The sequence below is a fragment of the Salminus brasiliensis genome, chromosome 1, assembly GCF_030463535.1.
Source record: "Salminus brasiliensis chromosome 1, fSalBra1.hap2, whole genome shotgun sequence".
Taxonomy (NCBI): domain Eukaryota; kingdom Metazoa; phylum Chordata; class Actinopteri; order Characiformes; family Bryconidae; genus Salminus; species Salminus brasiliensis.
In genome coordinates, this window is record NC_132878.1 from 79719132 (window position 1) to 79845119 (window position 125988).

The window sequence follows — 125988 nt, forward strand, 5'->3', positions numbered from 1 at the left end:
AGTATAACAGCAAAACATTATTTGGAGTGACACTCACATCTCTGTTAGAAAAAGTGGCACCACTTAAAGAATCGGTTGAAGCACCTTTTTTTTTTAGAGTGTAATACCTTTGGGACCAACTAGAGAGGTACATCAGTACCTGATCTTATTAATGTTCTTGGTGTGGAATGGAATCACAGCGTCTATGTTTGGACACGTAGTGTACACGAAACACCTGACTTGTTTTTCCACTGACTTGCCACTTTATGAGATCCACCTGCACCGTAGTCCATCTGTTTTCTACACAATTTACCTGCTCAGCAATGCAGAACAACACCCATAGCAGTGGCACTCACGCTACACGGTATATTTTTTGTATGGTTGAATGTTCTCAACACCGCGGTGACACTCGCATGGTAGTGTGCGTGGAGCTGCTATGCATGTATGAGAGACAGGGGTGTTCTGCTATGTTGAGCAGGTTAGGGTTAGGGTTCCTCAGCAAAACATCAGCAGGACAATAACTTGACAATAACTGTGACTTTACACTAGCAAAGTTCATGTACATGGTAGGGGGTTCTGATAAGGTGGCCAGTAAAGTTTAAGTTCACTTAAGGCATACACATCTCAAGTCTTTTAACACCCAAATGTCTAAAACACAAAAAGCAAATAAGAAAACTACGGTAATGTATTTTAGGCCAATACCATGACTTATAAATACATTTCATGAAACTCCACCATTGAAAAGTTAAAATGTTAACTTTAAAAAAAAAAACAACAACAACTGTGTTTGTCCAGACAGATGTCTGCTCGAACCACTGTATGACAGCACAGAGCTGCTCAGGTAGGGTTTCAGGTCTTTGAAACTTTAGACCCATCATATAGCTCAAAACTCACAGATGAAATTACAGCCACTTGGGCAAGTATTGTGTGCAAGTGCAAATTTACTGTATTGTTGTTGTTTTGTTTTGTTCACTCACTGTTTCTAGATTATTTGATGAAGAAGAAGACAAAGATAAAGGTGATTTAGTTATTTTCTAAATGGGGCAGCACAAATACATTTTTGTGAAGAATCTTTATGACTTTCATAATATGTTTCTTCTGGTTTCAGAAAGTGGGTTTTTAGATGGGTATGATGCTGTGTACATTTCAGAGGAAGAGGAAATCCTGAATTCTTCAGACAAGTGAGAAATATTGCTGTAGCAACCAGAGGGGATTTATTCTGTCATGTAACATATAACTATTGAATTGTGGAAACTTGAATTGAATTGTGGAAACTGATCCAACACTCTCCCTGTATGTTACATAGGGACCCAGAAGAGAAGGATGCCATTGCAGAGTGTGTGCACTCCATGAAACGCCTAAAGAAGTTGAACACAGATTTGCAGAAGTCTCTGGATGTCTCGGAGGACTGCATTTCAGTCTTCAGAGCTGAAAACACTGCTCTAAAGAAAAAGATGAATATGTAACTACTATCAGTATAAATAAGTGGTCTGCAGAATCCTTATGCACAGTATCTTCAGTCAAAGTAGTGACAAATGCTTGTAATGTGTTCCTATAGTCTGAGGCAGCTTACTCAAGATGATAGGAATCTTAAGGATGAATTGGACAACGTTCGTGCTGCAAAACTTGAGCAAGAACAGATCTGTAGTGCACTTGAGGCCAGCAAAAAACAACTTGTGCGTAACATAGAAATAAATAATATTTGATTTATATTGACTACACAGTATCTCACTGAACGTGAAATTCACAATCATTTTTATTGTTGTAAATTTGTGACAGGAGAAGACAAATGAAACACTTAAAGATCAGAAAGAGGTTATTGCTAGTGAGGTATGTGAGAATAGCAGCTATTATTAATTAGTAGATTAGGCTGGTGTACAGTTAGTGAAGTTAGTGAATTCGTTGAAATTACCTGGAGTTTTGATTATTAATAAAATGTTTGCTTGTTATCTAAGCCACAATTATAGACCAGCATAATGTAACTAAAGTAATAACACACATCATGTTCCTTTCGAATGCTGTTTTCTCTGCAGATGTCCAGTATTCTGGCTGAGAAAGAAGTGTACAAAAAAAAGAGTGAGGAACTCAGTCAACTCTTAACTGCATTTCAGGTATAGACTATCTGATCAGGGGCTGAATTCACAAAAGGGTCCTGAGAAATAAATCATTTTGCTTTTGTCATTAGTAAACATTAAGATAAATTGATATTTTTAAGATCTTTTTTAAGGTCTTCAGAGTGAGTTTTCATTTTTTTCTTCTTTTTACTCAAGAAAGATTCTAAGAACAATTGATATTATTTAACTTACAAAGGCCCCAAAGGCCACAAACACAAAACTGAGAAAAGCTGTTGTGCGACTGACTGTACACAGACTCAGATTCAGCAAGAATTCAGAGTTATTATTTTACAAATTTTACATTTTGCTTCAATTCAGAGAAATAACTGGAAGCCAAGCACCAAAATGTGTCTGAGCTCACTGGTGGTGAAGTCACACTCTGAAAACAGGTGGAGAAAAACAAGCCCACTATAGTTTAATGACATGCTTAGTTCAAGTAAAAGGGAAAGAATGTTGAAAAAGGGATGAACCAGTCTACCAAGTGTGCCTGAATACAGTCAAAAGCACTCCTAAGTCTGTGCAAGTAATTGCATACACTCTATAGGTAAGCCTTTACAAATGACCCGTTTAAATTTTAACGGATATAAAATTAACATGGATATAACTGAATATTGGATCATTAAAATTATATTTGGCATTGTTTATGATAAGCTGTAATATGTTGTTACTGTTGAGGTTATCACACTTCAGCTGCTTGGTTGTTCTGCTACTGCACAACATTTCTAATTTGTGTTTTGTTGAACGTAGCAAGAAATGGAGGAAAGTAGGCTTCATCATTCCCAAGCAAATGAACTCATTCAAGAGGTAACTTGTTTTGTGATTTACAAATCTGACCATATTGCGGGCTTTTAGTCTTGATGTTGCACTACAAACAACGTAACATCACAAGTGTGATAAAAGCACTGTATACAACCACTTGGTAAAACATTCTTGTGGATTTTTGATGCAATATTTTTTGTTTTTCTCGTAGAAAGATGTGTTGATTAAACATCTGGAAGACACAATTTTAGAGTACAGGACCATTAAGCAGGTAAATTTTTTGTCATTATGATAATGACAAGAAATTGCTCATTCATTGTTTCTTCGAAAATCAAAGGTATTAAAAAAATTATCTTGCTTTTGTTGGAGCGACTGTCTCTATTTTACAGGGAAGATTTTGGGAATTTAATTCAGCGACAAGAGTGTTAGTAAAGTCAGGATGTTAGATGATCAGATGATAAGTGTAGTTCTGTGTGAAACTGTAAAACTTGTATTGTGTGATCTAGGACATGAAAGAGAAGATACAGGACTTGGAAGACCAGTTGGCTTTGGCTTTAGTGTAGGTATATTCTCTATACTTGATTTACTCATTATTACTCTTGCTACCACAGAGTGAATCAATTCATGACATTCTCTTATTTGACAGTAACGGAAGTGGATGTAACTTCATGAACGTTGATAATACACTGTCAGCTGATGTTCAGCACTCTGTCTCTCTTGGAGAAGAGCTAGGCCTTCTGCCAGTCAGCAAGGTAGGCCTGTGTTGTGTTGAGCCTGTCAGAAAGATGAATATATTGTGCACATCATGAAAAAACATTCTTCTTTAATGTCTTCTGTGACAGTGGCTGTTTTGTCTTTAAAGAGAGTCTGCATTGTCTGTCAGACCACTGTCATTTGTATAAGGTTTCATTACTTTTACTGTAAATACATCTGTTATATGTTATTCAAATCCTGGTAGCAACTGGGAATACCCATTTTTTTTAAAGGAAACTTGGAAAGACTACCCCAGATGTCTGATCGATAGTATTGCTACTAAAGATGATACACATAATTAAGCTGTGCAGTACTGTTAAATTCTTAATTTCTTAGGATTTCCTGCTACCAATGCATTATGGTGATTTCAGTAACAGTGGATTACTAATCTGATGTGCTAGATGAATTGCCCCAGTCAGGATGAAGACACAGAACATGAACTTGAGTTGAAGATAGAAAAAGTACAGCGCGTTGACGAAGCCAATACATCGCAGGAGAACGTCAGTCAACCACATCATCAAATAAGGTGTTTTGCAGTTCATTAAGAGACATCACACATAGGGTGACCATATTTTGGTTTTAAAAAGAGGACATACAGGCATCTGCTGTGGTTGGGATGTTGTGACATAGTTTTAATACAGTTACAGGCTATAACTGTGTGCGACATTGATTTGATTATTGATTTGAAATTCAGTGTTCAGAGCTTATTCTTTCAGAATATTTGATGATCTGATTTATGTTATACATTTTGTATTTGGGCTTTTTAGGCTGCCATCTATTGCCATGTGCTGCTCTTGTTAAACATTCCTGCTATTTCACTAGAAAGCAGTTTCTAGTCAATGGTTTTATGTAGATGGTGGCAAGAAGGTGGGAATTGTATCCATATACAGAATGAAGAAGCAAACATCAATGTGAACGCTGACGTCCCCACTGGACACATTTTTGTTATTTAAAAATATCATGGAAAGAAATTGACTTATTGTCATCTTAATAAAAGAGATATGTTATTGTATTTACACTACATGTCAAAATGGACACCCTTTTTAATAAATGCTTTCTAGTCTGTGTAGAGAAGTACTGACAATAGAGTAGGACTCTAAACATGAACCTATTGGAACCTTTTGGCTCCAAAATCCTTGTCCTAGAAAACCTACCTGGACATTAGAGACAGTTGCTCCAACAAAAGCAACATAAGCTCTTTTTAATACCCTTCAGGAGAAACAGTAAATAAGCAGGTGTCCCAATACTTTTATCCTTGTAGTGTAGCAGTAATTAGCTAATCTTGTTTTGTTTACTTGAGTTTGATTCTGTGCCCACCAACACCTTCTTCTCTTTTTTAGATGGCAGATGGAGAGAATTGAAAATCTAAAGAAAATGGCCCGTGCTGCTCGAGTGTTGGGCATTGGCTTCCTGGTTCCTCTGGGTTTGCTCAAAGTACTGTTGCCTGTCCTCTGTAGCCGAGCAGGCCTGAGTTGTGCAGATTTCATTTGTCTCACAGCCTGTCGCCTGATTGAACCATACTTCACTGTTTATCATATAGGCCTGCCGCCTGTGTAGTCTAATGCAATGAAATCCAAAACCCACAACATTTTGTTTTGTTCCTTTACAAACTTTTTAAATGTTAAAAAAAAATCACATTTAAAAGTCAGTTCTTTTTCGATACGTTTTTGATCTATCTGCTTAGTTGTGTTGATTTTTTATTTGTCTGCCTAAATGTATACCTGTTGTTCTTTAGACTTTATTATCCAACTGCTGTTGCTGAAAGACGTAATAGCATTGAATCTGTTGTTGTACAACAAATGCTAAATGGGCTGTGCAGAAAGAGAGAAATGGAGTAAAAATGGTTTCAAAATTATTGAGAAAGCTAGCAATATGTAGAGTTAACTTATTGAAAGTTATTGTCTCGAGTTTGTCATTTAAATCTGTACTGTACCAGTTATAATTCAACAAAATAACTTGCATAAATGATTAGTGATTCACACTCCAAGTTTGTATTACACTCACTGGCAGATTTATTAGAAACCTTCAGCTTTGAGATCCTCCTTACTGGTGCACAGAGCACAAGGGTGGAGGATGACATGTGCATGGCAACAAATGGGCTATAATCTACAACTGCACTCTTGAATGACGGGGTGTATATAAGCCCAGGCCTGTATGCAAATAATACTATTGTTACTGCTATGAAATGATGAGTAGAAGCAGAAAAAACAATAACAACTTGAGTACAAAAAAACTGCGCTGGAACTACTTACTACTAATCCAGCATCTATTAGAACAGACCTTTGGTGTAAAATAAAATGATGGCACAGATGTTATTGCCAGTGTAACTTCATGATATGGAAAGCAAAATAATTAACATGTTAATGACTACAATGTACATGAGTAAAAATTAGATTTCCACTTAGCAGTAGAAGTATTATCATTTGAAAGTACTCAGGCGTACAAATGCATACATTGTTTCATAAGAACGTACATGAAAGAGTACATGAGTTACTACTAGGGCTGGGTGATAGAACAAAAATAATTTTTTACGATACACAACATTTATCAATGTATTTAATCACAGACTAAATACATCAGATTCTTAAAAAATACTATTCAGATACTCTCCTGAACTGAGTAGAGTGATTTTTTTTATTAAGATCTAATGCTCTTAATCTTATTTAACCAATCTAATTACACACTTAAAGATTTAAATGAAGGCAGCAGTTGATTAGTGTTTAATAAGCAGTATCCTTAATATAATTAAAAAAGCATGTTGTTTATCTCAATAACAAAATGTATCACAATATGATAAAATATCGTCATATTGCCCAGCTCTACTTACAACCCCTATTTGTATACAATGTGGACCTCATGACGTGGCTACTAAAGGTGAGTATTTTTTTTTCTTTATTATAATTAATATTTTTAATGATATATTGTTCAGAACATAAACAACACTACAAAGCTTCAGATATAAATTTAATGCTTCCACGTTAAAACTTTATTTATTTATTTTTGTTTGGTTTTCTTCTTGTGATTTATTAAATGTACTGCAGACGAAATCAAACGGGACTGTCTAGTGGACTGTGTGTGTGTGTGTGTGTAGCGCCACCTATAGGACCACAGGATAATCCTCCAAAATAATATAGCTAGCAAAAATCAAGCCGGATGTGTCGTCAACTGCCAAGTCCTCTAGAAGAGTCTGAAAATGGCCGACTACAGCGAAGGACTTTAATCTACTGTTGCATTATTGTGAGATATTATAATTCAAAAATAATAATCGTCTTATTTTAGACATTATTGATCACATCCCGACTGTGTGTTTTTATAACAGCCGTTGTTTGCTTCGTCCTGCGTAGCGGCGGTTATCGGATATTCGAATCGCGACTCGCGTCGTAACCGGATTGAGCCTTTTTCTAAATAAGAGCCCTTTGTTTTGAATGTCAAAAAACTTGCAAACTTCCCGACTGGGAGAGCACAAGAACGACGGATCTGTGATATCCCGAGCGTTTTTTAAAAAATAGAAATATTACGAATATTTATATTTACCACGAATCTCCGTCGTCGTTCGTCGGCCCGCGCGTTAGCATTGCATTTTCGTTAGCTAGCCAACTTTTTACAGGCGGGAACTTTTATTTTTAATCAGCGCTGCTCATAGTCAAGACTGAGGATCAGAAATATACATTTCAAAGTTATTAGTGTAATATTGATATTTAACTTGGTGTCGAAGGCGCCGAAATGTACATTTATTTCGAAGTGTTTTGAGCGTTAATCCTGTTGAAACTGTGCAGATATGTACTCGTGTAGGACCGCGTTTATTTGAGGAAGTTGACCCAATGAATGAACTGTGATGTTTCTGCAGATCGGTTGGGTCCCACACGATGAGCCATATTCCTCACAGTGAGTTCCTCCTGGAGCAGCTGAGAAGGCAGCGGGAGCGAGGCTTCCTCTGTGACTGCACCGTGGCAATAGGACAAGCTCGGTATGAAGCTCACCATAATGTATTGGCTGCTTTCAGCGAGTATTTCTCCACTCAGTGTATTGATGCTGGAAGAGAAGACGCCACCATAACACTGGACCCAGAATGGGTGACCGGCGCTGTGTTTGAGAAGCTGCTGGACTATATGTATACAGGGAACTTGACCATGACTGGGTGAGTAATAACTAAGATGTTCTTGGGACCATGTTTTGTGTCTGCTTATATTTTGTGATCTAAGAGTTTTTGAAAAATGAGTTATTGAGTCAAGTCAGGCATGATCTGAGGAAAAGATGAAAAAATGACAGTGTCAGAATTATTGTGCTAAATAGCAAGCTTTCAGTTTCTTACGTGAGAACGACCTTTCTCTGTTCCTGTGTTGTCCATAGGGATGAGCTTCCAAGTGTTCAAAAAGCAGCGTCTTTCCTCGGGATTCAAGAGGTGGTGGTTCTGTGCACTCAGCCTCCGAGCGATGTCCAAGGCAGCCCTGCTGCCATGAGGGGTGTGGGCGACATGGATCCACGTTCTCCACTGAGCCCTGATGACTACGAGCCACTGGAACCAATTGAGGAGGTGGAAAAGAGAGAGCAGTTAAGAGACCAGGGAGGAAAGAAAAACAGGGTGCAAGAGGCGGCTGATTCAGCTGACGAGTCGCAGTCGTCCAGTGAACAAACAAGACAGGGCGCAGAGAAGAGGAATCGGAAGCCCAAGACTCGTCTTTATGAGGAGGATGCACAAAGAGAGAGCCTTGTTTCACCAAGAGGAAGAGGGCGAGGAAGAGGCAGACCAAGAGGTCGCCCTCGGATGAGGCCGCTGTCTTGTGACCGAGCTGATTTTGCAGCAGCAGGGAAAAGTTCAGCCACACAGAAGGATCCAGTAAGAAGAGGAACGGGAAGGCCCAGAGGACGGCCACGGGTAAGGCCGTTGCCATCGGAAATGGCGGACTCCACTAGCACTGAAGAAAGCACTACAGTAGCAAATGATAACCTTGCGGAAAGCACTGGAGGTGAACCCCAAACCACATCTGAACCACTAGTTTCTGCCAATCCAGAGGGCGAGACAGAAGAGGTAAAAGCAAACGAAGAGGAGGCTGTTGAGAAAGATGCAGAAAAGACGACGTTAGAGGCAGATAGCGCTGAAGAAGTTGTGGTCTTGAAACGAGGAAGGGGTCGACCCCGAACCAGGCCACTGCCTCCAGTGACAGTGGACACAGTCAAAACGGAGGAGGCTTTTACGTTTACGCCGAACACGGAAAAGGAAGGAGTTGTGCGTAAGAGAGGAAGGCCACGGATCAGGCCTTTACCAACAGAAACATCTGTGAACCCTGAAGGAGGTGCAGAGGAGGAAAATTCCAAAGAGGAAGATGGAGATGAAGAAGGAGGCCTGGCAAAGACCTCCTCCTCCGAAGCCCCTGATAATGAAAATACAAAAGACGATGAAGGCCCTAGCGAGACTTCTTCTGATGTCAGTCCGAGCAAGAAGGTACGGACAAGCAATAGGAAGAGGAGCCTGAGCAGAAAGCTGAGGGAGAGCCAAGCCAGCAATGAAGAAAACGATGAGGAAGGTGAGGATCTGGGTAGTGACGAATGGGCTGAGGAAGAGGAAGACAAGACTGGGCAAAATAAGCTTCGGCCCATTTGTAACATCTGTGGGAACCTGTTCTCAGAGATGAGCAGCCTGCGCAGACATATGCGCATACACAAGGGTATCAAGCCATATCAGTGCCAGCTCTGTGGACGCTGCTTCAGGCAGGGAAACCAACTCAAGACACACATGCGTATTCACACAGGTATGTCCGTTAAGTAGGAGGGGGGGGGGGACGCATTGATTTGTTTTTTTTTGTTTGTTTTTTTTATTGAGTATACTTTTATTTAAAGACAATAGAAATATGCATTGCAGTGATGATAAACAGACTTTTCTGCCATGAGATTAACCAAAAAACATGTTAACAAGGAATGGAAGCAGATTAATCACTGTTTAATCACTTAATTTAATCTTTAGTTGTTGAACTGTTTTAATGTTTCATTTCATTATGCATACAGGAGAGAAGCCATTCAACTGCACCAATTGTCTTGCACGCTTTGCCCAGAAATGCCAGTTAGTCTATCACTGTCGAATGCATCACGGAGAAGAGAAGCCGCACAAGTGTGACGTCTGTCCTGCAGCTTTTGCAACATCCAGTAATCTTAAAATCCATATGAGGTGTGTTTGTGTTACTCGTCAGTTAGACAGTATACGTTAAGTCTAAGACTCTTTGCTTACTTACATAATTTTTAAATGTTGAATCCCACCAACAGGACGCACAGTGGGGAAAAGCCATATGAATGCAATGAATGTGGCAAGCGTTTCACCCAGGCCAGCACTTTGATGTACCACAAACGACGACACACAGGGGAGAAGCCATACATCTGTGACACATGTGGCATGTCCTTTGCTGTTTCCAGCTCCCTGATCTCACACTCCAGGAAGCACACAGGTGTGGAGAGTAGCAAAGGTTTGAAACCGAGACGTTGTTGGGTGTTAAACGTATTGGCATTTTTACATAAACACTATTTGATAGCAGATTTGTAAGAATCGTCTTTTTCTTAATGTTTAGGAGTGACTCCTTATATATGTTTGGATTGTGGGAAACCCTGCTTGACATCTGGGGAACTTAGAAAGCATATGGACATCCATAATGGTGAGTCATTGGAATTGTCTATTAATGTGAGAATTGTTTTTTCCCAATTATTGAACAATAGTATTTTAATATTTATTTGTATATTATTTATTATAAATATTTATTTTATATTTATGTATTTCTTGATTTAGGCTCCAGGAGAGTGACCTGCGATATATGTGGAAATTCTCTCTCGGACATTTATAGCCTGAAGAAGCACAGAGCTTTAAAACACAATGGTATGTATGGATTGTGTCAAATCCATGTTGTTGTATTTAGTAGAAGTGGCATGATAACACATTTGCTTTTCTAAAATTATAAGTATTGTCTGATATCCATAGTGACACCCCCCCATATCAATCAATGCTAATATAGCTCTGTAGTATTTAGTTTATTATTGTTGTTATTATTATTATTATTGCTATTATTATTATTATTATTATTTGTAACATTTTCTTTTTAACATTCCAGCTCCTCCAGAGCAAGACATTGAGCCATCGAAAAACGAATCGATACAGTGTCCAATCAACATCCCAATCGACCACCAAGGCCTCATAGCTCGAGTGCGCTCAGTTTTAGCTGAATCCCCAGAACCAAGTTTTCCAGCGGATTCGGCTCTGGCCACAATGCCTGCAGAGACTTCGATGATCATCCATCAGCCAGAGGCACCAATGATCATCCAGCATGCAGATGCTACAGGATCACCAATGATCTTCCAACATTCAGATGGTTCGGAGACACCAGTGATCATCCAACACGCAGATGGTTCAGAAGCACAAATGATCTCAGGATCACCAATGATCATTCAACATGGAGAATCTTCAGAGGCCTCAGTGATCATTCAGCATGCAGAATCTGCAGAGACACCAATGATCATTCAACACGCGGAATCATCTGAAAACCCAATGATCATCCAGCATTCGGAGGCCACAGGACAACCGATGATCATCCAGCATTCGGAGGCCACAGGACAACCGATGATCATCCAGCATTCGGAGGCCACAGGACAACCGATGATCATCCAGCATTCGGAGGCCACAGGACAACCGATGATCATCCAGCATTCGGAGGCCTCAGGACAACCAATGATCATCCAGCATTCGGAGGCCTCAGGACAACCAATGTTCATCCAACATGACGAATCTTCAGAAACCCCAATGCTAATCCAGCATGGAACAGGCTCAGAGCAAGTAAGCTATGTTGTAGAGCAGTATGAAATTCCTGGATCCTCAGAGATGGAGCATGCCCAGATTGTCATTGTTCAGACTATTGATTAAAACAGCACGCAGTCACTGTAAATCAGCTCTCTCCTCTGGAAATAACATGGATTTTTTTTATTGCACATATTCCCTGTTGTTATGTACAGTAGTTTTAGGGCCATTCTGTCTCCTCCAGCCATCAATGTATTTCACAGATTGCAGTGTGAAGATCTTTTTTTTTTTTTTTTTTTTTTTTTTTTAGTTTGTTTTGTTTTTTGTTTTTTAAGCTTTATAATACTGAACAAAAAGATACTAGATATTCTAGTATATTCTAAATATTCCCCATCATGTGAACAATGCTGTCATACCCAGTGTGGTTTTATATTTGTATGATTTAAACAGTTGCTTGATAAATGTAAAGGCTATCTATTTACTGCCAAAAGGAAAGGATGTTTTGTTGTTTAATAATGTCCTGCAGCTTGTTGTTGACACATTACTACTTAATAGAGTTAGAGTTAATTCATTTGAGATGGGAAAAGTGACTAATTCAGTCGGTGTGGTTGTGCTTTTTTTTTTTTTTTTTTTTTTTCCTTTTCTTTTTTTTATTATCTTTTTTTTTTTTTTTTTTTTCTCCCCTCCCCAGTCAAATCTTCGGGAAATATTGTGCTGTTGTTTTTAGGGCTCTGAAATGTAAAATCTAGACATCTATAGCCTGTTCCGTGTGAAACGTGGAAAAAAGTAAACATTTCATACATATTAAATTTAATTTGATATTCAAATTGGAGACCATCTAACGTTTATTTATTTAATTCTTGGATTTTATTGAAAAGTGGTTGGATTTCCCTCTGTTGTTTACATTGAAAGGTTGACAATAAATCGGAGGTCATACACATTGCACATTACAATATAACGTGCCTTGCCATCCCTATATTCTGTTATACCGGACGCTGTGTCAATGTTTCATATGATTAGTGGACAGTAAATGATATACGAGAGTGTTTTCCCAAACAGACTACACTGTCTGTCGCGCTGATGACGTTCTGTAACACTTTCAGCTAAGCGGCGCCCGCACGGAACCATGGGGTTTGAAGTTCAAAGGGAATGCACTAATAATAATGCCCCGCTATATAATATTATGTTGTATTGAAATCCTAAATGCAGTCTGTGTATTCGCCAAATACGTGTTTCACACAATTTTTTGTGAAAATTAAACGCAACCCGCACATTAGGCTGGTCTGCACATTCCCCTCCCGTTACCAGAAGATGTCGCTGTGGGGCTGTTGCTATAGCAACACGAAAATAAAACTCTCTGCTTCTGTGCCAGGTAAAACCATCAGCATGGGAAGTCTGAAGGCGTTTTATATGTCTGTCTGCACTGATCTTCATCTGTCTCCAAATGCCTACGTTTCACAAGTGCTGAAAGAGACGCACAGCTGCAGCAGGTGGGTCAGCTAGCGAGCTAACGGTGTTGTTTCCGTTAGAGGATAATGAATATGAGCAGAGCAAAGTCAGCGCTAAGCGTTTCTTCATGATTTCCAGCGATATTTCACTCAAACTGACGGGCAACCAGCGACTGAAAGAAGTGACCAGACTGTGTGATAATGATCTTCTTGCGTTATCGAAAACGCTTCGTAATGATCTGACTGTGAAAGGTAAGCAGCACTAGCTATATGTTGACCCTAGAGCACCGGCGATGCTCACTTTCACCCCTCGAACCGTGCAGCAGGGGCAGCGTGTTCAGCTGCAGGCGCACCTTTAAGGTGGATCGGATCTTATTAGCTGACCCAAATGCATGGATTGATAATAAAACCAGAAAGAAAGTCTGCTGTCATTTGGATAAGTATTTTTCTTTTGCCCAGTAATCATGTTTTAGTGCCAGGATGTGAAGCAAAAGTACAAACTGCAGTCAAGTTACTTACAGAAATCAGTACAGTTGGCTTTCATCTCTCAGACACATCATCTAAAGTTTAGACTCGATTGATTGATTGATTGATTGATTGATGCACTTTTTTTTCTAAATTTCCAAAGAAAGAGATGTGCCAGTGAGATAATACCACATAACCCTAATCATAAAAAATTAATCAGATCAAATTGACAAATAAATCAATCAATAAATAAATTGTACACATATTGGAGGACATGTAACTGAGTAATTCAGAAATACTGCCTAATACAACAAAACTACATAAAGAACTGTCAGCTACACTCCCTTCATTTGAACTATTTATCAACAGTATATTAGCTGTTTTACATTATAATACAATTACATTAAGATTCTTTGGATCTGGAAAATAGTACGTTATATGTGACGAGGTGGACATTTGGTGTATGCCAGTCATCATTATTGAACAAGATCAGACTCTTAACAGCTTCTGCTTTTTAACAAAAATCATTTCAGTCACTCCTCATTGTGTTTAATATGACAGCATATCACTTTCATGGCTAAATAAGTCAGATTGGATTTTAAGCAATATGATAACGACTAACTAATATATTTAACCTTGAAAAGCTTCTCAGAAATGAAGTCTCTTTACAAAGCATTGACTGCCATTTACTCAAACGCCCACAGCCACCAGAAAATGACTGACAGTCTGTTTAATATTTCTCAGATCAATGTTTCACTGCACATAATGTCATTGGCAATGTCTCTGTTCAGCTTTAGACCTGAGGTACAACAGGATCTCAGATGAAGGAGCTGTGCATCTGGCAGATCTCCTTCAGGTATTTCAGATAACTAGGTTTATATAATGACTTTTGTTCAGCTGGGCTGAGTTTCTGCCCGAGCCCTGAGCAAACACTCACACCTGTACGAATTCCTGCAGGAGAACGTGGCTCTGCAGTCGCTTGATCTTATGTGCAACGATATTGAAGTCCTGGGTGCAGAGCGAATTGCCAAGAGTTTGCATGTAAGTGGGAAACCCTCTTCACCGTCATTATTACTACAGAGTGGCCAATTTCATGGAACTGTCCTGTGTATAATAATATCATTACTGTTATATTATTAAAGTGTTTCACTGAGGTCTAAACCAAGTTTGGTAGAACACCAAAGTTGGGAGGAGAGGGGGGTTATTGGAACGTATGGATATCCAAACTCATCTTGCCATTTTGTTTACCTGACTGTCTATTTAATTTGAATTTTGAGGACGAACCTCATTTTGCTCTCAAAACAGCTTCAATTCTTTGTTGCACGGATTCCACAAGATGATGGAAACTCCTTTGAGATTCCTTTGAGATTTTACTCCAAGATTTTACTTACTCAAGAAGTTACTCCAATTATTATGACACAAATTTTCCTGGAGATCTCTAAGTCTCTGATCTCCTGTTTTACCACATCCCAAATGCGAATGCTGAAGAACACAGAACCTATTGTTATGAAGCCAGTTCGAGACACCATTTGCTCTGTGACTGTGAGGGAATTACCATCCTGGAAGCAGTCATTAGAAGATGGGTAAGCTGTGGCTATGAAGGGATACGCGCTGTCAGCAATACTCAAACAGGCCATGGCACTCAGGCCAAACCACAACTGATTGGTATTAACAGGCCCAAAGTGTGCCAAGAAAACATTCCCACACCATTACACCTCTTTCACCAGCCTGGACTGCTGACACAGTGAGTCAGGTTGGGTCCGTGGATGGTCCCGAACAACCATCTGTGTACAGCAATTCCAGAATCATCAGACCAGGTTACGTTTTTCCGAGTCTTCAACCGTGCAGTTTTGGTAAGCCTAATCGTCCCTGTCATGAGTCACAATGTCAATGAGGCATTTCTGGCTTCTACAGTTGTCCTTCCCAGATCTACACTGAGCACCTGAACCTTCTCACTGTCAGTCATTCTTATGAGTGCTGTCGTATTTACCCTTGTTGTGTGAGAACAGAAAAGCTGCTAGCTGTAGTCGATCATGATCACTAACAGGAATTCAATAGGCCTTGCCTAGTTAGAAGACATTTTAGCACCACTGAATTGATTTAACTGAATGTACATTTTCTAGCTGTATGAATCATTTTTGATTATTAAGAATTTTTTTTTATCTAACAAATCTATGTTGAGCAGTAATTCTGTCCCCAGAAAAACAACGTTGAATAAAACATCTAAAAAGCCCCAAATGACCTTCATGTCCTTGATTGTGCAAAGACATTCATCCAGCAATGGTAATAATGCCGATAATGTCATCTTCCAACAGAGAAATGTAACCTTGAAGAGATTGAGAATGACCGGCAATAAGATTGGAAACAAAGGTGCGATGCACTTAGCGAGCATGATGCAAATCAACACCTCGTTAGAAGAATTGGACATGTCCGACTGTGATCTGGTAATTCATCACTGTAGAAAACACTACAGAAAAAGCACTGCTTTGTCAGAAGAAGTTGAGGCATCTTCTGTAACCTTGCCAGCTCTAATAGAGCTGTAAGCATGAACGTCCTCATCAGCTGAATGTCTTTGTAATGATTCGTTTCGATTCTGCAGGGCACACAGAGTTTGATCGCATTTGCCATTGTCCTTAGCAACAACAGGACCGTTCTTTCAATCAACGTCAGCCGCCCCCTTCTCTTCAGTCTACAGGTATGAATATCAGTGGTCCTCTGACACACTCGGGAGTGTGTGTTTGTGTGAGGTGGCTAAATGCAGATTTGTTGGATCTGACAGGAGGAGACTACAGTCCATATGGCTCGGATGTTGGCAGTTAATCAGACTTTGAGGGAGCTTCACATGGGGAAGCATGGCATGACAGATTCTGGTGTTGAGAGACTGTGTGAAGCACTGATGTTAAACCGCACCCTGCGGTACCTGGATCTCTGCTGGTAATTGCAAACATACACACTACCATCAGTATCCTGTAACATGTCAGTGTGCTGTGTTCTTATCACAAGTCCTTAAAATGAAGCTGCCATAATAGGGCTCTTTAGTGCGTTAACGAAGAAGAGTCACTTTCCGCACCCAACAAAACCCTTCAATTGACTTTTCCAAAAGAAACATCCAAATGAAAAGTTCTTTAGGGACCCAAAATCAGATTTGACATTTGACATTGTTCCAAAAATGCATTTTGGCACCTACATTTTTAAAGCTGTAGGGCTGTCAGTTATTATCACGTATATATATATATATATATATATATATATATATATATATATATATATATATATATATACATATATATATATATATATATATATATATATATATATATATATATATATATATATGTACATATATATATATATATATATATGTATATATATTAGGGTTAATTTATATAGTATTTACATTTAATGTTTATATTATTAAAGCCATTTTTAAGGACTGTTTTCTTTACGTTTATATTTCTAATCTTTGTTTAAAACCAATTATACATATTATACAGTGGGGGAAAAAAAGTATTGTTATTTTGTTATTGTGCTTTTGTTATTGACCAAATACTTATTTTCCACCATTATTTGCAAATAAATTCTTTAAAAATCAGACAATGTGATTTTCTGATATTTTTTTTCTCATTTTGTCTCTCATAGTTGAGGTCTACCTATAATGTCAATTAAAGGCCTCTCTCATTTTTTTAAGTGGGAGAACTTGCACAATTGGTGACTGACTAAATACTTTTTTTCCCCACTGTATTATGAAAACTCAATGTTATTATTCATATATTTTTGCCATATTGTTCACATATCTGCATGTAATTGAAGCATGTGCTCAACTGTCAACTGTCACAGCTCTTGATAGTCCCCATTCTGCAAAAGACCATAGAAGCTCAAGAAATGGAAGTACTCTAGTAAAGTCAGCGATACTTTATAGAGTCATGGCTACTCAAAGAACCATCTAAATGGGGCAAAGGCCTCAGACGCTGCTGTATGTTCCTAAAAGGATGTACTTTAGAGAAGTCAGCTGTTCTGTATTGAATCATGACTATTTAAAGACTCATCTGAATGCATCGCTATTCTTTTCCTGGATAAATTGTTCTTCATATACAAGGAAATAAATTGTGTACATACACTATATGTCCATATGTTTGTGGACACAACTTTTAGCTACTTTAAGTGGCACCCAAGCTGATGCATATCTGCTTGCCTAGACTGTGTAGAGAATGATTGCCATTCAAATAGGACTCTCTGGATAAACTTGAGCCTATTGGCACCAATCCAAATGCCAGGTGTGGGCTAGAGGGATATAAACCCCTTCAGCATTGAGCTGTGGAACAGTGGAACAACAATGATGGATGGTGCTCCATCCAGTACTTTAAAGAAGAGTTGGGGAGTTGAGGATAAGGTGAGGTGGTGATCATCAAACATGGTGACCTCACTCACACTACTGTCACTGAATGCAATCAAATCCTCATAACAATGCTCCAAAATCTAGTAGAAAGCATTCCCTGGACAGTAGAGACAGACTCCAACAAAAGCAGGACAACCTCTTGTTTAATACTATTACGAAGAAACAATGAACAAGCAGGTGTCCCAATACTTTTGTCTATATATTGTATTTAAAAATGGATTAAAAATTAGTTCTGCTATTGTTAAGAGTGTACTTTTGAGAATGTTCCTGTGTTCTTATTTTTCCAGAATACACTCTTAAATAATAATGTTTAATAAAACGTTTTTATTAAGTTTTGATAAGCCTTACATCAAGTGAAGGTTCTTTAAACCTCTAAAATGTTTTTCACATTCACACATCTCTATTAGAAACATGGTTCTTTATGGACCCAGAAGTGGTACTTCATGACATAACAAAAAGGTTAAAAAAAAAGGTTTTTGTTGTTTTTTTCCTGTAGTAACAGAATTTCCAGGGATGGAGTGAAGTGTTTGGCAGGAGTCCTGAAAGAAAACAACACCTTGGAAATTCTAGATCTGTCCTCTAATCGAATTGAAGACGATGGTGCGGTGTATCTGAGTGAAGCCATAAAGCAGCCACACTGCAAACTGAGAGCGTAGGGGTCTCCTTTTTCAGTCTGAACATGGAGTTTAACATGGAATTGCCGTACAGCGTAACTACTACCCACACCTTATTTACTCTGCCCTCTTCATCCATTTCTGACAGGCTGTCCATTCCAAGTAACAACATTGCCACCACTGGGCTGTTGTCCCTCACCAAAGCTATGGATACAAATCCACATCTCACACACATTTACATTTGGGGTAATAGACTTGAGGAGCCAGTGTGTGTGGTAAGACAACACTACATCTACAATTCACAAAATGTTCCATCAAATGCTTATGTAATGTAAGAAAAAAAATGTGCCTTTTGCCCATGTCCAATCAGGCGTTCTCCCAGCTTATTGCCAAGGGGCGTTTGTTAAAGGAGCACACTGATGTGTTTCCGTATGAAGTGGACGGACATTTTTACTTGGCTGAAGTGTTCCATGGTCTACGGAGGCATTACTACTGGACGCCAAGCTTCGGCCAGGATGGTGACCCTGCCAGCAATGCAGCACTGGCCCTGGACACATCACACTGCCTGGATCTGCAGCCTTGTTGAAATGAGCAGTCTGGCACTGGTATCATCAGATATCATCCCAAGTCTTTTGCAGGGCCAACAGCCAAATTTTGTAATATGGTGATTATTTTAAATGATTTAGAGTAAATTTTGTATCATCTGAGATCCATCATTTATTATACTGATGAGTAAAACAAAATAAACATATGCCATATCTATCTTCATGTAACAGCATCTCAAAAATTGTACGGTTGGACTTTAAACTTCAGATTAACTGTTTATTTACAAGACACAGTTTAACAGGGCTTGGCCATTTGCAGTAACAAAAAATGCTAAAAAGTGCTATTATCATGAAAAGGTGCACACATGCCCAAATGGAGAAGTATAATAATATAATTGTAATAATTGTTTTCATTAAGATACATAAGATCACATGTAAGCTTTGTTGATAAGTAAGCTGAGAGTGAGCGTTTATGATGACACAGAAGATTTAGGTCATTTTGGCTGGATGGAGTCAGGACTGCCAGACCTGAATACCTGAATCAGCACATTTTAATTCAAAAAGTAAGCCCTTCTTCAGTAGGGATGCACAATATGGGAACATTGGGTGGAGGGGGTACGAGTTGGGACCCTTTAAAAAAAAAACAAACAAACAAACAAACAAAACAGGGACTCTCCAGGGAAGGATTAGATGTCATGCTAAAAAGATATGAATAATCATTGAAAAGCAAATTATGCATTTGGGTGGTAAAGAAAGCCTCAGGCTGTGTGTATTATTATAGACAAATATTCTGCATGTCTACAGATTGCTTATATGAGAAGTGCTTTTGTCTCTCTTCCTGGCAATTTTTTAATGTTTTTTTAAACCTGTGTACTATCGCCTTAAATGTGCTTAATAGTACTTCCACTGACTACTAATTCTAGAAAAAACATTTCCTAATCTGTGCAGGCCCACAACCCTTCAGCCTCGTTTGACCTGCCAGCTTTTTGGTTTTACATGTTGATGGATACAAAGGGCTTTTAGGTGTGTATATCCTTAGTTTATACCCCAACATAGAAATTTTTCACAAATCTCAAAGCCCAAGTCAGAGAGAGAACTCTCCGGGTGAGTACATGACGCTCTCTCCTCTCATCACTCTTAAAGCGATGCCGCATTGATGGTTACTCCACATGTATCAGAGAAGACGTGTTAAGCCCTTACCCCCCTAGTGTCTGAGCATAGTGCTAGAGGGAGGTACGGACGGGTGGATTAATTGGCACTAATAAATACCAAAATTCAACAAACTAAATTTATTTGAAAAAATATTTCTTTCTTAATTTACACTGTTACATAGAATCAACACGGCTGTAAGAATGACTTCTATTAAAATACTAATTTTACAGTAAATCACTAAAGCTATACGGTCGAGCACAAGAGCAAATGAACCAAACAGCAAATTATAGGAGAATAGTGTGACAAGTTTATAAAATCGAATTATATAAAATTGAGGAAAACTGATCTACTTACATGGTGTAAACAATGTGAAAACAGTGGACATAAAAGTGTTAAAATCACCCAAATCTTCATCATACATAGATTTGTAAAATGACCACGTCCAGTGAAGTGGAGCTTACTGTCTTTTTAACCTGCTACCTTTGCCACAGATACAGATACTTGATCACACTCCAAGGCTATGGTTCTTTTGCTCAGGGCTTTCTCCAGCTTCTCTCTGTCCCCAGGGCCGAGGGCCCAGCGCTGCAGGGCCAGACGGTGAACGGAGGGCAGCTGGGGCAGAGCGTCCAGTAAGGCAGGTAGCCAGGGGGACGCAGAGAGGGAGGCGGAGGGCCGTAGGCTAATGTCCAACTCCTGCAGCTCCTTTAGACCAGCAGCTCCTCCAAAGAACGAAACCCAGCCGCCATCACCCACACTGCCATTGTAAGAGAGGTCCAAAAGCTTCAGCTGAGACAAAGCTCCTCGCTTGCAAGCAGATTCTGTGAGAACACAAACGAAACTGAAAACTATCTCTAGGCAAAACAAAACAAACTCTAAAATCACATGAAAGTAACAGGTGAGGGGAATATAACAGCACCTAGTGATAAATTACACAACAGGACGCTTTTCTGAGTGTATCATGGGTACTGCCCGTACTTTTAGAACACTGAACAAATGTATATTTGTATAATGAGTCAAAACAACAACCACCAGAAAAATAAATAAATAAATATATTTTTAAAAATTATATATATATATATATATATATATATGTCTTTTATATTTTTTTTGTATATTTCTTTAAGTTACACAATATATTTTTTACCAATTTTACAAAATGAATATAATATAAATAAATGAATATAAGTATTAATAACCATTTTTCAGAGCCATCTTTAAAAGTGTTTTGCTAGTGAATTTGATCCATTCCAACAAAAATGGAACTCTGGAAATATTTATTAACATCACTTTTCTTTACCATATAGACCACCCTCACAACCACACAAACCTAAATAAAGCATGTCCTCGGTAGTTAAGTCACAGCTACTCAGTCTCAGTTCCTGCAGTTTACAGCCAGCCTGCAAAGGCTCCAGAAGCTGCTGTAGAGTTTCCCCGACACGTTTGTTCCATGACAGGTTTAGACTCTCCAGCTGCGCAAGTGACTGCATGGTGGTGGCTGTAATGCAAGTAAATCCATTTACACGCACATATCCAGCCAAAATAAGCAATATTTCATTTAGTCCTATATCTATTTCCACTCTCGAGCGCAACTGTATACAATGTCACTCTTCAGCTTCTATTAATTTCATACCTAAAACCTGGCATGTCTCAGGACTCAGCCCACAGTTATTCAGATGGAGCTTCTTTATCTTTGAGAGAGGTAGGACAGGCAGAAGAAACTGCATCATGCTTCCAATGCTTTTGTTGGAAGACAAATCCAGCTCTGCAAGCTCACTCAGAGAGGGAACGGCTTGGACTAAAAAAAAACAAAACCAAAAATACAGCTACAGTTATATAATTTACCATAATAAATTCACCATTGTCGAACAGCAGTTCTTCACTCTTACAACTAGCTTAAATTAAGTTTAGGCTTAAAGCAGCATTATGCGAGAATTGGCATTTCTTGCTCCTGGGCTCCCCCCTACAGCCCCCGGAAACAGAAAACAGTGGACACCGGATAGAGATGATGATATGTAAACAAAACAAAAAAAGAAAAATAAAACTGCCTGGGTTTGGCCTTTAAGTACACAACCAATGTTCTAATTTTAAGAACAGATTAATAAACCTAGAGTTTAAGGGATTAAGAATAACAAATTACAATAAAAACACTTATTGTCTCACCCAGTGCCAGTGTGTCTTCCTCTGTTAAACAACATAAATGCATGTCTAAGCATTTCAGGTGTGTCAAAAGAGACAGGCTTGTGGTCACTGTGCTGAAACCACCACCGGATTCCTTATTACAGGAGAGGTCTAGGTGCTCCAAGCCTGGGAGGAACTTCAGCTTCTCTCCTACTGGTGAAGAACAAGCCCACATCATTTGCAACAACATTTAGTCCATTTTCCCACCACTAAAGGGTTACGACACTAGCATTCTGTCCATAAAGTCACCAGAATGTGAAGAGGACATTCTCATGCAATTTATAAACTAGGGGTGTACCAGTACATGTATTCATACCAAACCAGCACAGTACGGGAGTTACGGATCATTGCATCAAAATCGTTGAGAAAATATGAAGCATGCTATTATGGTAAATACGATAATTTTACATGCGGGAACTTTGTGGGAACTGTAGTAGATTAGAAGTATTGCTTATGAAATTTTAGTGGACTAGACAAGGATGTTGTGTCGATGTGGATGTGTTTTTGTTGGAAACACATCCAGCATGTCAATGTTCACATTTTACTGTATTCAAAAAAGTAAATTAACAGTTCAGATAACCTTAAGCAATGCTTTTCTTCAGTTCAAACTTCACAGACATTCCAAAACAGTCACTTTTTTACATTTTTCATATTGTAACATTTTGTTTTTGGTGCAATGCATTGTTCCTCGACTGTTTGGATTTGACTCATGTTCATACTTAAAATGACTAATGGACATAACATAGCTCTGAATACTTTCAGATTAATTAATAATTTCTCACATTTTCAGTCATATTTTGACCCTTTCATACAAAACACCATCATACCTAGCATTGCAAGGCTCTCCTGATTCAGTGCACACATGCTCAATTTCAAGGTCTTCAGCTGTGGAGTGGAGCTCAGAGAGGAGGCAACGGTCTCTATTCCTTTCTTCATCAGCTTGTTGCTGGACAGGTCCAAGACCTCCAAACAAGGCAACAGTGGCAGCACTTCACCTGACAATCAATAGGTTCACATAAAATGCATATAAATTAATTAATTATATTAATCAGAACTTTGCTGCTTTTAATGATCTAACTACATTTGCCACCTTAAAAAAGTATAATAATATACTATATCGTTATAACACAAAAATCATATGTTTTGTTTAAATTTAGCTAAAGTTGTCCACAAGATCAAATCTACTGTATACTACCAAATAATACCTTACTTATTTCTATAGTGTGTTCTGTACAGTGTCAATTCAGGGTTTGTGTATATTAGATAGGTTGTCTGTACTGTATAATATAGTGTGCGCTGTACAGTGTGCGCTGTGTATGATAATATGTGTATCTTTATATATTTTATATTATATTCTTCCAGCAGTATGTTGATATTCTGTGTACTAGCAAGCTAAAAAGAACTTCAGCTTTGTTTGAATGTTTCATTTGTAAATTCATTCACTATTTACTACACAATGTTTACTACATAGCGAACTGTAAAATGATGATGGGAGTCTAAAATATTTATTGTTGACAATGTAAACAACATGTCTGACACTTTGAAATGCATTGTTTCTGTATCAGGTTTAGTACACAGTGTATTCATTTTATCATTAAAGTTTAATGTAGAACATGGGCAGAGTATAGGCTTGTGCTCACCAAGTGTCACAGCATCTGCCTCCGAGAGCTGACAGTCGACCAGGTGGAGCTCCCTCAGAGAGCTGGCAGAGCAGAGATGCTTGGCTAGGCAGTGGAGATTCCCTCCCCCTACTCCTGCGTTCCAGGACAGATCCAGCATTTCCAGTAAAGGAATACAGTCCAGACCTTCCCCTGTTGCATACCGACATACATATAAGACTTTACACTGTCATTTTTATTAAATATGACTTTACATCTGTCATTTATAATTTTTATGCAAAACAAAAATGTTTAAAATCACATTTCATTCATTTTCGATTCAGCAGAATTTAACAGCAGATTTAAGCAGAACAATGTTTAAGAATATTTAAAATTCTGTGGTCCTGACTTGGCTACATCATGATGGTTTTATATATATAAAAAAAAGCTTCTGTCAATATAAACAAAAATGGAGAATAATATATTTTCTGTGGCTGCTATATTTAATGTGGCTGCTTATATTGCTTCTACCACAAATATCCCTGCTGTTTATAAATAATAAATAGCAGTTACACAGTAATGTTAATAAATAGTAAAACAAAATAAATAAATACATAAATTATAATAATAGATCATTATATTTATATTAGATGCTTACATACATGAAATTTAGCTCTACATACTTCCAAGAAAACACAGTAGAAATTGTTTACATACGATAAATATAAATATAAAAAAGAAAAGATAACATACATTTAATTACTAAACTAACTAAATAATTTAACAAACTGTATTAAGAAAATACATTAAATAACAAGAGGCCTGTCTAAAAATATTAATATAAGGTTATAAGAGGCCTGGGTTAAAAATATCTATATTATGGGATTTTTATCTGTATTTTCTGCAGAAATGCCATTTTCAAACATATGCTGTTTATGGATTTAATATTAGTACTGTTTGTAAAATGTTTTTATTTATTAAAGGCAGGTGACTGAGAACAGGGTTGGATTATTTCTCTTACCCAGTGCGGTAAGGTCTGGAGCTGTGAGCCTGCAGCTGCTCACTTTCAGCACCTTCAGTTTGCTTACGTGCTGCAGGTGAACTGTCAGAGCCTTCAGAGAGCCTCCCAGCAGGTCATTCCAGGAGAGATCCATCACCTCCAGCTGAGCAAGGAATGGCAGCAAGGTTCCTAGGGGAGGGACGAACCATCAAGTAAGGACAGGGAGAAAGACATACATCTGTTCATTGTGCCATGAAATGAAAGTGTGTGAACTCAAAGGAGGGCCTTAGATCTTACCAAGCTCCACCACATCAGTGGCTGTCAGGTCACAGTGAGCAAGGCTCAAGCTCTGGGTGTCTGGCGTCTTGCCAAGCTTCTGGACAAACTGCTTCACTCGCCCCCATCCCACCACAGAGCTAATCTCAGAGTCAGTATCGCTGCTCTCTAAGAAACAGTGTGGATTAGTTCAGCACAGCCATTTAAAATCTATTACTTGATCAAAACAATAATGAATTTAAACATTCACCTTCTTGGTTAATTAGCAATAACTGATTTGCAGTTTGCATTATCATAATGCATCTACAGGCCTCTCTTATAGTATGACACAGCCTGATAAATACACTCATTACATGCAAATCTGAACCCAGATTGTTTCTTATATCACATTTGGTGGGAAAAACTAATTTGTATGGCCATATTTGCTGGTATATCCATACTTGCCACAGTAACGATGATACACTTAAAAAAATCACATTTAAGAAACCAATCTCATGTGTCTTGCAGTGTTGACAAATTGTGGGGTCATTGAAAAAATGTCATTGCTAAGTAAATTCTGTGTTGTACATTTATGTGGCCATATGCACCAATCCAACCAAGACAAAGTCTGTATAAATGTACATCTACTAACAACCTGATTTTGATTCTGAAAAATGCAGTAAACTGAATGGATTATTGGCTTGGATTAAAAGAACAATGAGAGTGTACCTGTTCCAGGTCCTGTGCTGTCTTTCCCCTCACTGCTCTCTGTTTCTTTGGTCTCTGGGATGTCTACATTCTTGTCGCTGCTCACAGAAGGACGGAAGAGGCGACCCACGGACGGCTTCTTCCGTTCTGAGAAGGAGGTTTTCCTTCGGATCTGGTTCATGATCAGATCCAAAGGTGACCTCTTCTGAGGGCCCTCTCGCCCTTTCTGCTGGTCTGGGTTAAAGAATATCCAAGAAACATGGCATTTGACAAACTGTACTTTTTTTTAATTGCACTATATGTTCAAAAGTATCCAGACACCTCTTCTAATAAGTGAATTCAGGTGTTGAAGTGTGCACATGGAGCTTGTATAATCAATTTTCAAAAGCTTTTACAATAAAACGGGATGTGCCGAGGTTAATTTTTCCAGGAAGCCAAGAGTTGTTTATACCATAGTGTGGTCTCCAAAAAAGTCTCCACACTGGTCATACTTTGGAGCAGTAGAACATTTCTTTCTGGATTGAGGGAGACTCATCCAGTACCTTAGGCATGACCTAAAGTGGTGATCTAGAACAAATCATCCAACATCAGCACCTGACCAATGATGAATGTAATCAAATACCACTGCAATGCTGTAACCTTGAAAACCTTCACAGAAGAGTAGGGGCTGCTGCTGCAGCAAAAAGGGGACAAACCTCCTATTAAGATTAATGAAGTTGGACGACATGATGAAAGAACGTTTGAGCCATTCTGTGCATACCAAAAGTAGCTGGTTATGGATGAGGTTTTATCTATCTCTACATCTATTAAAACTTCATTAAAAATGAAGGCCTACCTGATTCCATTGTGGGACTTCTGCAACAGCACCTCTCTCAGCAAAGAACCTGCAGGACAAACATGCAGTTAGCTGCTCTGACTGCTAACTGTTATATATGTCAACAGTTTTAACTTAACTGTGAACAAAAACAGACATTTTGTGTTCAGAAAGTCTAACGAATGTCCTGTTTAACTCTCTGAAAACGGACATATCCTGCTCAACACTGTGAACAGGATCTCCCATTCCCACCCGTATTCTCCCCTGGATCCACCCCCTTCGCGAGTGTTGCCGAGTAGTCCAGCGTCTACCACGCTGGGATTGGCTCGTATAAACATGAGTGTTGAATACTAACCAATCCCTGCGTAGGATACGAAGCGCTTTGCGCGAACTACTAACCAATCCCAGCGCAGGAGGCGGGGCTTGCGCGGATTCGGGTGGTAAAATAAAAACAGACTACATGTCGGTTCCCAATCTTCGGCTAATATCCATGGTAACCGCCGCTCGCGCTTGAATTTGGACCGTTTGGTTCTGAGTTTTGGGCCGTTTTCGTTGTTTTTTGCGACGATAAATCGTTTAAAAACGTACCTAAACCCGAACTATTGTCTTAAAAAGTCAAACTCGGTTTTCAATCTGCGTCCTCTGAACAGGTGAGGCTTCAGTGAGGCCGGAAGCACCGAGTGAACTTTGTTTTTTTTCCTTCAGTCATGTGAATCACTCAGGACTTCACCTCAGAAACCATCCTGGCTTTACTGCCTGAGGTAAACGGCCTAAAATCACTGTATCACTGAGTCTGCACTACAGTGGTATAACAGTGGACTTCTGTGGCTGTGTAAAATAATAAATGAGTGACATATAGGAATAGGTTTTATTGTTAACCCCAACAATAAATGCAAATGAACTGACATACATAAAGTTGAGGGTGATACAATGTGGCTTAATCACAGGTGGAGGTAGGACAAAAAAGTGGCATCTCGTACCATACAGACAAAAGCAATGGCTTCAGGCTTCAGGAAGGAACCTAATAAAACATCAGCACACATGACCGTGAAAGGTGGGTGCATATTTATGAAGGACAAGATTTTGTGTGTGTGTGTGTGTGTGTGTTTAATATTATACATGCACCTCTCGTTCAGCTCACATGAAAAAGCCAGTAACACTTAGCCCATAAAGCAGCATAGAAACAGCACAGAGGTAATTAGAGCTCAGACTGCCAAAATACTCCCATCTTCTTCTCTTTCAGTCTATACTGTACAAGATACAGATACACAGCTTATATATATATATATATATATATATATATATATATATATATATTCACCTGAGGTAGCAACGATATCATAAGCTCATTCTTAAGTGTTTATGTCCAAGGAATTAAAGATATTCCCTCTGATTGTCAAGAAGAGAGCCTACAATCTCAGAAAATCAGTTCTCTCATCATGTCGCTCTCATGGCATATGTTAAGTAAACCCTGTTTATCTGTACTTATGACACAAGGTGATATACAGTGGTCGATATAATTCCTGTGATTATTAGCAAATTGAGAATATAAAGAGCATTTTATATCTTTTCTGTCTTTACTAACATAAACTAACATGTTAATTTTTAAAAGCTCAAAAAAGAAATGGAGCAATATGAACAGAAAGTATCAGAAAATCTGAGAGGATGTACAACATTCATAAGAAATGGTTTACAAAACATTTATATACATAATTTCTTTTTTTTTTAATCCATACCATGGTGTAAACTCAGTTAACTATTATACTTTAGCATACATACATGCATACATATTGTACATTCAAACTGTGCATACATACGTAAAATATAAATGCATCTTGCAAAGAAAAAAAACACCTTAAAGGTACACCAAATAAAATCTTCCATTAAAACTTGACAAATGGATGTGCCTTTAACGGTTAGGGGTATGGAATGTTACATGGCAACAAGCTGCGGAGCTTCCCAGTTAATCTTGACCTGGTCAGGGCAATTGTGTTTTATTGTCATTCCTATGTCACGACATGTCATGTGGCAAGTGGCAATACTAGCAGCTTGTCATTACGAGGCATATGTGGTTTGCGAGTGAAACAGCGGGGGGAAAACATATTACTTAGCGTACCTTTAAGTATGTATAGATTTACAAAGATTTTGCTCACATAACATTTGTCAATAAAACAATAAATACTTTTATAAACAATATATCACATTATATTTTTTAAAACAATTATAATTCAGAATTTTATCTTTTTTTTCTCTACCAGTAGTCATTGCACTGACTAATAAATGGTGCTGAATACACACGTGCAGGTTAAAAAACTCTGATGTTCTCGCACACTACGGTTTTCTATTCATGTCTGAGAACCTACATACAAAAAGAAATTGCCATAAAAAGCATTTAATGCTCTGTAAATTTACATTGAGGACGGACTAGTAACCTAATAAACTGTCGTTATGTTTGTGTGCACGTAATGCGTTGCGTGAAACAGTAACGTTTTCTTTATAAAGGCCTTAGACAAATCAGTGAGATTTGAGGCTTTGGCTATGTCTTCAACTACGATAAAAAGCTCATTTGGCTCTGAAATTACAGGGCCTATAGAATGTCCCAAAACAAAACTTGGTCAGAGTTATTAAGATGTTATGCTGTAAAGTAATCCGGAGGGCGAACTATGGAGCCGGAGACATCAGTGCATCAGACGAGCTTGACAGGGGGCTATCCAGTGCAGACGCTGGTACAGACTCCTTCATCTGCTGTTTGAGCTCAGCGATGGTGCGCTCCAGCTTCTCTCTGGCCTCCCTCTCCCTGCGGAGCTCCTCCTGCAACTCCTCTCGGTCCTCCTCAGCACGGTCCAACCGCTTACGCAGCTCAGATAACTATATAAAAGCAAAAATATGGTGAGTCATGGATCAGTTAGGGTGAGAATTCCTTGAGGCCTTTAGTGACTTCAGTAGTTATTAAAAAAATATGTAATTTCTTTTACTGCTTTTTTATAGTTCTGTAATTACATAGTGACTTATATGACAGCGAATTATACTTATATACAATTGCTCTGTACCTACAGATTTGAGGTTTTCACAAAACTATCCATCAGCAACTTTCCAATAAATTAAAAAATTAAACTAGTCACCTTCCATTAATGAAAACAAATGTGCTGTTGTAGATTTTTACAACGTTTTGTGAGAAATAGTTAATATAAACTTACAGCTTACAGTTTTCTTTATCACCTTGACACCTAAGGATTCTTCTATGGGTTAATTATCGGGTTTAGTTAGCATGTGAGAGATAGGAAAACGCCAAACTGTGCTGGGCTAAGGTCCTTCAGGACCAAGGTAGGAAACCCCTGCATTAAACAACATTTCTTTTTCCAGCAGGGGGCAGACGTTTCCACACAACGTTATAGTCTTCCAAATTCATGTTTAGCTATGACACATGCATGCACATGTGTCAAAAAACCCAATATTGTCATTCCTTTACATATGAATATGCAACTGCATTACGCACAATATTTTTGGAAGTGCTGCTCTCCACCTAACCCTGACAGACGGCAGGTGTCTGTAGTAATCCGTAGGGGGTATGAGGTGTGAACATGTCCTACCTGTGTGGCGTAATGGCTCTCCTGCTGTCGCTCAGCCCCCTGCTGCTCTCTGCATCTGCAGCCCTGCTGCCTCAGCTGCTCCAGCCTGCATTTGAGCCTCCTCTGCTCCTCTTGCACCTCCCCCAGCTTTTGGGCATGCTCCGTCTGCACCACCTCCAGTTCGCCATGCAGGTGGCGCTGTTCTGCCACCTCGTCCCTGCGCAAAGCTTGCAGCTCCTGCTTCCCAAGGGCAAAAAGGAGGTTAGGGCAAACTCAGGTGCATAATACTCAGTAAAAGACATGGAATGAAGCCCAGCGCACACTGACCCAGCAAACATTCTACCGCTTGACAGTCTGCCTTTTGCTTTTTCCTGAATAAGAGCATGACAAGCTAAACAAACCAGAGGGAATGGGGGTGAATGGAGGGCGAATTTTAGAACACTGCAAATGGGGGGCATTCTGGTAATCACTACAAACAATCCAAAACAGGAATGGCACACAAACCAATTTTTGGGTGTGGCGAAATTTGTTGGAGGACATTGGGTCAGTGTACTCTGAGCGTCTGTGTTTGTGAGGCTATAATCATACACACACACATGGTGTAGTGTAAATGCAATATAGTGCAAACCTTTTCCAGCTGTTGCTGTCTGTGGAGGGTTGACTGAAGCTTCTCATGCTGAGCGTTGTACATCTGAAGCACCTCCACCACCATGCTGTCCTTGTTCTCCTCAAGATTGCCACTGAAAGACTTCTCACACGCGGGCGTTTCTATGGAAACTCGCGGCCACTCGTCTGGACTGTTGCTCTGCGTTTGACCAGAAAAGCAACTTGTTTTTTTTCGCCCTGGAGAAACCAAGAAAAGGAAGAAAGAAATGGTTTAAGGAAAAAGTCAGAAGCCAGGCATCCATACAGCTACCTGACATACACTTCTGCATTCACACAGCTGCCTGATAACAGACCTGAGGCGGCAGATGCCTTGGGGTCAGTCTCCTCCCCATTGTGAACCAGTGTCTTGTTATCCTGGCTGCTTCCATGTTTGAGCAGGCTTCCCAGCATCTCCACTCTCAATGCCTCCACATCTTTCCCAGCAGCGCAGCCAGAACTTGGAGCCACGTTGTAATTAGCCAGCTTATCATGCATGTAAAGATACCAGCTGGAAAGAAACAGAAGAAAAAACATTACCACTAGGTTATACTACTAAGTACCACTGGTACTTGCATCAAATATTAAGAGTATATTTAAAAACCTCTTTAATGAGTATGGATTTCACTCTTTTACTACACTCAAATAACTGTACAGTAGTATCACAGTCTTCAAGGTTCTACAACTGTTTAGCCACCCTGTATTATTAGCAGTTAAATGAATGAAAATACACATTTCCATGTGAATGCCTATGAATAAGCTTCTTGTACCGTTGCCACATGAGCTCATGGTGCCTAGGGTCCTCCTTCAAACTGGCAAGCAGACACGGGTCAAACACATGGGCGGGCAAAGGCACTGCCTGCATAGGAGAGACAAAAAAAGAACCCGTTGGTCTGGTTTCGTGTCTATGAGGAAATGTAGTGAAGGACACAGACAGAGTTTATTGCAGGTGAATGCATTACCTTTCCCTCCAAGCCACTCTCACACTGTTTCTCTTTCCCAGAACAGAGATTTAATCCCTCCTGTACTTGGGCAGTCTCCTGCAGGACACAAACAGGGATAGTATGTCAGTACTGCGTGGCACAGCATGGAGGCAGGATTAGCTCTGGTGGTTCTGAATGTTTCCTTAAGGCTCACTGAGCTCCCGGTGGCACTGCCATGTTCTCTTTCTGTCTACAGCCAGGATGGCATGCATTATGGGAGCGGAATGAAGAAAAATGGAAGTATATTACATAAACAGCCAGAAATATGGTGCGATTAAATTAACTCTACCAGGCACAGCACCTTGCAGACACTTCAGAAGCCCCAAGCAAAGTCTAGAGCGAAAGCTACACACTTGAAGACAAAAACAATGTTTTTCTGGATGTGGCGTATCAATTCCCGCTGATCGCCTCTATAAGCATAAACGCTGCAGTTCATTAAAAAAACAATGTTGTGCCCTTAGGACAGTTATATCTGGAATCACAATCTTGCAGATACCCAGATTGTTATCATGCGCTGACAACCGGAATTATTTAGTTTATGTCTCCTGGAAACTTAACAGGCATTGCAGGTTTGAACATTTTTTGGCTGCAAAGCATTTACGCGTGAAGTCATGTGTAAGGACTCCAGACGACTCTTGAGCGAGCCAGGGTGTGTGTGTGTGTGTGTGTCTGTGAGTCTGGGACGGGTCACGTGGCCTTCTCGGCATGAGGGCTCCACACAGTTATTTACAACATGTGACGCAAGCAGTCCAGTCATTCTCCCAGCAGTAGAGCACTCTTATCAGCGACCTCGCTGAAATAGTTCAGTCGCGCCAGACCTGCCCACGGGTCTGATCAATTAGCCTTTCCTACCATGGCCTCAACTCAACTTTATGAGACACGTCTCCATTCCCATTAACTATTTTTCTCATTTGACACAGTCTGAAACACTCGTCTGAGTGTCTGTCAGTAAGTAGGTTAAGTAGGTTAGCAAATTTACCCACATCAGTGCTAGGGGACTTAAAAACCTTGAACCCAAGTTATTCAGGTATTCCTCTTAAATATATGCCCAATTTACCCTAATATGTTGTTATTAGAGTAAGTAGTTAAAGGCTGGGTTCACATAAATGGTTCAAATAAAACATTCATTGTCGCATTGTGAATAAGACCACTGCAGGAGCATAATTAGAGTTTCTAAAAATCCCTGTATCTGGCATCCGACAGTATATAACCCACACTGTCGCGACACTTTTATCACAGGGTGTTGCTATTTGTGTCAGAAAACCCAGACGATTCCGTCTCTTATCTGGCTGGGACAAAAATAAGCACATTCAATCACTCCTTCCTATACTGTGGCAGAAAGCCAAGTCCAAAGGTCACCTGTCTGCTCTTGTTATATTTCATGATAAGTATTTGACCCTGAGGTTATAGCATATATCTTCAGTAAGAAAAACCTGAACCTCCTGTTTCTGTCATACACTTGTTGTGTCTTCTGACTGTACTGATTACTCTGTCACAGACTCTGACCACATTCAGTATTTCATTCAAAGTAGGAGTGGAGTCTGTGACGAGAGAACCAGGTCTGTGTTCCCAGAAGTACAGTCGCCAGCCGCTGTTGTTTAGTCTCTGGCTTACCATTATATAATGAGATGGTAATCGACAGAGAGTTTTGAACGCTCATTGGTTGCAAGGGAGGCCGGGGCTGAGGGTCTGCGTTTTCATTGGTTGGGAGGCAGGTCCTGCGAGGTGAATGCTGGGCCCCCAAAGGGGGAGTTGCAGGCTTCAGACACATGTGATGGACTGTCCTGGCCTCTATTGCTCTCTCTCTCTCTCTCTCTCTCTTTCCCTGTCTCCCACTCTTTCCTCATCTCTGTCTTTTTTCCTCTCTCTCTTTCCCGCCCACTCCCCTCCCACTCATTCTCTCCTCTGTTTCTCTGCCCTGTTGCCGTGGTTCCTGCTGTTTGTGCAGACTCTGTCAGTCAGAGCTTGAGAGCCAGGCGACCCTGCCTGAACTGTGTCCAGCAGCTTCCTCTGGGGGAAAAGCCTGCTCTTAGCACACACACGGTCTGGCTCCAGCTCACCTCGCACAAGGCAGAGTTTGCTGTTTAACTTACAGTCGGCTATGGAGACAAAAGCCACCCCTTGCACATGTCCCAGTTCTCTGCTACAGACTGTTTTGTTGTTGCAGTATGTTTCTATAGAAAAAACCCAAGTAAATATTTTTCCCCCTAACATCTCTGTAATTGCATACCGTATTCTTTGGTGTTAAACTAAGGCAGGTCATTTATACCACATTATAATATTACAAACCTGAACATGATCAAAAGAACTGCCCTTATTTAACGCCCTAATTAATTACATTTTTCATCTTAATGTTTATTATGCAGTAACTACTATACATTTTATAGAAAACAACTATGTAAGGTAAGTAGCAGTGCCATAGAAGAACCATATTTTATTCTCTAAATAATCTTTAAATGGTATTGTAAGAGTGTTCATTACAAGAACCTTCAGAAACCTTCATTTTTAAGTGTATATGAGAATACGTAGTGGTTGCCTTAAGAGATTTGAAAAATGTTGTCCTAATAAGCACTTTATTCCCTAAACAAACTGAGTAAACATATAGACACTTACCAGATGTGGCTGCTTGGTCTCTAGCTGGATGCTTCGGAACTTCAGCTTCATCGCCTCCAGCAGCTGCTTCAGCCTGGCCTCCTCTGCTGCCCCCTGGTACCTGCGCCCGAGCTGAAGGTAGCAGGCCCACTTAGCTGAGTCAAAACCCCAGTGGCACGTGCGCTTGTCAGGTTGCCAGTGCGAGTGCATGACAAAGCGCTCAGGGCAGAAGAGCCGGCGGCATTGCGAGCAGCGGATGCACGGGGAGCCAGGACTTGCATAGAGACGAGGCACAAACAGGCCTTGGCACTTCCCCAGACACTGGTGCTCCACCCAAAATGCTCCACCCTCCTCTGCCTCTCTCTCTTCGTCTTCCCCAACTGAGTGGCCCTTGAGCACTCCAACTGGTGCGTTGCTTTCGCCTGGATGGAGTAGGGTGTTACAGAGGCGCTGGGCGTCGGTAAGTGTGATGAGGCCACAAGAGGGCGCCCCAGGTGGTAAGACTCCCAGCACTTTGAGGACATGCAATTGGGAGGCATCACAGCGAGAGCAGTACAAGTAGAGCTGATCGCACACTGAGTTGATCTGCTGGAGAGAAAAGTCTCGCAGGACCGTGTTCAGCACCTGAGGCAAGCAAAGACGCAGTTCTCCGCCCACAGAGAAGCAAGAGATGGTTTCGCCCTCCAGATTGCACACCACAAGGTCTGTGGAGCTGTCTGGAGGCACCAGCAGGGGGCCCCCACTCACGTTGGCCTGGGTGAGCAAAGGAGCAAGCTTATCCTGGCTGTGCTGGCCAGAGAACGCAGCAGGGCCACCTAGAGAGCACTGGCTGCTCAAAGTGAACTGGGCCAAGGTGTGCCTCAAGGCCGGGCTTAGGTCTAAAGCACTCTCCTGTCCATCCTTCGTCTTGGAGTCTTGCTGATAGCCGAAGTCACGGCCGCAGCCCAGAAATGAGGAGTTCTTTTCCACATGCTCAGTCTTTATGATGGGCTTTGATGATGGTAAAAATGATACCGGCTCTTTTTTGCATGACAGGTTAAGGGCAGCCATTACCCGTTTCTTTATTGGGGCTACTTCCATTGGTTTCTCTCGCATCAGCCTTTTCAATGGCACTCTATGGAGAGCCTGGTCCTTGTCAGGATGAGGTCGGTTGTTCTGGACCATAGCCATATTGCTTGTCTGAGATATCAATAACTGACTCTTCAATAACACGGAGTGGGCTGACTGTCACTCAGGAACAGAGGACTTTCAAAGGCTGTGAATCATGGTATTGGTCTGAACTTCAAGCCTTTAGGAAATTTCTGGAAAAAAAAATCATATTTAAAGATCATATTAGCTTCATAAGTTTTATCAACCACTGTGGGTTTGTATTAATGTATAGGAAATACTGTGATTGTGGATTTGTAAGAGGTTTAGATTTAGGCATTCAGCATGAAGGAGATTCCTGATACTGCTCTCACTACCCTTAAAGCCAAGGAGGACTAATAGTGTTAGCTGCAGTACAACACACAGTCATTACCACAAAAACGAAAACACTGCACCACATCCATGAATGACGTTAGCTGTATTTCTAGCCCAATTTTCCAGATGACAGCTGGAGCCACTGCACTCTGACCTGCCATTGTTTTCAAGAGGGGGCAAAAAGTGAAATATCTGGAGCACATATTCTCCCAGCAGTTTCCTAAGAAAAGCCAACTTTGACTATCTGCATATGGTAGAAAGTTCTAGGGAAATCCTCAGGCGGGATTTAAGAGCTGTCAGCCAAATATTTTTGGCTATTATTGCACAACCGTTCTGGTCATCCTCTGCACAACCAACCCTACAGGGAAGCTGCACTAGATACGGGTGAACTCAAAACAGTGTTTGCATGTTTCTCCAGTGCTGGGCGCTCCTTTTACAATCCTTCAGTCCTTTAAACCAAAGAACATCAGCTGTTCCACCTAAATTCAGCTGAAACAAGCAACCCAGGAGTTAACAGTTGGACTAAATACTAAAACCCTGTAAAAGGTCTAACAATTCACAGACAGTGAAAAAACCATCCCATTTGCATTAGAGCTTGAACACAGCTCCACATAAATGTCAGCAACATAAATGTCAAAAAGCAATCTTCAGTAGAAAGCCTTCGTGATTTAGTTGTCGTCACCACATCTTTCAGAGCTTCAAAAATGACTCACACACAAATGTAGCTGCAAGTGACAGTCATTCCACCCCCCTCCTACAACTGGAGCTTACTCACAGCCAGAGCTCCCCCTCCCCCCCTTTGCTGTGGTAATGACATTCACCAGCCCTCCATAGCCCTTTACGGGACTACCCCCATCCAGCCTTCCCGAGACAAGCTCTGCATTTCACAACATATCGAGGGGGGGGGGGGCAAGCATACGGCCATTTGTGAGAAGTTCCTTAACCTACATTCAAAACACACAGTCTTGCAATCGCTGTGTCAGGCAAAAGCATTCATTTTTTTTCGCCTTAGCCAGTCACTGCAACGATCAACCGTGATTTGCTCAGCCTGCTGTAGAGGCTGGAGACCACAGTCACACACAGCCCACCAGCCAAATGGCTCCACTATCGAGTAAATTCTACAACAGACACCTTCTAGGTTGCGTTAAACTAACCTTTAAACTTGACTCAAATAAAACAAGCCCACTGTGTATCGTAAGAACAGCCCAAGATAAGGCTATTCTGGACCTCTCTCGGTTAGCCTGCGTTTTTTTAACGGGTTGAAACCAACGTAAATGCTTCCTAAACGCACAATACAGCCGAATTAAAAGCTAGCACCAATGCATGCAGTTGTTGATATTAAAATTATGACTCGCAGATGCATTCAATGGAGAAAAAAACTACGCAAAGACAATTTAATCGTACCTTACCTTTTTACCCGAGGCGCGTAAAGAACGATCCTCTCTTCATTTAAGACGATTTTCTTCATCAAGGCGAGAAAATCAACAGCACGAACGATTCTAGCCCGTTTTAAGCTGCCAGTAAGGGGGTTTACCCTCCGATGCAGCCCGCATTCGAGTCTCGGTCGCTCTCTACTAAATCACCGAGGCGAACACTTCATGGTGATAGACAGTGGTGTTATTTTCTGCCCACCCGCATTCAGGCGAGTCCCGCCGACCCTCGCTGCGATTGGCTAATGGGATCTCACGTTCCGCGCCGGGGTTGGCCAGTAGTTCACTCATTCATACACATAAGCCTATGGCCGCACTGCTTGGCAGTACAAACTGGCTAGCCAATCGGGGCGCAGTAGGGGCGGGACGTTCCCGAATGCAGGTGGGAAACAAATTACGCCCACAACCCGACAACCTACGTCATTCGCCCATCGCCCACTCAGCGACCGAGACTGCCGCGGCTAGACAGCAGGACTTAGCAGAGAGGAAGTCTGGCTCGCAGTCTGTGGTTTTTCACATTCTGGCAGACGGAGTATTAATGAGGGTTTTTTAACTTTTTAGTGACAGTTGGTTGCTCGTGTTATTATATTGCTTGGCTTTTAAGACAAACAAATGAACAAACGAGTTCAGGATTGACCTATAAAACACAGTCCTGTACTTTAAATAGGTTACTGAAGAAGGTACTGTTAGCAGGAGCACTGCAATACACTGACTGGATACGTTTACTTGATGTAAAATCACAAGTTTTTATGCAAATTTAATGCATTAAGAGATGGACAGCTTTGTTTATGGAGTGTGTAATAATGTAAGACTATGATAGTGTAAGTTCTCTTTAACTGCTAACACACAGACATTAGCTGTATCAAATGGTTGACATTATCATTTGGACAGGCTAAGCAAGTCATTCACTATAATAAGATTGACATTAATAATCTTCTGGAAGGCTAGACAGAGGATTAACATTGCTGAGCTTTCCAAATGTGCTTCAACATCCTAACTTATTTCAGCGGCTGAACTGGTTCAGACAGATGTGAGGTTTTCTATGGTGTTTCCCAATTACAAAAAAAAGAAAAAAAGTAATCTCCTGTGTTAAACTGCGTAAACTAATCTGTCACGTGCCCTGCTCTCTCATTAAAGGCCAAGAGTGCTCGTCGGATCTCCACTCATGCTCATGACAGGGTTCTCAGCATTTCCAGACTCAAACACATTCCCTGCGTCAATTAACAGTGTAAGACAGATGATGTTATGCGGCATGACGGAATCAGACTGAAAGACAAATTGTAAACAGTCTGTTAGAAACTCTGGAGGTCTGTTACTGACACCCCAACTGCTGCTCCCACACGAATACGCAAGTCAATTGTGTAACTGGGTGCTCTTTTGTCTGTCCTTCTCTTTTTTTCTGTCTATTCTGTCTACTGGAGTGTCTGTATTTGTCTTGTGAAATGGCTAACTCAGACCAGGGGAGCATTTGCATTCCCTTTTGTCTGATTCCCCTGTCCTATCTGCCTGTTAGCATAATGCAAATAGGGCCGATTTGCATCAGACTTTGCATTTCTATGCCGCACATCTAATATAGGCTTCCGCCCTGACCCGTCTAGGGCAAAGTGACTCAAAAGCTCCAAGAGGAAACACCTGTGCACTGGCCGATCGAGATTATGCAGACTTCATTATGACTTGGCAAGGTCATGCTAGAAGAAATGCGTACACTGGTCTGCATCTAGGCTTCTACTGTTTTTTTGTCCTTAATTTCAAAGGGAGCTGCCCCCACTATTAGCTCTCACAAGATCATTTGCATTTGTACATTTATGTGGCATGTAATAATGTTAGTTTATGTGTAAATACACGTTTCTATATTCCTCTGTGATGTAAACAACTTAGATTAGGCCTTTATCTAGTATTCTGTCATATATTCACAGCTATACCTTTTTCTTAATGCATGATCAAACGTGTCCATAAGTATTGATAATTTAATCATTTAATTTCGTTTTTAGAAATGGAGTTTAATACGTTTTCAACCTGGTTTCATAACAACACAGTTTTTTTTAATTAGAAGAAATCATTCAGCATGGTGTCACCCCTTGAGAAAGCTGGGTTGAGAGACTCTGGGTTGACCCGGATGTTTAAGAACTTTGATGTTTAAGCCCCACAATGATTTTATTGATTTTATTATAAAAAGAACATCTTAATTCATATTATCATGCAGTTCATCCTTTTACATTTCAAGTCAAGTAAATAAATAATCCCTCAGTTTTATCTCAGTATTATTGACAATGCTCTACTTTTAACACCTATCTGATGTCTCTTAATGTGGTATATAATTATCTAGATTTGTTTTAAGGTGTCCATATAGAATCTAGTACATATGACCCTATTATTTGTAATGAAGAAGAACATAGATCGTTCCAATATAAAGCTCTTTCTGCTTGAAAAAATGTTCTTTTACTTCAATTTGCTGTTTCAAGACATCCCAAAGAGCAATCCTTTAAAACATAGAGGCACAGGATATCACCCTAAACATGTCTGTGGCATACACCCTGTGTGGAATCACTCCAAATGCAGTACAGACCCACAGTTGAGCAAAGATTCAGATATGGGTTTGAGGGCAGGTTTAAGTTATTTAAGGTTTGAGTTGATTTCATTTGTTCTCCATGCCTGGATCCCTGGGAAAACTACTGAACATACTGGTATCATCCAAAGAGAACACTCCAATATCTTGGAATGATGGTATTGGAAGCATACCTAATCTTAATAATGAAAATGACTGTACAGGTGCCGGACTCCCTTCAGATTACACATTTTGTTGATTTTCTAAGTAAAAATACGTTCTTAGGTCCTTGGTTTTCTGAAATTTGTAGTGGGCAGTTTCTGTGTTAAATTAAACAAATAAACAGTAAACATTCATTCATGAAACACATTTGCAGTTATTTCCACTTCTTAAAAGTGAAAATAAATCACTAAACAAAAGGTGTTGTTTGACGTTGTTCGAGGTGCCAAAAACTGAGGAAAGTTGTTATTTTGACTCCTGAATGACTGTTTGTCCTTTCATGAACCAAAGACACTGCCAAGTGACACTAGGCCTAATTCTTCGCACTTCTTTTAAAGACAGACAACTTTGGCTGTTGACATGTTATTGAGTAAATTCACCCCCCCCCCTTTAGCCTCCAACCCCCACCCCACCCCCACAGAAAATCCCATGAAAGTTAACCAAATCAATACCATGCTAGGTTGTTATTGTTGTGCTGCAAGCTATGATGAAAATGTGTGAAATTAAATCAAATGTAAGCCAGCTAGACATCAGAGGATAGCAAGCAACATAGTCTAACAGACATAAGGGGAAAAAAAACATAAGCTTATTTATTACATGATAGTATCATAGACATAAAGCAGCTGCATGCATTTATCCTTTGTGTGTTTCTCCTCTCCTTCTTTCTTCTTTTTCCTACACTGGACACCTGATGGTTTCGACCTTTTCTCATCCATTTGTGTTGTTGATTTGCCACTGGAGCCTCAATACATTACCCATCCCCCAACAGGGTCAACCAAGAGTCAAAACTAAGCCAATTCACCTTGGCGATGTAGCCTACCGTGAGACTGGTTTTACATCCCTCAGGGCAACAAATACAACATGTCTGCATTCTGAATGAACTGTGGTTTATTTGGTAGAAATTTGCAGTGTGACTAATTTTACTGGTTGCATTTGTACTGAATAAAGTTCGAGCTGTGCTATTTGATAGATTCCCCCGCTCCTCCCTGCCCCGGCTTCCAGTGGAGAGACCTGAGGTCAACCTACCCCCGCCCCCCTCCCCATGTCACACTTCTCAGTGGGAGACCTTCCCAGGCAGGAGCTTGCCTAGCTGACACACTAGAATTGTGGCACTCACTCCAACAAGGTTAATTGACCCAGACGGTGACATGATATCATTGACATGACGTGCAAATATCACCATTCAAAATTACTTTTTTTGTGGGCGCCCAGCTGCATATGTTGCTCATACCTAGATCTGCTACTGAGTACGTCTGTATGTCACTGACTAATGCACAGTAAAAGACAACAGACATTAAAGAGGATGTGTCCTCTGGGCTCCTTACAGATTCTTACAGAATGATAGAAATGCTAATATTTTTTGTAATTCTGCATTTATATTGAGTTGGTATGAATTAACGAATCACGTTACTGGCCTTATAAACCTATTCAGATTTTTTTTCTCAGATCGGACAGTTCACATTCTTGATGGGTCACATTCATAAAAGTAAGTGACCTGTATCTGTCTGTAATGTGAACTAATCTATTCCTGAAACAGCATGCATTTGCACGTTGATACATTGTTGTATAATGCCTCCGTCACCAACAGCATTAAAAGACACATGAAATTCGTTCGGACCGTTCACGTTCATGCTGCATGCCCACAAATCAGATATATATCCAATCTGTGACCATATATGAAAGTGACCCAATTCTGATTTAAAGTGATTGGATTGGATTTTCAGGACAGTTCTGAAAAAAAATCAATCTGTGTCACATTATGGCAATAAATGTATTCATTATTTATTAATTTATTAAGAGTCACTTTTTATCTGGTAATGTGAATGCAATGTCTTTTTCTAAATCTCTAAATGGCATATAGCTCTGGTTTAACATACAGTATTCCATGTTTGTGTTTCACTCTAAGTTTTACAATTGCAAAGGCACTTTTTACAAAAGCAGCAAATGAAGTTTAAAAAATGTTGGCTTTTTACTATTAAATGCAAATGATTTCATGGACCTGTCTTCAAACTTACTCAGTTACTCTCTCAAGATTCTCCATAAAAGGTGCACTAATAGTACTTAAATAGCTTTTGGTGCGTGCCCTTGTTAATGAGCTGAGAAACCTCTACTTGTATTTCATTATGTCTCTACTCCATTAGAAAACAGGATGTCCTTTTGGATTGGGTGTCAGATAAATGTAAAACAAACTGGTAATAGAAGAGCAATGTTCAAAACGGGCCTTATTTAAAAGCATCGCTTTCAGTTCTATTCGTCAGTCCTATGCAGTAGGGATGGTTGTAGTCCAGCCTCTTGCACAAACAAGCGATATTTTAACATTATTTTATTTAGCATAAATCACTCCACTTCAGCTAAACTGTCTTTATGGTGCAGCACTGTCCAAACATTTCTGTAATTTGTAACCCAGAATTGTAGCCCAGCACTTTGCGGTACATGGTACAGGGAGTGATGGTGTTGTAAAAGAGCGTAAGACTAAACCACACTGAGGAAAAACACAGCTGGCCTTCACTGCCTGTTCCCCGTGTTTTCCATGCTCATCTTGTAACATACACAACTCTCTCTCTCTCTCTCTCTCTCTCTCTCTCTCCCTCTCTCTCTCTCTCTCTCTCTCTCTCTCTCTCTCTCTCTCTCTCCCTCCCTCTCCCTCTCCCTCCCTGTCTCTCTCTCTTTCTCTTTTTACCTCTCTCTGCTAGCCAGCAGGAGACTACTCTGTATTTTTGGAAATTTCAAACTAGGTGGTTCTCAGAATATGCATGGAGGACAAAACAAAAACGGAGATGGAGAGAGAGAGAGAGAGAGAGAGAGAGAGACATTGTTGCTAGGGAACAGATGAAAAACACAACACTGCGAGGACCGCAATGAACAGCATGACATAACGGAATGAATGAAACTCAATTACATATTGCGCATTTGAAATAACACTGTAATAGTATGCCTTTGTCAGTACTCTTTTTCTTACTAACTATGGGACAAGTATGAGAACCGTAAAAGGGAATTTATTATTCATCACTTTCCAAAGAGAAACTGGAATGTTTTTCTACTGGGTGTAAACAAAGTGCTGGAACAACATACAGCAGATATTTGTTATCGTTACAGAAGCAGACAGGATAATAAGTAACAGCACGCATCTTGCCTCGTACATTCTCAAAAATAAGCCTTTTACAGTTGCAGACACTGGGAAATGTATGATTACAGGACAAATCCACTCACATTTCATCTCATGTAAAATCACACTGCTGAAACGTAATGCAGTGAAAAGAAGAGTAAAGTACAATAAATCATATACTGCATGGTAGTCAACCTAGCCCCAACCCTCTCCCCATGTCACACTTCTCAGTTGGAAACCCTCCCAGGCAGGAGCCTGCCTAGTTCAGCCTAGAATAATGGCGCTCACGCCGACAAAGTTAATTGGCCCAGACAGTGACGTGAGTTCATTGACATGACGTGCAAATATCACAGTATCCACACACCCTTACCTTGGCAAGATGCTGCACTAGGCGGTTGCCCATGTCGCCCATACCTAGATCCGCTGAGTACATTGTAACAATGCGTAACAGGAAGTAACTATATTTGTAACAATAAGTAACAACACATATCACGCCTTGTACATTCGTTAAAAATGAGCTTCTTACAGTTGTAGACAGTGGGAAAATGTATTTTATTACGGCACAAATCCACTCACATTTCATCTCATGTACAATCACACTGCTGAAATGCAATACAGTGACAAATACAGTAAAAGTATAATTAATCATATATTTTGCAGTGTTAGTAAGGACACATGATCTGAAGACATGAGCTGCAAAGAAGTTGTGTTCTAATATTTAGACCATTATCCAAACACCATAGACGATGTTCCCAAAGCAGATTTTTTCATCTGAAAAAAAGAAAGAAAGACCATGATGAGATCTGATCAGATGAAGCGGGAGTGACAGCAGTAATTCCCCAAATGTCCATCTAATCTTACCTGTTTTTGCCGTCTTTTAATTTGCATCTCTTGTTGCTGTTTTATTCGGACTTCCTCCAACGTTAAACACCCACCTGTGAATTAGAAATACATTATTTCCCATAGAGTAATGTTATACAGCCCTTGGCATGTATTTTCTTTCGAGACCAGTCAAACGGCATTGAATGTAACATGACAATCAATCACAAGCACAGTATCGCCACCAAGTGGACATCATAGAAGTCATCTGCATTCTTGTGTGTGTGTGTGTGTGTGTGTGTGTGTGTGTGTGTGTGTTTGTGTAAAGAATCATCATATAAAAGCAATAATTCTGAACAAGAAAATCTAAAATATGCACACAATGTTCCCTTACCCCAAATGTACAAAAGACATGTTTGATGTCTGATATCTGATGTATGCTTTTTAAAATGTTCACAATGAAAACCTTCTACAGCTAACAAGAAAAGGGTTCACAAATCACATTCATTAGCCACTGAGGACACTACAGTGGGGTTAGCCAAGCTGTTGCTTTACACATCAGTGACCTACCCACAGCACTAGGCGAGATGGACACATAACCCATGGCCTGACTCAAACGTAGATCCTCCAGAGCTGCAAGTTCTGCCTCAGCTTCTGCAACACAGCTTAATTCAGTTGGGAGGCTCAAGTGGTTACACCAGGAATTAAACTTTACATTAGGGTTTAACATTTTAAAGAAATGTTGCTCCGTAGAGAATTGTAGTTAGACTCACTTTTCTGAATGTCTTGCCTTTTCTTGGGGTTTGGAGCAAAAACAGTAAAGGCTTTATGGCTGTTAAGGAGAACAGACAAACACATCATGGCAGGCCTTACCCACTTACTGAAGATCAGAGTAATTTAAACGTTCTTTAAACAGATGTTCAACCACCCAGGCCACGCTAGACATGGATTAGGACAACCACCATATGCTTAGCAGCTTTGTGGCAACCTTTATTCTGGACCAACAATACCAGACTAGGCCATGGCGATACTGATAGAACTCTATGACATGTTCCTCAAAGTAATCATAGTATCACAGTATGAGATATGATGACGTTTAGAATAATAAAGTTAATTATGACTGTTTCCTGAGTAAGGATGTCTTGACATGGCTTGTTTTGATTGGACAATTTTGTTCTATTTTCTTTTAATTACATTACACACAAAAGGAAACCTTACAAAGTATTATAAACACTTATCAAACAGAACCCACAATTTATTTTGTTAGATAAATGTGACGTTTGTTGTTTTAAAGCACCCAGTAGACTGTAGAATATACAGCGCAGTAAAGTAGGGATTCCCTTTTATTATTAAATAAGTATGAAGTAATCAAAGGCATTCCGAGTGGTTTGCCGTGAAATGTTTCATTGTAAGCAAAGACTTGGAAATACACATCTAAATAGTTCAATGCCTAAAAAGCAAGATCACAGAAATGTAAATTACATGGATATGGTTATGCTGTTCGATGCCTAAGACACTGTTTTATGATAGACTTTAAAAATAGAGGTGCTTCAAATTGTTCTTTAAGACATGAGAAAGGAACTTACTTGGTTCCTAAAGAATCAAGTCTGTAAAAGAGATATGTGAGTGTGAAGGCCCATTTAAAGGACCAAACCCCTTTACTTCATCAAAGTAATGGTTCTTTACACTCACACATCTCTTTCATAGACATAGGTTTTTTCAATGGAACCAAAACGGATCTTCTACGGTATCTCACAAAGATTTTGAAGCACCTTAAAGAGCTGGCACCTTCTCCAGGCGGTATTACTACCTTGTTCCCAATTATTCCAGACCCAACATGACCCTGACCAAGGTAGAAGCAGGCAAGAAGATGGATTGATCAATTGCTTTAACAAAAATGCCTACATTCACAGTGTGCTTCATGATCACTAGTTCTTATCACCTCAGCTGAAATCACAGTTGGCAGGCTGAAGGTTTTTATTTTTACAATAAACACCATATTTGTTTACATCCCAAGTATTGTGGAGAAAATCGTGGAACCCCCCTTGAAATGGAGATCGTAGGTTTCTGTGTGACAGCTAAGATATAAAAAATAATGCATTGGCAAAAGGAAACAGACATTATATTATGGACTTTATGCCATTATGTATTAAATATATTGCTAAAAAATATCGTAAAAAACTGAAAAACATCACATTTGGTTTGTGACTATCGCGGGTTACAGCTACAGGCGATTTATCGTCCAGCCCTGACCACACTTGCTCCTTCCTTACCTATGTGTTTCATAGTGTGTCTTGGAGTGTGTGCTTGGTGCTTGAAGTTGCGAGGCTGCACATGCTGCAGTTCGGCTGTTGGCGGTCGTCTTCAGCTCGCATGCTGCCGCTGCTGCTCGCGTTTTCTCTGTCGCCTTTAACTCGCCAGTTGCAGCGGCTCGTGCTTTTGTTGTCTCCTTTGGTGCGCGCCCTCTGGTCTCCACGGCAACAGGGTCGCGCACATTGCCATGGTAACAGCGTGGGCAGCTCGACGCCCTTTTGCTTCGATGGTAACTTACTTCGCCTGTTCTCGCTTTGGTCTTCAGCGTCGTGGGCTTCGTTTCGACGGGCTTGGTCTTAATGACCCGCGTATTGGGCATTTTCCCCAGAACTGGTCACTGTTCAAATCCCGAAACACTCTCCTAAACGACAGCCCCCCCCCCTTACCTCTGACCCACCATGTTTCGTAAGTAACGGTTAGCGTTAGCTACCTAGAACCAGTCAAAACAACCTCCTCAGGATGTGCAGACTTGGTGAACAGTTTCTTAGGGTGGAAAAAGTGCGGATTCACTCGTGAAGCGTGGCAGACTTCGGCTGTACTGAGCACCTGATCCGCTTACAGCCGCTAAAGCTGCGGGTTACGCAGAGCCACGTAGAAGCGCAGCGTGACGAGGAGTCTGCCGGTCGAGCCCTGCACGTAGTGGTGGGCGATATGGTACAAATATCGATTCACGATAAGTCATTTTCACGATATTTAGCGCGATATGTGGGCACACAAACCAAATTGTGTGAAAACCAAGTGCTATCCAAAAATATATCCCATAATTGGTATATGTTTTTAGTTTGCTGACCTACATTCAGGAAAACTGGACTAATTACACTCTTTGTAATGAAATGATCGATAAGTAAACTTTAATTTTAATTAATAAATGAAATAATCTAGCTATGTTTTAATACTACTTTACATACATGGTTCTTGACGCATTTGGACAAAACATGTGATCAGTTTGATCAACTGTTGCCATTTTATGCTGATAAATTCAACTTTTGCTATTTTAAACCTGGATGGTGCAAAACCAAGTGATGTCTGTAATTCAGTTTATGATGAAAAAAGAGAGCAGATTTCCCTCTATGGACCACAAAAAAAAAAAAAATAATAAAAAAAAAAAAGTGGGGGCAGTGGTGGCTCAGCGGTTAGAGCGCCGGGATTTTGATAACAGGGTTGTGGGTTTGATTCCTGGGCTCGGCAAGCTGCCACTGTTGGGCCCTTGAGCAAGGCCCTTTACCCTCTCTGCTCCCCGGGCGCTGGAGTTGGCTGCCCACCGCTCTGGGTGTGTGTCTGTACTCACTGCCCCTAACACATGTGTGTGTGTGAGTGTGTTCACTACCAGATGGGTTAAATGCGGAGGACACATTTCACTGTACAGTGCACACTGTACAGTGACAAATACGTGCACCTTTATCTTTACCTTTACCTTTAAAGTCCAGTGTAAAGTCCAGTCTGTAATTGGAGCCGTTGTTCTGCTGTTATGCACATATTTGCTTCAGCTCTGAGGAAAAATTAATAGAAACATTCAGAAAATTCCAGTGGTTATAAAACATGTTCCAAAGCTGATACATTTTGTCCTATGTAAATGTTTCTGTTGATTATCACCGGATCTTCTTAATGACAAGGTCATTAAAGAGTCAAAAAATGAATATTGCTACATGTAAGCTAATGCTGCTGATAATGCACGCAGACTGTACTGCTCAACATGACCAGACTGAAAGGTTAAAGAGGCTGTCACCTATTATAATACTTTTGTGGTCATCCTTGAGGAAGGCAAAGCAGTACGACTGTCATAGCCTGTCTTGCGTTGGTGAAGCTCACTTACGTCTAGCTGATGTGCAGCAGCATTAGCTTGCATGTTGCAATATTAGAATTACTTAGTAACCTAGTAATTCAGAGGCTCCAGTCATGTACAGGACAAAAATGCCATGATATATTTATTTACCACAAGACATGATGGAGGAAATGTTTTTATTCTTTTTGAAAACCCATTTATTTTTGCCATTGAAATTCGAGACCCAGGGTGCCTAATACTGGCCTAGAAGACTACAGAATAACACACGACTTAAGTGGCCGGTACCCTTTTAAATATTAATGGGCCCACTGGTTGCCGTGGCGACATCTGAAACAAGAAAGACTCTGATTGGCCGTTTCTACTCTGCCCCTGTCTCTCTGAGCCTTAATAATGTTTTTTTTTTTCACTCACTGTACAGATAAACAGGTTTACTCTCAAGACTTCTGCATAGTACTGTATGCCCACCCATTCAGTCCACACTTTATTTAAGTTCAGGGTTATCAGTAGTGTTTTAGCCCAGCCTACTTTTGAAATATAGCAGCCAGTCAGAACAGACATTATTTACATATATCATCTTATCAAGAAACAAAAACCAGAACAATAAATATTTAATTGCAATTAACCAGGGCATCTGTGAAACATGTCAGTTAAATGACCGTAGTGTTCATATTATCATATTATTAGTATCTTTTTAATACATTTCATTATAATGTAGGATAACTCTACCCAAACTCTACTCAGTGTATTATTTAGGTTACTTTGAAACTTTTCAAACTGTCTGATTTGACAGCTCCATTTATTCAGAAATATGAGCAGTTCAAATGACTGTAAAGTTTGTTCACAATAATGTTGTAGTGCATGTCTAAACAGAGTACAAAATTATATTCACAAGACACTGACACCAGTATATTACTCTGTGTATTTATCCCATTTTCTAAACATTTCACAGAAATATATAAAAGAACTGGTACATCATAAGTTATCATTTGGGAAGTGAACTGGTAGTTAGATTGCGTTAAATTGCATTCACCTAAAACACAAAGATTAACCACTAAATCAAACAAACTGTAAAGTAGTTCATCATTTATGGTAACGTCATTCATTAATCTTTAAACTTTTTAGGGCCAAGCACCTTATTACTACCTCTGTTTATTGTTTAGTGTACTTTTCTCTCTTAGTGTAATACGTGTTAACAGTATATGTGTGCTTGTTACATGTCATACTTGTGTTGCTCTCACTGAAGTAAAATTCCTTGTATGTGTAACATACAAAAAAAATTCAGATGCATTTAAAGATTTGACTTTTCTCCACAAGGGGGTGCAATTAGCTATTTGCTTTTTGTTTAAAACTTATGAATGGTAGTGCTAGAATAGTCCAGGACTGTGACTGAAATGGATCCCTGCTCCCTCATTACTGTTGCACTCTATAGGGAGGGACTATTTAGTAGTTCACTACGTGGCACTAAAAAGACGAATGAATCTATGAATGCTATCAACGTGGGTCAGCACTGGTCGCATTAACAAACATGTGAGCGGCTGAGGCGTGTTTAAAGCTCTGTAAACACACAAACTGGATTCTGAATCAAAGTTAGTAAAGGCAGTGCGCTGTTCATGGAATAATCTTTGGCCGTTATGTTGCTTAGAAACATCAGACTCCAACATATATTAAGTTCAGTGTTCAGAGGCTCCTAACTTTCACTTGCTTATACAAGCAAATGTTTTCGGCTTCATTTCGCTCCACTCTCTGTTGCTTAGTAACAAGACTCACAATGTGTTTTGGCCCACATTCAGCTCATGTAGTGAGATACGCTGTTTACTATAAATTACGAGTGTGTTGTGGGAGATTGTAGCGCCCTCAATTCAGACACTCAGAGGGAAATGGCTGACATACTCATTAGTGCCCTACAACGTAAACCCTGTTATTTTGTCTGAGAATGAAACTTGTGAAAGAAAATCAAGCTAATATGCTATGCCATGGCTGGTTTATATCAGAGATGACAGCTCGCAGAAGCTGCATATTATAACACAGTTTTAACACTGTTACAAAAGCACTGTAATTATTGGATAGTGTTGCTGTCCTCTCATTGTGTCCTCTCAGCACAATGTGCTGTAAGCAAGCTAAAGATTGTAGCTGGTCTTCATAGAAAAAAGGTGGTACTCTCAGGTGTGTGTTTAGCTTCAGTTCGCTCAGGTACTCCAGTTTGTTTTTGAGGGCGCAGACGTTAAAGAGAAAAGATGCTATGAGTTGGTGTTAGCTAGCATCAGCTTTTAGCCTACCATGGATCCATGTGTGAGCCCCGGCTTGTTTAAGCTCCCCCTCCGCAGACACTGGCACAAGCAAGCCGTATTCCCATAACTATGAGATCCTGGTCAACAGCTCAATATTCTCCTGAAGTCGCCGTAAGGTTTATAATTTCACCAGCTTTGACTAGGGCTACCAGAGCTTTCGCTGCAGGGCTGAGTTTGGGTAGATTCTGGGGGCGCAAATGAGCCAAACGGGTCACAAAAAAAGGTTTGAGGTTTTAGGAATTGACCTGTTTTTTTTTTTCAGCCCTGTTCTGTGTTCTGTGTCCTCCGCATTTAACACACACTAGTGAACTAGGGGCAGTGAGTACACACACACACCCAGAGCGGTAGGCAACCAACCCCAGTGGCCTTGCTCAAGGGCCCAACAGTGGCAGCTTGCCAAGCCTGGGAATCGAACCCATAACCCTCTTATCGATAGCGCGGCGCTCTAACCGCTGAGCCACCACTGCCCCACCGCTGATTGAATATCTCAATATTCAACTATACCAAGGAAAATACACTTTCCATTCCTTTTTTTCTTAGAATAAACAAAACATGGGTACAGGGTTTATAAGTCATGTTTTAACAGCGCTGGATGTGCATGCTATTTTAACAGTCCCTATGTGTTAGCAGTCATGGTTCCCACGCACCTGGACGGTGTGCTGTACTTGTGTTTGATTCTGAGAGGTTCCTGGATGTCCTCGGGGTTTTCCCTTGGTTCACCCTGGTTAATTGAAGGGACATTTAGTAGATTGTTGATGTTTTTCGCTCTGTCCTTTAGGTCCTTCTGTCCGGCAGGCGGCGCTGTAGCAGACCCAGCGCTCTGTGCGCAGCGGTTTGTTTTTTTCGCTCTCTACTTTTACCTTTGACGCATTAGGACATGACGGGGTTGTAAGGCTGTCGGTGGACGGTCAGTGTGAGATGGGTGATCTGCCCCGCTGACTACGGACAGGTGGGTGTAGCGGCGCTGTGGGGGAAAACACATGGTCCTGCGGGTTGAGGTTCGGGCTCGGTCCGGGACCGACCGACCGACCGACCGGCCGGAGGGAGGGGAGGGAGGAGCGAGCGAGCACTGCTCGTGTTCACCACCGAGCATCCCATTCTTCTGACTTTCATTTTGTGTGTGGTGTGTGTGTGTATGTGTGTGTGTGTGTTGGTTGGTGCACACACGCGCGTGCATTCGATGTTTATTGAAGACACGCTGGCGAGTTCATCGCTTGCTTTCTGCTTTCTATAGAAAATACCATCGCTGCGTTTATGCCTGGAAGGAAGTGCAGCGCGACAGAGAGAGAGAGAGAGAGAGAGAGAGAGAGAGTGTGTGAGATAGAGAGAGAGCGAGGAAGAGAGAGCGATAGATGTGCAGCGACTCTGTCAGTGCGCGCGCGCACACACACGCCCATTTTTTATTTCATAAATAGAAAAAAAATCGTGACCGTCATCGCCGCCGGATCAATGTCAGGTATCATTTGATTGACAGCCGAGAGCACCAATCAGTGCCAGCCAGCAAAGTTTAAACTCGGTTTTATTCGGTTTTATTCGGTTTTGTTGTTTAATTAGCGTACTGTCCAGCTCAGGGCCTGAGCTGCTGATCAGAAATTACAGTGCCGTGGCCGTGGTCATCAGAGATATTTAGGACTTAGGGGGACACACTGACACCTGCTATCAGGCTACTGATGCTGCTCCGTATGTACTGTGTGTCCATTATGGTGTTGATGTGTGTGTGTGTGTGTGTGTGTGTGTGGTTAGCTAGCTTAGCAGACGATGCAACACACGCACAACACTGCTGCTTTCTCGACATCTGGGTTCTAGTGTGGGGTAGCTTAAGGCAGCTGACCGATCGTAACAAAAGGAGGACGCTGTAAACCGCTGCCGGGCTTTATTTATAGATATTTTTACACAGCACCTTTATTACTGTCAATATTGTCGACGTTCCACTCGCGAACGAATCGGTTCTTTGGAGCCGGTTCTTTTCGTTCAGCCGAACTGATTCACAAATCCACTCGATTCGAACTTTTTTTGTACCGTCTACGCAGTGTTTACGACCATGTTATAAGCTAAAGAACTGTGTGTAATATAATAATTTTACACGTACATATGCAGGATATGCATACTACTACTACTACTAAGTCTATTAAAAGAAAATGTGTTTTCTGTGATACCGGCCCCCTGAATCTTTGGATGTTTGATATATTGAAATAGAATTAGTTTGACCATCTCGGTTGAACTTCCTGCAAGTGAAAACTGTTCTCCTTTTCATTTAGAGATGACACCTCAGTTATTTTCCAGCAGCAGGGAGATACCATAAAGGCCTCTGAGAGCGAGGAGAAGGAGAACCGTGTGAAGTGTTTATAGTTGAGGTTTATGAGGTATTTGAGCTTGAGAAAAACTGCAGATTCTCTTGTATTTGTTATAAGCCTTTTGGGAAGACTTGCATAAATGATTTGAAAGTTAACTGTGCTGCATTCTCTAATGTGGCGTCCAATTAATAACAATATTCTATTCATAAATTACTGCATGCTTTTTAATGTCCCTGCAAAAACAAAGAGGGTCATGCCAGTAAATTATCATTCTTCGAACATTTTTAAGTACAATTACTTCAAGACTTTCTTTTATTTCATTCTTTTTTACACTATATATTTACTTGTCCCCTTGGTAAGTAATTTATACCATAATACGGTATTTGTTTAGTGTATTACATAGACACAAAACATTTTATTTTGTATTGTAAAAAAATAGTAATATCATTATGGTGTGAAAAGACAATGGGGGGCAAGTAAAAGAAGAATGTAGTTGTAAATATATATGTTAAAGTATATATTAATTCAATGCAAAGTCTTTTACTTTCAAAATTTTAAAATAATTAATTGTCCAAAATATTTTTAATTGGATTATTTGAAAGCTTTTTTTTTCTTCTGTAAAGTGACAGTATTCACCTATTAATTTGTAATAATACAAAGTGCTGCGGCCATTCTGTTAGTACATGTACAACATGATTAGTAATTTGTATATGTACAAATATTCATTATTTTCATTATTTAGACTGCTGTTGCTCTTCATATTTTTTAGAAATCACAGTAAAAGTGCCCCAGGTCCTTTTTGATGCGGCCTTACATTGCTGTAATAGCCTGTTTTGTTAGCCATGGCTTTTAAAAGAAGAGGGTAAAATGTATTTGATAGTTTCTGTGTGCTACTTTGTTCCAGGAGCTGAATGGCTAACCCTTAACCTCATTCATTTAAAACCCACTCTTTCATTTCCTTTTCACTTACTTTATGCAGCCATTATCTGATCTGTGCTTGTGTTGAGTCGTTTGTGTCTGGACCACATTAAAGTTCACTTTTTGGTCTGTGAGGAAAACAGAAAGGGCAACCCCACTTTGCAGCAGCGCTGATGGTATTAATAGTTTTGCCAGCCCCCTGTTGCATTAATTCATGCATGTAGAGAACTGAAATTAGATAAAGCGATCTGTGAGTCATTAAAGGTTTAATGAAATCCTAAACGATTTTTCTACACTGGCAGGTCAGTTTTCCTTGTTGATTGACAAAAGCAATTTAAATCACAGGCCTAGTTGAATCTTACGACACATGATTGGGGATATTTAAAGCTTGAGAAATGTATTTTAATTGGTTTGTAATTTACTCAGTTCTGTTAGCACTCAGTTTGCATTTTCTCAGTCAAATCATCACTGTTCAAAAAACACGCATCTCTGGTTTTTCATACATCATATAAACACACCTGGGGGGATGTACCACAAAGCAGGGATTCTTAGCCAGATATCTTAAGCCCAAAGTCGAGGATTGGTAAATAGTAATGCTCCACAGCTCTTTTCCTATTGGACAAGCTTGACTTTGGGCTTAAGTTAACTGGCTAAAGTGACAAATCTTACTTTACATTTATATATATATATATATATATATATATATATATATATATATATATATATTTATTTTTTTATTTCATGGTGGAAAACAGAAAAGCCATAAAATCACTATACAATAAAATCTCCTACAACATTAACTATAAAGCCAGACATTATCTATATCTGTAATAGAAATCAAGAAACATTGAGAAAAAGACATGTCGGTTGCTCAGCCCAGACATATTTGATGTCTGACGTTTGCTGCTCCACTAGCTTTCCACTGGAGCTACTAAAGCTGATGTAGTCAACAAATAATTGGGGCCTACACCCCACCAGTTAGCATCATACAACAGTGTCCACAAAGTCAGCACACACACTTAAGTCTGACGTGTTGAATAATTTTAAATAGACTTGCTTATATGACCTCTAACAATATGTGACATATTATCTATAAAAATGACCAACCAGTGTTGCATGTTAATTTTTCAGTCACACTGAATAAAAATAGTAGAGATACTATGAGTGGTTCTTTTAAGTGATGCCATAGAAGAACCACTTGTGGTTCCACAAAAATTACATACTAATTTAACATAATTGAGGTCTAGATGAGCAGAAAACCATTTAAAGGTCTAAAGAACCTTCATCTGACCTAAAGGTTCTTTGCCAATTTAAAGGTTATTCACACACACATTGGTTCTTTTGTGGCATCACTCAAGAGTGCAGGTATCACATGGCCAAGTCTATTAAAAATAACTTAATGCCTCAGTGTTAAGTATTTTTGATAATTAAGCAGTGCAGACTTCCATTATTTGCTCTCTTCATTGACCTTGATGCTCTAGTGCATGGCTAGAGAAGTATCAGAAACCACATACCCTATTTCAGGTTACTTCAGATCTTGCTTTAAAGCATGATGACTAATGCCTCTATTACTAGTTAGCTACATTAGCTTCAATGCAAAACAAAAGAAACCAACGTCAGACACCTTGTGAGGAGATAATGTGTATGTGTTGGAATTTTAAATTTCACTTGGATTTATTGACGTATCATTTCAGCTTCCAGTGTCCAGACAGTGCCGAGCAATGGATAAGGAGCCTCAAGCTAAACCCGAGTCTGCTAAGAATGCAAGCAGCAATGCAACGACTGCCACCACTACGACCACCATCACCACCACTACCACCTCCTCCACAGTGACTCCTTCTCAGCAGGCCAATGGTACTCCAAAAAGCACCCCGGCACTTACAGCGGTCACCACCTTTCACAATCAACCTCCACCCACAGACAGGAAGGTTGTTCAGGTAACTGTTAAGATATTCTTAGACTTCCAGTTGGAACTCCCTGTCCCTTCAACGCACATACGTCTATGTTGTATTTGTCCCAATCCTTGAGCTGTGGTCGTTGGCCCCTTTCCCCCCAGGTAGTTCAACCTTGGGGCATAGCTGTCTAACAGCAGTGTGTCACACTTCAGTCACATGTCATGTGCAGAAGCTCTAAGGTCTGTTTTTAACGACACATTTGAACCCCTCTTATTTGTCCTTGCTTCTGGTTAGAGATGATGATCCTGACTCTCACCTAAGAATAGACCTAGTTACATCTTGACCCTTGATTTCATGTGGAATTAGGGGAAGTAATAAAGTTGGTGGTGGTGAGAAAGGGGCTGAGATCCTGGAGATTGTTAGTAATTACATATAAGTTAGGATAGCATTAAAGCACATAATACGTCTGAAGTGTTTCCTAATTGAATCAGAGTGCATAACATCAGGCATTAGTAAAATACATACAATACAAATATAGCCATTATATTCACTAGCCAAAACCAGCAGTGGACCTCTTGAATTTTTATGGGTTGATTTTCCTGAACAGGGATTATGCGTAGATTTACAATACACAGCATTTTGGGTGGAAATTTTCTATTGAAAGGGGAAAAATGTCAACAACTAGGCTGCCCAAGAAACCAGCCCTATATGTTGATGTAGCCCTATATGTTAATGTAGATGTATGCCCTGTCTGTAAATCTTTACTATGAACAGGAAAGTGCTTATACCTCTCCTTCTCTGCGAAGAACCCACTTTGACCTCACTATTGACATGGAATCATGGAGTATTTCAGTACACACCTTTGATGGATGTTCACGAGCTTTTTTTTTGTCATTTTCCTCAAAGCTCTTTGATCGTATCGTCTGTTTCATCTCGTCGTCAGTGCAACAAATTGGGCAACAAATCAGATGTGATCAAAGAGGCGTGTGTGTTTGCACAGATTGTGATTTTTCCGTCTATTCCTGTCAGGTCAATCTGTTTGGGGACAGGCTGGCTCCAGCCTTCTCGACTTCTGTTTCATCATCACAGCAGACTCCGAAAACGGTATGTGGCAACTGTCCTTCCCAACCCCCACCCCCCACTTATCTCTCTCTCTTGAAGAAGCCAAACACTGTTTCAACGAAACTTGAATTTGCATACAGAATGATCACATCACACCCAACATTCAGTTGTACTCCCACATCATTCCCACTTTTCACTAGATAATCACATCATTCATGTTTTCCTGGAGTATGGATGGGACTATTAGCAATTTTAATAGTGTATCTCAGCAGAAAAGCCCAATTGTAATCATACTGTTTCATATTTTATTTTTTATTCATATTTAAGTATAAGCAAGTAGCCTACTGCTACAGTCTCATCGCAAAGCATGCTTACATACACTTAAGGATGTGAAGTAGTTACTAAGTGGTTCTTGGCCCAAGCGTATGGTTCTACACTCTTAGATAAAAGGTACTTTGTAGAGTTCATAGTTTTCAGTTATTTGATCTTAGTTTAAATTGGTTTAAATTGATATTATCCTTCATTGAACTCTTCAATGACTGTCCCTCAGGTCTCAGTGCCCAGCATGCCAGGATCCCCATCGCTGGTCAGAGCCAACCAGAGTTCCAGCCCCACTGGCGCAGCCCGCAAGATCTCCCCCCAGACTCTACTCCTCGGGAAGAACCCTTGCAGCCAGGCCCAGATGCTCTTGAGAGCTCAGATGGTAAAAGAGCACTTCATTGTTTCTCCTCTGCTAATTATCATGTTTTCTGCTTGTGCACCACAATAAAGACCGTGGTTCTTCAACTCGCTCTTCCATGCTTGTATCCTGCTAATTACTCTTAGCTGTAAATGTTTAGATTCCACTGTCTACAGAAGGCTTTCTACAAGATTTTGGCCAATTGCTCTGAAGATTTGATAGCATTCAGCAACAAGAGCGTTAGTGAGGTCTGAACATTGAATGATCACCACCCTACCTCATAGCCAACTTCACAGCTCATCCCAAAAGTATTGGATGGAGCACAAATATGCCAGAAAACACAGTTCCACTTCTCCACAGCTCAGTGCTGGGGGGCTGTATACCCTTCATGCTAATGCCTGGCACTAGGTATGGTATCAACAGATTCATGTTTATCAGCTCCAGAGAGTCCTATTCTATTGGAAATTCTTCTCTATAAGGACTAGACTAGACTGTGTGTGTACATTTGCACATCTGTGTCAGCAATGAGTGCAATTTAAAATAGCAGAATTCATTCACACACTACCTTTGGATATATAGTATAGCTATTAGATTTAGCTATTAGTTGCAGTTGTATTTAATTTCCAATATATTTGTCTGCTTCGTTGTCCCACATGATTCTGTTCTTGCAGCCACGGCAAATATACTTTATTGTTGATGTTACCAGTCGCTAACAATAAGAATAAAAATGTCACTGCATGACATTGCTTAAAACCTTTGCACTTGCAAATTTTTACAGATAGCAATTAGGCAGTCAGTCAGGTCTATGCACATGACTTGGAGTGAAAATAATGTGTGCAGTACAGTACAGCATGATGGGTGTTAGTACAGCGTGAAAAGTGTTCATTCAGTGCAGTAGCTGTTAGTACAGCATGGCAGGTGTCATTTTGACACTGGCGATTTTGCTGTACAGTGTGCTGTCTATAGTCTCACTTCTGAAAGTGGATGGAAAGTTTGGTTTTCGAGGCCAGAGTATTTGAAAGCTGTCTGAAGTGCGTGGAGCCCTGCATGCTTGTTTGTTCCTCTCACTCTTGCTGTGCTTTTTCGCGCCACTTGTTCATTTTGTTTCGAGTTACTTCCACTCTTCCAAAACTGGCTTAAAGACCCTGAAAATGGACTGTTTGAGGAGTAGCATATTTGAGTAGTTTTTTTTTTTGTTCTTAGCATTGTTTTTCACTATAGATTAAAAAAAGTTCTGCACTGGGGTCTGCAAAGGTATATGCATGCACATAAGTTTTCAAAGCGGCAAGGTTCCTCTTTACCACATCAAAAGGTTTACTGTGAAACTCACCCTCTCGCCCACACAAATACATCTCAACACATGGGAAACGAGTGGCCTCCACCTCTAGTAGGTTCTAGAAGCTTCTCTTTGACCCTTTCCCTTTGCTCATATCTTCTCCATCTTTGTATGTCTGCTCTGGCAGTTGATTCTAACGTCTGCAGTGCGACCTGATGCACCTGTCCTCTCCTCCTCCTCCTCTTCTTCCTCCTCTCCCTCCTCCTCTTCACCCCGATTTCCCTCTTCACAGGTGAGCTCTTCACTTGATTGTGTCTAAAACCGCCCCCTTTACGTGTAAATTCTCTCCTTGGTCACCTTTAAGGCAAATCATATATTACTACACCATGATGTAATTTCCTCACAGTCTGTTTTTTCTAAATCTGTCTCACAATCTTCGTGCTTCAGAGTGTGTGGAGGGCGTAACGTGACCTCTATGCTTTCTTTCTTGGGCTCCAGCTTCAGAGTTTGACGCTCCGCCCCCCTCCTCCTGGGACTCTGACCATACCCCCGAACCTGCCACTTAAGTCTGCTGCCCCTCGTCAGCCCCCGACCCTGTCTCGCCCAAGAGCACCCACTTTTACTCTGAGACCCAGCCCCCCACCTTCTGGGAAAGAGGCAACAACCAAGGCTGAGGGCACAACCCCACAACCGCCCACATTGACACCCAAAGCTCCGCCCGTACGCCATCTTACAGTTCCACCTCCATGTAAGTCACTAATTGTCTGCTGTGCTCACAAGCATATGAGTACTTTAAGAGTTTCATTTCAGAATACAGTACATTCAATTTAAGAAAGTGTGGTAGTGGACAATTTCCTGTCTTATGCTTTAGATGTAATTACGAGCAGGATAAGACACACACATGTATAAACACGTACTGATAATACAATTATTATTAGATAATAATCTAATCATTCTCTGATCAAAACTTCTCAGAATATTCTGTGATCAAGCATGTAAAGATTGAAGAGCTAGCATTAGCAAGCTAACATAAGCAACAACACAGTGTAAAGATAAAGATAAACACATTGTTTGGTTCCTCCATTCCAGAGATGGCAAGTCTGTGGAAGACTTCATGAAAATGTACTGATAATACATTTTTTCATTCATAGCAGCATACATTCCTATCTAATCAGTCTACTCTAGACTCTTCTGGAGCAGAGCTAGAATCAGCTACACTATAAGGACAAAAGTATTGGGACACCTGTTTGTTCATTGTTTCTTTCAAAATCAATGGTATTAAAAAAGAGTTCACATCTCTACTGTACAGAGAAAGCTTTTAACTACATTTTGGAGCATTGCTGTGAAGAGTTGATTGCATTCAAGAAAGTCAAGAAAGTTAGCGAGGACAGGATGTTGGATGATCACCACCCCACCTCATCCCCAGCTTACCTGAAAGGAGAACACAGTTCCACTGCTCCACAGTTCAGTGCTGGGGGGCTTTATACCCCTCTAGCCTATGCCTGGAAGAGGAAGAGTTTATAATTATTTAACAGTATATGTAGTACTTAATTATATTTATTAGTATGGTTGTAAAACAAAGTTCAATGCTTTTTTCCCCTGAAGCTACACCATACTTTAATTGAAAAAGTGCTTCAGTGCATCTTTTTGGCTTGTTCTGGGACCATCCCCTCACTATAACTGATCACCTAATTTTTTTCTAGCAAATGCTTAATATATGTTTGCCGTCATGCAAAATCATTTTCTCCATCTTTGCCTTTTTGACATAATGTGAATCTGATTGTCATTGTATGTCATTATTTACATTGTGTCACAATTTCATGAATGAACTAATAGAAATTGACATACAAGAGTTGTAATAAAGAGTACTTTAAAAAATCTATATTAGCATTAAGTTCCATAGAAAAAACACACAGTGAGTAGATGTTCAGAAATGGTTGTCTGTGTTTCCAGCCCTGTACGCCCCAGCCCAGTCCCACGCCATGGCCAAGCAGAACCCGACTGGCAGCAGCAGCCTGAAGAGACCCCATAGCCAGATCAGCATCCCCCAGCTCCCGTACCCCCAAAGGCACACTCATCCCAATTCCTCTCCAACCACACCAAAGAAGCCTCTGCCCGAGCTAAAGCGCTGCCCATCCACCCAACCCTCCCACAGTGGGTCAGTGCAAGCCTCCACTGTGGCCATCACGGTCCCCACCCCCAGCAGATCCCACCTTACACCGCCCACCATGACCTTGCCCCTCAGTTCTTCTTCTCCCGGCGGTTCCTTATTGGCCACCAAGCAGCTCCTAAGGATCGCACTGTCCTCTGCATCTGCCCAGTGCACCACCAATGGCCAGTCAAAAGCATCCACTGTGTCCCCGTCCCGCGACCTTGTCCAATCAAAGTCTCTAGTTTCTCCAGTGCTGACTAAGCCAGAGTGTCCTGTCCAGTCACCACAGACTTCAAACCCACAACTGGTGCAGTTATCACCTTCCAGACAGACACCGGCCGCTCCGCTCATCACTGCCGTTCCTCGGCTGGCCTCGCCCCAGAGAGCCTCCCCTCCTTCTCCTGTTCTCCCCCTTGTATCCACCAGCAGCACCGTCTCCTCAGCACCTCCACAGTCTCCCCTCGCCTCCCAGAGCCCTGTGTACACAGTGGACGCATCCAAGGAGCCTAAAAGCTCAAAGGAGAAGAGGAAGCAGGCAGATGGATTGGAGGAAGCACCCCAAGATCTCAAACTCACAGCAGCTCAAACAAAAAGTGTGGAACAAAACCAAACACTGAAGAGTGCCACGGTAGCTCTGCAGTCTGGAGAAGCTGTGGACAAGTCCATAGTAAGTTGCACCAACATTTCAGACACCTTGGTTATCTGTAAAAATCTTGTTGAAAGGAATAATTCAAAGATAAAAAGGCAAAAATAATTTAATAGTATTTACACAATTAGACATGCAAATTAGGGACATCCTGATCTGATTTAGTGGCATATTTGAATGGATTGAGTATTGGCTATTTTAATCCCAGTCCAGTTCTGAGTCTTTGTTTTAACAGTATTCAGAGCACCATCTGTTCTCAAGGCACCATTAACGGACACGGCCGCTGTCGTGACACATCCTGTCCTCCCGGACACATCCTGTCCCCTCAACTGTTCCATTGGTTAAATCGTGCATGTGATTAATTATCCATCTTCACACAGCTGTCATACAGTTTATTGAAAGATATACTAATAATTACTGAGACGTTTTTATCTTGATAAAGTGTTGCCATTTATCTTTATTTATTAAATGTTAAGTTCAACAATATAATGTTGTTGCTACGCTAGCATATAAAGCTGATACCAACAGGTAAAGCTAGTTATCTTGCACTTGCTGTCGGCTATCGAGCTAACCTTGTGCAAGATCAGCAGATAATTGAGATCCAAATAAAATAATAAAGCGCTTACAAAAACAACTGCCACTAGATAAAACACACTGTGAAGGGGAGGGAGGGCAACTTGACTAGCTAACCAGTAACATGCTAGCTATTACAATCGAAGAGGGATCAGCTCAACTGACTAACTAGTAGCATGGTAGCTGATACAGTTGCGGAGGTGTACCAGCTCTGCTGGCTAACGAGTAGCATGCTAGCTACATCGGCTGGCTAAAGAGTAGCATCTTAGCTACATCGGCTGGCTAAAGTATTGGGTCCTAAATGCTCCTTCTGTAAGATAATGTCAGAGGGGATAAGATGTGTCCGGGGGGATAGGATGTGTCACGACACTGGCAGCAGTGCGGACGTTTGCAGAGGGTAAAAAGAGAGTCTGCAGTGTGCAGCTTTTTCGCAGTGGGACATAAAAACAGGACATAATATCTGAAACGTTATAACACTATCCTGGAAACTTTGTTTTACCAACATTTTGTTTTTAAAACACCACTGAACAGAGCATTAGCTGGAGGCTAATGCTAATGCTAACACACACACACTATAGAAACGCAAATCACAGTGCATTCACCCACTATAAAACAGTTACATCAGTACTTGATAAACAACAACAGATATCAGTCCAGAGTGTGTACCACCATACACACACACACACACACAAGTTGGAGTTTTAAAGGAGCTGGGAGCCTAATGGTCAGAGAGGAGAGTCAGACTGGATTATAAGATATTAAACACATTGTAAAACAGTGATTTAAAAAAAGAGTCTCTTCTAACCTAAATCAATCAGTCCAGAATGTCTCGTTATAGAAACTCTTATTAAAAATAAAGTGATTTTACTTCAGTCTTAAACAGCAGGCCATCTTATCTAAACTATTTGGCTGTATTATTTTTACAAGCACAAAGATCGGATCAGGATCCACTGCTTCTCAGCATTAAGAGACTCAGATGCTGTTTATTTTGTCATCCCATCAGAATCTACTGATTTTGATCCGATCCGATCCAATCCGATCTTTGTGTTTTCCAAAGATACAGCCACACTCTTTAGGTACAATATGCTAGGCTCCCAATTAATGTCCAAGTAAATGCTCACATATATAATTTTCTCTCCATTTCAGTCATTTTTAAAACATGAATTTCATGATTACTTTAAAAAAAATACTGTAAATATTTTTTATACTGTAACTAATGTGAAATTCCAGACTGATACGCAGGCCTGTCACGATAATTATATTATTGACTTATCACACAGTATATGGACATGACCTCTGTATTTTTTTGCTGACTTTGATATTGCCCATTGTGTTTACTTTTGTAAACTTTTGTGTTTTCTTAACATAAGAATGAACATCATTGACATTTTTGCCAGTCGTACAATGAACAATGCTTTAATAACAACGCCTCCATACATATAGAGCGGACTGTGAGAGTTGTAGACGCGTTACTTGAGGCTAGCAGGTGTTTAAAAAAACAAAACAAAAAAACAAAACCCTAGACAGGCAGTACAAATTGACAAAAATAGCTTGTATTGTTTACTGAGATTATTTCTGGGACAGTGTATCGTCCACAAAAAATAGGATATTTTTTATTCTTTCTTGCATTTTTTATAAACCATTTGATTCCAAGTTTATTTTGATTATTGTTTACTTTGATTGAGTGTTTTCATGCCGAACCATTGAGGTATGGGTGTCATACCTCGATTTGGATCTTGCAGAATCCGCAGTATGCAGTAGGCTATGGATGACATGTCTACATGGGGCACAAAGATTATGAATGTAATGCCCAATCAAATTTCACAAGTTTAAAAATTTCCACCTAGAAACCTTAAGCTGTTACAAGTAAAGTTTGGATTTGCATGGTATTGTGGGAATTGTGGTGGATTTATGAGCACTGTTTTGTTTAAAACTATTATAAATAAACAGGTATTTCAACCGATATTCTGACTTTTACGCACCCCTCTTGAACACCATCACGATTTGGCAACAATTACTTTAAAACCACTTGACATGTACATCACAGTATACACTAAACTTCCTTACACATCACAGTAGCTGCTTCTTTCTATTTGTTTTAAGTGTGCTGTTACTCAGCAGTTTTAACAGTTAAAACTGTGTTTTTTTTAACTATGTTTTAGCAGCCATGAGCAGCATGGCCACCGTTGATGCACAGTGTTTACAAGACAGTTCCTTGCTTAAACAGTTGTGAATTGTGTGTGAAAAACAAAACAAAAAATGGTGCTGGTAGATGGTTTCCCATGGTAATTGGTAGACTTTTTACAGCTGCATGTAGTTCATCCAAACAATTGAAATACTAAGATTGCAGATATTGTTCTGTAATATAGTTCCACACTTAGTTTGAATAATGGCACAAAAAGAATTACAACTGAATTAAACTTGCTAATTCCCAATCTCATAAAATATGCCTGAATTTGGACATCACTGCTGAAATATGCATATGTCAAACTGGTAATTAGCTGATTCAGCTCACCAGCTAAGTAGTAAGGTCGTTGTGTGTTGAATTCAAATTATTAGGGAGGAAAAACACTAATTTCTGCAGAAGGAACCCAATTAGACATAATTTTTTTTTGAGTTCATGGTGACTTTATGCTGTATATGTTAAGACTGTTGTCTTTATCCCACAGGTCTCTAAGAGGATTTCGATCTGCACAGAGGAGTCAAAGAACGAAAGCCAGATTAAACTGTCTCAGAAGTCAGAGACAAACTCTGCTTCGGTTGTAGCATCACCTGCTGAACGAGAGGACCTGTGTGAAGACATGTCCACTCACTCAGACAATCACTCAGGTACACAGCATGAGTTTTACTGCTGCATGAAACCAGTTCAGCTTTCACAATCAGTGTCAGAGTCAGCATTAAATTCCCAACCAGGAACTGAATGGTGACTGTACATTTTGAATGCTGCATCAGACCACCTTGTTGTTGTAGCAGTGTTGAACACTGACCAGCGATAGCACTTCCTACTGGTGGTTTTGGCACAAGGTTTTAGCATACAAGTGGTTCCTTTTTCTTTTGCCTTCCTTACGCCAGTACATTTGGTCCAGGAACACACAAGAAACATGTTCATTTATAAGGCTTAATATGTTGTGCTAGCTGAGGGAATGCACAAAAGTGTATGTAATGTGGTGACCCTAGGACTGGAAATGGGAGCCATGTTTGAGATGTTGTCCTAACAGTAAGTGAGTGTTTAAATATAGGCTGTGTTTGAAACTGAAGGTAGCTTTAAAGGCAGTGTAGTGATAAAGATCTCTGTGAGTCAATAATTCAGCAACACATCCTGATGTTGGCAAGGTTTTAACATTTCACTGCTATCTGTTTGCATTTAGCTGTGTTAGCAATAGCTATTAGCATATTTCACCAGTACAATACATTTACTCTGATTCCGCCATAATTGGCTAACTTCCTGTTAATGAAACCGTCTTTATTTGTGACCTTACAGCCATGCTCAGCCGTAGTATCTCATCATGGCGCAGAGCCTTCCACAAGTCTCCACTATAAATGAAACATAAGCAAACTCTGGACCATAGACTGTATATAAGAAAGATGTCCCTGTTCAAAAGATAGCGGAAGTGGAAGCATGACCGCCCATTTTCTTTCTGCTACATTTACTTACATGGGATTGGGCGGGGTTAAAAGTTGGACTACAGCCAGCCACTAGAGGGCGTAAGATACACTTTGTCTTTACTTTTCAACTCACTTGGCCCATGCATAGTTCAAACTCTGCCGCTTTTTGGTTATGAAGTCAAATCAGTAGTGGACACGTTCATGAGTGTCCTCTCCTGATACTCCCAACATTTGTGAAACAAAGATTATAAATCTATAAATCTGATGTCACTTGTAGGAACAGTAAAATTGTGTTCCTCAAACTGCAATAGTTTATTTAATAGCAGCCTTTTTTTCTAATTTATAGAAATGCAAATATCTAGCAATGAAAACTTTGTGTCAAAAGCACAGAAGCACCGACGTTCCAGTAGTACTTGTCTTTGTCTAAGTGTTCTCTATCAAACTTTAGTCTGATTATTTTTTAACATCAAGAGCTTTCTTGTTGGGAGAGGATTGAAGACTTTAGCAAACTTTTTCTAACTTTATTGTTTGTCCATTTAGCCATATCCAGCCTGTCCTCTGACCTGTCACCGGTCCAGTCCTCTGTGATACGACCATCGGATGCATCCCCTGCCAGCTGCAGCTCTCCCCCCAAATTTCCAGCTGTGTTGGACAGGCAGCCTGCTCAGCGCCAGCCCACCTCCAGTCACACGGGACCAGCAGAAACTCAGCACAGTGTAGAAACGTCCAAACCACTCGTACTCACCCACCTGGTGGAGGGCTTCATTATTCAGGAAGGACTGGAGCCATTCCCGGTAAACCACACAGCAGTCATATCAATCAGGCCTAAGTGTGCTTCTCAGGTTTAAGAAAAACATAATATGACTAAAGGACTAAAGGAAGTGCCAGTTAGATTTGTAAGTGCTCTGCAGTTTACTGGGCTGTATGATTATATACAAAGTTCAGTGATGTACCACTGTATGCTTTTCTGAGAATATTGTAGATATAGAGGGTATGCATTGATATAACGTTTCCACTGGGACACACCCCCTGTAGTCGAGTGCCAAAACATTCTGCAACATGGCTGCGTTTATTAGGGAAACATTATCTGCTCAAGTTAAACACATTTGGAAAAAAAAGCCCTGAACAATTTGTTTCTGTCATTATGGTAGTGTCATTTTATTAATATGGTTTAGCGCAGTGTATTAAGCTTCATACTCAATGTCAAATACATTTACATTTATGGTACTTAGCTGCATTTTTCTGTTCACTCAGAAAATATCCCTAACTAGTGTGAATAGACCACAGCCCAGAGACACATCTAAGGTTAGATACTGCCACATACAAATATCAGTATAAAGACCTACTAGATACAGAGGATGGACAAAATTCAATATCAAACATACAAACACTACATAATGAAAAGAATATTAGAACATCAAGACACAAGTGCTATCTTAAGTCTTTTAAGTGCAAGATTAGAGGTCAATTAAATAATCTTGAAAGAAATCCTGGAATTTCCTGGGGTCTCTGTCCTTGGTTAGGTATAACACGATGTCAGAATATCTTTACTATGGATTTAAATCCCTGGCCTCACAACAATTCAACTTAATTACAACTATGATTCTGTAGGAAATTATTTAGTTAATCACAAAGCCACAAATTTTACCACAACTCAGTTTCTTCAGAGTCTTTTATTTTAGCATATTTCTGAATTGTTTTTAAAAATACAGTGAGAACATAAACGTGGCTGATTGCGTGGCTGATCTATTTACACTGTGAAATCTACACTGGCCTTAAGATTTTATGAGACGGCGTATTTTAGTTTTGGCCAAGAAAAAGGATAGCACTGTTGAATATTAATGTAATTAATTATTAAGGAAATTAAGGCATTTGAAAAGTATTCAGATTTCCTTGTAATTTAATCCCTCAGGTGAGCCGCTCATCGCTTATGGTGGATCCACACTGTGGCTCTGCGGTGAATGGAGTCAGTGGGCCAGATTTGTTTCCCGCCACCTCAGAACCTCCTGACGACTCTACTGACTCGGACGATGAGACTGGAGTCACAAACAGTGGGTACCACGTATCTGTGTTTTCTGTCGTTCCGGTAGAGATACTCTGCTGCATGCTCTGCTCCATATATGTAGTTTTAAGCCAGACGCCATATGATGGAAATCAATGTAGAGAATAAAAATAAGCATTAATACAGTTTTGGTGCAATTCTGCAACCTTCCTAAGTTGGATCAGAGAAAAATTTGAAATGGTGTGGAATTGAGGAGGCATATGACATTTATAGTGTTGGGATTTAATGGGCATCTCTGCCATCTCTTCATAGATGGTGTAGGAGGAGGACACAGGCTGGTGCTGCAGTGTCAGTTCTGCAAGAGGAAAGGCACTGCCCAAACATTCCCCCGCTCCAAACGCTTCTGCTCCAAGTCTTGCGCCAAGAGGTAGGACTTTTTGTGAAAACATTACAACGGAAGGTTAGATTTGATGTGGTGCAATATATATATATATATAAGAAGGATAAACCCTTTTTTCTTTTTTATCTTCTGTTTTATAATTAACACACTATTTGAAAAACAAACATGCAAGCAAAAGATAAATAGAGTATTAATCTGGAAATGTTTTCATGTAGGGCTGCAACTATTGAATATTGGCTGTTATTCCTCACAAAAGATTTTTATTCAAACTTAACACTTTTACTAGATCAAAGCTTAAAACCTTTTGCTTATTGGCTCCAGAACTAAGCCAATTTAATCAACCTTTCTGTGAAACTTTTATGATGTACATGGGGGAAAAAATTATGAAATACAAAGATACCGGAGCTGTGCAGTAGTCTACAAAGCATTTTACTGTTTTACACATCCATATCCCAATCCATAATGCATATTGGTGTAACACACACATGTGTACGTCAGACAGAGCAGATTGTCTTTGCTTTCTCGGGGGTGGGTTGGTGGCACTTCCTTCCCACATCACTCCTACTGTGATGTTGGTCACCCCAGGTGTCTGTTAGCTGTTGTACTGAAGCTTGGGAGCTGCCCTTTCCTAGCAGTTCTAAAATTGGCTGTCTGGCTTCACATGTGTTGGAGGAGACACCCTTCTAGTCTAGGGGGCATTGCTAGGATAGGGGGAGTTCACATGAATGAGAGTGTGTAATTGGCAATATAAATTGGGTTGAAATGAGATAACATTTGAAATAAATGTATTAATTATTATTATTTATAAATTATATATATATATATATATATATATATATATATATATATATATATATATATATATATATATATAATGTATAAATAATAAATAATAATAATTAATACATTTATTTCAAATGTTATCTCATTTGAAAAATTTTTTCAATATTATTCTACAAAAGTTGCCATGTTGCTTCTGCATGGTTGACAGACCACACTAAAGTACGATCTGTTTCCTGTTGTTTTCTGTTTGTACATTAAGAAAACCACCTTTCTCCAAGAATAACTATTCTGGTATGTGGTCCTGAGAAAAAGAGCATAGATCAAATAGACTAGATTGACAATGTTTTCCTCACTATTGCTTACTTGGAAATAAATGATGTGTATGAGAGTGTGTTTACAGTGCTGTTTTTATCACAGCTATGATTCTGTGTTAAAAAAAACATACAAAGACTTATTCATATCTACAAACTGGGTCAGGATGTGGTCAGAGGTGGTACTCTGTGGCTTTCTCCCAGGAAGCAGCTCAGGTCTGGGGGTGGAGGGTCAGATAAAAAGGTGTAACATATTAAAATGTATTACACTTTTAGCCATTTTTGAAATACAAGGTGTTCTAGTTTAGTGATACTAGGTCAGAAAAAAACATTAATACACTTAAGGAACTTTAGCATAGCTGCTTTATGAGATTGGTCCATGACCTCTCTCATGGTAAAACAGAACTAACAAAAAGAGCACAGCAGAATTCAATTTAGTTTTTTGTTACATCTGAAATAAAGATGACGTTTTTACTGCTGCTGCATTTTTAATATGCCGTAAAATAGTCCAACACTATTAGAAAAGTATGTATAAATCAAATGCAAATGATTTGCTAATGAAAATCAATCTACTAGTCTGTGATCTTTGTCTTTTTGCCTGATATAACTGAGATTATATCAGGCATTAGATATTGGGTTTGTATCTAGTGACTCTTGTGCCTGACAGAATCTTAGCTCAGGGGAATACGTCAGGGGCATATATGGACTGTAGTCTATTCACACTAGCTTGGAACCCAGCGAACATGTCCATGTGGGGCCCATATGGGTTGTCCATCTGGGAATCAAAAAGTTTTGTCCTCTGTGCATTGCCTGACAGTAAAAATTCTTTATTTATTTTCATTTCAAAAAGCATATTGTTGATATGGGATTTAAAATGTAACTTTCGCTTTTAAAATGTTATTCTGAGTATACTGTGGTATGCAAATTTAGGCATGTTTAAGTATTCTTTTTGGTTATTATTTTTCCCATATGGCTCTACTGGAGGCCTAAATAGCAATACACTAGGGAAACCCTGCAGTCTGTTTGATAGCACAAATGTGAGCAGCCTTGTAACAGCCTTTATCATTAATCTGTGTGGGACTTCATCTGAGGTTCAGTGAGGTGAAATTGAAAGACAGTGACCTCATCTTCCTGCCCCATTTTCCCATTCCTAGGTTCAGTTACACCAAGCGCTTCCGTGCACTGAGACGCTGTGTGAGTGAAGGGGGGCACCGGTCCGAGTTTAATGGAGCAGGGGACGAGATTCAGGAGGAACGCTTCCAGCAGGTCAGTTGTCATCCGCAACTCCCTCAACAAGCTGACGGTCTTTAGCCTGGCTCACTCTCACTGTGAGTTTGTTCTAGGATTTAAAATATACTGCAGTAATTGACAAAGAATACCTCTTGAATCTAATCAATATATCTAATATCTATCGTTAGAAAATGAGAATATACAATTATTCTTATTTGTAGACATTTTCTTCTTTTTGCTCTTTTTGTCATTTTATGAAAAGAAAGTTCTATTGTCAGACAGCACAGCAGCGCTGTAGACAGTTTGGTCAGTTTTCCCTCTCTCCGTGAGTGTCTCAATATCCTCCCACATCCCAAAAACACACAGTAGGTGAACTGGCTGTGCTAAATTGGTGCTGTGTGTGAGTGAATGGATGTGTATTGTTCCCTGTGATTAACTGATGTCCTGTCCCAGGGGCATTCCTGGTTTGCAACCCATGTTTCCGGGTAGCCTCTGGTCCCACTGTGACCCTGAATAGGAAAGGATAAAAAACTGAATGAATTAATTACATTTCTTTCGATGTCTTTCTTATTTTAAATGTATGATTGATTTTCTCCCCAATTTGGAACGACAGTTACCCAATCCATACATATTCTCCCCCTATCACATGCAGTGCTCCCAGCACTGGGGGGGTTGAAAACCAATACGTGCCTCCTCCGACACGTGGGCAGCTAGCCAGCGCCTCTTTTTCCGAACTGCTGCCGACCCGTACACCCAGCTCTGACGCATTGGCCATCAGATGCCAGTGTTATCCAGCATTGCTCTGAAGTGCTGAGGGGAGAACAAGGCCAATTGTGCCTTCTTTGGACCCTGGCTGGCTAGCAGAATGACCGAGATTGGAAGTTTGAGAGACTTTAAGAGAGAGAGAGTTTGAATTTGAAATGTTTCTGAAAAAATGCTTTTGGGAAAATGATCAAGATCGTGTTTTACTTTCATTTAACTAATTAAACAGATTATATGTAATCCCATGTTAGGGTTTTCATCTGCTCCCCCAATTCTGAGTATTAATAACCTGCAGAACCTGCAGAAATTGCAGATAATTACCTGATTTTGCATTAAATAACCACATCAAAATATACTTGGCAGGGGTAGTCCAGGATGAGGGTTGGGAACTACTAAAGTCTCCTGTAGAACTGTAGACTGTAGCTGTGGTTCTGTCTCCAGCTCAGTCAGGTGATGTATTTCAGGTGAAACATGGAGCCACAGAGCAGTGGAGAATCCTTCAGCGTCCTCCGCAGGAGGGTGAGGACGAAGCAGCTGCCCCAATGAAGACTAGGCTGCGCAGACACACGGAACAAGGCATACGCGAGCGAGAACCGAGGACCAGAGAGACGATGGGAGAGACAAGAAGCGCTCCCACATCACCTTTAGACACAGTGTCCCCTGCTGACCTCTCCTCACGGCCAAAACCCTCGCAGTGGACCGTAGACCAAGTGTGGAGCTTTATATCCAGTTTACCAGGTAAGCTCATTCCCCACACTGAAACCCAGTCAGCACAGAAACCACTCTTTCTTTCTTTTCTTCCTTTAGGTTTTTTTTTTTTTTTTACCAAACCACATCTTTTTTTAATATATATTTTTATTCTTTTCTTTATTTTTCTCTTCCCTTTATTTATTTTTTGTTCATTATTTTATAAGTTTACATTTTTTTTTAACTTTTTTTCCTTCTGTGCCTCTACTGGCAATACTGTCAATTTCTGTGTTCTTTTTCTTTTTTCAGGTTTTCTTAGCTGACCTTGATTTTTATTTCTTTTTGATACTTCCCTGTTTTTCTCATTAATTCTTTTTTTTCTTTTCTTTTTTTTAAACTTACATTTATGTTGATATATATTGGTTACATCTGAATTTGGAGATATGATGCCTGGTATATGGTGATGAAGGTCTCAACAATACTTCCTGACATTGTCAAGGAATCAACAGCTGACTGCTAGATATAAGCGTTTAGCTGTTGTCGTTGGCCTTTAGCCAATTCTAAAAGCCCAATAAAACAGAAGGCTAGATTACTAAACTTTTATTCAGACCTGACTGAGTGCCTTCCTGCCTCAGAATCTCGGTCTCAGTTGGCAGCATTTCTTGGGTTTCAGACACAGCTTTATTTGACTGTTTTATACTTTTCTTTGTTTCACCCTCACTTTCTTCATTATTTATTCATTTTGTCCTTTTCTCTTTTTTACTGTTTCTTTCTTATTTCTGCCTTCTTTCTTTCTTCGCTGCCTTTTTTATCGGTTCTGCTCTTTTTCCTTCCTTTCTTCCTGTCTTCTTGAGTGTCTCATTTCCATTGCCTCTTTTTCCTTTGGTTTTGTTTGATGCTTGTGTTTTGATGACAATGGTAATGCTCCACTTTACTGAACATCCGCCCCACTGACCTTCTCAGGGTGTCAGGACATTGCCGAATCCTTTCGGGCGCAGGAGATCGACGGACAGGCCTTGCTGCTGCTCACTGAGGACCACCTAATGAGTGCCATGAATGTCAAACTTGGGCCAGCTCTCAAAATCTGCGCCCGAATCAACTCTCTGAAGGAGGGAGGGAGGTAAAGAGACGAAAATGCGGAGGATGAAAGAGAGACCCAAAAGGATAGGTTTGCCCTATGTGGACGATCAGAGCACTTGCCAATAGAATAGAGCCATTTTGTGCACTTTAATCTTAAGAGATTTACGCGATAAAAGTCAACGTGTTGAGATAACTTGTGTGTATTTGCTTGAACTGAGCTAGCATAACATTACAGTAGCCTACCAGTAACCTTAGCCTCTGTTTGAAAGCATGATAGCAATATAATGGTCTCTTTTCCGTGAGCATAATACAAGATCTATACACAGTCATAGTAGGAGGGAAATGTTTGTGTCTGCTTTTTGTATGGGTTCTCATGATCAGGGTCGTCGAGTTTCTATTTTTCACCGCGAGGAGAGGATCACTTCCCGTGTCTGTGGAGAAAGCTAGAAAAGAATGGAAGTGCTATTATCGTGAGCATGTCCCATTGTAGATATTTTCTTATCGTACTGTATATGTGTACATGTATAACGATGCAGTGCTCTGTGTGTATAAATCTATACAAATGTTTTGTGAAGGATTTGTAATATTTAATATATTTGTCTTCTAAGGCTCTAGCAATTACAAATGCAAGTGATTTAAAATTTTTAAAGCATTTTTAAATGACGTTTGACATGCTGACAGGATCACATAGGCTAAAAGAAAATTTTATGAATTTCCTCTCTCCAACGGAACTGTGAAAATCTGAACACGTGTGTCACAGCGCAGAGAACAACGTGTGGGTACCTAAACGCAGTCTCACCCAATCAAGGTACAGCAAAGGTGCCTTTTCTGACATGGAGACCTTATGAAACTGCTGTAGGCATTGTACTATATAGTGTCATCAATGTGTTGTTTGTCATTGTTACATTACCTTTCTTGTGCCATTTTTGATTATTTAATTAAACAAACTACATTTTGTTACTGAACCTTAGAGTTCGTTTACTGTGTTTTTACTTTTGTGCGTGGTTTTAGGATTATATATCTACCTACTACGTCAAAGTAGGTATAGCATTAAACAGCCTTTAGAGCTTTCCTTTACATTTCTAGTTCGGACTGTAGATGTTCGTGAATGTGTTTGATTGCGTTCAGCTGCCAGTGCAAGATAGAGGTCGGATACTGAAGTTGATGGTAATTTTTGGATTAATAATGGTTAAAAGCATTTTTGATCAGTTCTGGGTTTAAGAACCCTGTCCACTCTATCTCATCCCAGAGGTTAAGGACAATCCTTCACCACTCTTTGACCCTGTTTACACCTGGTCACTTCATGCGTCTTGAGTATCAGGAATGTATCTGGATGAGGCCGAACCACATAAAACTGCAAGTGTAAACTTTTTTAGAACAGATTTAAGAGCTTAGATTTAGGAGCCACATGTTATAGCAGTGTAAACACATTTGACAACCAAAACCCCTCCCAGTACAATCGAAACACCAACAATTATTGCCGTGCAATGAGCGAATTTCCATATTCCATCCCACAGAGCAATGGGATTTCAGTCTGACTAACCAGAGACGCATTTGAGTACCAAGTGTAAATGTTTGTGGCTAAAATCTGGATACAATCCAGATACAGGTCACATAAGGTGACCAGATGTAAATGGGGTCATAATTTCATGACCATTTTTAGTACATGGCATTTTTAGTTTTTGTGATGTTACCCAAACCAATGCGTTTGCATGTAGCTGCCTATATAGCATTTAGTAGTTTTGCTTTGCCCATTCATGCTGAAGTTATAAGCAGTGTTTCAGCCTGGCCTGCTCAATGAATCAGGCACAAAAAAGGCCAGCCAATCAGAACTGTGGTCATTTACATACTATAGTAGTAAATGTGTGAAATATATGTAGTATATGGGACATTTACACAATAAGACTGAAACCATTCCCAATAATAACACTATATGGTCACTAGATGGCAGCCTTATTCAGCATTAAAATCAGGTGGCCAGGAAAGCCTCCTTTCCTGTGAGCCAGTTTTTCTCAACTTCAGCTTTCTGGATTTAACAGCATAATGGCATATCCTGGACTACACCGAGTTTTGAATGGAGACATTCAATGCATAGTCCAAGATAGGGGGTTTGTCCCAGCCCACCACCTTGCTGCAGTAACAGCCTCTACTCCTCTGAGGACAGGACGACTTTGCAGCAAATACTAAAACATTGCTATGAGATTTTGATTGGATTTAGCCACAAGAGCATTAGTAAGATCATGTTCTGCTATTGGATGGTTGGTTCTAGATCATCATCATGAAGAAAACACAACTCCATCTCACCCCAGAGATATTAGCTGGAGCTCAGCCCTTTTAGGATATGTGCAGCTGCCCTAGAGCACTGGTTCTCAAATCCTGGTCCTAGAGTAGCACTGCCCAACGAGGAGTAGTGTTGTCCCATCTCTAACACTTCCAGTTCACCTCAGGATGGGCTTCATAATTAGTTAATTGGGTGAGCAAAGCAATGGCACCCCATGACCAGGACTGAAAACATCGGCCCTTGCGAGTCTAGGTTTAGGTAAACCGTTTGTGCCAGTTGTTGAGTTTGCTGGATAGAAGGGGGTGTCTGAATACTTTTGGACATACAGTGTACTTTCACTACTATCTAAAACTACAACAAAACAGAAGTCGTTCTCAGGAGGGTTGCAGCAAGAGTGCATGGACAGTGCGTGCCTCATTATGCATCGCCTGTTGATTGGCTGACAGATTAAAAGGGGGTGTGGCTCCGGTGGGCGAGTCCGTTATAAAAACCCATATTTGTCCAAATCATATATTTTAAGTTTTACTTCGAAGTGAGTCGATACTGTAATATTGTAACTAAATTCAGCTCTTTAACACTGTTTACTTTCCTGAGCTAAAATGAAATATGATGCTTAAATAAAAGGGGTTTAAAATCCCAAAAGGCAAAGATCAGCAGACTTGTACCGGACTTGAGCGAGATTTGGACGTCTGAAACATGTCTCAGGGCTGTCGTCTGCTCGCTGGTTTCTTTCTGAGCTGTGTTGGATGGGTTGGGATCATCATCGCCACCTCCACCAACGACTGGGTGGTGACCTGCAAGTACGGCATGCACACCTGCAAGAAGATGGACGAGCTGGAGTCCAAGGGTTTATGGGCAGAGTGTGTGATCTCGACCTCTCTGTACCACTGCATCGCGCTCAACCAAATCCTCACCCTGCCTGGTAAGAACACAACACACACACACACACTCACACACACCAGTGTAGCCAGTGCACGTGTAAGGAGGCCAGCACGCCTGGTTTTAAGTAAATGTACTGAAGTAATGTTTCACTGGTAAATGTGAGGTAGCTCAAACCACTGCCTACCTCTTACCCCCCTCTCTCTCCCCCCTCTCCCCCCTTTCAGCAGATTTGGGGTTTTAAGGGGTTTTACGTCTCTAGTTTTGTTGTATTTGTTAATCAGACGTATGGTTTCTAATGTGTGGAAAGTTATGTGAGATTGTTACTTACATAACTAATAAAAAAAAGTAAAAAATAATAATAATAAGTATTTATTAGTTTAGATATGTATCTGTTATAGATATACAGGTAGATAGATGACTTTATTAAAAGTCAGTGAAAATAGCAATAACAGGATCAGATAAAAAATCAAAAGCTTACTCATATATAGAGATAGAAAGTAGATACAGTATGATGGACTAATTAAATAAACTACATATATGTGATGCATAAGACGTGTGTTATGCAGAACAATCTGAACTCATGTCAAATAGTGATGATTATGTATGATATATTATATTAGATATAATATATATATATATGTGTATATGTATGATAGACTGAGGTCAAATTGAGGTAATGTTTTGCGCATTGTAAACTATAATACCACACTATGTATTGACACCAAGTATCATTTACAATATATGCGTAAGAAGTGTGAGATACACTATATGGACAAAAGTATTGGGACACCTGCTTATTCATGATTTCTTCTCAAATCAAGGGTATTCAAAAATAGCACGTCCTGCTTTTGTTGGAACTTCTGTCCCTACTCTCCAGGGAAGACTTTCTACTAGATTTTTGGAGCATTGCTGTGAGGATTTGATTGCATTCAGCGACGAGAGCGCTAGTGAGGTCAGGATGTGGGATCACCCTCAACTCCCCAGCTCATTCCGAAAGTACTAGATGGAGCACCATCCATCACTCCAGACAACACAGCCCCTCTGCTCCACAGCTCAAGCGCGAGCCTGGCATTCGGCACGGTGCCAATATGGGCATGTTTAGCTGCTCCAGAGGGTCCTATTCTATTGGCAGCATTTCACTACAGGGACTAAACAAGCTGTGTCAGTGCATTTGCACATCTGTGTCAGCAGTGGGTGCAGCTGAATGCATTCATAAGAAGGGGTGTCCACAAACATTTGGACATTTAGTGTATGTGGCCATTCGTAGGGCTTACTGATCAGGAAAGTTCGACAAAAGCATCTCTTTTCTCACGAGTGTGTATATGTGTGTGTGTGTGTCTCCCACAGCCCACGTGCAGGTGGCGCGCGCGCTCATGCTCTCCGCGTGTCTGCTCGGCCTGCCCTGCTCTCTGCTCGCGCTGCTGTCGGCTCCCTGCGTCACTCTCAACGACGAGCGCGCGGGAACGAAGCGGAAGCGCGCGGTGCTCAGCGGAGCTCTCATGCTCATCATGGGTGAGTTATTACACAGGCTGCTCGCGTGGGCCTTACATATAGATTATATACATACTCATAACTGACTGCTTCTGGTAGTGTGTGTGTGTGTGTGTGTGTGTGTGTGTGTGTGTTATTAACGTTAAGATTTTATTCCATTTTGTCATTTTGGAGCATTTCTATTGGCTAATTCATTATGAACCATTTTTCATTTCATGTCAAAAAGTGAAAACAGTAAAAATGGAGATACAATGTTTTTGCGAAAGTTACAAAATGAATGTATACGCTTTCACTTTTAAGCAAAATTATTATTTTTATTAAACTATTTAGAGAATACTACAAAAAAACAATTGAATAGCTGAATAAAACAGGACGGATCTCAGACTGGGTTTAAGCTATACTTGATATGTTATTTAAACTCTGAGCTGTGGCTCACATTTACTCAGAGAAGCATCTGCTATACATTTGAACTAAAGCTCTGAAATTTATGAGGCCTAGTATTAGAAGTCTGACATTTCCGAAGGGAAGCCAAATGGAGGACGGGGTCACCTGCCATCTGTTTGCCAACCACTTTTCCTCTCTGGAGCCGTCTCTGATAATGGAGCTTAAACTAGCCATAACCGGGGTCACGGCAGATGGATCACCCCTCCCAAATTACCCAGATATTTCCTCCATCCTGTAGGAAGGACCAGTCATGGTCACCCGTCACAGAGTGACAGTGTTATACTGATATGCATTTCTCACTTTCCCCCTGCAGTCATTTCCAGGAACTAGGTTTGAAGGAAATTCGGTAAAAAATCAGACTTACACTATTTCACCTCTTTCCCTAAACATAGTCGATCAGCGAAGACATGTTTGGTGTCACTGTATAAGAAGAAGAAGTCGAGGATAGCTGCTGCACTGTTTGGCTCTGTGACTGTACACTGTGTGTATTTTTTATAGATAACAGTGCACCACACTCCAGCATGAATTATTGACTTTGCTGCACAATAATTGGTTGGGTGTGAGTTCCTATTTCTTGTCAGGTATATTAGCTATGTAGCGGCCGTGCAAATTACAGAAACTTCAGACACTCAACATTCCAGAATTTAAAGGAGTCGTGGCCAACTACTGGCCCACGTCCCGCTATGGACTGAGGGTGATGACTTGGTCCAAATGGGAGCACAGGCGTAACTGGACTATGGTTGTGTGCTGTCAAATTGCTGTGATTTGTCATTTTACGTGCTCTAAGTCATTAGGGATTAGGCAAAATTACACCATTAGGCAAAATAAGCCAGTTTTAAAAAAGCCAGTCTTCTCCCAAGGCGTTGGGCGGCGGACGCACAGGCATCTATTGTGTTTTGAATGTTGTGGCTGGGGAGTTTCAAATAGCCCTAAGTTGTTGGACTGTGGTGGCGTATGTGTATGAGGGTAGGGGGGAGTTCTAGACATTTTTAGGCTGTGGCCAATCAGCAGTGGTGAGAAGCATTTGACCAATGGTTGAGGTAGCTGCAGGTACATGTAGTCCAATAGTGGCGGTGAGAAGGCAGGGCTTAAGCAGACCTGTTTAAAGCTGTGTAAATCCACATGTAGATCAGTTGGCGACAGAGGAAGCAAATAATTATGTCAAATTAATGCGGAATTTGACATTTTACACAGTTAAGGTTTTTTTTTACATCCTGAAAAGAGGACATGTACGGGAAAAAGGATGTAGGGTCACACTGATTAATGTTAGCTCTTTCTGTTTCTGTAATGCTCTCGATATTAAAAACAAGCTTTCCAGTCTTTCCTTTCTAAGCCAATCTCCATTTCAGTCCAGGTTCGACCCTTAAATCACTAACAGATCTGTGTGGATTTTCTGCTGTTTTGTTCTGAGCTCGCTGTCTCTTTCTACAGCTGTGTGTGGGACAGTGTCCACCGTGTGGTTCCCAATCGGAGCTCATCATGAAGACGGCCTGATGTCCTTTGGTTTCTCCCTCTATGCTGGATGGTTAGGCTCCACCCTCTGCTTCCTGGGGGGCTCCATTATGACCTGCTGCTCGGGTGGTGATGCTCCAGCCCAGCGGACAGAAAACCGCTTCTACTACTCCAAACAGAGCGGCCTCTCCAACTCCGTCCAGGCCACAAACAACCATGCCAAGAGCGCACATGTCTGAGAGCGGAGACATGGACTGGACTGCACTTCAAACACATTCAGCCTCTTCATCTAACGGAGGGGAATGCTCTATCTCTCTTTCTCTCTCAGACACACACACACACAGATGTACATACACACACGCACATACATAAAAAAGGAATGCACTGGGGGATTTTACACTGCCATGGTTTGATCGCAACCATGCGAAGATGTAAAACTCTGAAACATGAACAAAGTGTTAGCGCATTTTGATTTTCGTCACTCCAATCAGTTGTTATTTCTCTGGACGTGAAGCTTTCCTTTCAGATGGACCTGTGGAAAATCAGGCCGGGAAGAAAACTCGATATTTCTCTTCCCGTTGTCCTCCCTATATAACGCATAGCCTTTTTGTTCTTTGCTTTGTTCATCTGTTATTCAAAGCCGTTTGCAATAGTCTTGCTCAGACTGAGTAGCATTTGTTATATTTGCAATGCATCTTCATCTGTTCTGGCACCAAATTATCAGACATCTTTTCTTCTACTTCTTTTTTTACATTCCTATATGCCATGTGATACACAGTCAGACAGACAGCAGACAGGCAGGAAGCCAGAGGCCAGGTGTCTTCTCCATGTTTTTTCCTGCAAAAACTCTTCACTCCATCCTGCTTAAAATCCCTCAGGAAACCTGCAAACTAGGGGTGGGCTATATGGCAGAAATATAGTACACCATGATACCTGAAGACAATTTCATGTTACAGTATATAACCTATATAGCATATGCTAATTCTCAGTGGATTGTTCCAGAGGAATTTTACTGTTTCCCCCCCAAATATTTTAATTTCATTACAATACAATTAATTAAGATAATTAACAGTCATTCTGAGTGGTTAATGTGAAACGCTCTATTTTAAAAAGACCTACTGAGTCAGGATTGTTCACAGTGGTGGTGAGAAGAATCAGACGTCTGAAGGCATGAAATGGTTTTGAATATGATTATGCTGTGTGTGCCCTGTGGCTCTGGCCTAAACTTGGGGTGGGGTCGGATTTCGATTCTTGAAAAAATGATGTTTGCTGATCATGCAGTGTTGACGGAACGCAAAAGGTGGAATTTCAGCACCGGAAAATCTGTGGCGTGCACATAACAAATACACAAGATGAATGAGTGAGAAATCCGACCAGCACCCTCTGTATTCAAAGCTATGAAAGCACTGTAGCTCTGGTTGGCAGCAACTACAACCAAGCATCCAGGGTATTATTGTTTGCATTCAGTGACAAGAACGTTTAGGTCAGGCTGTTGGATGAACACCACCCCACATCATCCCCAATTTCCAAACTCATCCCAAAAGTATCGGATGGAGCATCATCCATCATTCCAGAGAACACAGTTCCACTGCTCCACAGCTCAGTGCTGGGGGCTTTATACCCCTCTAGCCCATGCCTGACATTGGGCATGGTGCCAATAGGTTTCCTATAAGACATAGAGTGCACATCTGTGTGAGCAATGGCTGCAACTTGAAGTAGCTGAATGTATTCATTAGGAGTGTCCACAAAAATAAAGAACATATAGGGTCAATTTTCTCCAACAGGGATTAGGCCTAATCCTGAACTACACAGCATTTTGAATGGAGATTTTCATTGAATAGAAAACTGTCTGGGCAACCAGTTCATGGTGTAGAATCAGGGGTCAGGATTGTTCGCAGTGGTGGAGATATGAACCAGACGTCTGAAAACGTCATGAAATGGCTTTGAGTAGCCTGTTTGATGCCCTGTGGCTTTTGGCCTAAATCATGTATTAAATTCAAAGAAATCCAGGACAAAAAGACCATATCCATGGAGTCGTTGGGCAGAGATAGTCTACATTTACCACTTACAGACAAGCACTAACACATGTGTAGGTTCACAGGTGGTTGTAGATAGCAAATAAAATGGCTATATTTGTACTGTAGACATTGTGACCTCTGGTTCCTATTATCAGCACTGTAGAGAAATCAGAGATAAATTGGTGCATTTGCTATTTAAAGTTGTGAACTGGAAATATGTGGAATATATATATATATATATAATTTAACAAAATAAGTACAAATGTGCTCTAAAACCTGCTTTCATATTTGGGCTACCGCTCTGAAATGGCACAGTTCTGCTTTCTCATGGACCTCTGAAGTCATGCGTCATTCTGTGGTCGACGTCATGCCTGTATTACAAACTGTATGACAGAATTGTTCAGAAATGACCTCTATCGAACTGTGTGATAAACAAAAATCTCAAGCCTACTGTTTCTCTGTACACTTCTCTCCTGAAAGCCACTAGATCCTCTCCATTCAGTCAAAATAAGCATATTGCTAAAACCATGCTATAAGCAGGCGAACAGGTGCACTCACTGCACAGTGACACACCAACAGCACACAAAAGTAAGTCATAAGTAACTTCAACAACACCACCTACTCCAACTCTACTACTAATCACTAACCTCTTTGCCTGTTTTTATTTGGGGGGTGGGGGGTGGGGGGGGGGTTCTGATGAAAGCTCAGTGTGCTGCAGTGTATTGGGTTTGCAATACTTGCTTTCCACAGGGCATGTGTATGGGAAATTAACAAAATTAACTATATACTATATATTAACTATCTATAATCATATCACACATCACACTAATTATTTCCTTATATATGCTCTCTCATATGCTCTCTCTCTCTTTCATGAAGTCTTCATCTTGGGGTTCTCCCCAGACTATTTAAAAAGAGAAGAATGTGGGCTGATTCTCAATCCGCATTTTCACCTGTACTTGTGGTCCTGTGGACTTGTGAAACATCAGCTGCAGCACAAGTACTGTTCCATTCACAAGTTCCCATCCTGCCAAGAACAGTCCAAGTGCCCTAGATATCCCAGAATGCCTTACACACCACAATGCTATTCCAATTGCAGAACTACAGTACTAAGACCTCCTGTACTCAAGTTGAACAAGCCAAGTCAGTTCTACCGAGTACACCAGTCTAAACTTGGAGTACTTCGTATTGAGAATTCCCTCTAATTTGGCCCTCTAGTTTGTTAGGAATGTGTGATACATTATTTCCCAGACATTACACTTAGGTTTACAGTTATGGCATTCAGCTGATACTCTTATCCAGAGAGACTTACGAGGTTACTTGTATCACAGAGGTGGGCTTAAGGACCCTTATTGGTGTAGCACATCGAACCCCAGTCACCCAATTGGTGTGGTAGCTTACTGGCTGGTAGTGGTGTTATCTATTGCGCCACACCAACCACACTAAATTCAATTCAATTCAATTCAATTTTTTTCTATGACATTAAAAACGCACAAAAATGTAACTGAAATACACTGATTTTTATCAGATTTTATTTTAAACAGTGTTCAACAAAAAGCACTCTGGACCTAAGTGTATTTACACACTGTGTATTTGTAGTCAGGGTGATTTCATGTGCGTAGCTGATATATAGTGACGAAACAGAAATGTTTTCATACACGTTTGAACAGTGGGGGGGGAGGGGGGGTACACGAGTAAAATATTCAGCAAACCACCACAGAAATAACTTGATATCAATGTTGTGTGATATTTGGAGAAGGCATGTATTATGTACTCAGCAAATGCCAGTCATAATATTTCTGTACACTGACCTTTTAAGTCAAGACAGCCTTATGAATGTTGATCGTACACCACTCGCTGGACCTTTTAACAACCTCTTATCTTCAATTGCAAATTCTTTTATGTAAAATAAGAAAGAATCAAAGCATGCGTGGAATGTATAGACGAATTGTAGCACACACACACACACACACACAAAGACACACGTACAGACACACACTCTTGTTAGAGTGTCATGCTGACTGAGACCATCCATGACATCGGAATAGCTCACTCTCACTGGGAAACTGGAAGGCACTATTGAAAGCTCAATCAAACAAGTCTGGAGAGCAGCCTTGTCTCCTGTGCAGACGCTCTCAGACTAGCACACAGTTGCTCTTAGTTCCATCTGAAAATACAGAGACCACCATCATCACAAGCCCTATTTGGGCTGGATTAGTTTTACTTGAGGAGGTACCGTTATCATTTAAAGGGCTCATATAGTGAAAAAAACTGAAATTTCATTTGCTTTAAAAAATATGTTTTAAACAGTATATCATCATTTACCAATGGGCTGTTTAGTCCTCTGTCCATATATGGAAACTAAGGTGTAAATTTGCTGTTTTTGGGATGTAACAAGAACCAGCCTATTCAGCCTACAGTCATTTAGCCCCGCCCATTCATGCTGAAGTTACGAGTTATGAGTGTTTCAGCCTGGTCTCAAGAGGAATGTACGTACATGACTAAAAGACCATGTCAGGATTTGTATAATGTGTACCAAACATCATACACGAATTACTGACGCAACCCAGACATGCAGAATTCGTTAAAACAAAGAATATTTCAAAGCAACCAGTGAAATGTTATTACCTGAACTTAAAAACAAACCAAACCTCACCTGAACCATTCCCCAATCCCTAAAAATGAACTTAACCATAGCAGAATGTGAAAATTGTACCATTTCTGCAGGAGTTTCCATCCATTCATTATGTTTTTAGAATTTGAAGCTCCATAATGGAGAAAAGCAGCATGAATGTAGTTGTAGTGACACTTATCTTATTCACTTCCTTTTTCGAGGCTGTGTACATTTGATGAAACAGCACCTCCAGTGGACGGGAGCTGTAAATCCTAAAATATGTACGAAATGTGATGAATTTCGGGTGGTACACCTTTAGTATATATGTACGAATTTCATGAGATCACAGGATACAGGGAAGCCAGTCAGAACATATGTTGTTTACATATACCAATGTTAAAAGCCCAGTAACAAAAACAGCCTTACAGCAAAGGGATGGGGAAAGAGGTTTTTGATAAATAAACCGACGCAGATGGCATAAGTGGACCTTACGAAAATGCTAAATAAAATACACGAAAAATGTAGGCTGCGGACCCTTCAGGTGATTTTCATTGCGCTCTTTTGAATTTAATCCAGTGTTTGGACAGGCAGTAAAAAGGTATGAATTACCTCCTACAGAATGTATAACCTTCAATATCAGCAAAGCCAGGTAAAATATCCGATCCCAAAATACATTACACAACCTCCTCCAGTAAAACCAATCCAGCTCTCACAGTGCTATAAATATCTAGTGCACATTTCTAGCAAATACAAATACAGCATTGAAAACCAAATAAAAACTTTGTCAGGCATAAGAAAAAGCTGTGAGACCCAACAAACACTTGTTGCCTGTGAGGCGTAATCCCTTGTGCGGTCGTCACTCAGGTGAGTATTCAGAGTCATCGTTGACCAGCTCCTCAAAGCCCTTCTTCGTCCTGCCTCTGCCTCTGGATTTGTGACTGTTTGAGGATGTTGAGTGTTCGTCGGCTTGCTGCTGGTACTGGTTCTGGTACTGATAGCCTCTAGCCTCGGCGGCCCAGCCTTGGTACCGGCCCTCTTCTCCGTCCTCCTCCTGCCGCTGGAGGTCATCGTCGACCGTGAAGCTTTCGTCCACCCCTGTGTCATATCTCTGGTAGGAGCTGGCGTGGGCCTCCTCCTCACGAGCATTCAGCTCCAGAGAGCTGTTCCACATGCCATACCCAAAGTAGATCATCAGACCTGTGCAAGAAGAGAAGATAAGACAAAAACTGCAGATGCTCATTACAGGTCAATGCCAACCTATGGTGATTTTCTGTTTTTAGATAACAACACATGTTTGATGGTCAGATTCTGCATCTTTAGTTAAGCACTGGAACTGCAAGTCTGCAATGTTGCTAACACTAGACGTCAAGAGTCTTTTTCATGTATATATGCCCACAAACGTCTCTCAATTTGCTCACAAAACAGACAGGTAAGCACTTTAGGCCAAGCAAAGAATCCTGTCTTAAGTTTCTATGCCTGCATAACATGCGTGCGCACAAAGAGGGGTCAGAATTTGGCATGACACCTGTTGTCTAAAAAGTCAAACTGCACTCTAAACCACACTGACAAGTCTACACAATCTCAATAAAGACCTGGACGTGATTTGAGCGAGTATGGAGAAGTGTGCAGGCATGTATTGAGGGATAAGATTGTAGGTGACTATTGACTTCTAGTGCTTGTTAGCAACATTAGTCGTGTAGCTCCAGAAAGTGGACACCAAATAGGTCTTAACTGAAGGATCATGCAGATGACAGGTGGAAAATTATACCTTTAAACCAATGGTTTGGGGAAGAGGCACGCAGTTTGCAAAACGTTAACATGGAGCTTTAAACTTATGTTACGTGTTTGTGGACAAATCCTCTACAATTTATGATTTCATAATGCTATATATTACTATATATATATTCAATTAAATTGTTGTATATTTGGCAAATAAATATGCATAAAATATGTAATGTATAAAGGTATAGCACAATTATGTCCTATTGTGTCCTATTGTTTATGTCCTATGTTAAATTCACCAAATAAATAAAAAAAAATATTAAACTACAGACATGCACATCTTCTTGGACACCATCTTTTAGAAAAAGTTGCTGCATACGGGTGAGATTGTGTAAATTTGTTGTAAATTTGATTTTGAACCATTGTGTTGAGTGAGCTGTCGTACCTACAGAGCACCACACAGCAAAGCGAATCCATGTGATGCTGGACAGTTTGAGCATCAGGTAGATGTTCACAACAATGGCAGCAGTAGGCACAAAGGGTACACACGGAGCCATATAGGGCAGCTTTTTGGGGCTTTCTGGCTGCCGTAGAATGATGATAAGCATGGCTGCCATTAGGACGACGATGGTTATGACAAGTGGGACCAGCACCCAGCGGGCACCCCCAGAGACTCGGTCCAGGCCGTATATGACGAGTATCCAAAGCAAGAACGTCAGGACGAAAAGAAAGATGACGCAGGTAGTGACGGTCCGTCCCGTCGCAGGTGTGGGCTGGGCACCCGATTCAGGCAGTCCCAGACGCGTTCGCAGGGTGTAGTAGTTGGTGCCCAGAATCCTTTTCAGTAGTGAGGTTAGCACATTGTCAGAAGACTCAGAGTCCACACCTTTTTCACTGACCCCATATCCCGAGCTGTCTGACTGGTAGCCCCCAGAGTCGGACTTGCTGATCAGCATCTCATCGTCTCTTTGTGAAGGGTGATTCTTGGTCCCCCAGGCCTCTCCCTCACTCGCTGGTGAGTAAGCATCCCTCTCGCACTCTGCCAGCACACCCTCTTTGCTCTTACAGGTCTCTGCATCCTCTGGGGTGACGCTGGTGAAGCCATCTCCCTCGGGCTGATAGCGGAGCAGCAGGACACACACAGACACCAGTGTGTAGGCCAGCAATGTCCCGATGGACATCATCTCAATCAAGTCCCTTAGGCTGACCAGCAAGGCCAGTAGAGCAGCCAGGAAACCCGAGACGGCACATGCTACCACCGGCGTCTCAGTGTACGGACTCACGTGGGAGAGGAACCTGATACACACACAAGTGCTTTTTCAGTGGCTAAACACTTTCAGCTCACACTGCATTCGTGCAGAGACACACACAGCATACAGATACACTGCCATTCAAAAGTTTGAATCACTTGTGCAAATAATAATATACACAATAGGTTTAAACCATATAAATATATATACATATCAATATAATTGTTTATTTACATTTATTTTGTGTAAGGTTGTCAAATTTGAGTAATATGAGGAATTCTGAATAATAATTTTATTATAACTTTATTCTCTCTCTCTACGGCTTTCTCAGTCATTTAAACATAATCTCTAGTCATTATTCCAAACACATGTTTACAGCTTTTAGTGCCCCACTAATGATTTGAAACCTGTGAAGGACAAATATATTAGCATAATGTTATACTGCAGTTGCAGCTACATTCATTTTATATTATTGACAAAACACAGGGCACAAAAATAATGAATTAAATAATAAACGATACATGCTGTAGTTTTCTTTGTATAATCCTGTCTCAACACTAGCCCTGAGAACATCTTACCACTTCAAATATGAGATATACTAGGTTTATTTTAATCTACATGAAGATGACATCAAAATGTTTTTACCTTGTTAGCTCAGACTCTTGGTCATATTAAACAGGTCATTTAAAAGTCCAAACTTGTCTTTAAAATGTCTATTATGTTGATGATGTCACAGGTGGAGAAACACAGTAACATCTAGGGGCGTAACGGCATTCGTACCGAAGGGGGGCATGGTTGAGTGCACACAGTCTCATGGAAAATACGTGGTACGCACTATTAGGGTAAATATGATAATTATACAATAACGTGTGCCACTCAGGAACCTTAAATTGTGAGCCACTGGATAGCCATTTGCATGCTATTGTGGGAACTGTTGTTGGTTTAGGAGTATTCTTATAGTAACTGTAGTCTTGTTTGCCCTCCTTGCCCCCCCTCCTCCTTTGTTCTCTCCTCTCTCTCCCTCTTGGTGCCTCGTGTAGAGAGAGTGACATAGACATTTGTTTTTTTTTTCTCTCTGTATCCTTTATCTCTCATTATTCTCACCTTTGGATCTGGAATAACTGGATCATGAAATCATGGTGCATGGGACACGGACAATGTGTCTACATTTTTGTGTGTGTGATAACACATTGCATGCTAACGTTTACACTGTGCTGTTTAATACAGGAATTAATTGATTCCAAGCTTTTTACCTACAATATTAGGGGTATCGAAAAAATAAAAAGTCAAAATACTTGTGTCCCCCATGTGACCAAAAGGTTTCTGCAGCACTATTTCACATGTGATGTCGACTTTCAACTTAATATGTTAAAGCAAAACACATTTAGTTTAAGATTGTGTTGAATTGGTTTAAGATCCATCTCACCATCTCTGAATAAGTTTGAGTAATTTAACTGTAAACCCATCACAATGTGTGAAATCCCAAAGTGATTGATGCAATGTGTAAACAGTCCTTTTAATGAAACATGCAGTAGGTCAGTGTTCTAGAAGTACTGACTACATCCACAATATACTCAAATAACAATACCTTTCATCACACTGACCAGCCCTAGACAGCACACATATACTGTATATACAGGCAGACACATTAAAAGAACTCACTCACCTAAAAAGCAGACCATCACCTGCCATGGCATAGATGACTCTGGGCATAGGAAAGAGGGAGCCAAGCAAACTGACCGTAAGTCCAGCAATTGCCCCCACGGCTACTATGTACTTCCCTGCCAGGAAGCCATGCACGGCAAACATCTCCATCAGAGGAGCATCTCCGTCAATCAGGTTATAGGGCACCATCAGGGTGAGGATCACGCTGACCTACAACAATTTATTGTGTGTCATTTTTGTGGCACTGATGATCAAACGTCCACTAAGCCAGAGTGAAAAGCAAACAGATCATTTCAAGCTTCTCTCAGGGCCTCTCTACAGTTTGTCTTTGGTGGTATGAACCATGATTACACTTTTAACACTGAAAAATACAGAAACATACTCTTTAATAACTAAAGCGAGAGAAATATTTCTTAAGACGCATCTTATTCATTGTGTGCACTGAAGTAAAAGACGCTTGCAGATTGGTAATTGAGGAAAAAAGAAAAAACGCTGAAGGTTGTGCAGATGAATAAAACCTCACATTTCTGGCATGCATGTGGACACTGACTAATAGACTAAAAGCTCTGCTTTATGCTGCCTTTATGAATCAATGGAAGAGAGTGTCACATACTAAGAATAAACAACAGACGAAGGTGATAATGTCTGGAATGAGGATGTACAGTATGTGAGTGCAGTGGGCTACTAACAGAGACGTAGGCAGTAAGGCAGGTGACGAGCGAGGCAGTGATGGCGTAGGGGATGGAGGTGTTAGGACTTTTGGCCTCTTCTCCTGTGGTGGCAATTATATCAAAGCCGATGAAGGCATAGAAACAAGTGGCAGCCCCCTGCATCACCTGCAAAAAACAACAGACACGCCTGCCCTGTTACTGGCTTCATCATCTATTTTCAGTAAGAATTGCTTGAATAGCTTCTTAATTGATACCTAATTCATACCTAATCATAAAAAAGCACTCTTACCCCTGACCACCCGTAAGGCAGGAACCTGCCATCCTCCCAGTTGGCTCCAGAGAGAAAGAAGAGGCCTGCGATCACCATGAACACCCACACCACCAGGTTGATGATGTTTAGCGCGTTGTTGAAGCTCACTGAGTTCTTCACCCCTAATGCTACAATCACCGTCACCACCACAGCAATGAGCAGAGCCAGCAGGTCAGGATACGACTCCTCTCCTTTACCTAAGCAAAGCAGTCAATCACTGTACGGATATAATTACCCCACTACATAAATGACTCAATATGATCATTACATGTAAACACAACTTCTATGCTATATGTTATACATCCTTAATGGCCTTAATGAATGAGTGAGGATTGAGAAATAATTTTTATCTAATTTTTAGATAATTACAGTATGTTGATTTAATGTTCTCTTTTTGTGTAATTACACACTTTATTACACAGTGTGTTGCACAACTACATTTGCCTTCTATTCACACACATTCAGAAACATCACCATTCTTAATAGCGACCCTTGTTATGCAGTGACAATTTACAGATCAGATATCAATATGTTTAATAACAGTATATTAGGTTACCCTGTGTGGAGAATACACTGCTTTCAGTTTAGCAGAACATATGTCAGGTTCACTCACCCAGGCCATTAAGAGTGCCGAGGTGGTTGATCATGTATCTGCTGATGGTGTGATTGGCCAAGGAGTCGAACATGCTGCTGAGAGCGCTGGCCCCGGCTGCTGTACCGATCAGGTACTCCAGAATGAGATTCCACCCGATGAAGAATGCAACAAACTCACCCACTGTCACATAGCTGTAGGTGTAGGCTGAGCCGGTGGTCTTTGGCACTCGCACCCCAAACTCAGCATAACACACTCCTGAGAAAAACACATATTAAGCATTTAACCCCTTGAATCCTAAGACTGATTAGGACTGCCATGAATACTCAATCTAACATCTTGTTAAAAAAACATTTTGATGAACTGATAATGTATAAATTCTCCTACTGGTCTCTCCAGTATGAAATGACATACAATGACAGAACGATACTGAACGGTAACTTGCATTTTTACAGGACTGAAACACTTCAAGCAGTAGTATGTGAGAATAGGTATTTATTACAATACCTGCTTTGAGCCACCATTAAACAACCCACTCTACACATGCATTTCAGGACAAGCTGAGAGAAACAGAACCCTCATTAAAAGACAAAGAATCATGTGATTACTTCTTACGATTGCAAGGCTGTTATGTTTTTTTGTTATTATTTGTTATTTTTTAAAAATGCGCTACCATTATGGCCTAGTTGTCCAAGAAAGTACAACTGGCTGACACAGGCCTCTATTAGCTGGTGCAGTGAAGCTGAAGAGATGGTGGTTGGCTTTACATGCACTGAAGGAGATGTGTATTAAGTCCTTACGCACCTAGTTTTAGGAGAACTGCTAGGGCTAGGGGGAGTTATGAATGGGGGGTTAATTGGTGGTATCAAATTGGGAGAAAAGAAAAAAAATCAACCAACAAATGATAAAAAATAGAAGACACCATTCCATTTGTTTGTGTGTTTATTAAACATAAACAGAAGAACATCTAATCAATACAGACTAAAATAAGAGGCAGAGGAAACCCTTTCAGAATGACAAGTGAGTGTCTGGATCAGATAAAGTGATAAAAGCACTCTGAATAGCCAATAATCACAGACAGGTGCTCCCCCTGGGTTGCCTCACACACACTCACAAACGCTCACACCACAGCAGGGTGTAATAACGACTGGAAAAGAAGCAATGGACAAATTAGAAGTCATTATGGCTGTGTCAGACACATCTCACACAACACAGTAAACAAACATGGTTGAAATGCAAAGAGAAAAAAGGCTTTAACCCATTGGACTATACGCTTATTAATTAGTTATCAAACTTAATTAGATGTGTTGCTCATTAACAGTAAGAGAATTATGTGGATCATTTGGTAATAGTCATGAGCTTAATATCTAATTTCATGAGGCTGCAACTATACGTTGATTACAGAAATGTGTTGTTTTAAAATCAACAGAGCTCTTTAAAGCTCTATAATGTCCTTATATATAAGAGACGCAGTCGTATGTCAAATTGCAGTACACTACAAGAAGCATATGGGGGCGACATGGCTTGTTTCACTACAAGGGACAAATCACTTGTCACTAGGGCTTTTCCATTCCAGAATTTCTGAACTCAACTCCGATACCGATTTCAGGTGATAGGAATTGATGGAGTCAATACCAAGAGCGTCTCCAAATAAAGTCTATTTGTAATATACTATTACAGTAACCATAAAGTCATTTAAATAATTTTAAAAAATGAACATTTTGACCATAGTCGGGCAATTTAGTGAGTTAACACTTTTCCCCCAATTTCTAATTTGTTTCTAATTCATTTATTTCCTTTTCCAATTAGCTAGGACTCCCCTTAGAGGAAGCATGTGATTCTTTAATGTCTCATGAAGCCTCATGAAGCCAATTTTTCAAACAGCCGCTTACTAAACTTTATTGGACAGGTGAACATGCCTGGAGGAGAGCTAAGTGGCTAACTGTCAGTTCTATTACATCAGCTAACAGACGTTCACACTGTCTAGCGTAGTGCTGAGCAATGGGGGGAGAGGGAGAGCCTACCAACCCAGAGAGATTGGGTCCAGATATCCTGTCTGGGACTTCTGGGCGTGGATGGCTATTGGCATCTCTCAGGATTGAAGCAAACACTAGCTAAATTAATTTAGCTGGCTATCAGGATCTAGATCAACTTTACCTTTAACTCTGAAAGTTCTTTCATGTGGGTAAAGAACTGTTTTAATGCTGATAGATAATAATTTGACTAATCACGCAGTCTTAAATGTAAGTTTATACACTATATGGACAAAGGTATTGGAGTAGCTGTCTCTACTGTCCAGGGAAGACTTTCTAGTAGATTTTGGAGCACTGCTGTGAGGATCTGTTTGCATTCATTGACGAGCGTTAGTAAAGTCAGGATGTTGGATGATCACCACCCCACCTCATCATCAACTCTCCAACTAATCTAAGTATTGGATGAAGCACCATCATTCCAGAAAGCACAATTCCACTGCTCCACAGTTCAATGCAATAGGAGGGCCTTATAAACCGCTAGCCCATGCCTAGCATTAGACGCGGTGCCATTAGGCTCATGTGCAGCTGCTCCAAAAAAAACCTTCTATTGGTAACGCTTCTCTACAGGGACTAGATAAGCCTTCTATGTCAGCAATGTGTGCAACTTAACATAACTGAATGCATTCATTAGAAAGGGCGTCCACAAACATTTGCATACAGACCCTTCACAGGTCCATAAGATATTTTGCATGTAACTAACCTGACAGAATGGACGCCACTGCAGCGATGATGAAGGACATGATCACCCCAGGTCCTGCCATTTCCTTGGCAACCAGCCCGGCCACCACATACATGCCCGTGCCCACGCAGCTGCCCACGCCCAAAGAGACCAGGTCCACCGTGGTCAGCACTTGAGCCAGCCTGGTACCATGCAGGTCTGCTGCACCTTCCTGCATGGAATCCACCGGCTTGGTCCGCAGCACGCGGGAGTGGAGGCCATACCAGGACGTCTCCCACTTAGCGAAAATGGAGCTCATCATCCTTGAGGCCTTTTAAACTCAGTAGGTGAGGAACTGTGCTACCGCTTGGTGTTACCGCTTCATGTGCTGCCGCACTGCCTTCTGTTTCAAATTTGTCCACCTCACTTGTTCTAAAGTTCTCCCTCCTGAGGGCTTAATCTTAAGGCCACTTTTTGCTTCTGCACTTACGTCACTCTCTCAGAGGGGATCCACCAGCACCTAGGTCAGCATGGTGCTGTACATGAAGCACGACTGCTCAGGGATCCTGTAAGGAAGCAGAAAGAGGAGAAGGAGGACTAACAAACTGCAAATTAATGCACAGGATTTTAACTGAACAAACATCAGTGATGACCAAGACAGCACTGATTGGAAAAATTAACCCCGAATCAGTTAATAAGTGACAGAAAAATAAACTACACAGCCAGTCAAAAAATTAAACCACTTTACCTATTTGTAAAAGGGTTCTATATAGTACTGAAAGGAGTTCTCTGGCTCATTACACTAATTACATTTTTTGATGCCACACTCTAATGGTTCTTTGAGAGACGCCAAAGAAGAATGACTTTCGGTTCCATAAAGAACCATATTTGTAATAGAAGATATGTGAATATGAAGAGCCTTTAAATGGGTGAAGAAGAACTATTTCACCAGGCTAAGAATCATTTAAGTAATCAATTGGTTCTTAGAGTTATCAATGCCTTTACTAAAGAACCCTTGAAGAACCTATTTTTAAGAGCCTATGCTTAATTGTTTGGGACTTGTTTCAAAGACAAATGTAAAACAGTAAAGTTGATGCCCATGTATCATTTTGAACCCACCTCCAATTAATATGCGGAGATTCTTCAAGCCTGTTGGAAAAGCATCCCAGATGGCCCCTCATGAAGCTGCTTGAAACAAATGCCAAGAGTGTGTAAAAACAAAAGGAGGAAAGAAGCTCAAACAGATTTGCTGTATAACAGAATAGCTCGTCTACAAGTGGGTATGTTTAACTTGTACTGGTAACAGTCCTGTGTAATTGTTTTCAAGCACTTAAAATATAATATAATAATAAATACAACTGCAATCCAGTCACTGTGTGGATTTGTCCAATTCCATTTGATTTAATTGAAAGAGCCCATATTATGAAAAAAGAAGGATTTCCAAAGAAAAGGTACCATTCACTCTGCAGTCCAAACTCTTCATATATGAAAACTAACTAACAAAAATAGACCATTTTTAAATGACTGCTTTTCTCATGTCTCTCATTTACATATCTCTGCCTATTCAGCCTACCACAGATAAGCCCCACCCATTTATATTGCGTTGAGTTCTTTTTAAATAAGGCACATTTACACTGCATTTGGCGAACGCTCTCATCCAAAGAGACTTACACTGTTAACTCAGAAAATACCCATTCAAAAAGATACCTCTAAGCTTAGATACTACTAAATACAAAAGTCTCTGTAGAGCTCACAATACTCCACATACACTTCGCCCAAGTACACTTGGAAAAAGGTGGGTCTTCAGTCTATGTTTGAAGACAGCAAGCCGCTCTGCTGTTCCAACACCCAGGGGAAGTTTGTTTCACCACTTTGGCCCCAGCACAGAAATAAATCTGGATGCTTAAAGGACAGCCAATCAGACCTCATTTACATGAGTTTACTATACACATATAGCATATATGTGAAAAGCACTGTAACTGTAAGTAGCAGGCTTTTCAATGACATGTTTAAATATGTTTCCACCGCTGTGAACATTATAAAACATAAAATGTTAATATATTACATTTAATGTCCAGAATAATTATGTAATATTAGAGAAAGCTGTACAATCCTACATTATTATTACAATACAACTCACATCTAGAATCCCTTGCATTTGAAAAGTGCTGTTAAATCTCAATTATTAATATGAGAAAGTGATTCTGATAATATAAGTGATTCTGTAAGTATCAACACACTGACTCAGGTGAAATGCTGCTGTGGTGCGACGTCTCATTTGACTTTTAGATTAGACAGCAATGTCTAGCGGGTATTGAAATACAAATGACAGGGACAAAGTGATCACTGTGGCTGAAACATCACACAGGCCGGCAGAATGGAGAGCAGATAAAGACAACGACAGCTTCACGATCACAGTCCGAGCAAAGCTGAGGTAGCGGGATCCTGCCAGTAACAGGCAACACTGACAAACACTAAACATCTGTATTTACTTCGTAATGAAAGAAGAAGTATGGAGCCACAAATATACCTTTTTAAGGAGAACTGAGCATTTAAAAGTAAAACGTATATGGTTTAAGAAATAAATGTAAATGTGTGAGATGTGGTGGTGTGTTAAGCAGTAATGAATGGCAGGTACTGGCCTTAACATAAATAAAATTGTGCATAATTGTAGGCAGTTTTAATTTACATTTATTTAAATGATAGGGACGGTTGATTTAAATGGGCTACTGGTGCTAAGACCTCCATTTAAAGAGAATTATGCATCAGAATAAGGTTTCACATTGGGCATCCACATCATTCTACTTTACTTTCAGCAGGTAATAAAAATCTAAATGTTGGACTTCTCTGGACCTAAGACCTGTAGAGCCACTAAAAGGTTGTAAGCAAAATATGAGTTGGCTTAAAATGAGCTGATTTACTTGTAGCCATGTCTGGCATTTTCTGTCATTGCATTGCAATGTTATTACACACTAGATTAAGCATTTGTGGTCATAAAAAAACTCTTACAGGAAAGGTGATGCTCACTCTATTGTTGAGGAATCCCCTTTGGGTTGTTTGTTTGGGTATGCTAATGACCAAAAGGCATCTAACAGGACTTGCTATATTATAGACAACCAAAGCTTATAACTTATAAAATGCGAAGCAATGAGACACATTTGCTGTGAAATATAGTGTGCTTGCTCTGTAAGCGTGCTATAGCTGTTGGGTTATGGTACACATCAACATTTCAGTGGGACTAGAAGCAAACTAGAGAGCTCATATTTCAGTTGTATCACTGTAGTACACTGAAGTACAGTGTGTGAGCTATTGATGGGAATTTAGACCTCCCATCCAATAATATGAGCAGGCATGACTGAATATGACTTGATCTATTGGCAAGAAAACAAAGAAAATTACATGGCTTTTAAGATTTGTTAGGTTTAGATAAGGTGTAAATAATAAAATGCACATTATTTGAGTCACTAAGTAAAAGTACAAGTATTCAGCTGCACTAGTACTTGAGAGAACTAGAACTTTTCTACAGTAGCTAAGTACAATTACTCAAGTATTTTCTACCCTTGAGCTGAACTGACTGACAGGAGAAAAAGAGGAAGATCTCGGTGGGCCTTACTAGGCAATGCTGATACAATCACAGCAATAGTATTTTGTCTATTTTGTGTAGCCACGTTACACATCAAACAACTCATCTATGTATTAATGTCCTGTTTCCTTCACTCAGCTCTACAGATCTCCTTTCACTTTGGTCCTTTGCGCTGATACCATCGCCATGTTTCATCCCTCTCACTCTAATATGCACCTGCAGCTGACTCAGAGAAGTTCCAATTACAGCAGCTGACTGATTCCAGACCTGTCGGCTTGGCTGACAGAGTGAGACGCCCCTTCTGCCTGCCTGTAATTACCACTCCCAGTACAACGGGACTGCTCTGCTCTGCTCTGGTAAAGTCAGACAACATCTCCGCTGTAGACAGCTTAAAAGAGACTGGCACAAGAAGCAGCAGGGCTTTACTCATAGACACCATTACATTCTTAAAGAAAGGCTTCTAAAGGCTCTCGGCTTGGCTGTAAAGTCCTTATTACAGTTACATCTAAATCTGAAACACCTTGCTGTTTTTATTATTTGAGAATAGCAGAGTTCTACCAAGTTCTACCAAGAGGTTCTACCATTTGGCACAAAAAATGTTTTTGTTTTTTTTGCGGCACTGCCCAAAAATATATTGAAGGTTCTTTGTGAGACCAAGTGGCTTGTCTAAAGTATCGCTCCAAAGAACCCTTTTTAGCACTGTTATTTTTAAGAGTGTAAATTAAAATATAGAATAGAATAGAGAATACGACAGTCAGACTCTTCGGCTCAAGTGTGTCTGCCCCATGTCATTTTCCTTTTAGAAATTGTAATTACACTTATCAGCCTCTCGCATCTGACCGAGTGACCCACTCATTTCTCAGCTCCTTGTTGGGCCACACTCTCATTAAGCCCTGCGATTTCACTGGCACAGTGTAGCAGGTCTGAATTATACTGAGCCATGGACTGAATTATTTCAGAGGAACTGGGAAAATAGGAGCAAAAACTCAAACAACACTCAAATAACACGTGTCAAGAGTGTTTTTCTTCGAGATGCCATAGAAGAACCACTTTTAGTTTTCTATTTGGGCGTTATGAGTCTATGCCATCTCGACGAAGACGAAGGGTCCTCGCCCTGTGTGAAAATATCTTGAAACCAATTGAACTGGTCAAATGTTCAGAAGGTATATCAGGCAAATATGCAAATATGCATTATTTGATGTTGATTTTCTCGCCAATAATATACACTATGTGGACAAAAGTATTGGGACACCTGTTCATCCATCGTTTCTTCTGAAATTAAGGGTATTGTAGAGGAGTTTATCCTGCTTTTGTTGGAGTAACTGTCTCTACTGTCCAGGAAGGGCTTTCTACTAGACATTCTATTCTATTCTACCTTCAGTACGTCTCTACAGCGACAAGCCGTGTGTGCAGTTGCACTTGTAGTGTAAATGCTAATTTGGCTTTCGTGGTACCACAAAACCAGTGAATACCAGTCTGACTTTGTAGCTTAGTTTCCATGTATGGACAGTATTGAGTTTGGAAAGAAAGGGAGGTTTTGAACCTTTAACAAAACTAATCTACTTTATCCATCAAATGCTTTTAATAATAAGGTGAGCCTTTAGTTTTTCTTGATATGATCGCTTTAGTGTACACGGTTTTAATGCAATTAAATCTGAAACACTTTTACTGGTCTGTTTATCATGAAACATACAGCACCGCTGGCATATCCAAATGGTATAAAGAAATGAAAACTGAAAAGAATGCAGTTCATTTTCACATAACAGTGATATTCCACCAAAGGCCAAAGGACAATGTATTAACATGACTAGATCAGAAATATCTCCTTGAGTTGTGCACAGATACTAGCAGCAGTTCATATAGGCAGCTTGTGGAGATGATTCATTCAAAAGACCTTGACTGATGAGGCACATTTGATTGCATTTGCTCTTTATGTGCAGACAAAGCATTGACGTCACAGCTGGGGGCCATCAGGAGGGGGTGGGCTGAAGGATGGACCATCCATCAGATAGTGTGGAGGAGGTGAGTCCAAAGCAACAGGCTTCACTGCACCACCCTGAGGCCATTCCTCAGCAGGGGAGTGGACGGCAGAGCGGGGGAGAGCCATGGATCAAACCTTGGCCACTATATTTACGTGCAATCTCGCCTCGTTCATGTGCAATTTTAGGTGCCTTACTTATGGCACCCATGAGAGTTACAGAATAGTATGTTTGAGGATAAGGACTGATGGAGTGGTGCTTTTGGTGATTTCCAAGTGCAAGAAGAGAAAAATGTGCAGTTGGATGAATACACTGAGACAGACTAATGCTTTAGACATAATGTAGGCTTTGCTGAAGAGCAGTGCACATTAGGAACAAGTGGATAGATTCTTCTGATCCTTAAGGTTTTTTTTTTTTTCAAATCAAGTGGCCTGTAATTGCAACCTGATGTGTAGGAGATTAACATACATCTAGGAATTATCCAAGTATATAGTGACAGGTACAATATTAGATTTTTTACTCATTTAACAACCATCATGTCTTGAGTCACCAGTTATATATTGAGAGTTACATTTTTACTAATAATAATTAGCTAATTAGATTGGACCATTTAGTTAAAGTACCCATAGTATGGAACCCTCACTCTTTCCCTCACTTTCCTTACTTAAAAAATACCTCTACAATGTACATAAACATCAATCATAATGTAGAATTCATTTATAGGTTCATACAATCCAGCCTTATATTTAGAAACTAAGCAAAAATATATATTTATAAATATTTATTATAGCAAAACTACTTAACCAATTTATTCACCACCAATCAGAACAGCGCATTAAACAGCCTGCCCTGTATAAGTAGAAAATCCTGATCAATTATAAGAATATTGAAAGTGGGTTCTTTAGGACTATTGCGAAAACAACAATCACAAATCCACTGATCAGCCATAACATTAAAACCACCTGTCTAATATTGGGTAGGTCCCTCCTTTTGTCACCAAAACTGCTCAATAGTGGAAGCAGTTCAGCATATGGTCTCTCTGAAGACCTCTGAAGGTGTACCTGTGGTATCTGGCACCAAGACATTAGTAACAGATCCTTTAAGCCTTGCAAGTTGTGAGGTGTGGCCTCCATGGATCACATTAATAAGCCTTAGGCACCCATCACCCTGTCCTTCCGTGGACTACTCTTGGTAGGTACTAATCGCTGCATACCAGGAGCACCCGGTTGTCTAGATATTAGAATTTGGATCTTGTCCAAGTCACTCATTTCCCTACACTTTAAGAACCGACTGTTCACTTGCTGCCCATTATATTCACCCCTTGAGATGATCAATGTTATTCACTACTTGTTTTATTGTTATGGCTGTTATCAATCATGTATGACTGAGTTTAGAATTTTCACTGTAGAAATCCTAAAGACTTTCCATTTTTCTACGTATAAAAAGACTCGCATCAGCATCGCCATATTACTCCGGATCAGACTGAAAAGAAAATCCATGGCATCGCCCTTCTCAGAGCACACTCTCAGAATGACAGTGCTGAAACAGACCTGCGGTCAGCCTCCGCTCTGAGCTTCTGGAAAATTAGATCATGGACCTAATGCTGATGGATAAGATGGAATGGATCCAGGCCAGAACGCTTGGTGTCTATAAATGACAGCGAATACTGCCTCCTGTCAGCAGTGCACGAATAAAAAAACATACCTATTAAATAACATACACATTTAAGCATGTCACCTAAATTCCAGTTATAAGTAAATGGTGTAAATCTGAAAATGCATCACTGCTTGCTTGGCTCTAATTTAGGCTCAGTATCAGATGCTCCACACACACGTAAACAGAGTGGCTGATACCCACTGTTGGTTAAGCTGGACTAAGCTGGACAGCTATCAGGGTTTTGCAGTTGCTTTTTCTAACTGACTATCCGGACATCTGTGCATACATGCTCACTTCTGTTCAACAGGAGTCAAAGTTTTGCTTTTCCTGCTAAAATCTAATCAGCATTAGTGAACAGAATAACAAGCTTATTGGACCAAAATATATCCATGGGATTTTTTTTTTTACAAATCACCTTCACCTATGCACTGCACCAACCCAGCAGGCTGTGATTGGTCATTCTGTACGGCCTCTTCCTGTCAAAGTGATTCCAACGTAAGGAATCTAGCAAGCATTAGCACTAAGCTAGGAGTGCTAAAACATGCTGTTTACACAACGAACTGTGAAGTTTGCCACATTCACAGTTTTACAACAACATATGTTACAAATAAGCCTTTTGTTTCTTAACAGTGAGCAAAAAGACACATCAGTGAGTTAACCTAAACCTCAGTTTCTCAGTTAAATTATTCAACTACATTGTCACTGTCAAACAAAAATCTCCAGGATGACAACTTTACAGGAATAGGGGGAGAAAATAGTAACTTTTAATGCAGTCAATGCATGTAAAAAGATTTTTATTCCAAGTCATTTTGGAGCATTTTTTATTGGTTCATTACAATGTAAAGAAAATATACCAGAGTCAAATAATGTCAAAAAGGGAATAAAAAGGGAAAAATTTAGATTTTTTTTTTTTGCACAACAATGTAATTGGTGGAATATTCAGGCGTGCCCTAGACACAAACAATAAAATAAAATGTAATAAAATAACAGAAGTGCTAAACCTAGATTACATCACTGTGCAGTCACACAGCCCACATAATTACAACAAATAACAGCCGGTTCGTTTCCCATATGCTTTAGAAAAGCATGTATTTTAAAGAACTCAGTTTCCCACAATTCGTCGCGGTTTGTGTTTCTGTAGGGATCTCGCGCTGTGGAGAAATTCAGATTTTACCAAATGAAATATTCATAAAGATGACGAGTCAGCTCCAAGTCCACAGAGAGTTTCTCAGAGAGAGAGAGAGAGAGAGAGAGAGAGAGAGAGAGAGAGAGAGATCAGCCTCTGCATCCTCCAGGGCAGGTAGGCGGTTACAGCTCACGGAATATCGAGTTTAACAGAAGGAGAAAAGCACCACAGTTTAGTCTTGTTCAACTTGTCAGCTTGTTTGAACTGGAACCTGACTGCAGCCGAAATGTCTCACAGCGACTTTTTAAGAAGGGCAGTAATTGTCAGCTCGCAGACAGGCAGAACTTACCCGTGGAGGATTACCCGGTGGTCAGCAGAGCTCCATCCCCAGCAGAAACAGTCCAGTCACGGCCAGCCTCCAGCGAGGAGCAGGGGGACACAGCGCGGAGACGACGGTGAATAATTCACCGGCTCTGCCATGTGATCAGAGATAAATTAATTATTCAGCACTGCGCTCCTCCATTCAGCAGCTGCTTACGTCAGCCCTGCTCCGGCGGATGTTTCGAAGTAGTCCGGCTCTGTTTTTTTATTCATATTCATATTCATATTCATCAGTGTCCAGCTCTAGAAGACCTCGACCTGCCTGGGTTATGGGCAGGGTTTAAAGCAGGACTTTGAGAGAATAAAAGACAGTAGATGTGTCTGTAAGCTCTACTTAATCTGCCCCTTTTATATATTCAGAATTAAGTGTCATTCACTTCTGAGCAAATATGAATATACATAAATACATAAATAGCATAATATTATCAAACCAATTAAGATTAACAAAGCATAAAATATATATATATATATATTTTTATATATATATATATATTTATATAGCATAAATATATATATATATATATATATATATATATATATATATATATATATATGCATAAAATATTTCTAACCAGATTTAGTTGATTAGGATTAGATTATTCTTAATGTTTGTAATGGGAATTCATTCCACAGCCAAACACTTACACACTGTCATCTAGGACCAAGAATCTGCAGTTATTATAATTGAGACAATTTTATGTCTCATATTTTTTTATACAATTTTATAATATTTTATAATAATAATAATAATAATAATACTTATAATAATATACACTATATCGGTCAAACGTTTTAGAACTGACATTTAAGTCCAATGAATAACTTGCAATGGTACAAAGTCCTGTGACAGTACAAAGTTAGGCAGCAAACTGCCGGGGCTGTTGAGTTAAATGAACTACAGACTGAAAATTATGTAGATTGTGGTGGGGAAAAGGGCCTTTTTAGAAAACCATTTTAGAGAAGTCATTGGTTCACAACTTACAGCTAGTCTGTTGCAATATAAGTAAAGTAGGCTTTGACAGCGAATGTAAAGAATTTATCATTTACAACCCTGTTATCTACATAAAATCAGTGTAGGAACTGTGTTACATCACGCTGCACCGCAGGATTCCGAGGTCATTGCACATTCACATTCCTACCATAATGTCTCGAAGAAGACACTCAATAAAAGAAGGCATATTGACCTCCCAAAAGTGTTGCTCTGCCCTTTGGGAAATTACAAATGGAGACAGAAAGTAGTGAGGACAGTTTCCTACAGCAAAAAGCTCTTTAAAACTAAAGAGGTCTGACAGACTAACATCCTCAACATAATCAGAAGACAAGTTTCTGAGAGTCAACACCTTGTGTGATAGACAGGTCACATGACAACACCTGGTAGCACATCTTAACACTGGACCAAGCCTCAGTTTCAACTGTGAGGAGAAGACTTGGAGCTGCAGTTTTGACAGGTGGCGTAGCAGTAATGAAGTCAATGCAAAGCAGGATTGGTGGGCCATGCAACACTGACAGTGGACTTCTGAAGAAATGGAGGGATATACAATTTCTGAAAGAATGCTCAAAAAGAAACTACATAGCATGAACAAATGGAGCAGAGTGGCACACAAGAGGCCCTTACTCATTTCTGTTCAAGAATGTTCAAGAACTGTCCTGTAGACTGGGATTCTTGCCACTGCTGGTAGACCTGTATGACCGTACACTTCAGGACACTTATCAGCCTTAACATTAGTGCCACTGACAGGTGAAGTGATCTTCATCTACAGTGGCATCTGTGGAGGGGTGAGGTGTATTAGGCAACAGGTGAACAGCATAAGGATCTGCACTTCTTTGACAAGGGTCAAATTGTAATGGCTAGGGGTACTGGGTCAGAGCATCTGCGCTAACATCAAGCAGGTCTTGTGAGGTGGTCCGTACCTACTAAAAGAACAACTGGTGAACCAGTGACAAGTTCATTATGAGCACCTGAGGCTCATCGACGTGATCTATGTAGGCCCCACCTCACAGCTCACAGGACCTGCTCGTCTTGGTGCCAGATACCACAGGACACCTTCAGAGGACTTGTGAAGTCCATGTCTCGACGGGTCAGATCTGTTGTGGCAGCACAAGGGGGACCTACTCAGTACTTGCCAGATTTCACATCCTTTACTGATGCTTGGTGGCCTTGGTGGTCTATATGAAAGTTATTATAAGTCATTGTGTAGGTGTCATGTAGGCTTATGAGCTTTTCATTAAAGTGTTACAAGAAGGTTTAATCCTAGACCTGAAGTGAATACAGGATGAATACAAGACTATACAACATTTGCTGTACTATGTAAAAAATACAGTGTTTAGTTTTTAAGTACTTCAACTTTTTCCAGCATATCATAAAGTGTGGCACCCACAGTATCAGGCTGAAATATGCAAGGTAGAAAAATTAGAAACTCATGAAGCAACTGTGGGATGTGGTTTTACTGTGCTATTCCAACACTGAACCGGGATATGGCAGCTAATTTATTTTTAATTACCTTCCCTCCCTCTCAGCCGCCGCTCTCGAGACTCAAGTGGATCTCAGGTTCCGCTCCAGACAACATGTAGCTATGGCGACAGTGTCAGAACACACACAGACACAGACACACACACAATGCAACCACAGGCTTGCGTGAAGCTCCTTAAGCCCAACTAAAGAAGTGTTCATTTCACCAACACAGTTTCCATTCAAAATACATTAGACACATGTTTATAGTGGACTTGACAGGATTGACCAACAGTCAGGCTATTAGAGTGATCAGAAGGTCGGGTCAGCGAGTAACATGAATTATGAATTAGGGCCTGGGACGTTCCTGTCATATAGTATTTCCAATTGTTCCACTGCCTGCTTAAGATAGAACGGACATACGCTAAACAAAAAGTAGTGCCCTGAATTTGAATGAAGGTCTGAGATGTTCCTGTTTTAAAGTATTTCTAACTGGTTCACTTACTTTGAAGAGCTGCTTTCCAAAGCCTACGTTACAGCCAAGAAGGGATGCATTTCTTGACCATTAGGTCACTAAAGCTGTTTCTTTAGTATGGGCCCTTTTAAACACACCTAAGAAGTGTGTATAGAAGTAGGAGAAGGATGTGGACTAAGCCGGTAGAGTAATATCATAGGATTTTATGCTAGTGTTATGCAGCTCTCATGAGAGATCTCATGCCCATTCCACCAAAGTTACAGTAGCAGTGTTCTGGCCTGCAGTGGCAATGACACCAACTCCATCCTCCCTTTTACAAAATGATTCAAAAGCTGCTGTTATAAACTACATTTGGTACATAATGTTGCTTTAAAGTTAAGCCACGTTGCTTACAGTACTTACAACACCATGATGTGTAAATACAGCTTGCTCAGACCAGTGTTTACCAGCGCAAGCAAGGTCTGTCCTGCCTCGGCTGCAGCCAACCTAGACTGGGAGTCTTTCAGAATTTCAGCTTTTTGAAAGAGGCACAATACAAAGCAGCCAATCAGTCTTAAAGAGACACAGAGAGAAAGTGACTCCAAAGTAATTAGATTGATGACTTGAGTTGATTCCACATGATTTTCAGAATTTCAAGAGAGAATATAAGCCAGAGTCAAAATGGCAGGTTGATTGGTGCAGCAATTTACCTAAATAACACAGAACAACAAACACAGAACCACTGGGAGAGCTCATGTGTGAAGAGAAGCAGACACATTCCTGGGAAAGCAGTGTCTTAAATACTGCCAGCAAATCTGAACCTTTTTGTGACACTTTTTTTTTTGTGTGTGCAACCATGAGCAGCAAAGTGGACTGATTCTGTGAGGCTCTTTCCTCCAGGATATACAAACATACATACAAATATTCAGGCACCAATCCAAGGAACATTTGTACCCCTTCCAAAGACCACGGCATAATTTTATCAGCTGCTATTGGTGAGTTGGATGGAAACAAACATTATAGCTGCTCTAGCTTTTAGATTTTACAAATGGCTAGTTTGTGCTGGATGTTGCAGAGAGTGACGATTCTCTCTGGCCAATCACTTCTGCAAAGTTTACACTTCACTTATTAGTCCCTACTCAGCTCGCTTGGAACTACCAATAAGTACCAGGTACCAATATTTGCATAATGAAAAAGCAAAAAAGTAGAGTCGAGTAGAGTAGTGTAGGTACCATGCAGTGGAAAAGCGCCAATAGTGATTGTTTGGCTATGTTGTGTCCTCAACCGGGGTGCCATATTTGGGGGAAAGGTAATGATAATTCTAAGGGCCTGTGAGTAGCAGATTTTATCATTATTAATTAATAATTGTAAGAGTTGTGGGACCCAATTAAATATGTTTTCATGGGGCCCAAAATCCCTGGCAGCTCCCCTGCTCTCAACACTAATATAGAGAGTTGTTACTCGGTCATGCAGATTCCTCCTGTACAACATCTGTAGAATTCGACCCTTCCTCTCTAGAGAGTCGTCCAGATGCTCGTTCAGTCTCTCGTCACTTCCAGACTTGACTACTGCAACTCTCTTCTAGCTGCTCTCCCTCTGCACACCATCAGGCCCCTGCAGCTTATCCAGAATGCAGCAGCACGGGTCGTCTTCAATGTTCCTAAGTTCAGCCATGTCTCTCCACTGCTGCGTTCTCTTCACTGGCTTCCTGTAGCTGCTGCCCGCATCAGATTCAACACCCTGACACTGGCCTAAAGCCAAGAACGGACCAGCCCCTCTGTACTTGATGGCAATGGTCAAAAGCCGATCCGCACCAAGAACCCTTCCAGCTTCAAGTACGGCTCGGCTCGACCCGCCATCCCTCAAAATCCATGGAAGACAAGCCTCCAGGCTTTTTTCTGTCCTGGCACCAAAGTGGTGGAACAAACTTCCCCTTGGTGTCCGAATGGCAGAGTCGCTCGCTTCAGTCTTCAAACGCAGACTGAAGACCCACCTCTCCGAGAGTACTTGGGCAAATAGCAGAGTGGTCATCTTGTCTTGTGTTTAGTAGTGTCTAAACTTGGAGGTATCTTTGAATTTGGAGTCTATTCAAACTAGCTAAGGTTTTTCTTGGGTAAATAGCAAAGCACTTTAGTAAGTCGCTCTGGATAAGAGTGTCTGCTAAATGCCTTAAATGTAAATGTTACTGTAAAAATGATTTAGCCCGTTTGGTTAATCCTTTTATTAACTTTTAAACATAAAGGTGCTACAGGATTCTTTGAGTGATGCCATAGAAGAAGCATTTTTGTAAAACAGAAGCTATTGACTTCTCTGAATCTTTAAAACTGTTCTGTGGTATCACTAAAAGAACACCCTTTGTAACACCTTTATTTTTAAGAGTGTGCTTGCATATTACATTCCTGACACACTAACTCTTCATCCTGCATCAGCCCGCAGTGCATATAAAGGATGGCAGGTTTAATAAAGAGTAGGCATTGCTCATCTCCAGTAGGGCAGCAGTGTGTGTGACATCTAACACCCCCTCATATCCCCCCCCCCCTCTCTCATTAGCTCCACGCTAACACAACACTCCCTGTAAAGGTGTTGGTAGGAGACATAAGCTTGAGCAAGCGTGTGCCGTAAGATCTGTGCATGTCAGCTCAGCTCAGAGGAACGGAATGAATGCGAGAAGCTTTTTTCTTCACTACTTTGATCCATGTGATGTGGATTGCAGGAAGGGTATGACTCACTCTGCTAGGCATGGCACTCTGCAAATCTTCCCGGGCCTTTTAAGCGGATAAAAAGTCAGATAAATAAGGAACCCTAAAAAACGTCCTATTGACAACTGACTCAAGCAATGGAAATGGGGAGAAAAAGTCTGAAAAAGCCTTTCCAACTCGGAGACATTTATTACATTATTAGGAGACTAGAACCAGAGACTCAAAGTCATTTGTTGGTCTTGGCCCTTGTATTTCATGTGAAATTCATCACATAGCCAAACGATTTGATACAGTTAGAGCCAGAGACAGGTCAGCGTAAGTTAAAGGCCACTGAAAAACACCTATTAGTGAACCTAAAAGTAAAGCGAAAGTTGTTTTTGGATTATATCTATCATATCCTTCCTAATAAAAATATAATTCATATTTTGAATGGAATGGAACTGCCTTCCACATCGGTCGGATAAAGCATGTCTTGTAAAATGTGGAGTAAAATGATATTATAATAACAGTTCAACTCAGACCAGTGCAGATTCATTCAACTGCTGCCATAAAGACCCGAATGGCATAATTTCAAGTCAGCTCCAACCTAAAAACCGTCAAGGTCAGTCAGAGTCCAAGAACAACAGTGAAATATTTCAGGGCGATCTGGTCTCTTGTCTTGGCTTATGGGGCACGGAGATCCGCCTTGGATGACTCACTGTTGCCATGGTTACGCTCTAACTACATCACCTCTGTAGGCATTACCGAAGCACCGCGCTGAGTGTTTGTACCATATCATAAAGGGTCATCGTCTAATTGCGTAGAATTGCGTGCAATTTCAACCCAGTTAAGCTGAAAGAGAGGGAAAGACTTGCAAACCTGTGTATTTCAGGTGTGTGTTTACATTGCAGAGCGCCCTTATTCATTCCAGCTGCCACGTGTGGAAATTTGAAAGGTTTCAAATCAGTGGCTAACTTTTATCCAGCAAAGATGGGGCCTGGGGTATGATTAAGTGTGTGCAGCGGAGACTGGGCCGTGCTACAAGACTGCATTCCCATGCCTGGCACACACTGTGTGTTCTTTTGAAGCTCATACTTCATGCTTTATGCGGTTGCTCTCACTGGAATGAAGCTTATAGCGTCGGTAAGGGCAGCCTGGAGCAGGTGCAGAGACGAAGCCTTTCTGAACTGCTTCTCAAAATCAAACTGATAAAATGTCTGACAACATCTGGCAACAGATTTATTTGCAGATCCAGTTGCTTGATCAAAACAAAAATCTGCAGTCAATGGGAATGAAAGTGAGATAATGCAAAGGTATGCAATACTTTACTTCTACTGAAGAACAGTTCTGGTCAAATGAGGTTTGACTCAAAGTAGGGCTGCACGATGTTGGGAAAAAACTGACATTGTGATATTTTGCTGTTCTGCGATATAGATATTGCAAAAAATACAAGAGAAAAATAGAGGATGTCAGCGATCCAGCATGTCATGATATTAATATATCATTCTGTGAATCTTAAGATTGGAAGAAGAAACTTTTGTATGAAGTAAGTGGTTGTAAGTTATGAAGCATGATGCCTTATGTGACGTTGCATGTCCTGCGATGTGACTATTGCGCATTCGCACATTGCAATGACGATGCTGAGGCAATATATTGTTCAGCCCTAAGTCAAAGTGATAAATGAAATGCTGAAGCAGCATAAGCTTTGAAGTTGAGAAAATGGGAACCTAAAGATCTAAAGACCTAAAGATCTGAGGGAAGGCTGGTATTGAAGACATAACAGAGATTAAAACCCAGACGTGTTGAACAACATCACTTTTCTAACTGCTTCAGTACACAGATTGTAAACCCTGTTTTTCTGACACAGCTACTCTGACCCAGTCCTATTTGATACTTTAGCCTTTGAGCTGGATCAAGGGATACTATAAACAGCTCTAAAGCCTTATGAAGAAGATTTTGTACTCTCAGTGGAACTCATAAATTTGAAGGGCAGTGGAATCTGAATAACAGTGTGTTCTACATCCACCTTTTTTTTGTTTCTTCATTTTTGTTTTTTGTTGCGATTGAAAACAATGACGGATCACATGTGTTGTGAGAGCCTGAAGTGTTGGTGTAGCTGTGGTTTAGTCTGGATTTAAATATTTTCTTTGACGTCGTGCCCCCTTAAATCCATGTTAGACTCCCAAAACCAACCTCAATCCCCATCCGTCATGAATTTAAACATGCCTCCACTGCAGGCTTTTGGAAGGAGGTCAGAGACATAAAACCCCTGCTAGATAGTTTCTTTGTTATTCCAGCGTGTATTTCTGAGAAAAGTGCAGCATCTCCCGGGCTGTTTTTATCTTCAGCAGCTGGAAGAGAGGGATTACCACACGTGTGAATATCTAACATCACCTCCAACAAAAACAAACCCCTAAGCACTCTCCTGTACTCCCATATCTCCTTTAAAAGGAAAAGTTTTTTTTGGAAGATAAAGTGGAGCCTTTGCCCATGGCATGCTGAAAGTGTGAAAATATATTTGGCCTGGAAGCAGTGAAAATGTACAGCACACCCTGGCAAACCCCATACATGTTTAAAAGAGGGAAAATAGTGTTGACATGTGTCCCTCGGGAAGACATTATTATGTTTCCTTGGAATGTTTTCAGTAAATCTGGATTTCGGAGTGCCCTGCAGTCTGGGGCTACTTTGGATAACAAGCTTGGATCTCTGTTGCCATCTGGTGGATCCGCTGGTTTAAAAAAGTTTTTAAGACGAAATTTCCAATTGAAAAAGATTATGGCGTTTTTTTTTAGTTTGAGACTGTTAAGTTTATGAGGACAATGGGACCCATCATTAAAGGACTGATTAAAATCTGACATAGACGTAGACTTTTCATGAGAACACATTTAAGATCATTCCTAGGACGATATTGTTGAATGAGGCCCAGTGTTTTTAAATGTAGTTTCAAATATTCTCAAGAGATTATTATCATTATTATTTATAGATAGATACTCTTCATTGCTTTCTTATCCAGGCTATTCGTAACATAACCCTTTTTAATGCCCTTTTCACAAACACGTGAGACCTTTTTAATTAATTGCTAATCAGTTATTTATTTAAATCCATGGAAAACAAAATAAAAAAAAAAAACAACAACAAAAGGACAAAAACAAAATGTGACAGTGGAGTACTTTCAGACCAATCTTCACTTTTTCATAGTAGACATTAATTCTAGTAATTCAGAATTTACTGATTATTTTAGCGGCCTACCTTCTGAACTCCTACAGTCTAAAGCCCTGTGTGGACGGGATTAGTTTTACATAGGGAGATGGAGGTATGTAATTTAACAACAAGACGTCTGTAACGTATGACCAATTTACAAGGGATAAGAAATCTCTGCATAAATGACTGCGATGGGAGTGGCTACACGGTTTATGCCCTGCCGTCACCTCCAACAAACATGATAATAACTAGTCTTATAACTCACTCAAATAATATGTAATTGTTAGTTTAATTAGCAGCTACATGTTTGGAACATGTATGTAGACTATAGGCTAAATGCTTCCTGATGACTTGCCTAAAGCCCTCTAAGACGTCGCCACAGGTTTGCCACAGACTTTGCATGCAAAAACGAAATACTTCTTCGAGCGCCTTATAATTGAAAAAAGCCACAAAAAAATCCTTTTCCACAGGACATGACAGAATATTTACACACGTGGATTTATTTTACGCCTTGTTTTACAGATAGTAAAAGGTGCTGGAACTTCTACTGACCTGAGGGCTCACAGTCAGGAAAAAATGACTGAAATGGAGCATTCTTGGGGGACTAAAATCACTTAGAAACTCTGGTAATAATAACATGACCTCACCTCCTCCCATGTAAAACTAATCCCATCCAAATAGGGCTTAAAACAAGTGTGAGAAGATTTTTTTAAACTATTTATCTTAACTTTTCACTGGGATGTTTTGGGACTGATGACTTAGTCACAGTCCAGATGACGGAAAAATAAGGTTTAAGTGGACTTTTGAGGATAACATCAACTTTGCTGACAGCCCAGCTAAAAAAATGACCAACAAAACACTTTTTAACTGCATTTCCAATGTGCATTTTATTATACGTTTGTAAAGACATTTGCTTGTTAACAGATAAATATATATATTTAGGATATATATGACTTCATCAGTTTACTTAAATATAGTAGATGAATAAAAGAATAATTAAAGAACATTAATTGAATTACTCTGTACAAGAGTGCTTCTCTCAAAACTTCAAACTGCAATTCTTTGATTTAAACTTCAGGCCTTGATCACAAAATTCAGTCAATATACTATCAAAGTCTTCAACTTACTACTCCCTCTCAAGTCATAGAAATATTACAGGACATTCCCCCTTTTCAAATAAAATAGATCTACAAGACATCCATCCATCCGTCCATCCATCCATCTTCTTAACCACTTGTTCCTGGTCCTGGGTCTCACTGGGTGCAAGCAGGATCTACAAGACATGCAGGTTCTTAATCCCTATTTATCCGTCAGGATTACGTCATGGATATGGTAAATGTCCATGTCCATTCCAAAGGGTTTTCTCTCATCTGAAGCTCATTTGAACACTGCAGCGACGATCAAGGACCACTCCACATGGGATTGAAGTAGCATTGCTTTCCTTAAACATGTTGAGGTTGGTCAAAGCAGCCGTGTGTCTTCGGAGGCGGTTTTTATGAGGGCCAGGGTGCTCTCTAAAGCCTGTATGGCCAGACACTGAGGAACTTGCAAGATCAGATGCACATGCTCCTGTACAAATGCTCTGAAAATGTTTCAATTTAAGAGAGGCTGAAGCCAATCTTTTGCCCATTGAACAAGTCCGCTGGAGTGAAGCCATGCTTCTCCTTGACCATGAGTGGATACCTTCACCGTTCTTTGCGGTACTTTGGCTCCAGTAGTGACATTGTGCCCGCTTCAAAATCATCTCCAGACACCTGCAATTCCCTGAATGAGCAGGCTTGCTCGTCCAACAGGACTGCAACCAGGGCAAAGACATGCTGGACTGTAGCATGGATGCAGATTCTGGATGGCAGCAAGAATGCTCATAATCTGTCTGTTTCAGGACAGAATTTGCAGAAGAGCCTGTGTTCAGGGTAGAACTGTCTGGAGAGCATCTGTCATTCCTCTTTCTGCTCTTTATAGGGCTCTGTGGAGCATACAGGGGACTCTGCAGGGCAACAGCATGCAGTGGGCTTGGATAGTGGTAAACCTCTGACCCCAGACAACTTTTAAGATCGGATCGATATGAAGGCTCCAAGACCACCTGAGGCTGCAGTATGTCAGAAACATCAGGCCAGTGTGAATCAGGGTACAAGTCAACCACAGAAAGAAAACCGGCTTCAGGAATCACCTCCTTGGAGAAGACTTGAGCTTCTTTGCTGCTCCTCCCCCCATGGTCTTCTCTATTTTTCAGCAAAATAGGCCGCCGGCGTACAGTACCTTCATGCCCACCGTACCCTACATCGCTTGCAGTAAAAGAGGCCAGGGAGGTGGAGAGAGAGCTGATGGCATCACCAGCGTAGTTGTAAACGTCCCTAAAGTCACTCTCACAGAATCCAGAGCTAGCCCTCGAGCAACTGTCCTCATAATCCGGGACTGTTTTTCGATCAGGGCAGTACAGCTGTTGTAAATCCTGAGATGAGTGATGGGCAGCAACCTTTTTCAAGTTTGCCAGTGTCTTAGTCTTTTCAGCATCGGTGACATTCTCCTGTGAAAGACTACGCTTGAGCTTCAGCCTAAAGGAACTCTTCTCTACCCAGTACTGATGCCCTTGTTGAAGCTCTGGGTCGACCGGATGGCCAGGTCTTTCGTGCTTCCCCAGTGCTGTCTCCACCATGTCTTTGTGCCTAACCCTCAAGACTTCGAGCTCTAGGAGTCCAGCTAAAGTTGCACGGAAACGTCCTCGAATGCGTTTCCTCCTCGTACTTGTCCATTCCTTTGATTCAATCTCTGCTCTTTGTGCATCAGCAAAAACCTCCATAGCCAGCTCTTACCTGTTGCTGTCTGTTAATTGTAAACAAAAAAAGGCAGTTCTGCTTTTATGCTGCCTGAGATGTGACTGGAGTTGGTATTTATAGTGAGGTGAACACCTCCCCCCCTTCCCATGTTAATGGAGACCAATCAAGCTATCAATCAAGTGCTGATATGATGAGATCTTTGGAAACCTTTGATCTGTAATGAGATGATGAGCACAGTGAGAGGCTTTGTGAAATTAACACCTAATGGTAGATCAATATAACACCATGATGACTTTGTTGTCAATGTGATCAAATCATTTTATTTTCTAAAGAGTACACCTCAGTCAATCCAACATTTTAGGGTAACTATTCTTGCAGACAAGACTCAACATGCTCAACAAAAGCTTGGAAGCATGAAAAGTGATCTACCTTTTACTTAGTTACATTTTGAAATGGTGTAAAATTAAAAATATCATTTCTAATTACTTTCCATTTTATTTAAATAACACAAAACAAAACACCTGTCCTGCTTTCTGAGCAGTCACACCTCTTACTTTAGAAATTTGTCATTTTATGTCATGGTTGCTAAACACAAGAAAGGTTGAGGAACAATTAGTCTCCCCCTGTAAATTAACAAATTCATTTAATGTCTACTAACTGATTTAACTTTAGTAAAGTCTTCATTCATAAGGAAAGTAGTACATGAATACTAATATTCAGGATCAAAAAGTGGACATTTAGATAGATAGATAGATAGATAGATAGATCACTTTATTTATCCCACAGGGAAAGTCAGTTTTTACAGCAGCAAAATCAAACAAGAGAGCAGCATAATAAAGGCACTTAAAATAGTAGTAATACGTGCCAAATAGGAAACAGTAAACCTGACTATAAATACAGCTATATTAATAAATACAGCTATAATATACATAATATAACCCAATTATATAAATAAGAAGTACTAGAAAAAGTGATTGCAGTGCAGTACTTACATTAATATAATGTAATATACAGAATGAATTATGTGTAATGTAACAGTGCAGTAACTACATTAATATAATGCAGTGATGTAAGGCATCCTGGGGTATCAGTACAGTATAAGTGATAAACAATAGAGTTTTAAAGTGGCAGTGCAGATGACAGAGCTGTGTAGCAGTACATAGTGATGAACAGAATAGTGTCCGATTGAGAAACAGCGGGACTGTTCTATTAGTACATTCAGTGCACAATAATGTCCCGGCACAGTGACGAGGCGTTGTACAGTGAGATTGCTGTTGGGAGAAACGATCTCCTGTACCGTTCCTTGCTGCAGCAGAGCTGAAGGAGCCTGTTACTGAAAGTACTCCGCTGTTTGACCATTTCTAAGTACTATTATATAAAGATAAAGATAAATGTATCACTTATTTTTTGAAAACACATTTAAGAAAATAGTTAAATGAGGACATGTACTTGTTTGTAACATTTAATAAACTATACTAATAATTAACTGTCCAAAGAATAGTAGATTTGTGCCACTAGGTCCTAGGACTAGGCCCGGTTTCTTTACTTATTAGGAAAAATATGCTTAAAGTAATTATGATTGTGTTTAAAATCCTGTCATTTCCTTTGATGTAGAGGAACAATCATGTAAAACTTTTCATTTTAAAAAGTTGTATTTAATGTTGCTGATAAATGTGCCACATTCCTCCTGGCACCGCTTAATGAGGGTGGTTTCACAGAGTAAGCAGTAAAAGCATTACCTAACAGCTTAACTTTGCTAGATAACCAGACATTGTTCCTATGCCAAGAAGCTCTTTCCAGGGGGTGGGGGATGCATCCATATCTTAGTACTCTAGTATATTATGTGACATGGTGTGGTGAAGCTCCTTCCTTTTTAAAAACAAACTCCTTTCTACATTACTAGTGATAACACTCATGCTAGTTTGCACTACCTTGAAGGAAATGTAAAAACACAGGCCTTAGAAACCTTGGAAAAGAACACACACATTTTCAAGTTTCATGTATATCCATCCATTTATTTACAAACAATCATCAAACTCCACATAAAAGATGTGATCATTTGCACAGGACTTCAATACACCTTCATCCTCTTCAAAACCTAATTCTTCATTCGTCAGTCTCAGACTCATCATCTTGACTAATCTGGAAGTAACGCAGCTCATAGCTCTCCTTGTCGGATGCGACGACCCTCAGCCAGTCCCGCAGATTGTTCTTTTTTAGGTATTTCTTTGTGAGATACTTCAGATACCTAAGGAACAGACAGTGGTCACTTTTGAAGCACAAATGCAAAAGCCTCATTACTGTTAATAAGTACAAATTTCCAGCAAGCCAAGAATTTCAGAATAACAGTTCAAAAGTAGCAACCAAGACAAAGTGTCACTTTCACATTTTCACATCTCACCTCTTGGAGAACTGCTTTTCTGACGTGACGCTGATCTTGTTCTTTTGGCGAGCAATCTGAACTACACCGGCAAGATTGCCTGTTTTGCCATTGACTTTCACCTTCTCTCTCAGAAATGTCTCCTGTTAGTGACAAAACAAAATGACCACACTAGGGAAGAGAGCCCTAGGCATTAAACTAGGGAAGGGTACCCTAGTTAAGACACAGCATTAGTGATGCAAGTGTCTCTAAAACATCACTGCAATTACCATAACGCACCAATATTCAATACTCCATGACCACACTTACAAAGTTTGCAGAGTCTAGGATACCATCCTCCACAGGATGAGTGCAGTCTAAGGTGAACTTCCAGGAAGCTCTCCTTTTGGCCTTTTTTACCACAGTCTGTCTTAGCTGGAAAGAAGGGAATAGAGACGCAACAAATTATTGTTATTTATTCATTTAATTTTGACTTCGCTGCAAATAGTGTATGTTATTGGGGCCGGGGAAATACGTTTAAGTCCATATATTTTTTCTCTTAAGAGCCAGGCTCCCATGCACTGAATATTTTAATCAAAGATCCTAAGATTCGAATTTCGAGAAGGCATAACTTTGGCTGCATATTTTTTTCATTTTGAGCAGAATGTAGTTTTCCGTGTACTTTTACCACCACTAACAGGCAGTGTCATACCACTGAGCTTCATCAAGCGCTGGTTCTTTGTTTGTCGAGATTGATCATTTCATTCCTCACAGTAAATATCCAGCAATGGTAAAACGTCTTGTTTGCTGTACAACATCGCTCATCGAGTGAACAGTTTTTCCAAGATTTGTGTGATACTAATAAAAACACCTTTAGTACGAACACACAACCTACATAACGCAACTGAAGCCACCCTTCCCAAAACCAACTATAGAGTAACACTAAGAAACTGTTGTATGAAGGAGTACAGCTGCCAAAATAAAAGATTTAGCTTCTTATTACAAGAAAACAGATGTTATTATGAGAAGCAATGAAGCTTTTGTGTTGGAGAAAATGTTTGTACTTCTGAGATCTATCCTACTATTCCAGTAAAACCAACAATCATGGCATAGAATATCTTCTAAAAAGTATCTTGTTCAAATGACAGATTAGTACTATTGCAGAAGCTGTCTGAGTGGGTGAAGATGCTCAGTTAAGCATGGGCTAAATGAACGTGGGTCCAGTCGATGTGTACGTCTGTCTAACATTAAGACTGAGGAATCCTTTGCAGTGTCTGAATACTTCTTAAAGTCGTAGGAAGGTTTTAATGTGACTTAAGCGAAGCACAAAGTAAAATTTGATCAACTAACAGCGGGACTGATTGAAGGCAAAGACAATCCAGCCTCTTTCACTTTAGTCATTACCCTAGTTATTTCATAACCACGATTTATCATTTTTTTAAACATAAAAAAATTACAATAAGATATTCTCAACATTATGAAATATTCTGTCATAAAATTACATATGCCATTAATAAGAGTGAGTTATTTATTTGTAAATTACAACAATACATCAATAGTTTTTTTTGTAATATTTTTGACAGCAATACTCCAACGTACTCTTAGCGCTGCATGACCCATGATGTTTAATGTGTTTTCCACTCTGCACTCATGTAGCCTAATAGTCACTTATATGTCCTACCCTGAAGAAAACTACACCACTAAATCTGTGGATGTACGCATTTCAGTACTGTCCGGTAGGAATGCTCTAATATTCACTGTATTATGGCTGGAGTTTGGTCTTTTTCAGAAGGGCACTGGAGACCGGCCGCTCACACGTGTCCATTCATTCAACGTGGCAAATAAGCGAGTTACACGTTATGCACACGACCCTAAACAGCCAACAGCTAAGCAGCATCGTTACTACCATTATTATCCTAATGTATTTGATCACTGTACCACGAAAACGCGCAATTAAACGTTATTGTTTGAGAAACCCATTTCCTAAGTTATACGTACCGGCGCCATGTTGAAGAGGACGAGACGAAAGAGGAAGTGACGTAACCGCGCACGCAGTTTTGCCTCCGCTGAAAATCGTCACTAAAGTTTTTTTAATATCATTTTTAAACATTTTATTGATTTGAAATGAACATTTTATTATGACATAATAGCTGTTACTATGTGTTCAAACTATAGTCAAAATGAAATAATTAAAAATTTACAAATAAATAAACCCCGTCTTTGTCTTTTAGCTGTGTCCCTGTGGCTGCCACCGCTCCCGACAGGCAGCGCTGTGAACGTGGTGGACTGTTACTGAGGTAAATCACACTTTGACAACTGTTCATTTCTCTCAGCAATAAGAGTGTTATAAGTAAGTAATAATAAGTCAAGCCAATCCTGAAACCTAAGTATGTTTAGTATCTAAAACCTGACAGAAGCTCCATGATCCTGTCATTGGTTTGCAAGTGTGGAAGTAGTGGTCATTACATGGACAGTTGATGGATTTGTACTTTCCTGCTTAATTTCATAGAATTAAACATATACTCCAGTGTATTTATGTAGAAAGTAATCTAATTCTTTTACTTCAATATATTTCCCCATTCCCATTTGTCATGTTTTATTTTATTCTGTTCTCTCACTTTTGAAGCTTGTCATTTTATTTTAGATATCAGAGAAGAGTTCAACAGACTGGCAGAGGCTGGATGCTTCACCAGTTTCAGTTGTAAGTACCTCAGTGCATTCGCTCCAGATGTTTCGGAAACATGCCTTTATTTGGATCTTTTACATTATTTTTGAATACCTTTATAACCTGTTATGTCACTATGTGACGTATAGACTACACTACACACCTCTGGTCATTTGCCAGTTAGGTTAGGCCTTGCATAGTTCTGACCCATTTAAAATAACCACTTAAACTGGGCAGTTGCGACATTCACTTTCTCTAGATTTTGCTCAATGTTAGATAAAAAACATCTCCCAGTTAATCCAGATGACAAATAATAAATAAAGCATTGCACTGGTACATCAGCAGTAGCTGTGTTGCTGTTACAGCCATGGCGAAGCTGAATCCTGGTAAACTGCAGTTTCATTTTTATTACTTTTTTAATTAATCCCCTTATGAACTTAATCACAGGAGCTTTAATGTGTCCGACTATTCAGTATAAACAAAGACTTGGGTCTTCTCGGAGTGAGGACTTTTTACCATCCATGGAAACATAATCTCAAGCATAAACACGACTCCCAACACATAATGCCTGAGCTGTAACTATAAACTTCACATAGACTTGGCACTTAACCATTAAAGCAACATGACTCATCTTTTCAGCACTGAGCCAACCAAGGCAGATCAGGGTGGAGCCCACAGCAAAAAAGGCCTGGCTTAGTTGGTTAGAGACAAGGATCTCCTACTGGCCTAATCCCATGTTACTTACACCAGTCCCACACTATTTATGTGTTATACAAGACGTTTAGAGGAGATACAAACATTATGAACCCATGAAGAACCCACGTCCATTAACATTTAAGGACAAAAAAAAAGAAAAAAGTCAATAGATGCATAAACGTAATTTTCCTAAGACTAATTTGCAGCTGCAGCACAAGACAACCCCCCCCCCTGACACACACACACTTTTTGATGTACACTTGCCCTACCATTTTCCATTCTGCTTTAATTTTTTCCCCCAAAGTTTCTGCAAGTAGAGGGTTTTATGCATGTTGAGAAGAAAACCTTCCCCCATTAGTTTTATGCTCGATACCCTAGAGCTGTAGTTCCCAAACCCATTCCATGTGAAAAAACACAAAAACTCCCACCACACCACAAAACTGGACCCTGAAGAGTTAAAACCTTATGTTACTTTTTTCAAGCTGAGACCATTGATTGATATTAACAAATGCCTAGTTTACAGATGTACTGGAAAAAAAACAGCTTCATTAGGAAGACCGAGAGCTCATGGACCACAAAACCATTACCAAAAATGCTCAAAATAAAATAAGAAATCTATTTTGCTTGAACTTTATTTTTGCCATCTCCAGCATGGTGACAAAAAGGCCTCAGGTTGGAGAGAGAGAGGGGGGGGGATAAAAATTAAAAAGAAAAAATATATATATATATCTCTTTCAAATAACACCACACCAAACTGTGTCCATCAGAACCACTCCAGATGCTGGTAAAGCATCCAAAAACACCTTTCTACTGGAGACAAATACAGGCTTCAACACTTTATTTAAGGTTGTCAATGACAGCCAAAACCAGGCTGGCTGCTATTGCGTTACAGAGGTAATCGCACATGGCCATCACATTCTTCTTTCCACTTCTATACAATGGAGACTGGCATTTATAAATTTTCACTGAAGTTTGTCTTGGTGATTTTACTTAAAAAGAAAAGAGAAAAAGAACCTGAAATGTTTTCTGGTAGTACTCAAAGTACAGTAAGTACTACAGTGCTAACTACCAGTACACATCTCACTTTGGGAAAAGGCATTCAATCGAGAGAAATGACCTTAGTGCGAATATGGAATAAACCATGTCAGGCAAAAGGTATGGCACCCATATAGAGGAGGGGGGGGTTGGGGGGATTAGGCAAGTGTCAGTTAGGACCTTCCCCTTCTTTAAAACTCATATGCATTTTCCCCCAAAAGGCATAAATTCTGCACACTAATGTAATATGTATATAAAAAGACAAAAGTGGATCCCATTGTTTAACACTCAGGAATGTAAGTGGCCAGACCAACATCTTAAAGGCAAAATAAAGTGGAATGAAAAAAAAACTAAAAATAATAAAACCTATGATCCGAGAGAATGCCAAAACAACCTAACGAGATTAAGTTGTTAAAAGTCCAGCACAGTATTGGAAGGAGAAGAAAAATAGGAATACAATCGCAACAAAAATTGAGGTTGCTTGTGAAGGCCATAGCTTTGGTGACAAAACAAAAACCAAAAAGCAGGAGATTTGTTAAGGTGGTGCATGTTGCAGCCTGAGCAGCCCAGTCTCTCTTCCTATTTGGTAAAGGCCTTGATGCCCACTGCAGCCTCTTCACCCATAGCTGAGAGCACAGTAATCTAGGGAACAAGGAAAAAGGCATCATGTTAGGCAATTTATTCATTCTTTAAAAAAAAAAAATAAAATCAAAAGCCGAGCACTACCATTTTTAAACTAAGATATTAGAAACACCTTCTAAGAAGACTATGGCTTATAACCAATTTGTTTAAAAAAAAAAAAAAAAAAAAAAAAAAAAAATTATAAACCAAGCTCAAGACACAAAACCCAGAAATCAAACAGAAAAAAGGCACCAACCATCATATCTTCACCAGCTCCATGTTTAGATTCGATTTCCTTGCCCAAGTCACCATCTGGAACACGGAGGTCCTCACGCACATCACCGTTGTCCATCATGAGGGAAAGGAACCCTTCATTGATGTCGACCAGCTGGAGAAAGCAAAGAGTCACAGTAAGAATGAATTCCTTACACTTAAAATTAAATAAATAAAATAAATAATAATAATAAAGTTCTTCACAGCACTAAACCAGAAATGTACATACACAGCACCATGGCCTCCTCTGTCCAATAGTGACATGTGAATGTAGCAAAACCACATCCATAACATTAGTTCAAAATAAAAAAAAATAGTCTACAACCGTCAGACAATTTAAAATAAAACTAACGCTACAGAAAGTATAGCAACTGCTTTATGACCTCCTAATATAGTGTGATCAAAACTAAACCTTCAATAGGCACATGTGACTGTTTTGCACAGTTTGTCTCATTTGTATTTAATAAGCAAACAGAACAGAGTCACAACATGCAAGAACTAAACATGCACATCTGGCACTACTGGAAACCAGAGTCTGGAGGAGGACACTGGTATGCTGTGGCCTCTTCACAGCATAATCACCATTTTTTTAATGGCATTTTAATTCAGTTGCATGTACACAGTGCATATTAATAGGCTGGCTGCTGGTCATGTGGCTCGTTACATGATCAGAACTGGAATTAACCATTAGCTCCCGTGTCGCCTGAGCCAATCTAAGAAACAGGCATTCGAGGTAAAACTCTTGTGCACCAACTGTACTTCATTATGAAAAACTCCAAAATCTAACACCTTAGCAAAACCACCACTCAATGTCCAATTCCTGTAAAAAGCAATTTCATCTGCTACTGAATCCTCCTGAGCCTTGTTCTATTAATACCTCACTGCAGGTGTGATTAAAACAATCCAAATAGACGCATGTTGCAGATAGACAAGTTCAGTCATTGTCCTTACCTCACCTTTTCTTAGGCTAGTTAGGTCTCACAACCTAAGATGCAAGACCGCAGTCAACAAGCCAGTCAACATCACGGACTACATGTTGAACATTTTACATGTCTGGCAAAAATGGGAAAACCCAACACCATTAATCAGTGGTAACTCTGTAAAGGTGCTGCAGCAAGACTTCCCTACCCAGGGAATCCCCTCGTCATAGAACACAAGTCACAAGAGTCCAAACTGTGGGATATTTGGAGTCACAGCACATGGCTTACCTGGAAGTCATTTCTCTTTATGTTGGGTACATCCATGTTGTGGGTAGAGGGGCAAATATCTTCATACTTCTTATTAGTGAAAATGTCAATACCAACCAGGTGAACCTACGGGAACAAGGGTACATTGTTTAACCCAGGCACACAAGAAGGGAAAGAAAATCTTTACTTCAAATAAATGCTGTTAGACACCATGAATCAGACAAAAATGGTCACCTTTGCATGACCGTGCTTCCCAGTTTTTGAAGTGGACATTTCAACGATTTTGCAGGGACGACCTTTCAGGACCACAAATCCGTTTTTGCGCAGGGCACTGCACTGCTGTGGGTAGGTCACAGAGGCCCCAGCATCTCCACTAGTGAAATCAAGATCTGGATCTGCCATGATGGGGTCTAATCAAGGGGCACTGCAAAGAGAAAAAAAAAGAAATTTAGCTTTAACCCAATAAGTGCAAAATAAATAAAAGCACTACATGCCCAAAAGTTGACACTTCAGCCAATTAGCAATTTTAATTTGTTTAGGATGCACTCTCTACCGGCAAAATGTGCACATGACCATCTCTATGGAAAAGCGTCACCAATAAAACAGGAGGCTCTGGAGCAGCTGCATTTAGCTTATGCTCAATGCCAACCATTACCAAATGAGGCAGAGCCCCCCCAGCTTTGGGCTCTAACAGGGGAGCAGAACTATTCTAGCAGTAATAAAAGTTATGGATGCATAGCATGCAGGACTGAGTTTAGGTGGCTTTCTGAGACTCAGACCTAATCCTCCAATATCAGTACCTGACCTCACCAATTCTCGAGACTGATTGCAATCAAATTCTGTCAAATGTTTCAATATTTAATGCGAAGCTCTTTGAAAACAGCACAAGCTGTTAGTGCAGAAAAGTGGGACAAAGGCCATATTAATTAGTTGCATAAGCAGGTGTCTACACACTTTGGGACGCTGGACGTAAATGCAATATGCAGATCGCCCACTATAAACATTATAAATACCAGAACGTGATCAAAGAAACTTCTATTGAGCTTTTGTGTGAAAAGTTTATGAAGTGATCCCACTCCGGGTGTGGTGCCTCCAGCACTGCCCATACAACCGGGGCCAACTTTTTAACCGGCTACGTCATCCGTTGCATGCGGTTACACACTCCTGCTCAACTGCGAAATCGCTTCAAGTGGTCTAAATAAATCAGGTAAAAAGGTTTAGAGCCATCTAAAGTCAATGTGCGACCTTTTATTCAACTTAAAACGATACAACGTTTTAACGAGAAGTTAAAACCTAGCCTAGAGAGCAGGCGCTCGCTAACCTGCCGCATCATGGTGCTCTGGTTTCACGCCCAAAGGCCGGGCGCTGGTTATAAAGAGCAAACAACTCACACATATGTACGGCTTTAAGCTTTTCAAACTTCCTAAGCGACTCTTAACAATATTTAGTCTACCTATAGCAAAGTATGTCGCTGAAAACTGGGAGGAAACTAACGGCAGCCCTCGATGTAGTTTCTTTAACAGTACAATGAACACGCAAGGCCAGATGTAGCGGGCTAACTCAGCAACACTTTCCGCTAGCAACCGAGCTAGCTAACTCCAAATCCGCAAAGGAAAACGGTGTTAATAAGGCCGGATCAAATAAACCCTTTCGGTTAATTTGATCTAGACAACCTTTGCGACCAAGCTGGCCGATAAGATAAGGCACGGCCGGCGCTATGAGCGCTGTAAGCGGGCACATGTGAGACTTCAACGTGGTTCGCTAAGCAATCAACTCCGCTAAAGTGGCTACAGCTAACCAGCTCGCTAAAACAACCAGCTTGCTCAGTGGTCTTCTAGTTGCTCCGGATAAACAATAACGTTTAAAAAAAGCGTGATAAACTAAAGGGGTCTTTACAGTGTGGTGACAGTTTCATGCTCGCCTGTGAACGTGACCACCAGTCTCAGCGCGGAAGGCCTCGTGCATGAGGTGGCTTAGCCAGCCAGCTAGCTAACTAGTACTTACACTTAAAACCCAAGTCTTACAAAACACTTTTAAACAAAAATATACATTTAGTTATCCTGTTACAACACAACTGCTTGTTAGATCACGCCAGTCAGTCTCGCCAATACGCCCTGTAAGACTGTACGTGCAGATATATAAGAGAAATTTTCCACTTTTGTCGTAAGAGAAAGGCACACGCCATGCAATACTTACTTCCAAGAAAAAAAGGAATGTCAATACGCAAGCGCGCCCAATTTTACTGCGGCACCCGTAAAGTGGGCGGGGCCTCGTCTCCTTCTGTAGGGGGGGGGGCAGCCCGCTGAGGGGCTGCTGGGTATAGCGCCATGCTCGTTCAGGAGGTTTGGAAGAGGCTTTTCTGTCGCTTTATGCTTTTAAAGATTTCATCATAAATGACAAAAGTGATGTTCATTTATTTTATATATATATATATGTTATATATATAAATATATATACAAAAATAACATAACGAATAGGCTTGAATACGAGTCGCATTTTTAATCCTTCAATCACACACCTGCTTTTTTCACTTGTTTCGTCGATATTTTACTGTTATTTGCTATTTTGCTATGATAAAAGTCCCTGCTTTCATAATACAACAAACAAAAATATTTCAAATGAAAATTATTAAAACTATTCATTGGACGGTGACTACTGCAAATACTGGGCTTCCAATAAGGAGAGCTGTGGAGATATAGATAATAAGATTTGAAATTTGAAATATGAAATGAAAGCACAGTTTCTATTTATTTGCAGAAACATAAAACATGACACATTAAATGTGTCTTAAATGATTATTTGCCATATGCCACATTTTGTTTAAGAAAGTAGGTAAGTGTGTTTTCTGCAGAGACACGTAATGCGACCAGGGGTGTCCTAACGTTTACATATGACCCAATGATTTACATATGACGTCATTTAAAAACCATAAAACCATAAAAACAACAACACCCCTCTCAAAATTCATCAAAACTGATGATAAAACGAGGGACTAGCTACACATCATCCTAGTGTTTACTGAAAATGATTCAAATATATCTCGCCATTACCGTGACATGCTTAGCCCTTCACTAATAACCCCAAACTGGTCGATCCTCGAGGTGCCTCAGAACTTGCCTTTAAGTGCTTCGACTCCTGCCCACCTCACTGAGCCACCTAGACCCCCATGAGCAGGTAAGCGGAGAGGCGGGTGAGTTCATTAGTCTTCCCTCATGTGTGTTTGACAGACTCCACAGGATACACATATAGTGTCGTAGTGTGCACAGTGTTCCCCAAAACTACTACTCAGAGTATGTCCTGCACACAGTGGATAATGTCTCTTTCCCAGGCATAACGCTGATATGAAAGGTCAGGCAGTTTATTCTAAAGCTCGATGGCAGGCAGTTGTCAGTCAGGTCGTATTAGCAATGGGAACTCAGCAGAGGGCGACTCCTCATCTCCAGATAGTGGAGTAATGGTTTGATCATGTTCATGTTTCAGTGCATATCTGCATGAAACAAGGAGCTTCAGCCTGCTGTATACGGTTCTGCAGCCTCTTAAAAGATGGGTCTACATAGCACCAGAGGGTCTCCACTGTAATAGAACCTTTTATTGATAGTATATACCTAGAACCGTCTTTGCCATACTGTTAAGACACTTTGAAGGACTGATTAGATAGAGTAGGTGCTAGGAAATTATGGGCTTTATTGAAGAGAGCTTTGGAAATGGTTAACACACACACACACACACACACACACACACACACACACACCAAATCAATGTGTTTATTTGTATTTTGTTCTAATACAAATAAACACTTTTAAACAAATAAATGCTTACTGCAATATATACAATATATACATATTCAATAATTAATGCACCCCATTGCATATATATATATAAAGTGAAAAACTGGAAGCACAGTAAATATGTAATTTTCCTGCATATCCTTGCTGTCTAAAGGAAAACATGTATTTCTAAAATGGTGACTTTACAGGAGCAAGCAGAAGTTTGAATGGAAGTCAATGTAATATGAGTTTATTCCAAGTCATTTAGAGCATTTCTATTGGTCTGTTCATCCAGAATGATTCACACAGTGTACAGAGCAGCTACAGGGTTCAAACCATGGTAAAAACCAAAACCACACAAAA

General features: G+C 40.3%; 10 protein-coding genes across 18 annotated transcripts; 4 read left to right on the top strand and 6 right to left on the bottom strand.

Annotated features, from left to right (window-relative positions):
- Positions 1 to 6784: 6784 nt before the first annotated feature.
- Positions 6785 to 12203, top strand: mynn (myoneurin). Of its 2 annotated transcripts, XM_072658286.1 has the most exons (8): positions 6785 to 6842; positions 7453 to 7743; positions 7956 to 9355; positions 9609 to 9768; positions 9864 to 10060; positions 10163 to 10246; positions 10378 to 10464; positions 10697 to 12203. In XM_072658286.1, exons 2-8 carry the CDS (start codon positions 7472 to 7474, stop codon positions 11500 to 11502), a joined length of 3006 nt encoding a protein of 1001 aa, XP_072514387.1. In that variant the 5' UTR covers positions 6785 to 6842; positions 7453 to 7471; the 3' UTR covers positions 11503 to 12203. The 2 variants fall into 2 exon arrangements, with proteins under 2 accessions (XP_072514387.1, XP_072514396.1); XM_072658295.1 differs by lacking the exon at positions 6785 to 6842 and having other exon boundaries at positions 6913 to 7743; positions 9864 to 10042.
- Positions 12204 to 12730: 527 nt separating this feature from the next.
- Positions 12731 to 19042, top strand: lrrc34 (leucine rich repeat containing 34). Its single transcript, XM_072658308.1, has 10 exons — positions 12731 to 12866; positions 12964 to 13076; positions 14081 to 14145; positions 14247 to 14330; positions 15605 to 15733; positions 15889 to 15984; positions 16069 to 16223; positions 18182 to 18337; positions 18448 to 18574; positions 18670 to 19042. The coding sequence occupies exons 1-10, from the start codon at positions 12763 to 12765 to the stop codon at positions 18883 to 18885; spliced, it is 1245 nt and encodes a 414-aa protein (XP_072514409.1). The 5' UTR covers positions 12731 to 12762; the 3' UTR covers positions 18886 to 19042.
- A 152-nt stretch (positions 19043 to 19194) lies between these two features.
- Positions 19195 to 27211, bottom strand: lrrc31 (leucine rich repeat containing 31). 5 transcript variants are annotated; one of them, XM_072690331.1, is made up of 11 exons: positions 27138 to 27211; positions 26571 to 26619; positions 25757 to 25969; positions 25070 to 25216; positions 24794 to 24961; positions 23815 to 23985; positions 23002 to 23169; positions 22157 to 22327; positions 21627 to 21791; positions 21324 to 21491; positions 19196 to 20814 (listed from the first exon to the last, which is right to left on the bottom strand). In XM_072690331.1, the coding sequence occupies exons 2-11, from the start codon at positions 26578 to 26580 to the stop codon at positions 20465 to 20467; spliced, it is 1731 nt and encodes a 576-aa protein (XP_072546432.1). In that variant the 5' UTR covers positions 26581 to 26619; positions 27138 to 27211; the 3' UTR covers positions 19196 to 20464. The 5 variants fall into 5 exon arrangements, with proteins under 5 accessions (XP_072546456.1, XP_072546432.1, XP_072546440.1 ...); XM_072690339.1 differs by lacking the exon at positions 27138 to 27211 and adding an exon at positions 26707 to 26769; XM_072690347.1 differs by lacking the exon at positions 27138 to 27211 and having other exon boundaries at positions 22157 to 22324; positions 26571 to 26796.
- Positions 27212 to 27398: 187 nt separating this feature from the next.
- Positions 27399 to 37389, bottom strand: skilb (SKI-like proto-oncogene b). Its single transcript, XM_072690368.1, has 8 exons — positions 37206 to 37389; positions 34357 to 35636; positions 31723 to 31800; positions 31531 to 31619; positions 31078 to 31271; positions 30747 to 30961; positions 30140 to 30355; positions 27399 to 29417 (listed from the first exon to the last, which is right to left on the bottom strand). The coding sequence occupies exons 2-8, from the start codon at positions 35503 to 35505 to the stop codon at positions 29211 to 29213; spliced, it is 2148 nt and encodes a 715-aa protein (XP_072546469.1). The 5' UTR covers positions 35506 to 35636; positions 37206 to 37389; the 3' UTR covers positions 27399 to 29210.
- A 6230-nt stretch (positions 37390 to 43619) lies between these two features.
- LOC140564767 (uncharacterized) lies at positions 43620 to 46800 on the bottom strand. 2 transcript variants are annotated; one of them, XM_072690416.1, is made up of 5 exons: positions 46189 to 46800; positions 44689 to 44747; positions 44486 to 44566; positions 43958 to 44031; positions 43620 to 43867 (listed from the first exon to the last, which is right to left on the bottom strand). In XM_072690416.1, exons 1-5 carry the CDS (start codon positions 46545 to 46547, stop codon positions 43823 to 43825), a joined length of 618 nt encoding a protein of 205 aa, XP_072546517.1. In that variant the 5' UTR covers positions 46548 to 46800; the 3' UTR covers positions 43620 to 43822. The 2 variants fall into 2 exon arrangements, with proteins under 2 accessions (XP_072546517.1, XP_072546508.1); XM_072690407.1 differs by having other exon boundaries at positions 44486 to 44569; positions 46189 to 46799.
- A 4315-nt stretch (positions 46801 to 51115) lies between these two features.
- LOC140564746 (uncharacterized) lies at positions 51116 to 73625 on the top strand. Of its 3 annotated transcripts, none has more exons than XM_072690379.1 (14): positions 51116 to 51248; positions 55206 to 55448; positions 56436 to 56510; positions 57019 to 57171; positions 58611 to 58715; positions 58922 to 59171; positions 60377 to 61242; positions 64464 to 64623; positions 65941 to 66194; positions 67313 to 67451; positions 67715 to 67829; positions 70051 to 70162; positions 71353 to 71626; positions 72539 to 73625. In XM_072690379.1, the coding sequence occupies exons 2-14, from the start codon at positions 55233 to 55235 to the stop codon at positions 72697 to 72699; spliced, it is 2880 nt and encodes a 959-aa protein (XP_072546480.1). In that variant the 5' UTR covers positions 51116 to 51248; positions 55206 to 55232; the 3' UTR covers positions 72700 to 73625. The 3 variants fall into 3 exon arrangements, with proteins under 3 accessions (XP_072546480.1, XP_072546496.1, XP_072546488.1); XM_072690387.1 differs by lacking the exon at positions 51116 to 51248 and adding an exon at positions 51471 to 52662; XM_072690395.1 differs by lacking the exon at positions 58611 to 58715 and having other exon boundaries at positions 51117 to 51248.
- A 2007-nt stretch (positions 73626 to 75632) lies between these two features.
- cldn11b (claudin 11b) lies at positions 75633 to 81643 on the top strand. Its single transcript, XM_072658321.1, has 3 exons — positions 75633 to 75858; positions 77166 to 77330; positions 79185 to 81643. Exons 1-3 carry the CDS (start codon positions 75633 to 75635, stop codon positions 79442 to 79444), a joined length of 651 nt encoding a protein of 216 aa, XP_072514422.1. The 3' UTR covers positions 79445 to 81643.
- Positions 81644 to 82819: 1176 nt separating this feature from the next.
- On the bottom strand, positions 82820 to 101494 carry slc7a14b (solute carrier family 7 member 14b). The gene is made up of 9 exons (XM_072658333.1): positions 101432 to 101494; positions 93858 to 93923; positions 92781 to 93304; positions 90069 to 90305; positions 89435 to 89652; positions 89164 to 89310; positions 88476 to 88684; positions 86005 to 86855; positions 82820 to 85034 (listed from the first exon to the last, which is right to left on the bottom strand). Exons 3-9 carry the CDS (start codon positions 93058 to 93060, stop codon positions 84694 to 84696), a joined length of 2283 nt encoding a protein of 760 aa, XP_072514434.1. The 5' UTR covers positions 93061 to 93304; positions 93858 to 93923; positions 101432 to 101494; the 3' UTR covers positions 82820 to 84693.
- A 13522-nt stretch (positions 101495 to 115016) lies between these two features.
- rpl22l1 (ribosomal protein L22-like 1) lies at positions 115017 to 117401 on the bottom strand. The gene is made up of 4 exons (XM_072658345.1): positions 117380 to 117401; positions 115712 to 115816; positions 115424 to 115545; positions 115017 to 115270 (listed from the first exon to the last, which is right to left on the bottom strand). Exons 1-4 carry the CDS (start codon positions 117386 to 117388, stop codon positions 115129 to 115131), a joined length of 378 nt encoding a protein of 125 aa, XP_072514446.1. The 5' UTR covers positions 117389 to 117401; the 3' UTR covers positions 115017 to 115128.
- A 2164-nt stretch (positions 117402 to 119565) lies between these two features.
- eif5a (eukaryotic translation initiation factor 5A) lies at positions 119566 to 122282 on the bottom strand. Its single transcript, XM_072690429.1, has 4 exons — positions 122093 to 122282; positions 121880 to 121984; positions 120655 to 120786; positions 119566 to 120419 (listed from the first exon to the last, which is right to left on the bottom strand). Exons 1-4 carry the CDS (start codon positions 122258 to 122260, stop codon positions 120357 to 120359), a joined length of 468 nt encoding a protein of 155 aa, XP_072546530.1. The 5' UTR covers positions 122261 to 122282; the 3' UTR covers positions 119566 to 120356.
- Between the last annotated feature and the right edge of the window lie 3706 nt (positions 122283 to 125988).

Excerpts from the sequence above, each read along its gene's own strand:
- mynn (XM_072658286.1), top strand. The coding sequence starts at position 7,472 with ATGAGCCATATTCCTCACAGTGAGTTCCTCCTGGAGCAGCTGAGAAGG. Across the intron at positions 9,769-9,863 it reads AATCTTAAAATCCATATGAG|GACGCACAGTGGGGAAAAGC; the intron begins GTGTGTTTGTGT and ends TCCCACCAACAG. Across the intron at positions 10,247-10,377 it reads GCATATGGACATCCATAATG|GCTCCAGGAGAGTGACCTGC; the intron begins GTGAGTCATTGG and ends TTCTTGATTTAG.
- lrrc34 (XM_072658308.1), top strand. The coding sequence starts at position 12,763 with ATGGGAAGTCTGAAGGCGTTTTATATGTCTGTCTGCACTGATCTTCAT. Across the intron at positions 14,331-15,604 it reads GAATTGCCAAGAGTTTGCAT|AGAAATGTAACCTTGAAGAG; the intron begins GTAAGTGGGAAA and ends ATCTTCCAACAG. Across the intron at positions 18,575-18,669 it reads TTGAGGAGCCAGTGTGTGTG|GCGTTCTCCCAGCTTATTGC; the intron begins GTAAGACAACAC and ends ATGTCCAATCAG.
- lrrc31 (XM_072690331.1), bottom strand. Across the intron at positions 23,170-23,814 it reads GGCAGATGCTGTGACACTTG|GTGAAGTGCTGCCACTGTTG; the intron begins GTGAGCACAAGC and ends ATTGATTGTCAG. Across the intron at positions 20,815-21,323 it reads CGAGGACATGCTTTATTTAG|AATCTGCTTGCAAGCGAGGA; the intron begins GTTTGTGTGGTT and ends GTGTTCTCACAG.
- skilb (XM_072690368.1), bottom strand. The coding sequence starts at position 35,505 with ATGGCTATGGTCCAGAACAACCGACCTCATCCTGACAAGGACCAGGCT. Across the intron at positions 31,801-34,356 it reads AGACCAAGCAGCCACATCTG|GAGACTGCCCAAGTACAGGA; the intron begins GTAAGTGTCTAT and ends TGTGTCCTGCAG. Across the intron at positions 30,356-30,746 it reads GACAGCAACAGCTGGAAAAG|GAGCTGCAAGCTTTGCGCAG; the intron begins GTTTGCACTATA and ends CTTGGGAAGCAG.
- LOC140564767 (XM_072690407.1), bottom strand. The coding sequence starts at position 46,547 with ATGCCCAATACGCGGGTCATTAAGACCAAGCCCGTCGAAACGAAGCCC. Across the intron at positions 44,570-44,688 it reads AAGGCAAGACATTCAGAAAA|AAGCTGAGGCAGAACTTGCA; the intron begins GTGAGTCTAACT and ends GCTGTGTTGCAG. Across the intron at positions 43,868-43,957 it reads TTAAAAGACGGCAAAAACAG|ATGAAAAAATCTGCTTTGGG; the intron begins GTAAGATTAGAT and ends TCTTTTTTTCAG.
- LOC140564746 (XM_072690379.1), top strand. The coding sequence starts at position 55,233 with ATGGATAAGGAGCCTCAAGCTAAACCCGAGTCTGCTAAGAATGCAAGC. Across the intron at positions 55,449-56,435 it reads CAGACAGGAAGGTTGTTCAG|GTCAATCTGTTTGGGGACAG; the intron begins GTAACTGTTAAG and ends TATTCCTGTCAG. Across the intron at positions 67,830-70,050 it reads TCCAAGTCTTGCGCCAAGAG|GTTCAGTTACACCAAGCGCT; the intron begins GTAGGACTTTTT and ends TCCCATTCCTAG.
- cldn11b (XM_072658321.1), top strand. The coding sequence starts at position 75,633 with ATGTCTCAGGGCTGTCGTCTGCTCGCTGGTTTCTTTCTGAGCTGTGTT. Across the intron at positions 75,859-77,165 it reads CCAAATCCTCACCCTGCCTG|CCCACGTGCAGGTGGCGCGC; the intron begins GTAAGAACACAA and ends TGTCTCCCACAG. Across the intron at positions 77,331-79,184 it reads AGCTCTCATGCTCATCATGG|CTGTGTGTGGGACAGTGTCC; the intron begins GTGAGTTATTAC and ends CTCTTTCTACAG.
- slc7a14b (XM_072658333.1), bottom strand. The coding sequence starts at position 93,060 with ATGATGAGCTCCATTTTCGCTAAGTGGGAGACGTCCTGGTATGGCCTC. Across the intron at positions 89,311-89,434 it reads TGCCTTACGGGTGGTCAGGG|GTGATGCAGGGGGCTGCCAC; the intron begins GTAAGAGTGCTT and ends TGTTTTTTGCAG. Across the intron at positions 88,685-89,163 it reads GCCTTACTGCCTACGTCTCT|GTCAGCGTGATCCTCACCCT; the intron begins GTTAGTAGCCCA and ends AAATTGTTGTAG.
- rpl22l1 (XM_072658345.1), bottom strand. Across the intron at positions 115,546-115,711 it reads TCCTAGACTCTGCAAACTTT|GAGACATTTCTGAGAGAGAA; the intron begins GTAAGTGTGGTC and ends TGTCACTAACAG. Across the intron at positions 115,271-115,423 it reads GAAAAGCAGTTCTCCAAGAG|GTATCTGAAGTATCTCACAA; the intron begins GTGAGATGTGAA and ends TCTGTTCCTTAG.
- eif5a (XM_072690429.1), bottom strand. The coding sequence starts at position 122,260 with ATGGCAGATCCAGATCTTGATTTCACTAGTGGAGATGCTGGGGCCTCT. Across the intron at positions 121,985-122,092 it reads GGAAGCACGGTCATGCAAAG|GTTCACCTGGTTGGTATTGA; the intron begins GTGACCATTTTT and ends TTGTTCCCGTAG. Across the intron at positions 120,420-120,654 it reads GAGCTGGTGAAGATATGATG|ATTACTGTGCTCTCAGCTAT; the intron begins GTTGGTGCCTTT and ends CTTGTTCCCTAG.